The 121,896-nt window shown below is 41.6% G+C and overlaps 1 protein-coding gene across 2 annotated transcripts; it reads right to left on the bottom strand.

Annotated features, from left to right (window-relative positions):
* Positions 1–1,352: 1,352 nt before the first annotated feature.
* Positions 1,353–60,345, bottom strand: F13A1 (coagulation factor XIII A chain). Of its 2 annotated transcripts, none has more exons than XM_030943141.1 (15): positions 60,319–60,345; positions 58,283–58,436; positions 52,521–52,709; positions 40,759–41,010; positions 33,958–34,076; positions 27,601–27,708; positions 24,927–25,101; positions 21,677–21,815; positions 15,254–15,357; positions 14,381–14,469; positions 13,366–13,519; positions 12,483–12,770; positions 8,344–8,504; positions 5,414–5,550; positions 1,353–1,497 (listed from the first exon to the last, which is right to left on the bottom strand). In XM_030943141.1, exons 1-15 carry the CDS (start codon positions 60,328–60,330, stop codon positions 1,353–1,355), a joined length of 2,226 nt encoding a protein of 741 aa, XP_030799001.1. In that variant the 5' UTR covers positions 60,331–60,345. The 2 variants fall into 2 exon arrangements, with proteins under 2 accessions (XP_030799001.1, XP_030799000.1); XM_030943140.1 differs by lacking the exon at positions 60,319–60,345 and adding an exon at positions 59,749–59,840.
* Positions 60,346–121,896: the final 61,551 nt, after the last annotated feature.

Below are 121,896 nucleotides of genomic sequence, written 5' to 3'. Positions count from 1 at the left end.
AGGAAAGCGTCTCCCTTGCTTTTCACTGACACCACCAAATGACATGGCTATCCAGTAAAGCCCCAGGGTTTAATGAGAAAGATGTTCCTTTTAACTTTAGAAGCTCAGCCAGCTCCCCTGTGCTGTTAATACCTGATCTGCTCTTACATACACTCTGTGGCCAGAGGGGAGGAGTTGCTGGGGCTTGAGTAAGTTTCTGATTCTCAGGATACATCTTTATTCCTTTCCTAGATGAGATTCTGTCTGTCTGTATTCCTGGGGTTACTCATGTGACTGGTCTTCATTCTGCTTTAGCCAAGATTCCTGGGGACTTTCAGGCACTATTTAATCTAAATTCATACCCATATTTTTAGTTTAAAGTCACCCCCAGCTCCAGTGCAGGACGCTGGCTAGGCTTGTGACACTGGAAGGAGAAGACTCTCAGGCTCCCTGCTCCACTCCTCTTTCCTTCACCCCATTTGACAGCATGAACTGCTCTGGGACAGCAAACACTCCTGACATACTCATGTGGGAGAAGGGTCTACAGGGTGGGTTCAGGAGAGAAAAAAAGACAGAGAAAGGTGAGGACAAAACATGTCTTACACAAGAGATATGAAGAGCAAGTGCAGGTTTTGTGTGATAAACTCTGAGCAGAGGCAGAAAAACTCTGGATTTTCACCCAGCAAAGTAGAGGAATAGCATACTAACTACATACGGGGTCTGATGAGGGTATGAAGTGAGTCTGTGTGAGTGCCTGCACACATGAGGGAGTAGGAGAAAAAGCACAGGGAAGCTGCAAGACAAAACAAGAGGCTGAGAATATTCTGGAGATAAAACATCCTGAGATATGCTTCCAGCAAAGTGAGCTCTCCACTAACCAGAACATTATTAATTTGTAGGATAAAGCAGACCCTTTTAGCTAGAAATACCTGTTTCTATTGCAGCCTGAATGATCTACCATAACATTGTGTAATTCAGTCTAAGAATTTATAACACTGGGTTCTTTATTTTTTTCTTTTCCTTTTCAGTGAAATACCAGGCCTTAATTAAAACTAAAGTTCAGATTACTCTGGCGAATGGAGCTTTTCAAATTCCCTTGCAGCACTAATGCAAAAGACCATAAATACAAGTGAGCTACAGGAATAATATGACCTAGAATTGCCTTTAATTACATATAGCTAATTTTAAATCATTTAGCATCCAGGTGCTCTTTTATGCTCTCCTCAGTCATACCAATTAGTTTGCTTTATCAATTTTTTTTCAGCAGAAGGATGACCAAAATAACAATAAGCAGATTTATAACTCTCCATCAACCACCTCTCACCATGAATTTTTAAATATAGCTAAATGAGAGAAGAAGGCAGCACCTTGGTTCATGGTTTCTGAATCTGGACATTCAGCTCACCATACACATGCCTCAAAGCATCAGAATTCAGGCTTGCAATCAGCTTCCGTAAACCTGCTCGCATTGGGGTAAATTTTACCTCCCAGGTCAATGTAGAGTTCATCGGGATTCTCCTGAATAAAAAAAAGGAAAATTTTCAGTATTGCAGTCAGTCAGCCAGTGCCCTCAACCTGACACAAAACTGGAGAAACTGAAGGTAGGTAAGTATAACATGTCTCAAATCTTTTATGTTTCACTCATTCTCATAAATGTAATATAAATTACTCTCTCCATCTTCTATTCCTCTCATAACTGACCCTGTTAAAGCCTTTTCTAGCCTTTCCTCCAGGCTAATTTTAAATTTCCAAAATGAATCCATTTTCTTCTGCCTCCTGTCACTCCCTCTCATGATCACCTTCAGAATGACCTTCTTTATATCTAACATATTTTTTCTACTTTATAATTCAATTTTTTCTGTTTATTATAGCCTATAGTCTGGCGGTGATTCCGTAAATGGTTAGATAAGTCCAAGTGTTCAGGTCATTTCTCTGCAAACCCTATGAGATGTTCAACCCCTCTGTCACTCCTACCCTGAACGACCCTGCCATCAGCAGATTGCCTCAGTGGCCCCTTCAGATGACTTCTTCATGTCCAAAAAGCAAGTCAAAATATTCTTGTGAGTTCTGCTGTTGTTGGTTACTCTTTTACATTATGTATGACTCCTGATAACTCATATATAAAACAACGGTACTCTGCACTGTTCTTCATGTTCAATTTTTTTTGCTGCAATTAAGATGCATGGACAGTGTCAGGTATTGGGTTTCTGTGTTTTCTCAGTGCTTTCACAAGGTTCTGTGTGCAGATTTTAAAGGCTGATATTTATTGATTGATTGATTGTCTTTGGTGGATGCTGGGATACAACTGCTCCAAAGGAAGCAATGGAAAAAGCAGTATAGTGAGGAGCTATTTATGAAAATGAATTATTTTTTCCTCAGCATTAAATAAGAGGGTTCTAAGTTCACAGCTCTTATCTCATATGGCTACAGTGTCCTGAAAACAACTGAACAAAGTGAGAGCAAAGCAAGCCTATTTTTCAGTCACTGTTTCAAATTCTCATCTGATAGGATTTGGTTCTCAGGTGTCATATCATATGCCAGGGTCAGGACAAAAATGGCTGCCCAGGCTTAGCACAAATTGCCACGAGACAAGAAACCTTAATTAGCTCTAAATGAGCTAGCCTGGAATCCTCCCACCTGAGTATTTGTTTCAGTGGAAGTCTGCCCCTGGTAAAATGAGGTAATCCAGCTCCTTTTTGCATACACAGATAGAGGTACCTTGGGGCATGTACCCACTTTTAGGAAAAAAAAAAAAAGGAGAAAGATCATATTTTTGATGTGAGCATGTGCAGACTACTTCTAGCAAGTGTTTTCCCTCTTTTTATCTTTGTTATTAATAAGAGAGATTCTGTTCCCTGTAGCTGGTTGGCTTGCATCTATCAGATGCCCACTAAAATGGATTCATGATAAACCAATGACTTCAATTGGTGAAGAAAGTAAAATACCTTTTAGAGTTTATGGGAATTATCTGCAAGAGATTATCTGAACGGAAAGTGAAGAAGTAATTATAGAAGTCTGCACAGCAGACTTCTTGAGCAGTTGGGGGTCCAGATTCTCTAAGGATGAAGGTTTTTGGGCCACAGCTTCACAGTGCTCCAGTGAGAGAGGGTAGCACTACCATCTTTGTTTTATAGTACTACCATCTCAGTACATAAATGTGTGTGTATGCGTGCGTGTGTGTGTGTGTGTATGCGTGCGTGTGTGTGTGTGTGTGTGTGTGTGTGTGTGTTTGTGTGTGTGTGTACATGTGCAGGAAGACAACACCTGTGCTGGGAAACCAAATCTCCCTTTTCCTGTCTCTCTACTGTCCTGTTTCTAAAACAAGTTTCTTGTCACTACAGATGCTAATACTAGCTTAGCTCTGACATATAGAAACACCCAAAATTACTTACCTGCTAGTGTGAAAGTATGCTTGGCTATAATTGTTTTAGCACTATCCATCACTGCCTGGTTAATTCTCATTTGTCATGCAAAGACTATGCCCTGAGTAAGAATTGCTGCTGCCAAAGGTTTTTCCATAACTCATGCTCCTCATCTGTCTGAGGCTAATAGCTAAATATCAATATCTTTATCTATATATAGACTTTATGAATGGTCAAGACTGAAGCCCTGCAGCCACTACATGGCCAGAATAATGTTGTATCAGTTAGGTCACACGTGATCAGTTTTTTGGAGCCACTCAAGTGATACAGAAAAACTACCTGAAAAGTACACAAAGGCCAAAAACCTTATCCCCACATAGAACTGTAAAAGCTCCATCCCATAAGTAACAGTCCTTGGTAAACAGGGAAATGTTGAAAGGGTGGGGAAAGCCTAAAATGTGTTCAATTTTCTTTGCAAAAGGAGTAAGCCACCCTGATCTGATTTTCCTGGGAGAGAACTCAGTGATGAATGATTCTGCATAATATGCTGAGCCATCATCACACTGGAGCCATTTATCACTTTGAATGCATGGAGACAAATGTGATTATTATTTAAATAAACTACAACTGCCCCTTGCTCTGTCCTCCATGTGTATCACCTGCATCCTACATTCATCTCAGAGAAGTTAAATCTTAAAATGACTAAGCTGATCCATTTCCATTTTCAATGTTGCCAAGGGCATTACTGAAAAGGGGAAAACATGGTGACTCTAAGGGAAATTACGTGTGTTCTGTGAGTCATTTTTCTCCCCTAACTCTTGTGCCTTTGATGCACCTGATAATTTCTGCATCCTTGAAGGTGAGGGCAGTCCGCAGCAGCTTTTGGATTGAAAAGGATGCAGAACAACAGGGGAGGCTGGCACAGCTGGGTAGCAATGAGGGCTATTGCCACAACTTGTGTAACTCTTGTGGACCATGCTGAGTCATGCTCAGCAGCACCTGTGACATACCTTGTGCACAAAGCAAACACAGTATGTTGCCCTTTTATGGTTATTTTTCTATCAGTTCTACTTTGGAGATTGGTTTTGATCTTTTTATCCCTGTCCCAGGTGCAGTCAGGATCAGACCTCCCCTGCTGGCTGCAGAGGATGCTGACAATTTATGCAGCTGCTGAAGCACAGGCAATTTCTCAAACTCCTTTTACACACACTTGGGGACCATCAGCTCAGGTAATGATAGATACTAAGCCCAGATAGATAGATGCCCATAGCCTCAAAGTTTTCCAAGTTTCTCTGTTATATACCCTTGGCTAATGCTAAGCTCATAACACCGAACTCAGACGGAAAGAGGATTTACAACTTGCTTAGCATAGGGGTATCATGGTATCAGTGTAAGGTGTGACTCTGTGAATAATGAAGGTGGCTTTCCTTTTCCTCAGACCTGGGAGTGGCCTGTGCTGGGAACATGCCTGTGTGCCAGGCCACTGTGCAGTGGAGCTACTGGGGGGAGCTGTGTGCTCACACAGATGCTGCAGCTATGCCAGCAGGCTCTGCAAACAACACACATTTTGTGTCTTGACATGAGCTTGAAAAGATCATCTGAGGTACCTGAACATCTTGTATAATCATGATTAACATAAGCAGAGAAAAGCCCTTTCTGAGAAACAGCACAGGACTCGATTTGCACATGCTGAGTGAGCGGCAGTAAACACTTCAAGTGCAGGATAAATCTTCCTCTCTGCAATAGCAGCTTGTAGGTGCTATTGTCAAGTGCTAAAAGTAATGTAATACAGTGAAAAAGTAAACTTGGGCTGCACTAGCAACTACTCACAAACGCTACCAATCCCTCCAGCCCTGGTACTGAGCAGATGAAATACTCTCACAGTCTCTCTGGATAGCCCAACTTCTACTGACTATTGAGACCTATAGCTCCCCTGTGTATTGGATTTTAAAGTACAGAGAGAGTGTTTGAATTAAATTACTCAGCACAGCATTAGTTAAGTGTCTCTTGTGAGCTTCCTACTGTGAGCAAGCAGGGGACAAACTCCCAGCTGGTTGTGCTTTCTTCCCTACCCAAACTGCTTTTTTATTGTTCTCAGCATGCCAGGTCCCTCGAGGCGGAGTGTGACATTCTCCAGGGTTTGTTTCAGAGGATTGGTGAATTCCACAATCACAGACGTTTCTTTACCAGCTACCAGTTCACCTTTGGTCTGCAAGACAAGGAAAGGACAATGCACCAGAAACTGATAATAACAGATACACAGTACTGGCAAGGCAGAAGAACAGAGCACACAGCAAAATTGCAGGAGGCAAAGAAAGCCTAGTGAGAAAAAATTGTTGGATGGCACATTTTTCCACCCATTGTAATTTTCCCTCAAACCACATGGCAGATCAAGAGGCTGGTCCTCATTTCCATAGACAACTAGAAATCTGTATGTACAGTTCTGGAGCTGAGGACCCAGCTGGGTGAGTCCAGCTGATGGGGCCTCTCTCCCAGACTCTGCCCCCCCTCCTCAGGCTCCCCACCAGCACTGAAGGGATCTGCTCAGGACATAAGCTCCAGAAGAGAGGGGCAGGTCTTACTACCCTAAATTAGAAACACCAGGCTATGTCGTTCCACCCTCAAAATTGTCATGCCCATCTTCCCCTTGCTTTTGCATTTTCTTCTCATGTTCTGAAGGGTTTTTAACCTTGCACATGTGCTCTATGGAGGCCTGAAGGCCAGTTTTCCTTCAAACCCTATGTAAGCAAAAGGGCAGTACGCTTAGCATTGGAAAATAGTAAACCTCCAAACAAATGTGTTTTTAAACAACAGCTACATGCATGAGGATTTGGGGTTCTTTATCCCTCTGGAAATTCAGCATTTTTCTCAGAAAATGTGAACTTATTTTGCTCGGGCAAGAGTTTTGAACTTATGGCTGGCAGATCTTCCAGCCCACTTTATGGTCCATCAACTGATTTAAAGAGCCTTGAGAAAGGTAACTAAGAAAATCTAGTATCTTGTCAATAAATTTAAAGTGCTGCTTTAAGGAAGTATGACATTTGCAGAAAGCTGCATAGACTTTCATCTAAGGGATTACTCTGTTCCAAAAAACAACAAAATAACTGGAGTAAAGGAGGAGATAAAAGTAAGCTCTCAATGGCATTTGGCCACCTGAATACACAAAAGGACATCACTGGCATTTTCAGAAGTCTTGGCTCAATTAGAGATCCTATAACCTCTTAATTTCAATTGACCATTTAAGATCACTGGGTGTTAATCAAAATCATCCTGAAGTCCCAGACTTGCAGCTGAGACCATGATATGTATTTGCTGGTCTTATTTTGTAACCTGATCTCAAGGTTAAAATATGGTGTAATTTCCTCAACTGTTGAGTCTGACAATCTCCTTAGACCAACAGACAAAGATCAAAGGTTCATCTGAATACATAATGGGAGATATATTTTTTCATTCTCTCTCACTCTCACATCAAGAAATTTGATCTGCCAATCACATCCACCAAGCAAACTTCACAAGAAAACCAAACAGATAAACTATCTCAAATTTCATTAAAAAGCAATAAATCAAAATTTCTTCTATCAATATCTGCTCACACACACGTGCACACACACACACACACCCCCTTAAAAAATCCAGCTTTTAAAATTTCAGTGTATTTTCATGCATCACAAAGAAATAGAAAAGAGAAAAACTTAATTTTACTCAGAAACATGGGTTTTGGACAACAGTCTATATGCTAAAAACCCTTTCTTCAGAACAGCAGGGAGGATAAATTATTTTGAAGTAGAAAATCTGAGATGATGTAGAAGATGTTCTGTTAAAGTATTGAATTGAAAGAATTCTTTACTTTTAAAATTTGGTTATTGAAGACAGGTATTTGAAGTAGAGTTTGCTTGTCTTGCTTACCTCCTCTCTGGAATGCTTAGTACCAAAAATACAATTATCTGATCAGAACATCATGGTATTTCTAACGACCATAAAACAGAGTAGATTTTTTGGACAACTTTGATGTAGTCTTGATCCACGTTTCTAAAAAAAGCTTTTTTTGCAGTTGCTACATAAATTATTATATAGAAACCTGAGCACTAGCTCAAATAAATATATAGAGGGGAAAAGTTGGATTTCTTTCAAGGTCCTGAATTTTACAGAGCTATATTCATACTTATATAAAGTTTCCTGAACAAGTGTTCTGATTTTTTTTTCTAGTATTAGGAAAAAAGCATATCCAAATTTCATCATTCAAAGCAGATGAAGGCTTGGTGCTTATGAAAATAATACAATTTATTTGGATGCTCGGTCATGAATTGAGAAGTTTAAATCCCAGTTAAAGGGGCTTGTTAAGTTAATCCCAGTTAATTTAAAATGCCTTGTCTTTGGCATACAGCATAGGTAGTATCACAGGCATTACTCTTCTCCATTTTCGTAGGTACCACACCACTGTCTGCAGAAATGCTCCAACTTTTGAGCAACACCACTGGCAGTACATTTAGAGCGGCAGCAAAGAACTGAGGTCCCATGACATTGTCCCGAATCAGTGCTGCCCATTCAAGTTTGGAGAAACTTTCCACAATACCTGTGGAAGCTCTACCAGCAAAATCACTTCAATAGCAGTGCTCTTCATTCTTCAGCAAGAGCCCCTGTGCTGTGTTGCTTTAAACATAATAGACTTCTGAAGAAGTTAAAGAACTTGAGTGACTTGAGTGAGTAGTATCTCTTACCCTCTGAGTTTCTTCAGCTTTCTCAGATCTTTCCCCCTCTTTCCTCCACTGAGATTATTTCAGCTCTTCACTACCAGTGCTGCTGTCAGCCTCTCTCTTCAATGTAGGGACACTCAACACACTACATAATAATGTACCTGTACACCCTCACACCCTCCAGCCAGCCACTGCTCTATAAGGTCCCTGTTAGATGCTCTAATGTGTATAAACACACACACTCCACCCCACAATCAATGCAACACCCTTGTAGAGAACAGATCCCTTCCACCACAACCTTGAGCTACCTTGATCCGCAGGGTGGGAATGTCCAGCATTACCGCCTTCTGCACGGCCAGAATCTTCCCCGTCTCATTGATCCGCGCAGTCACAAAGAAATGAAAGGAGGCTTGCTCCAGTAGGTCGCGCATGTACTCACTCGATTTGATCACAATGTCGAAAGAGCTGGCTGAGGGGAGACACAGCAAAGAAAAAAGCCATCTGAAGCCATCTGATCACTAACTGCTCCTCTCATCATGGCCAGCGCCAATTACATGAGTGCCTTGGAAAAAAGGTGGCTTTCAAGCTAAAGAATGGCTTTGATTTTTTTTTTCCTCAAACTAACTTAATTTCTCTACTACACCATTTCCCCTCTAATTTTTCTCTCTTTCCATTTAGGCTGTGAGCTTCTACAGGCAAGGGCTGGGTTTGTGCACAGTTTGCGCCCAGTACCCTTAGCATGGGCCAGGTCACTGTTGAAGATTTCCAGGTGCTACCACAAAATAAATGAAAGCTGGAAATACATATCTATTGGGCACAAAGGTCCAAACCAGCTTTTGAGTGTCATTCCTGTAAATGTTTGCTCTTTCCTTTTGATCCTGTTTTTTCTTTGCCTCTCTTCTTGGCACAGGGATGCCACCAGAGCATAACTGGAGGGTAAGAGCCCATGCACGCTACTTGGGAGATCACCTGCTCTCCAGTACATGTCTGGTTATCTGCCTTTGTTCTACACTGGACTTGCCTGCAAAATTTAGCAAGAAGGTCTTCCTGCCACCAGCATGCCCTCCAGAGAGCTTTCACGTGCTCTCTGACAATAATTATTGGAAGGAACATGTCCCTGTAGGCTAGACAGTTGAGAAGCAGGGAATCATTAATTTTAACTATATTGAACTGCAATTCCCAGGCCAACAATGGTGTGAGAATGTGATGCAGAGAATCAGACTTGCTAACTAACTGACCAGGCAAAATATATAGACCTGTAGCTCTTCTCTCTATAAACATTCATTATAAACCTAGTAAACACATCAAGATCTCCCATCTGTTACCTGTGATGATTACTGTTATCTGTTATTTGTATTGTATTTGTGACATACACTGTAAACACTGGGATAATTGAACTCAGTTGGATAAATGACATTCACCCCTTTTCGCTCTTTTGATCCGCTCACATCAAAACCAGTTCCTTGATTTGGTTTCAAAGCTATTCCCTTGGTGGCCACCTGACCTGGATTTACTAGGCCAGCCTTAAAATTACTTGATGTGCTCCTGCTCCCTCCCTCTCGCTCTTTATCTTGTGTAAAAGAATTTCCCATAATACCCTTAACTGTAAATTATAAATCAGGCAAGGCATTTCTCATCTGAGAAGTAAATAAGTAAATAAATTAGTTACAAACCAGAAGAAATTTACTTTACAATGGAAGAAAAGGCAAACTTTTCTGTTTAAATTTAATCACTTCAGGAGAAAAAGAAGAATATACTTCCATTGTCTTAGCACTGGTTGTGCTGATAATTTGTCAGTACTGCTTACTGCATCTGGGAAAGCCAAGGGAGACACAACACTGAGCTGCCTTATAGTTTTTCAAAAAAATAGAGAAAACTAAATATAACTCAGTAGATCCAAGAGCACCTTTGAAGGCACTGTAAGGTTTAAGCTATTCAAATCCTCAAAGATGTTTTCAACCCACACAATTCCTTTAATCATTATTCTGAGAATAATTCATTCGTTTCCTGATTGAAAACTTAGCTTGCCTCATGCTTTCAATATTTTGGGCTGGAAGAATGCCTTTAATACATCTGTTTAGCATTGTAATTCTTTGTTACATATGTATATATATATTTATACACACACACTTCTTGACCTGAACAAATCCTGCATGGGTGTCTCAGAAGGTACCCTCCCATTACATCCCTGACAGATTGTTCTCACACACTCTCAGATAATCACACTACCTTCCTTCACACTGCCCACCTGCTCAGACATTATTCCTGATTTCACATGTACTTCTTTCCAAGGAAAAGGTGAAAGAATTCATGCTCAAATGTCATGTATCACCTTCAGAAATAGAGGAGTTTTTGTCCTGTTGCAGAACAGGATGCCCCACAAGTTGATGACTGTAGCTCAGATATAAATAAATCCCCACCTTGAAAAGTGGGAATAACTTTAAAAATGTTTCATTGGCCAGAAGCAACAATGGGGACATACTCTTGGTACACATACATAAACATCCATGTTCTGGTCTTTCAGTTGACTCTCTCCAGTCTGCATTCACTCACCATCACTCAATTAAGAGTTTCCAGCACTGTTTCTAGAACTTTTTTTCTTAGCATTTACTTAAATTAGAAAAAATGAATTGTGATGCTCAATGATGTTTAAAAATCTATTAATTTCATTTCTTGCAGAGAGGAGCCAGAAGATCCTCAAAGCACTGCAAAAGCTGTATTTTGAGGTAGTAATACCCTACACAGACCTTTGATACAAGAGCAGACATAAATAAGTCCTGGAACCATGCACAAATCACAGCCAGAAAATGTAGCAGACACTTCTCCTACAAGATGACCGAATTTTCCCTCATCAAAGTGGCCCAGAATTTAGACCAAGATTATTGAAACTGATTTTTTTTTGCTGCACCTATTCAAGTCTCCAAAGGTTTTGCAGTATTTCAGATTAGATATTTAGTAACTGATGTAAGTCACTATAAGCCCTCACACTGTGTTTTGATAGCATATATTGGAACAATCCAATGCCCATTTCAGGCCCCCTGCAAATGATCCACAGAGGTAGAAAGAATCAGCAAGTAACTCTCAGAGCTTTGTTACAGGCTGGAGGTAGAAGTTTTATTAACCTTCACAAGTAGATCTTTATCAGTGGACTTCTACTTTTTTGCAGAATAATGAGTTCAAAATAAAATGTGCCATTTCAGATGATGTTCAAAGTGAGGAAGAAAGGAGTGGATTTTTTTTCTGTGGCCTGATAGGAACTGTGGTTCCATGGAGACTTCTCACTGAGACAAAACTAGTCCTCTTGGAAGAAAGAGGACTCACAGTGTGTCTTGAGCTGGGATGAGGTAGAGAAGACAGAAAGCTCAGAGGTCAGGCAGGATTGATGTGATCCAGCAGCAGACCCAGTTCAGGAGGCGCATCCTTTGGGCTCCCAAAGTCCTGCCACTCCTCCTGCGCTCAGAAAGATTGGTTTGCCAAATAGCAGTGTCTAGAAGGCAAAGTCATGGCTTGCTGACCCTCTCAGCAGGGAACTCAAGTGAAGGATCCTCTACCTCATCTCTGTAAGAGCATGTGATCATCACTTTTGCTGACCAAGGATGCAGGCCTGGAGAACAAGTGATTGGCAGTCACTTGTTGCTAGAGCCTGCTAGGCAGCACTTGGAAGTACAGCTGGTCCTAAACATGTTGTAATGGCTAACAGGAAATAGATTATGTCCAAGTTTAAAAAGGAGAACATCTCTCTTTCCTACTTCAAGCAGTATGAAAACCTGCCCACAGCCTGCTGAGCTGGTTTTCTCTCATGAAAAGTGGCAGGATCTCCCTACTGTATTCCAGAGGGCACTAGGACAAGTAAATGCTGCATCTGTAAAGGTAACTCACCTTTGGGGCTGCTGCCCAGCTGACAAGTGTCTCTGCTTTATCGTGGCACATTCTCATTACATATAAACTTTTTAGATCACTGTAAATATGAAATCCTGAACCACAGAGTCCTCCAAAGCCAGATATCCATTTGAATCTACTCAGAACTTGTCAGCTTCTACCAGGTAAGACAAAAAAATACACTCTCTTGTCTCTGTACATGACATCCGGGGGAACCAGAACTTCCCCTTCACTTGCTAAAATGCTTGTAGGAAAATAAAGGAATTCAAAAGAAAAACAATACCTTGCAGCTTAACACCTGTGCTCCTTTGATTTCTTTTGTACAAAAGAACTAAAATTAACAATTCCCAGAGATGCAGCTTGGTGTAAAAGAGCATTTTGCAGGGAGAAACAGCCTGAAGGAAACAGCCTCAGCTTTAAATGACCCTGGTATCCAGCCCAGGGTACGGAGAGGATCCTTCTGATACTCAATAGAATATCCTACCCTTGGCTAGTAGAACTGGCTCTACACATGGGTGTAAACACTGGTGAAAGTCAATAACACAGAAAATAACTATGCAAGACTTACATGAAGAGGGTTCCAGTTTTGCACTGAAAGAGTGTTTCTTGAATTCACTTTTTGGGACTCCTGTATAAAACACTATGTTGCCTGAAAAGTAGGTAGTTGCAGTGTAGGAGTTGCGACTCTTGTTCCTGAAAGTTATAGTGACTTTGAAGTCATTGCCAAGGACTGCCTTTTGCGCTTGGAAGTCCATGTCAACATCTGTCTGTGGCTGGTACGTGGTATCTTGGATACTTTGCTTTTTAACACCATACATCACAGCAGTCTCAAGAGCCAGCCTCTCCTCATCCGAGCCTAGGAATGAATGAAAACCAGATTTAGAAAAGAAACAGATGTGCAGCATTAGCCCACCTACTGATCATAAGGGTGTGTCTTCCATAGCTTGTAGAAGCTGAAATAAATAGATGGGGACACTGTACCCTCCTGGTGTAGCACCAGCAGTGGGAGAATTTCACAGCTACCAAGGGAGTTGGTGTTAAAGCCATATCAGACAAACTGATGTAGCTGAACTCCTATCAATACAGCTACACTGGTTTACTCTGAACATCTGGCCTGAATAAGAAATGTCTAAACATCTGTACAGAAAGCCTTGAATTGTTTTGAATGCTTTGAGTTGCTCCATGACTAGCCTTTATTTTCACTACAACTAACTTAGTCTAAAGCATTTCAGAGTAGCAAAGTTTGTGCTTTGCTTGCGCCTTATGATCAAGGCATCTATAGTGTTCCTGGGATAGAGTTACAAATAAAGAATTCCAGAGGGGTCTTTTGCAGCTTTTCATGAAGCTCCCTCAGTGACAGAGGTTTCCAAGTCATCATCCAGGATTTGACCATCTATGTCTTATATATATATAAGTCTATGTCCATATGATACCAGCTCATTTCAGGTTACCTTCTCGGAACTTGTACTCCTCAGTAATGTCCATCATTCCATCACCTCCAACTTCCTTGGTCACAATCAACTGCCCAATACGGGTTGTATCAATGTTTTCTACCACCTGGGTTCCATTTTTCTCCATTCTTGTGTAGAAAATGTCACTATTCACCTATGAAATTAAATAAAAAAAGATTGAGATATATGAAAGTAGAGAGAACAAGAGGAATCAGCCTATCCCCCACAAAATAATGACACATCGACATGAAGTCTCACTAATTACTCACATCTACATTTCATGTTTAAATTAATCGTACGCTGAGATGCATTTTACTATTCACTGCTCCAGAATTACAGAGAGTGTAAACTTCACAAGGCTACAGGGAGGTCATTCAAAATTGAGGAGCACTACTACACATTTCTTGTAAAAAAAAGTTTTGGAAACAGAGAGGAGAATGCTTAATGGCTAAAATGTCTTCATTCTTTTCTGTCCTAAGCCATTTACAATTCAATTAGAGAGAAACTTCTTCCACAGTGTTGCAATTCTGGGCATGCCTCCTCTGGTGATGCAAGAGGTTAAAGCTCCAGACCAGGCCCTCTATCTCTTTATTGAGATATTTCCGTCTCAGATCTGTCAGTCAAATCACCCACGTGAGATCTCCATGACCCACCGCAGCCAAAAGGAATGTGGTGAGCAAAGAGAATGAGCAGCTAGAGCTAGTGACCTATTCAGCATAGCTGAATCTTGGAAGGAAAAATGACCACAGCCTGAAGATTCAGTGAAGTCAGAGCAGCTTTTTCTTATTATTACATTGAGGAGCAGAGAGTAGAGAAATCTCTGTCATTCATTAGAGCCATATCATGCCTGCTGGCGTGTCAAAACATAATGATGAGATTGTTCTGTGACATGAAGTATACATGAAGTAACTTCTCCATCCATAAATTGGAGAGCTATCTCCTGTCTCACTGTGGTCTCTCTGATATCACTCACTTCAGTAAAAACTTTCACGTAAAACAAAATTTCACTTTGTACCTCAGCATAGACAAAAGGAGCATCAAATTGGAAGCAAACGTGACCATGTTTAATGGCTTGAACTGAGGCTGGACCACACCTGTACATACCTATGGGGAGAAGAGAGACAAAGTGACAGACCAAATAAATTAAAAACATGTAAATTTCTAAAAGAAAAAGAATTCTTGGGGTTTGACAAAATCTTCTAATCGTTTACAGGAACTCTTGACCAAGAAGCAAAAAGCTTAATTTTGTTACCAGCCTTGTAGATAACACAGACTCGGGTCTGGAGTAACCTGGTGGTTCAGTACCTTTAATGGCACTATAACATCCACTGTAAGTGTCAAGCACTTGAAATACAGTTACAGCTGGGTTTGGTAAACCCAGATAATTTTGGAAGGAGTCAGGTACACCACAGGCTCAGAAAGACCTTGCTACAAATTTGAGAAAATTGTATTTTGAGGGCTGGGAAATTAAGGACTGGAAAGAAAGACCAGTGACTTTTTTTCTCTCCTGCCTACTGCTTGTTCATGTAGTTCAGTTAGGGCTGCATAAAGTAAAGGAGAATTAATATGATCAGGCTCCTATATAGGTACTCTAAAATGTGAAAAGCCATCTTTGGCAACAGGATCACATCTCTTCAGTACCAAGCAGGATCTTTCTCATGAAGGATTTTGTGTCCCAGGGCATCATGAGCAGTGTTATAATAAGGACAGATTTCGTTTAGAGTTCAGAACAAATCAGGAGAAGGCCCTGAGATGAGTGTGGTTATTTGGTTCAAGAAGTTGTCACTGGCCTTATGGTGCCACTGGCTCGGCTATTGTCAGCTCATTGTTTGAAACAGAGATCCCAAACATTAGAACGTGAACTAAGGAGGACTTCAAGCAATATTACCATCACTGGTTTCTTGAGGTGTCCCATCAACAACCTGCCATCCTCCAAAGCCAACAGGAAGGTCAGGTCTGGTCATCCAAGCTTCGTTCCAGCAATGATAATTCCTTAGAAAAGAGATGGGACCAGTGTATTAAATTCTTGGAAACAAGCACACAGACCAAAACAAATCCTGTGTATTTATGTCCTGGCATTGCTTCAATAACACCGTTTGCAATTCAGGGATAAAAATGTTGACTCTTTAAAGAGAACAGATTTTTAGGTCTATAAGTTTGGTACCTAGCTGTTAAAATCTGAAAGCCACAATCCTTCCTTGTAGTTTCTTGACTGAAAGTTGAAGAAGGTTTTTTGATTCTTCTAATATATTCTGAGTGTAAATGTCTCAGAAGATATGCCAGTGCTTGGAGATTGTTGGGGTATATGAAAAGCTACACAAACTAGAACCCCTTTCCAGCCAGACACCTCCACTTCAATCTGCCTGCTAAAGCAAACTTTGAATCTTCAAGCCAATGAAAGATGGTCTGCTTTATAATTATTCAGACTGAAGCTTTGGCATCTCTTATGAAGAGATTTGGGATCAACTCTGCAACATACAGTGTGTAGTTTTGTTTTCATGGCTCAAAACAAGCATTCTTTACTTGCTTCCGTGTTGGTTGAGAAAAAGACCCTGCACAGCCTTTCTAAAACTATCTTCAATGTAGATTCCTTATAAATTTTTTCCCATGTGTCATGACAATGCATGATGTCAGAGCTCCTAAAACACACATCTTTTCATAAAACCTACCTACAATCACTGTGGGCCAACTTGAATCTTTAGGGCTCAGGACAGTGACCCAAATTATAAAATTCTGAGAGTAGTTAATCTAGGTGCTCAGGGTTAAAATGCTCTCACCTGGCTGGATGCTCAGGAGAATTAAAAAAACAGTGCAGCACCATCACAGTCTGCCCTGGGTGTTTCAAAGATAAGCAGAAAGGATGGACAGATGTTGTAACTTCCACCAATGCTACCAATGCTCAAGGGAGAGAACAAGCAAGAAAAAAAGATAATCTGGACAGAAGATCTTTCAGTAAAGACAGGAAAGTGTTTGAATTTCCTTACTGCAAAAAATAAAAGAAGGAAAGAGTAGAGAAAGAGGCAATTTTGCTTGCAAATTATACATATCCTACAGCAGATCTGAATAAACTTACATCTGTGTAGCTGCTGATATAGCCTCTAGTACACGCAATGATATTAGCAACGAAAATGGGGATTGTTAAACTCTGACCATTTCATTAATAATAGGTGAAAAACAGTATGGACCAGAGTCAGAAGGATCTGAAGCTTATCTAACAAGATATTTCAAAGTGGAAATGAAAGCTTGGATCAGGGTAAAACTTGTCAGTTAGGAGAGTTAATGAAGCAGCACTACAGAAAAAGGAATTATTCAAGGAAAATGATGCACACTCAGAGAATTTTTGATGCTGCTGAGTACTCAGCGCTGAATCATGCTCACAGAACTTTGCTGAGGGCTACCCAAGAATGGGGACACACTTCATGGAAGGTGGGTATTTGCAAACTGCTATGCCAACATATGAGAATGACAATCCCTGCCCTGAAGCCTTCACTGGTTCACTTTGAATCAAAGTCGGATGTGTCACTGGCTTTGCATTCTGCGAAAGAACAACCTGAAGAGCAGGCAAAAAGAAAGGATGATAAAAACAAGGCTGGGAGTGGGGTAACAGTGTGGAAAATGGCAGATCTACTTCAGTTATTTAATTAGGTAACACAGTTTTTCTATATTTTTTCTGTATTTGTCTTAGGGACAGGACCTTTGTTTCTGGTTTCTATTGGTGTAGTGCTGGACACAATAGGATGGCAATTTTTTAGGTCTCCTGCCAGGCAAATTAAAAATACACATAAGGATATTGAATCTGAATGGACAGAAAGACACTGCTTGTAGAGCAGTGAGCATTAAGAAAAGGAGGATGAGGGAAATATTTGCCTTTCCAAAGGTAGCAGAAACCTCCCTATAGAAGTGAGCATAGCTAAGGAGCTGATTCCGTAGCCATAATTTGTTGAACTGATTCTATAATTCTTGTATTCTACAGCAAGCCTGAGACATTAAAGAAAGCAAGAATGGCAATAGAGATCAATGTAGCAACCATTAAATATTTACAGAGATAATTACGGATAGACTAAACAAAGCAATGGGGAAATTAATAAAAGATGACCAGGCGGGTTTTATGCCTGGAAGACAATTCAAGAACGGTAGTTCATATTGCTTATGGGACAGGCAGATGCTGGAAGCAGCTGCTGCCCTTTTATGAGCTAACAAGTTCAGGCATTGAGGTTGAGAGGGACTGCTAGGGTCAGGCACTGATAATATTGTTGAGAAATTAGAGCAAAGTGATCTGGGACTAAATGGGAGAGTAGAGGTCTCAGAAGGGCTTTCTCCACAGGCCTGGATATGGATGAACTCCCATGGGGTTGGGTGACATCAGGAAAATTTCTGCTCAGATGCTGATGTTGATCTGCTTGGACCTCACAGTAGGAGTGACTCTTGATTCCCATCCAAGAGAAATATTCTTTAAGCGTCTTTATATCATCATTAAGAAAGACAAGGAGAACAGACAGTACTGATGGCCCCAAATCCAGCCAGATTTATAAAAATAACTTTTTGCAAAGTCTGTGTAATTTTGTATATGTGTTTTGTTGGTGGTGGTGTTTTTTGTATCTTGAGGGAGAAGACAATCTTCAATAAAAATAAATAAATGTCAGATAAGATTCAGAGGGAGTCCCACACTCAGAGATTGATTGGACTAAAAATCCTGGCTCCAAGTATCCCTGAAGTCTGAGAGTATTTAAGACCTGAAGATAGATCAGCTCCAGCAGTACAAGGCTAGAGTACAATAGAAATGATATATTAATAAAGAAAAAGAGCTTTGCTTCCAGTTTGCAAGAGATTATAAATAAAAGTGAGAAATGCATTTAAAAAATCATTATAAATACCTTGAGCTTGTCCTCTTAAAAAAAGAAATAAAAGAGGCATTAAAAATAAAATCAGGGTTAAGACAGAAGTCATTAGGAGTCAGCATGTGGGCTACCAAGGAGTGTTACAGAGTAATGAAAAGAAAGGACACAGAGGAGAAATGAAAAGAGGTGTATATATTAAGTCATGCCCAAAGGGTTATATGCACCATGTACTAATAAATGCACTGGGAGGATAAAAGGATGAACAAGGCAGTTAAAAAGTTATCAAGCCAAGGAAAAGCAATGTAGGATGGAAGGATGAAATGTTAGTGTAAAATTGCATGTGGATTTCATTGGGACTAGGATGATTTTGGATGATCTTACCCTGTCCCAAAAGAATGTAGGAGAAAAGAGATTAAATTAAGAAGTCATGGGAAACAGCTGGGTAAAAGAGAGGGAAGTAAAAGAAAGTGCCAAAAGTTGGTGGGATGTATTTCACAGATCAGGTTAGGAGAAGGAGAGAAGGGATGAGAGTGAAAATTGTAAAGCATAACAATGATCCATTGCTAGGTGTGTATGGATTGTGCACTGAGGCTCCCAGTCACTGGCTCTTGTTTCACATCTTTTATAGGCAGAGGAGGTTTCAGAAGACTTCTCCTTTACATCTCTCTGAGCCATAAAAGAACCTGCCCCATGAGACACGCTGAGTCCTTCTGTCTCACAGACAGCAAGGAAAACTGCCCAAGGGTACTAACAGAAGGCAACAAGGCAAATAGCAGGACCATGGCTCTGGACCTCAGGAGAGTAGTCTTTAACACTTTTAAGGTCCTGCTTGGAAGAATCCCATGGGAGGTAGTTCTGAGTAGAAGATGGATGCACAAGAGCTGGATGTTTTTCAAGAGTCACCTCCTCCAGACTTAAGAATGGTCCATCCTTGTGAGCAGGAAATCAACCGAGAGTGGCACAAGTCCACAGTGTGGTTCCAATTAAACTCCAATTAAACATAAAAAGAGGTGTTTAAGAAAGAGGGGAAGAGTGGGGACAGGCGACTAGGAGGAAAACAGAGCCACTGTCTGAGCATGCAGGCACAGGTATAGGAAAGCCAGAACAGGGCAAAGAAAGTATGTCAAGGGACATGAAGAGCAGCAGGAAATGCAAGCAAATCAGTGTCAAAAGGAAGCCTATAGAATGTGGCTCTGCTGTTGAACACTGCAGGCAACCTGGTGACAAAGGATTAGGAGAAGGCATTAAATGTTTTCTCTACCTTGGTTTTTACTGCTAAGATTTGCCCTCAGGAATCACAGCCCATGAAACCAGTCTGGAGGTTTGTAACATTGAAAACTAGATAAGCAACAAGACAGAGAACAGTTAAACAAACTGAACACACAAAAGTCCAATGGATCTGATGGAAAATATGAGGTAATCTCATCAAAAATGCTGAGGGAGCTTGCCAATGTCACTGTAAAACCACTCATATCTATCTTCAAAAGACCATGGTAATTGGGGGAAGTTCCTGCAGACTGGAGGAAATTAAATATTGCTCTACTCTTCAAGAGAGTGGAGTATCCAGGGAGAGAGAGACTTGTCAGCTTCCCTTTGATCTCTAGGAAGGTTATAGAGCAAGTTCTTCTGGAAAACATTTCCAAACTTATTAAGGACTAGGAGATTGGCAGTAGTCAGCATGGATTTACAAGCAGCCAGCTGTGCCTGCCAAAGCTGAGAGCCTTTTCTGATGAAACAAGTGACTGAAAGGACAAAAGGGAGACCACTGCATGGGGGTTGGTCCTTTTGACTTTAGTGCCATCTCCTAGAACATCCTCACAGACAAACCTTTGAAGTGTAGACTAGACAAATGGACAGCAAGATACATTGAAAACTGGCTGAATTGCTGGTATCAGAGGGTTGTGATCAGTAGTGATCACCCCAGCTGGAGCTCAGTCATTAATTGTGTACCCCAGGGGTCAATACTGGGTCTGACACTGTTTAACAGCTTCATTACTACCTGGATTACGAGACTCCCTGTACCCTCAGCAAGTTTGCTGATAAAGAAACTGGAAGGAATAGCTGATACAACACAGGCTGTACACAAGGAGAAACTAAGGCAGCTGGGACTGTTCAGTCTGAAGATGGGAAGGTCGGGTAGGCTGGGTAGGATCTTATCAGATGTATAAATTCTTGGTCAAGGAATTGAGGGAAAGAAGACAGAGCCAGACCCTTCTCAGTAGCCCAAGGACACAACAAGAAGGAACAGGCACATACTGAAACACAGAAAAATCTGTGTGAAGATCAGGAAACACTTTTCTTACTGTGAAAATGGTTGACCACTGGTGCGAGTTTCCCGGAGAAGTTGTGGGGTACCCATCCTTGGAGATACTCGAAGCCTAACTGGACACAGACCTGAGGAACCTGCTCTAGCTGATGGTGCTCTGAGCAGGAGCGTTAGGTGACTTCCAAGGGTCCCTTCTAGTTTCAACTACTCTGTCTTGCTGTGACACAAGCATCACATGTAAATGAGCCTGCTTTCCTTAGATTTCCTCTTGAATATGGAAATCACATAAAAGATGTCACAGCAACAGGTTCAGTCACTTCCTCCACATAGTGGATTTATTACAGTTTTAATACAAAGGCTTCCAGAGATTAAGTTATTAATGAAACATGCTGATGAGCTGCTATGCTAATGAGTTGAAGATCTCATTGACACAAGTCAGGTATATTAACATTGAATAGGACAAGTATCTCCTGAATTTAGGAATGTAGAGGTCACATTAATTTCTTCACTCTGAGGAGGAGAGGCTTGAGGGCCAATATCCCACACAGAGCATATAATCAATATATGCTACACTTCTCCTGTCAGACAGAAGACAGTAAGAGTTTGAAGAGCCAGTTAGAGGACTGCCTTCTCAAAAAGAATGTGTAAATTCCTCTTGGCCCTAGGGAGTTTCCTTTTTATAAATCTGATTATAGTATTTCAGTATCTTTTATGATGCCTTGACTTGTTTCTTTTTCAGCTAAACAGGGTTTATTTAGGAAAGCACCTCTTTGCAACAATGACTGTGTGCACACAATGTAAAACCAGTCTACAAATATGGAAACTGGGCACAAGCAGGTCAAAAGGGTGTTTTTCCACAAATATTGAGGTACCCCTTGGAGCCTGGCCTCAGAAGGATGGAAGTGCCCATCCTACCCTCTTCCATTTTTAGAAAAACTGGTCCCTAAGGAGCACAAGCCATTCCAGCTCTCCAGTGTGCTTAAATGAGCACTGTATGGGAATATTAATAGCAGGATTCCCCAGGGGTTGCCTGTTTACACCACAAGTTTTCATATTAGTCAGCCTACCAACAATTTATTCATTCTGTTTCACATAACCCAGCAGTGTTCTTCAATGCACAGAGAAATAAACACAATACAGGCATAGCCATCCTATTTTTACTGCTTTGATCATTGACACATTAAAGGCATTTTCCAGGAGGACTCACCAGACAGAATCTTTTGTAAGTCTGGTGTCCACTTTTCCTTCGTCATCCAGAAAGAAGTCCATCCGTAAATTTGCATTGTTATCATGGGCAGAAGAATAGTTGGTAATGAGTCTTGCAGGTATCCCCAAGCATCTCAGAACTGTGGCAAAGGCAGAAGTGTGATGAGAATGACAAATATGGAGACTGTGTTCATGGATGACAGGGTGAGAGGACAGAAATAGTAATTATCAGAACAAAATGGGAAAACTCAGCCAAATCAACCCAAATAATTCCTTCTATCTGATTTATATTGCACATGCTAAATATTTGATTTGGTCTCAAAATTATGAGCATTAAAGACAAATATTGGTACAAGAGTTATAACCGAAGCATCTGATTACCAATAGTTTTACAGCAGATTTGCATAGTGACCAAATGGTGAAATTTCAGGTCAAATCTGGGTGCAATGGGTCAGCTGCATGACCAAATGTGAAACAAAGGAAAAGAAATTTGATCTTGCAAGAGATACACAATATATTAGGTCTCTTAGCATCAGTAACTTGGGAGAATTATGAGACGATGGTAAAAAGAAAATTAATAGAAAGTATCTCCTTTTAAGGAATTTTTATTTGAAGTTTTCCTGTTTGATGTCTGCTGTCAGATGGAATCTGGAGAACACAAAGAATAATGTAGAAAATTACTGTTAACAATGGAGAAAAGCTGCATTGTTTGCAACTGAAATGACAAAGTTTGAGAATCTGAATAAAATGCATTACATAATTCCTATTGCCTGCCAAGTAACAGCATTTTATAGTCAATAGTCCCTTTGCAAAAGTCCCTCTTTCATTAAGACCATAAAAGGAGGATCAAAAAAAAAGCCCCTAGCCCACACTCTCACACCATCACAAAATAGCACTGATGATCCTTCTTACCATTTGACAAGTGGTAAATTTAAGAGATGTGGAAAAACTGTGGAAATGCTACAGCTATGTCAATAATCTGAAACAGTGCACCAATAGGCTTCTATGTTTATTGTATACCCTGGCAAATAAATAGGCACGGAGCACATCCCTGGGCTAGGGGAACGGTCTGTGGGGTGACACATCATCTCAGTTACTCCAGATGACATCTTTATCTCAGCCAGGAGAAGGTCCTGGCTTTCAACTGGCTTTCAATCTAGGGGCCAACATGCTTCTGCAAAAAACAGAGTGTGAGGGGTTTTTGGCAGTTGACAGGGTTTGTTTTGGTGGGTTTTGTTTGTTTGTTTGTTTTGTTTTGTTTGTTGTTGTTGTTGTTGTTGTTGTTTTGGGGTTTTAAAAAATATTTTTGTTGGGGTTTTTTTCAGTTTTTTGGTTGGTTTTTTGGTGGTCGTGGTGGTGGTGGTTTTTGTTTTGGGGTGGATTTTTGGGGGGTGGTTTGTGTTTTTTTTTTTTTTTTAAGGGAAAAGATTTTTATTGAAAATCCTATTTAAAAATAGTTCCAATGCTGCAGAGCTGAACAGCCCTGCTGCTACTGCTGGGTTTTGTATATTCATTACTGTCACTACTGTGACTCCCAATAAAGTGTAACACTGCAAATTCATTTCAAGTTCCTGGATGAAAAATTACCTGGATGCATCCAATGCCATATGTACCTATTGATTAAACTTAATTCAAGTGTCCTCCCAGACTTCCAGCACATGAGCCATCAGGGCCCATTGGAAATAATTTGTCTGACAATTTCAAGATTAATGACCATTTTTTGGAATGTTTTAGCATTTTTAACAGATGAGTATCTGGAGTGTACAATATAGTGACCTTGGAAAGCTGGACTGGTCACAATGATAAAACATTGACAGATGAGAGAGACTCAAAAACACCTCAAAGCAACCCTGAGAGTTGCACATGATTGTTTGGACCTTCACTGTCCCCTGTGCAGTGGTCAGCAGCTGGATATGTCAGTAGCCATCATCAGATCAGCCAATACTGGACAATATTTGCATTTCATAATGCTCAACAAACTTTATACTTGCAGTGCAAAGTGCCAGGTCTCTGACTTGACTAACTTAGTCAGCAAACCAAGGCAAGTTTTGCCCCAGATAAATACGCCTCTCCCTTTAACACAGCAGGCTCGGGCTCTGCTGCATCGCCCCAGTTTCACAGTGGCCTGCAGGCAAATTACTGCATAGTGGTGATTCAGGGCAAGTGTGGAGGGAAGGTGGGAGAACTGGTGTGTGTGTCTGCCTGTGATCTAGGGAAATCTGGATAAGGCATTGGGCAGAGAGGACAAAGCAGCCCATGGAATCCACTGCAAGGAATTGCATCCATAAGAAACATTTGCATTAACTTCTTTAAACCCATTGTGTGAGGCTCAACATAACCAGGCAGTGTGCACTCACAGCCCAGAAAGCCAACAGCACCCTGGGCTGCATCCAAAGCAGTGTGGTCAGCAGGGTAAGGGAGGGGATTCTGTCCCTCTGCTCTGCTGAGACCCCGCCCCGAGAGCTGCCTCCAGCTCTGGGTCCCCAGCACAGGAAGAACATGGACCTGTTGGAGCAACTCCATAGGAGGCTACAAAGTGTGTTCCTGTGCATTAGCAGATGATGTTGTTAGAAAGTTCTAGACAGTCAAAATATGGGACCAATCCAAGGCTGCTTTCCCCAGTGGTTTTTATGACCTGCAACATTCTGTTAACTGCAACGCTAGAACTGTAGTTTGACCAAATGTGTTTAGACTTAACCTTGTGGTGTTAGACAATTCATAAACTAGGCCATCATTTATTTTCTCCATTCTTCTGGTTCATGAACTCTTCATTAAATGTTAACAGTGCTCAGTTAACAGATGCAGGGACAGTGCACCTCAATTTTCCTAGGACCAATATTCAGTAGGTAAGATTTGGCCTTTCTGGAGCAGAAACACTATCACATATCCCATACTGAGTATTTATTTAATCTTTTAGGTCTAGACAACAAGCGGTCTGCCTAAGAATTCATGACAGAAATGTGGACTGTGCTGAAGGACTCAACTTTCATACAACCTTACCTTCATGAGTCACTGAGTACATTTCACTGAACCAATAAATAGTTAACAGATTTGTGTGGAAGAGCAGCTGACCTATAGGACACACCAGAGGTTTATTTAAAGACCATCTATTTTAGCCATGTATTTTTAAGTATCTCTACTATTTACTCCTGAACAGCACAGAGCAAGGAAGTATTTTAGTTAGTTTTATCTAAAAACTCTGTTAAGCAGGAGCCACATAGCAGCTTGGGGCTTTTCTCACTGATACCTACATGTGTTGAAGACACCAGCAAAAACCCAACACTGGCCATATCGGACAGGTTGCTTAGAACTGTAGTACTCCAAGAGAATGTCCACGCTTCCTGTCCAGGCTGAAGGTGCAACACCATAATCGTATGAATTGTTCCAGGATCCAGCAATCACACCGTCGTCATCCCTGGAGTTAATCTAAAATCAAAGGAAATGAGCATTAGAGATGTCAGAGACTGAATAACAAAAACTCTTTAACTCAGCAAACCAATAGGGTGAGAGAGAGTAAATATAGCCAAGTTTAGGCTAGAAAGTAAGATAGAAGTGTTTCATTATGAAGGTAGGGGGATAAATAGGACAATCTTGCTAAGGGCTCTGGATTCTCCATCATTGAAAAATTCTGAATGAAGGTCAAACACTTAAAAATAAATCTGAAATTAAATCACCACACTGAGTATCCATATTGCCAGTTAATAAGTTTTATTCACATTAAACATGCTTATTGTTGTGTATTTTTAATAAACACAATCAGTTATATATTGGTAAGCAAGTCTCAGAAATATTAAGCTGTATTCTTTCCATCATCTGTTTTTCTGTCCATATCAGCCCAGAGATTTTAATAAAATCACTCCTGATTTACAGCAGATTGAGAGAAGAACCAGTCTACTCTTATTTTCAGAGTGGAAACTAATTTCTTTGGTCTGGCCCACATGAAAACAAGAAGGAATTTGCTGTGTAAGTTTTCCTCTGGTAATATTATACAAAACAAAGAGTTTTGCTGACTAATGGCTATACTGATAGGCATTAACGAGCAATACGTCTCCTAGCTGCAATTTGAACCAAACCAGTTGAGGCTGTGCAAAAAGCTCATTCACGCTGTACCTTTTAATTATGCTAATGTGGAACAGCTACACGCCAGCCAAATAAATCACAATTCTCATTTAAAAGCTTTTGGCTGCATTAACTACTCTTTTATAATTAGAAAATCGACTTCCTGTGAACTCTAGGACTGAACTCAGATAAGTATTCAGAGTCATAACCAACGGGTTAAGAGGTTTTGCCCATCTCACCAGTGTAGGAAACATGCCAAGAAAAGAATCACTTCAAGGACAGGACAACATTTTGATCTTCACTCTCTACTCTGACTGTAATGAGTGGTAGAAGAGAGGGACTCTACCTGCTCTGCTGTGCCAGAAAGCCTCAAAAGGATTCCAGCATGAGGGGGCATATCTTCAGACAAGCTCAACTCTACCACATTTCAACTTGAGCAAGAATGAGGTTAAGTAACACAGGTGGGATTTCAGCATCTCTTGCCCACTTATTACTCAGGTCCAGATTTCAATGACCAAACCCTCTACCCAGTTATGGCCCAATTCTGCAGATGAGCCCTAAAGTCTATTGAGTCCTGGATTTCCAATGGTGAACTCCTCCATTTCTCTAAAATGTTGAGTGGCTCAAAACCCAACTAATATCCAAGCCCTATTTGGATTCATAAATTTTGTTCAATTCTGTCCTGAGGACTTTCACAGTCCTTACATGAGGGACTTTTGCTTCTACTAGTTCAGGGATGAGGAAACCACATTTGATTCTTTCTTCTATCCAAAGGTCCAAAGCAGTATGTCTAATGTCTGTGGTGAAAGAACTAACTAAAATGTTAAAAGACAAAGAGAAGTAGAGCTGTTCTCAATACTTCTTGCTGAAGCTATTCTATTTAACATGCAAGATTGAGAGGCTGGAGATCCCACTTCAATGTCTTCTAAGACAGAGAGCTCCTTTTCTTAAAGCCTGGGCAAATTCTATAACAAATGGGTTAAAGGATCATCTATCTCCAGCAGCCATGCTTTGTGGACAGTCTATTTTAGTAGCCGGTTCAGGAGAACATCTAATAACTCTAGCTCAGTGACTGCAGTGTTATTCTGGGAAGCAGAAAGCACCAGTTCAGACCTCTAATAAGGCAAAAGAGAGGACTCAGCCTCTGTCTTCCACAACCTGGATGAGTCTAGCATCTTGAATGTTAGGGATGGGACTGCTCTTGCACCCATAGCATGGTTCCTGGTGCCTGGCAACTGGAAAGAGTGGAGGTCTGGATAGTCTCCTCAGTTATTTTAGGTACTTTCATTCTGACTGGGGTATGTTTTGTGGACCTCACATTAAAGAGAACAGTTCCCACAGTGTTTTCCTCTGGGGCCAAAGCAGCCCCACTTTTATGACTGTTCTCAGCTGGATTAGGTCATCTGTGGCTTGGATCAGACACAACAATACACACCATTGCAGTGTTCTAAGACCCCGCTGAGGTTAGTGCTGGAGTCCACATAAAGTCCCTCAGCTCCCCATCCAAAATTCCACCCATCATGCCACTGTATTATCCATAGCAGAAACTGCTTTCTTAGTTATATTAGCTACTGGAAAATGAGCACATTGTCACATAAGAAACACTTATGCCTGGAGTGCAATGTCTAAAACTGGCTTTCCCACCAGTGAGGCACAATTCTCAGGAAGAGGCAATAAGCCAACAGCAGCTGCTTGAACCTTAGTGGAGAGAAATAAAATGTCAGACCCCAGAATGGACAATTGTCAGAATGGACAACCGATCTGTTGTGTGTTGTAGAGAGCATGTCAGGGCAAGAGGGCCAGTTAAATCAGCCCAACTTTGATTTATCGGTCCTTTCTGACACATATTAGGCATCCATTACATACCACTGCTGAGGCAACACGGCAGATTTTGATTGGGTTTCCGCGACCAGAGAGCTCCAGTTCTGCCTTGTCCATCAGGAACAGGCAAGCATCCAGAACGTTTTCTTCAAACTAGATAAAAGAAAATAAAAAGGGACACAGGGGAAAAATTGACTCACTTTTTATTCTGGAAAGAACAGGCAAAGCTATTTTTCCCTGTTGTTGTAATTGCTGATCAGTTTCAAAATTAGCTGGTCACATCAAAGCTCTATGTTTAACAATAGAAATTTTCTTCTGGAATAATCACCCATGTGTGGGAAAAGAAATAAAAATGTGAGAGTCTGTGAGGGAAGAGAGTGTAATTTTCAATTCAATCTCAGTCCAGTATCCAGAAGGTTGAAATGACAACACAGACTTTGTGACAGGACATGAAATTTTAAGTGCTAACAAGTATATAATAGGAGGGTATATAATAATAACTACAAGAAGCTTGTCTACTTGCAAAGGACTTTATGTCCTTCACAGATTCCAGGCCTGCTAATTCCAGGGCTTCTCCGACACAGCTGGTGCATTGCTGAAAACTTGAACAATAAGTGGTTTGTCAATGGTAATTTGAAGACACTTATATTTCAAAGTTATTTCAAAAATCTGTTTAAAAGTAACAAGCCAAAAGCTTATTATATAGATTAATCCTGGTCTAAAAAATTTAGACATCAAAAATACCAAGTGACCTAAAGCAGCCTTCTCCAGAAATAGTGTGAAAAGGTACATTTTTTTCAATCTAGCATGAACAAGCACAAGAATGAATTGAGGGCAGAGGTGTCTAAATAGACCAGAAACCATTTGTCACAGAACTTGCCCTGCTATGTATTTCATTTTCCTTAGAAGAAACTGCATAGCAAAGGAAAATATCTCTGTCCCCTGGAAAATGGCAGCAGTCAGGAAATGCACAATAATAAAACAAATACCTTCTAGATACACAAACTTATATTAACATTCAAGGCTGTGACAGAAACCCCATGGTGTTAGGTTTTATGTTCTATGGTTGCATCCTGAAAGATATGATTCATGCTAATAGGATTTCTGCTCTCAAGCTGCTACTAGAGCTGGATTGATTTCCTAACTCTCTACAGCCTGGCTTAGGGCTGCTTGGCAGATAAGGCCATCCTGAATTTTACCTCCTGAATAAAGTGAGAAAGACCCCAGACCAAACTGCTACTTTGGCAGTCTGGGAAGAGGAGAATGAAGAGTGAGGTCAGAGAGCTGAAAAGGAAGCCCCAAAGAGTAAATACTGCTGCTGATACAGCAGGGAAGATGGGAGGGATAGAAGTGACATCCTGGATACTGAGCTCTGGCATAAGCCAAGAAAGGGGAAGCACCATTGTGTTTCACCATCTTCAGCCATTTCCTGGCCAATGGAAGTCCTTTGCTTCTGCCTTGAGGATACCACTGCCATATGGATGCTTTTCAGCAAGCATCCTCCAAGGCAGCACACCTCTCTTATTATCACCCACTTGCACTGAACTACTTTCTCTGGAGCAGGTGTTCACTAGTGATCACTTTATAGTCTGAGCAAAACTGAATTAATGGTGTTTGGGAATAGGGAAACAAGGATCAGTGTTTCTCAGAGACCTACTACTAGTATTTTGTCATTGCTGGGAAGCTGAATAATTGCACATCCCAGTCCTCTCTACTGGGATGTGATGCAAATAATGTCGAGTCAATAACTGTGCTGTGGAGAACCTCTTTCCCAAGGAGAATCCTCACAACAGAAAATGTAAACTCTGGGCCCTTGCAGCTGTCATTCCAGGCTCAAATTCACTTTTCTTCTAGTCTGGCCCAACAATCTTTTACCAGGATCAAAATCTGCTATCTGCAGATACTTCAATTACTCGGGCTTGGGTTAGGTCAGTAAAGGTTTACCCTGCAAATTAAACTTTTCTCATCTACAGTTTATGAGACACTGTCAATCTTGCCAGTATATACAGGAAGAATAAAGAGGAAATAAATAGCTATCAGGGTTGTTGCCTTCCACCTTAGCATTTACAAAGTGACATGAATGCTAGTGAAATAACTGGATCAACAGAGAAGAGAGGACAAGCTGCAAGAGATACCTGGCTTACACTTTTGCAGTAGTGTAGGATGCAGAGTAACCTTAATGCTAAGGCCAGTTTTGCCCTTCTTGACTATTAAGGAATTTAAAAAACAATTAATCAAACGCAATTGGTTTTCTGCCCTCATTCTTGGCAAGAAAATCCTACCTAGAGGGAAGTGGAATAGAAAAATAGCAGTTATAAGGCTGAACAGCTCTGAAATATCAGAGGAACCAGAGAAGTAGCAGGCAGGGCAGCTAGGACAGTTGGGTGAACCTGATTCAGGCACAGTCCCTGTCTGTTCCATTGAAGTTGAAATGAAAATAAACCTTTTTCAGGAGGAAGGAACTTTGATAAAACCACCTGGGAAAAAAAATGCAGGTGGAAAATAAGGCATGAGAAAGCACCCAGGTGAAGCACACACAGACGTGTCTTGTGTTACAGGACAGCACACATAGCTGTCCTGGGCATCCACCTGTGTTGTAGTGTGAAGCAATTTCCTGTTTTATCTATCCCAGCTCCTCCCAGCTGTAGTAATACCTTCTCCCTTCCCCTCTCCCTGCCTCCTGCTGAGAGCTGTCTGTCAATCTCAGAAGGTCAGCAAGGCCATCGTCTGATAGGTGAAGTTCAAAAGATGCCTCTCAGCCCTGGGGACAATTGGGTCATCCAGGTGTCATTTGTCCCCTGAGCCCCCCCCTCCTACCTAGTTAGTGGCACACCTACCCCTTCCCCTCCCCCTTTCCCTGAGCTTAAAAAGACACGGGACCATGTGGTTGGGATCCGGTTGGAGCTCTTGCAACATTCAGAGGCCTGCGTGCCCAGGAATAAACTCTGGAACAAGACCCTCTAGCTGGATCCTTCTCCTTTTTCCTTCACCTCGCCTAAAGCTTCTCCATCAGAGGTCAAGCCTGAGTTCCTGATGGCTGGACTTGTTCCAAGTGCCTAGCTGTAACATACAGCTAGCCAAAGGTATCTTCTGAGGTGAAACACCACGGCTGCCGCCTTTGGTCAAGCAGTGAGGGCCAGACAAGCCCAGGCACGTTCCACCCGGTAATACTGGGATATTATTCCACTACACCTGCATGCTAAACTGTTTCCAGTAGATGACCTTCCATTTAAACCAAAGTAAAAAGGCTGTATCGCTTCTTGCACTGGTTGACTTGAGGCTGTGTTTCTCACAGTCAGTTGCAGGCGGATGTGATCTCATGTTGCCTTTAGTCTGACCTGACCAAATGCATGTGATGTAGAATTACATGGGCACAGTTTTTTGGGTTTCCAAGCCAAAGCAGATCAATGTGTGGACTTGAGAGAAGCCATGATGGCAACAGAACTCTATGTTCATTTATTTTCTTTTCTTCTTCTCACAAAACCAAAAGTCAACATTAAATGATCAATATAGCACCCAACTTCTGACATTTTTCAGCTAGAGAATTCCTATGTGCCTAGATTTCTTCCAAAGACAAATTTTCCCTAGATCCTCCATGGAATTTTCTGAGTGACTACCTTTTACACTTTCTTAGGAGGGATCACAGTCATGTTACAAAGAACACCTCCATCCTCATTCATTGCAGCCATGTTTCAACTGTTCTGTTTTTTTCTCTTCCTCTGTCTACATTTCTTGCCTTTTCTTCTCTCGTGTTGATGCTTCTCATTACAGACAGAAGATTTGAGAACCATCTCCAACCAGTTTTGAACTCTATGCTCCTTTTCAATTTACAACCTGAGTTAAAGTTTCCAGGTGTCATTGTCCTAAGCAATTTTTTAGCTTAAGAACATTACCATGCACAAGGCTATCTGCATTTTTGTATATGACCATGTACCTTTCACCTCTATGACTCTGTGTGGCCTTGTGCTTTTTACTTACATGTTGTAAAGGGCTATATATCATAAATATAAAAAGAATAATTGCATGATATATTCATAATATAAGCCTTTCTGCTAGTGCTTTTACTCACAGAAATGATGCTGTTTTTAACATCTAGGATTGCCAAAAATGTGTCTTTAATGGTTGGAAATGGACAGGGTAAGATCAGGAACACTCTCTCCTCCCTTTCACTGAAAGCAAGGGAACCAGAAGAATTTTTTTCTGTTCCTTTGCAGATTGACTTGTCTGTTAAACCTGTACAAAATTATTAATTCCATTAAAGCTCTTGGCTTGGGCCTATTGAGATGCATCTGCCACACTCATCTTTCACATGGGCAACCAATAGCAAAAGATGCACCACAGCACAGGGTGAAAATCAGGTCCTCTGATTTCAACCAACACAGGAATTTCCATTTCCAAAGTACATGACAAAGGACTGGAATGACCCTAACCTCCCAGGCAGAACTAACTCCTAGCAAACACAAATAAATAATGCAGTTTCTCAGGGAAGGCTGGTATTTGTGTCAGGAAGATGCCAGAATCCCAGAATGTAAATGCCTCAGACCAAGCCACCATAGGTCATAAATTTAGCATCTTAGGACATAAATCCAGCATCTGGTTTAAGCAGCATCTTTCACCTCCAGCTGCTTATTCCCCTCTCTCCCTCCCCCTTACATCTGTCATGGAGTGAATCCCAAATCTAGGAACACTGCAAACCCAAGAAATTACCTGGGAGAAAAAAACCTCAAGGCCATGCTTATCCAGCTAGATCAGCTCTCCAGTCTGAGTCACTGCATGGCTGCACAAGTGCTTGCAGGGGGAAAGGAGGGCCAGGAGGGGGCATTTTTGGTCAGCTTACATGCAAGCCCAGCTTTGGCCTCAGGATCTGGTTCCACATCTCTTATATCAGAGGCACCAGCAGTTTATGGAATTTCTTCCCTGCTCCTTATTTATGGGTTGTTTTTGTCTCAGTCAGGAAACCAGTCAGCCCTTGCAAACAACGGCACTGACACAACCAAAGGAATGGTGCAGAGGCAGGAACTCCCTAATGCAGTGCTGCCACAGGGAAAAAAAGATGAAATTGTATCCTTAAATTAGGAAAAAAGAGACATGTGAGTTCAAAGAGCTCTCCGAGGCAAGCACACTGGCAATCCATCCTGCTCAAGCTTTGAGGTGGTATTTAGCTGAGGGAGAGAAAGCAAGATGTAAGGACCCTTCTGCAAGGCTGTGCTAGGGAGGTACCATAAAAACTGAATGGATCCATCACCACAGTAGTAAGGAAATGCCCTCTTAATTGTGCTGCTGTGAAAACCAACAGATGAGATAAGACAAATTCACCATGTCCAGTATCCGTTTATTGGAGCCCCTCTGAGTGACAGCTAGGGTTATAGATTTGCTATCATTTCAGTTCTGCTTGGCAATGCCTTTTTCTCATTCTAACACAATAAATTAATTCTTCCATCCTGTGGGGATTTTTAGGCTGGGTAGCTCTTATGAGAAAGTTGAGATAAAATAGGCAAGTAAAAAGTGTGAAACAAGGGGTAGTGGTTTTAAACTAAAAGAGGGTTCGTTTAAATTACATATAAAGGAGAAGTTTTTTTCAATGATGGTGGTAAATTGCTGGAACAGGCTACCCAGAGAAGCTGTGAATGGTCCATCCTGGAAGTGTTCCAGGCCAGGCTGGACAGGAATCTGAGCACCTGGTCTAAAGGAAGGTGTTCATGTCCATGGTGGGGTGGTGGAAACAGATATCTTTAAAAATCCCTTCCAACTCAAATTATTCTATGATTCTATGTTATTGAAGGCACACCAATACCCCACTCCAGCCTAGTGGAGGGTGTCTCCCCCAGACTGCAAGAGACCACTGGAGACTGATGTTATCAAGCCCAGGCAGAAAAGGGAGAGATTCCGCCAGAATTTAAAATTTTGGAATTAAACACTACTTTGTCATGGGAACCTTGTGACTATCTGATCCCCAAGAAGAACAGAAGTATTTCTACCCAGTTGCTAAAGCTAAAAAGAAAAGTCAAAAAGCAATACAACCTGTTGTCAAAAAATGAAAAAAAGCCAAACAAACAACTCTACCTTTCATAAATTGATTTGATCCTGAAGCAGCAATAATGCAGCAGCAGAAATACCTCTGCCCTGTGGAAACCTCAGCTAATGATCATAACTTCCAACAGGCAGCCTCTTAGTATCTGAAATATGCCCCTGAAACAAGGTCTTTAAATATCAGCTATAATAGTATTGCTTTCTGGATTAGGCATATATCCACTTCATGCAATTTTAAAATGATACCCCTTATCTTTCTGAAGGAGAAACCAATAATGCATTCCAGAGCCCACAGTCTCAACCACAGTCTAGTGTCAGGTAAACTCATTTGCTGTCCTACTGGGAGATCCAGAGGAGATCTAAACAGCTCACCTGCCCGTAACTCCAGCTTCTTGATTTTACATCTTCAACGTTTCCATGGAATACAATACCAACATCATTCAGGACATATTCTTCCCTTTCTTTCTCGTCATCCAGGTACACAGCATCCACTGCATTAGTTGACCAAAAATAAATATTAGTACGAGCCCCTAATTTTCACATAGGACAGATAAAACATCTTAGTATATAATACATTCATCTTTGGTGAAAAGTACCTCTCTTGCATCGAACAAAGCATTACTTGCTTCAACAGAGCACAAGGATAAGGAGGTGGTCATCCTAGTTAGGAATATGATATACAACTCAAAAACATGCAAGATGGAAAAGTGCTGGCAACTCCTGCCAGTTTTCTCAGGATCTGCAAAGTATGATTAAAATGTCACATCTCATCAAGAATTTTATGATTAGTGTGTACAACTAATTTAAAAGTTGGAGCACCATGATGCAATTCTGCATCTATACAAATAGATCAAACAACAATTTCAAACCTATTAATGTTAATGGAAAACAACTCAGGTCAAGAGATCTAAAGAAAAATCTGTAGCGCATTAAAAAAATGGAATACAGTTTTGATAACATATTAAGAGGAAGGTTTGGTTGCCTTTTCTGTGCATTAGTTATTAACTGGACTATCCCTTCCCCACGTAGCTTGACTGGCCAAGTAATATGAGGAGAAATTGATATTCACAAGCATCTAAGTGAGAACTAGAAATAACTGCATGAGATCTTTATCAAAACATATATAAAAGGTATATTCTGGACTGGACTTATACCAAAAATCAAGAGCATATGCATACACACTTGACTTGCAAATATGATTTACATATGTAAATAACTCATTATTAACATTCATAAGGAACCGTGAATGACAGGAAACCATTCAGACATTCACAGGTAAGTATGAAGCAGGTTGTGATGCTGAGATTCTAGAATAGTTGAAAATTTCTTTCCTGTGCCAATGCTTGTATTTTGAGACTAAAAGATACACGTTAACAATTAATAGCATGGAAATTAATTAATTTGAGGAAATCAGTACTGTGGTTCCAGGTAGCAAATTAAAGGGAATTTCCAACAGTTTGATATGAGCAAGTACAAAACTACACTTACTACTGTCATAGTAGATTTCTTCAGCACCCCATTACAAATTACTAGAAGATCATTTAACTTTTAAAAGCCTATTGATTTGTTGTGTTTTGTTGAAATGCAAATCAGATTTGCACTTTCTTGTAAATCTCATCCTCAAAAGCATCTTCATTTCTCCATGAATCTGCAAGTTGGCCAAAAATAAGCTAAACCTGAGCCCATTAAAAAAAAAATTAATAAAATAAAATGAATTAAAAATAAAATTAAAACAAAAATTAAAAAGAAATTTAAAAATAAAAAAATTTTAAAAAATTTAAATTAAAACATTTTAAAAATAAAACATAATTTTAAAATAAATTTCAAACATTAAAAATTAAAAAATAAATTAAAATATTACAAAAAAATTAAAAATTAAAAAATGAAAAAATTTTAAACGTAAAAATAATGTTAAAATTTATTAAAAATAAACATTAAAAATTAAAAATAAAAAACTTTAAAAAATATAAAACTATTAAAAAATAATTTAAAAATAATAATAAAAAAAAGGGATGCTAGAGAAGCAGGGGTTAAATACAAAGAGCCTGTATTGCATTTGAGGAGATCAGTACTTGCTGTTATGCTTTACGGCAGTTGCTGTCCAGGCCCTGATGACTAAGTACAACTTGGAGCAAGCAGAGGAACAGCAGGTTCCATGGAGTTTTACCTAAAGTAGACAGGTCCGAGACCCACTCTTGTTATTTGGCAGGGTGGTATTCACCTGCCTTCTAAAGGCAGGGCCACTAAAAAGTTTGTAAGATTTTCACTACCCATGACCTAGGGTAGTGAAAAGCTGCAGCTGTGTACAAAGTGGACAGTGAATGAAAAGGCTGCAGCCATTTCTGCAAGCAGGGACTCTCATACATTTATGAAACTATATTATATGATTTTTTTGTGGTCCAACAAGTTCTGTATAACACCCCACTAAAAATATGGCAGGTGTTATGGATCATGTAGGGTCTGTTTCATTAGGCTGGATTTGCCTGATTTGCTCATTGAACGATTATTTGCATTCTCTCACTGAGCGCTGGATTTTATTAAAGTCTGTTCATACAAATAGTACATAGAGTTCATTTAAAGAAGGAGAATTCACACCTTCTTCTGTGCAGTTACACATTCAGTGAAGTGTGTGCATATGCCTTCTTGACAGCTGTTGTTTTCTTTTGGGGATTAAAAATATCAACATTGATCTTGCCGGTATCAATTGAGATGCTTATGCTATTTTGAGACTGCATGATCTTTGCTAAATCAGATGAAAATTGATTAACTTCTCTGTCGATTATTTTAAATATTTGTGTTTTTGATAAGGTAAAAAGGTCTTTTGTGTTTTATGGGGAAGCCAGCTGCTTTGATTTTTGACAGCTTTCACTGCCCTTGAGACTGTTTAGAAAAAAATATGAGGCATTTGTGACTACTTTGATGCTAAGCATGCTCTACATAATGCAACTCCTAATTATTTTGTGCAAGTGGAGGCTCACATCTGACAAACAGAAAAATTCCACAGAAATGTGCTGGGTTTGTTTGTTCTTTTTCTCTAGCAGTTCAGAGGTTTTTTTACTCACTTCTTTTATCCTGGGAATTTACTGAGACACCAGCAATGCTACAAAGAAGCAAATTAGCTTCTATGCTACTCTGTTTGAAGTCGGGGAAGGTGAAAATACACTTCACGTGAAGACAGCACTGCAGGTGAGAAATCCCTTGCTAAAGACATGAGGAGTGCAGTGTAACCCTTTCTATTTGGGAAAGGGAATGAGTTCTACCCAGCATGGAGGGATCCTAACCCAAGCACAGCCACCCTGTGATGCCGGAAAAGCCATTTCTTCATGCAGACAGTGACAGCTGAGCACAGCAGCACCAGCAGACAGGTGGAAGTGGAAGCAGCAGGCTTGCCCTGAGTTCCCAGCCTCCCCTCAATGTGCTCCTGAGGGAATCCAGGAATGTGAGGCTGGGCCTCAACTGGAACCCACACAGTGCTCATGTTGGGAAGAGGACAGTGCTATGACAAAACCCAAGCTGCAAGAGGTGAATGCAGTTATCTACAAAAAACACTCTACCCAGGATCAAGGTCAGCATGCTGTCTTGAATAGTGCTAGTACTTGCCTACATTAATGTAGCAGAAGGGTGAGGCTCTCTGTGAATTTTGCCCATGTGGAATCTATGGCACAAGCAGTCTAATTTAAGATTTACCTATAAAAGTAATAAAATGTTATTGGGCCAGATTTGGATGACTGGTAACATGTGAGATGAGTCCAGAGTCAACCACATGTTACTAATCCTCAAACTGTATTAGAACATTTAAGCAGAAGAAATGTGCAGCTGACCCAATAAAGTTGTAATATATTAAATTGTTTAAATGTAATCCACTTGCATGAGGCTTGGGTAAGCGAAATGCACACCTCAGCCCACAGGGTCTGCAACTTACTCAGCTACACTATGCACCTCCACCTGTGAGAGAGTCATAGAAGCCAGCACAAGGTCTTTTCCTGATAAGCACTTAATGTTCCCCAGCAGAAAGTTGCAGGGACTCAGCCCCTGCTTGGAAAGTGCTCACAGCTCCTTGGAAAGAGCTCACAGTATCCAGATCAAAGGAGTTCTTCTCTGCTTTCATGTAGTCTGATATTGCCAAGAGTTTAGTTAAATTCCAAGAAGTTATCCTTAACTACTTGCCATTTGTATCTTCTGTTCCAGAACTGAAGAGAGCTCTGCTTGCCTAAAAGCACATCTGTTTTATCCAGCTACGTCATCTGGCTGTAGAAAGGATGCTGCCTCTCCTCACAGAGTTTACCTTGCTGATTAAGTAATTAAAACTTCACCTGAGTAACTGAAATCTCAATCCACTAGTTAGGTGAATTCTCAGATGCTTGGGGCTGGTGTATATAATTTTGGAGAATCTGGCCCAGTGTCTTTAAAGCATTCTTTGTTATCAGTCTTAAATATAGCTAAAGGGATTAAAATATACAAAAGCATATGATGATTCTGGAAGCAAAGTACTCTCTAGCTTGACTGGTAAAGTATTCAAACTTCTTCTGAAGCAGCGGGATAAAAAAAACAACCCTGCCTGGGAAAATATGTCAAAACTGAACTATAGTGAGAAAAAGAGTAATAAGAAAGGGCACAAATGCCTCTGTCTTAAAGAAAAGCTCACACTGACATATTGATGCTCCTCCAAGATGATGAGTCGGGAAGCTGCACCAGGCTCTAGAGCCGACACTCTGCTCCCTGCTATAACAATCCCCATTCATTCCTGGCATCACTCTTTTTTTAATGAGGCTTTTCACTCAGACTTTTCTGCTTAGCTATTAAACCAGCAAACAAGCCTAGAAGATTTTCAAACTATTGTTTTCTCTGCGCTTTAACTGCCTCAGTTTTTCTACCCTTTTGTCATTCCACTGAAAAATCTTTTCCAGCCAGGGGATAAAGCATGAAGAAACAGTCCTTGATTTTCTAACAAAAGGAGAGGAGGGAAAGACAGATATAGGAGCCAATTAGCCCAAACTACCTAGGAGTAAAAGAGGAACAAGAAATGAGGATATTTCCAAATCCAAATGAAACAAGCAGGAAATGAAAACCACAGTAGTCAGCAAGGGACAGGACTCGAAGCCATTGAGACACATCTGAAAATGTAAGCTCCAGAGGGAAACGTGGTCCCCAAGTTGCCTGCCCTGGATCTAGGGTCACACAACATGTCTTTGCTGCCCAGAAAATCTTTTTTGCTTTCCTAAGGCAGACTTTTTCCATCAGCCTTGCCGATGCCTGCCACTGGAGGCAACTGCTGCATGTCTGGCTCCCTGTGGGTTTACTCCCATGTTGTGGTTTTAATCTTGCTGGCTTTTGGACTCTTTCAGCTCAGGTGTGGTGTGTGGGAGGGAGGGCACAGGAGAGCAAAGTGTCTGTATACCACGAATAATGGTGGATCTGTCTGCACTAGAGTTGCTGGGCAAGGAGGTGTGAAGTAGGGATCGATTTTCCCTTTTTCCCTCTGACTAACACCTCACATCAGCCTGTGTGGTCCCAGTCACACCACAGTGGGGTAGGCAAGTCCCCCACACCACATCTTTTCTCCACACTAGGACTGCATGCAGCCCCGGCTGGTTGTCTGCTAATCACAAGGCCAACTGAGGCAATTTAAGAAGATTTTCCCTGGGGTTTATACCTTTCCAAATATGTGCTGAGCCACTGCAGCATCGCTGTGCTGGCTGTTAGGACACCCAGGACTAAAACCACGTAGTGCTCTACCTTTAGGTAGAGCTTTCTACCTTCCCTGACTGAAGCTGTGAGTCTGATGATGCCAAAATAAACATTGAGAAATTTTGTCTGCTCACAGTTGATCATAGCTTTGGCAATGTTTCCTCTCTTTCTGCTGCCCACTCTCCAGAACAAACTGCTGGCACACTGCTCTGAGGTACCTTACACTGCTTTCAGAAGTATCTCATCGTGTGGCAGGGCCTTCAGCCCTGCCCTTCCCTCCTATTCCCACTTAACTAACTCCTCTTTATTCAGCATTAATCTATATCTTCTTAAATAATGCATAAGCTAATCATTGCTTATATTCCCTTGGACTAGGGGCAAGTAATGAACCCAGCACAAATCATTCCATGTACTGACAGCAGTGCAGCTGAATAATGGGCTCTGCTAATAACGCTAAACTCACTTGTCACTTGGTAGGAGGGCCCTTCTTTGGTACAGGATTATTTGATGCAAATACTGTGGTAAAAAAAATGGAAAGATGAAGGAAGGGTAGCAGGAGAATATTGAAGCTAGCTGTTGACCTAAATATACTGCAATACATGTGATTTGGAGCCTTGCATGTGTCGGAAGCTAAGACAGTGCTACAGCCTGTCAGACGGCTGAGTCAAACCTCTCTGGTCCTCCTTGCCCTCTCTTGAAAGCCAGACACAGAGTTCATTGGGTAAAATACAACCCTGACAGCATAAAGCCTGATTTCTTCCAAGGATCCTGGGAGATTAAAAAAAAAATAAAATTCTTCAACCCACTGTAGTATAAAAAAAAGGCTCATTTGCAAAATGTTTTGTTCCTCAGAGAGGGCACCATTGCTAATTAGTCACCACTAAAAGGGACATTATAAGGGCAAATGTCATGTAGCAGCAGGAAGGCACCACCAGTGATGCCACAGTGAGCTGGCTCCACCCAACCTGTGCAGGAACAGCAGCTCCCACTGAATTCCCGCAGTATTTTGACTTCAGATGTTCAATCCCAAATGTGGCAATTAGCAATTTAAGACAACAGAGTATGTGAGGCCACCACATCCCGCCTCACACCAAATCCTGGAAAAAAATATGCTTATATTGACTTGTTTAAGGCACACACTGGCACGCTGGAGACTCTCAGTGTTGCCTATTCAAGTCAGAGTAATGCCTTAGGGTATGTTTACTATGAGAAATGGAGCCTGAGCTGGCAAACACAGGCTTGGCCTCATAAAACTGCAAAGTTTAGACAAAATGAAGTCATTGGTTTCCAGCATGGAACCCTGCTTACACAGAGCTATTCCCCAGCCTGAAAGACTTGACTTTTGGCAGAGCTCCCGTAAATTCTCCAGACCCAAACTGACATGTCTCCAACCTCCTTGGTACCACGCCCTCATTCCTGAACCAACCCACCTAAAACCTGATGAGCCCAGCAGCACAAAGGGCAAGCCGTTGAGCGGGTACTTACGCTGGCACCAGGGATTGAACAAGATGTAGGTGTCGGTCGCTGAATTCCTGCGTGTCCGAAGGATGCCGTAGGGAGTCAAGACAGCAACATACAAGCGAAACTTGCCAATGATGCAGGTGGCAGAGGACATGATGGACAGCCGAACGGAGTTGTTTTCCCTGTGGATAATCTTCGCTCCCCACTGACCAGGTTTTAGTGCACCGCCTACTGGGACTGGGATGTAGGTGCCTTTGTTTTGCTGTGGGTAGCGACCTGGAGTGAGAAGTGAAGACAGTTTTTTCATTTTCTAGCAGCCCTCTGTCCTTTTGTTTTATTTTCAATGGAGGTGGCAGGTTTTAGTGGGCAAAAATAAACTACTCTCTCATTGCCCCTCACAGGCCCTGGGAACTTGACAGCACAGCCAGACAAGTACCTGCAACAGCTCCCTGCAGGCAGCCTGTCCCCACACCCCCACCCACCTCTCTCCAGCAGGTTCCAGTCTCACTGGCTTGAACACTGCTAGAGCATAGATAGCCCTGCCAGCATGAGAAGGGGCTGTCCAGGCTTTTCTTGCTCACCATTGTTTATCCTAGTGCAGCAAGCTGCACTCCAGCTTGTTCCTTGCCTTGGTGTCAACAACACCAGCTAGACTGTTGGTAAGTTTAGGAGTTTAGGTAAGAGCCCCTTCCCCAGTTAAGATGCACCCACCACCCTTGTTGCTAGCACACAAGTGCCCTCTGGGGCACACACATCAGCTTTGGGGCTCTTTAGCAGAGCAGAACCCTGTTCTTCTCTGCACTACTACGCTGCCAAGCAGAGGCCTAGAGCTCTTTCATGAAGTCCACACAGATGGAGGAAACACAAATGAGTCCACATGCAGATACCCAGTGCTCGGTTCCCTCCGAGCATCCACTCCTCAGGTGGTTTATATTCTGGATGCCCAGAATATAAACCACCACACTGGGGCTGAATCACCAAACTTTCTCTGCCAGAAATGGGTCCCAAAGTATGACACGCCTCCAAAGTACCTCACGTGAGAGTCTGCCTCATAGTAAAACAAATCACACCCCAGAGGAGCTTATTTTACTCCGCCAACTCTAAAAGCAGCTAGACGGATAGGCTACATGTAAACATGTAGAGTGCCAGGATTCAAAGTTGTGTGAGGCTCCACCCCTTGAGACTGAGGTAGAGCCAAATTAAATCTGGAAGCCAACCAGAAGCATAGACAGAAGAGACATTTGTGAGAAGGATGAGTTCCTTATCTCATTCTTAAATCTACTCTTCATTTCATATTTCAGGCTGGAAGTCGGCCTCATTCAAAAATAGGGTAATGAAAAGCAATGATGGCAGACGGAGGGACAGACTTCTATATTTTTCATTTGTACTATTTAAGAACTTCAAAATTAAACTCATTTTCTTGCTTGCTTATTTTTATACTGCCAATGTAGAGATAATCACAGATCTGAACACTGCTACGTTTTGGGAAAGGACAACTCCAGCTTTAAATCTGAAACTTGCAAGCTGCCACGACATTTGTGTTTCTGAGAAATCTGGGGCTACTGTGCTTCATCCAAGAGGTTATTCTGAGCACATGAATTTTCATTCTGTAGATATTCAATGCACATAAATAACCCACTTTGCCCTGCAGGCCAGGGATGCTGTAACCCATGAAACTCATTCAGATCAGTGAGGAACACAATGGAAGGAAAAGACCTACAGAAGAATAAAGGAATAGAATAAGAGAGAAAAATCAATCGAAAACACTAGAAGATAGAGCACTGCACATTTCAAATATAAACCATCAAAAGAAAGCCAGTGTAGAGAGAAGAACCTATAGAGGTAACAGATCTGGGAGCTGAACACATTCTTGTTCTTTGTAGTGCAACCGTGCATGACCCAGCTTGCTTCTACAGTTGATATTTTGCTTCTAGTTTTGACATAATCTTTTTCTAAAAAAAGCAATCCACGCAAACAAAGCAGCACAGCAAACCAAGCAGTTGAACTGATATCCCTGAAAACTGTTAACAAGTGCTACTTTTAAAAATACCTCCCATACCTCCTTCAGAAAGGTGGGAGGGGGAAGAGATTACTATTTTAACATGGTTAGGAACTGACATCCTTGTCTTTGCTGGAAGCTGCATGTTGCTGTAGGAGCCTACTGGGGACAGGAGAAGCTGTGCTATGGCAGTGACTTTGCACCACCATGTCTGTGTATGCCACGTGTACATGGGGAGACTGCAGAATCACTTCCCAGAAAATCTGCCTATAGGGACCAGATAGGATCTCAGAGAGGCCACAAAAACTTTTCAAGACATCCTTATGGGACCACTGCCACTGGCACCTCATAAGCAAGTTTGGCAAAGAACCATTCTCATTTGTTCCGAAAACTCAAAATCCCATTTTCCTTCCAAACAAGCAAAGCCACAAGACACCCTAATATACCGTTTGCTCGACAGGGCAGTAGCTGTAGTTGCTGTTGAAGGAGTATGCAAGGTTCTTTCAGCCCAGAGCCCCACACAGCTGGTCCCACAGAGTAAGAGGTCACTGCATTACTTTGCTCACTCACGAGGAGAAGGTGCTCTGGGGCACCAGGGGTGCTCTGCATCCCGGCAGACATAGCTGATTGGCCAGGGACGGGTATCCTAGAAGTCAGGATACTTTGCAGGTGTTATAAATCGTAAATACAAGGGAACATTATTTGCTCCTGACAGACAATCATGATTTGGTGCTTGCTAATGGTTACATAAATCCTGAACCCACAAGCAAGTTAGGGAAAATGAGCAGAGCCTTCAAGAGCACAGTGAGCAATTTCCAATGTTTTCTTTGAAGAGGGGACAGGTTCCCTAATCTTCTGAAATAGAACCAAACCAAACCCAAACCCAAACCCAAGCAAAACAAAATGCAAATGGAAGAATAGGGGGTGTAAATGAAAGAGTAAGGGAATTGTTACTTCTGTCAGGAGCTTGTGGAGCTGAATTGTAAACACACATCTAGACACCTGACAGCATCAGCCACACTAGTGTCATATATACACCTGTTGTCTTGATACTAGAGTGCTATAAAGCTGAGAAATTTTGGCATTGCCTGCTAAGGTTGCTGGCCAAATAATTCTTACATAGGCTCAGTACTGTTTATCAACTCTGTAGGGAAGTCCTGTCAGGATGGCTTGGCCTTTTCACCTTTATCTACATCTTGAGCACACATTTCTGGTTGCAGTGGAAAAGTAGAGCCAGCTTTGGCTCATAGTTGGGGTATCTGCAATGTTGGCCCTTCCTCAGAAGGAGCAACATGCAGTGGTGATTTCATTCTCTGGCTGAGTCTCCAAGGAAGAAGATTCAATACTATCCAAAGACTTATTACCAAAAGCCTGTGAATGCCTGGCACAGCACTCTCTGAAGGGTCTCTGGTGCTAACCCAACCCACAGAGAGGCAGGAGGCAGTTTGAGTGCATGTCAGAACTAGGACATGTAGACAAGATAAACCATTTTTGTGCTGACAGGAGGGTGCTGACATTATGCCAGTAGCATTAGCTGGCTCAGGATCTCTCCAGCTCTGATTTGCACCACGAGTTGGCAGCCTGAACTATGCTCCACAGCCAGTTCTTTTTGGTTGCCTCACTCCCCAGTGCTCACGTTTGCTTTGGGTGTAGGAGGCCCTGGCTCTCACATGAGGACATTTCACAGCCAATTGCTCTGTGGCAGACAAAGTCATTGCCTGACATCACACTGTTGGGATGTCCCTGTCTACTCACTCTAAAAGCACATGGAAATGGGAAAATCCAGCCTGTGAACTCTGAGTCTGGAGATTCCTGCACTGGGTGATTTTTTTTTTGTAGGCTCCTTCAAAGATATCATGTACTGAATAGAAGCTACTGACTGTCCTGCCTTTGAAGCAGGAGAGGAGATGAGAGAACTCACAGTGACCCCCTTTCTCAGGCCTCCAACACTCTGCATTTCAGTGCTAGGTGCTGAGCCACAATGCTGCCAGAAGACATTAATTTTTACAGAAACCTCCCTTGTACAGAAGGTTTAATGGCACAAACAAATCTATTTCCCCTGATGCACAGTGCATAGGTGTGCAATCCTTTGATTCTTCTTTCTTCTTTCTTCTCATTTCTTATTCCACCCTGGTTTCTGTAGCTAACCAAGCTGGGGTCCTAAAGCTCCTTCTCCCTTCAGTTGCACCTCAGCTTGACTCTACACTTCTTGGGGTTTCCAGGCACTCAGGAAAAGAAGAGCAAAGTAGCTGCTGTCGCTATTGAAGAAGTTAATAAGATAAATTTAAAAAAACATGAGTAAAGATCTACATGGCAAAAGGCACCATGACTGCAGCATGGGATGTCCCCTGTCACACATAAACACTTTACAGGGGCAAAGAGCAAAGTGCAGCATTTGTTAAAGCTTGCCAAAAATCTATTTATATAGCAGCAAAATAATAAGCCATCTAAACCACAGAACTGTGGCCACACACATGCGTTCAAAGTCAGTTATTTTCAACATATGTCTTTCCTCCCTAGCATGTCAGCTCCAGGCCCATCAGGCACGGAGGCAAGCTGTGTTAAATTCTGGGTAAAACTGCCACACCAGAGAGGGATTTACAGCAACAGAGAGAGGGTGAGAGATAGGTACAGTGAGTTCAGCTGTCAAAACATGAGCGGTCCTCCTCCAGTTACCCAATTCTGCCACTGTTCTTTGTAAGTGACTAACAGGAACCAGGGCTTGCTTGGCTCTATTCTCCTCCTTCTCCTTCTCTATCCTGTCCCTGGAAGCTCCTGACTACATGTAGTTTAGTTTTCCCCTTGATCCCCAGTGGACATGCACACTGCTCTGTGTGTGTGTGTGTGTGTGTGTGTGTGTGTGTGTGTGTGTGCATTAAACAGCTCATAAATGCCAGGGCTGAATTAGTGCTGTGCTGTTGGCACAGACACTGGAGGGGCCAGCAGGTGCTCTTGGATAGGTCCCACACAACTGAGCTTTAGTTCCCGCAGGGAGGAAGGAAGGTTTGGTAGCACAGAGATCAGAGATCTAGTGAGCTTCACAGGGAATTTCATTCCTCATGGAAGCGCGATACCTCAGAAGAGAAGGAGGTGAACAAAACTGTATCTCAGTAGCCTTTGTCTTTTTAGGAACTGTCCTTGGAAGATTGGCTTTTTGAGGAGTCAAGTGATCTGTCTCCCTTTGGAGTTGTTGATTACACATAGTAATTAACAATTTTCCTATAAGTTCATTTGTTTTATCTAGACACACTCTTTCATATAAAGGGTAAAAAATCTATTTCAGCACCATCCGTGGAAGTATAATAACTGTGATATATTGACAAATAAGTTTGAGCTGGAAGTCACCAGTACAGCAGAGGTAAGCCTTTCGATAGCAAGCAGCCTTGGAGATAGGTGTTAGCATATGGGATTTATGACACGAAAAACAAATTAGCAAGAAACAGGAGAGGTGCTCCAATAAAATTCCAAACAATCGAAAGAAGCAAGAAGAGGAAACATTTTTTTGTTAAAAGCAGTAGTCTCTAAATCTCTAACATCTCATCTGGGTTCCTACCACCCTCAAATTCCATTGCCTTCAGAAGTGCTATATACAAACTTGGAAATGTAGTGAACACAAATATCTTGAAAGAAGTTTTGCTCATGGCTCCAGTTATGAATCCTTAACATCTGGCCACTCTGTCCCAGCAGTGAATGCTTGTAGTACTTTACAACTGTAAAACACACATCAGAGCCACACACCTTAGCTAGTAAAACAGCTAAAAAATACAGCCAGATTTTATGTGCCACTTGATGCTGCTGAAGCAGCGCAAAAATCAGCCTAATAAAGCCTAATTTGCATGAAATACTGCATTCATAGACCACCTCAAGGGACTCCCTCCTCTCTACTCCTCTGGGGCCCAGCTGGGAATTCCAGAGAGGAGGAAAAGAATACCCCAATGCCTTTGTTCAGAAAGTGGAGAGGTTTGTTTTTTGCTAAGAGCTGACAAACAGGTCTCTCATCTGCTGGGAGGCAATCTCTAGGAAATATGTTCTGCTGCTAATAAATTATTTTTTCTGTCATAAAATGAAACTCCAAGTTTAGATCATCAGGTGTTTTTGTATCTCTGCTCAATTTTTTCTACTTCTTTGTGAAACAAAGATCTAATAAACTCACAGTGCTGAGTTACCTACCAACACAGCGTGTCCTCTAGACCAGTTAGTTCTCTTGATAGTGCCAAGGAATCTCCTAAAATATGAAGATCCAAGGTTTTCCAAAGAGCAACTTTAACCCAGAGTAAGAATTCAGCTTGACATCCTATCCCTAGTGCTGGGGGACATCTCAGGTTCTAGCACCTCTGTTGGCTACAATCCACCCCGCCTCAGAGCTGCTGAGGAGAACAGGTGACAGCAGAGATAGCAATACTTCCCACTAAGGCAGAATTACTGCCTGACAAAATCATCAAAACCTCAATAATCCTGGAATCTTTCCTGGCCCAACTCTGCTGCGAAAACAGGGAAAGGCAGTGGACACTGTAGGACAGTATGAAGAGCTCCATAGATTCTGGTGTGCATATCCTGAACTGGACCTCTGGTTATTTAGTTGAACTCAGATATCCCTCTGACTAGAAGTGGGAATTTGGTATCACCTAAATAAGCCATATGGGATCAGCTCTAACATCTTTATGTTCTTAGCTTCTTTTATGTGTTTATAACTATCCCTCTGGAACTGGCTTGGGAAGACTGTGGAAAAAGGAGCAGTAAGCCTCTCCTCTGATCTCAAGCCAGAAGCCAATGATTTATAGAAGCCTGAGGAGAGCATATGGACAGGTGGGTGGGTATCCACACATGCACACGTGTGGAAAGGTGAGAGTAGCTTGGGGGACTGGAATTTACGGCCCTTCCAGAAGTGCGTCAATGAATAAAATGTTCATAATAACATTTAGGGCTAGACCAATATATATGGATTTATGAAGCCATTTAAGGAAAACACAAATAGACAGCAATTTATGAGGATGTGGGGAAATACATCATTAGAGTCAGGATGCACCATATAAACTCATCAACCCCTCAAGGATTTACAACCACATACTGGAAACTACTACTAAAAGTAAGATTGAAGGCTGTATAAGCCCATCTCATCATTCATCTGCTTTTCAGAGAAATCCTTGCCAGTGCAGCAGTGCCAGTGGAAACTTTGCAGCCCCCCCACCAAACTGGCTGTCCCAGGCTAAGCCTTGCATTATGGAAAATGAAGAGGAACACAAAATATCCCCATCACCACAAAGGTAGGAGTCACGACGGATCAAGATGGGTGAAGAAGTCCTTTGGCTCTTCTGGGTTCACTGAGACTCCAAACAAACTGGAATTAATCCCACTGTGGGGAACTAGATGTAAGCACAGCACCTGCACTTCTCTTGTGGCTTTTTCATCACAACCCCAGACCAATAAAACAAGTTTCACCCCAGTGGTGATGCTCACCTTTCCTCGTGTAAAAGCCAGGAAATAGGCAGAAATGAAGGAAATACGTGGTGACAGAACAGCTCTCAAATCACTGGTACTGTGGCAGGGCTGAGGTTCAGCACAAGAACTGGAATTGCATCTAATTACTCTTTATAAGAGGATATTTTTCCATGTGGATTTTTTGGCACATTCATTGTGTTCCATACTTTGGCAGGAAACTATGGTCCTAATTTAATAAAGGATTATGTGCAAAACCGAATTACAATAATTCACATGTTAGCATTTCAGTAAATTTCACCAGGGATGACTCTACAGAAAACAGCCTGTTAAAGCAAGAACAGCTTCAGTCATAAGGAACTATCATAGAAGAATGTCTGTAAAAGTGACTTGCAAGAGATTGGGGTGAACTATTTATATATTCCCATATATATATATATGTATATTTACACACACACATACATATATATATATTTATTTATACAATTTAACCTCTGTATTATGTGAAAATGGCATTTAAATGGACTGTGGATTAAGAAGGATTGTAATTAAAGATTGTTCTCTGAGTGTTTCAGATCTTGTTTCACATGACAGAAAAAGTATTTGTTCCAGGTACCCTTGATTCATTACCTATTAGAAGGATTAAGCAGTCTCTACTTGCTTTACTTGCTTCCTTAATCATCTTTTTAATGATGCAAAAGAAGAAAAAATAGGAGTGAAAAAAAAAGAGAAAGGAAAGTAAATTTTAGGGAATAACGGAAATAGAATAGCTCTGTGCACACCCACAGAAACAATCCATTAAAATTGTCACATTTTTCAGGATCAAAATTGGTCTTTAATGGATAAAAATTCTGTGATGGATTAATGTCAACTTGGGGAACTTTCTCAGAGCTGGGAGCTAATAACTTCTGAATAGCTTTGTAGACACTGTTGTACAAACAGCCTCCACTGCAGGTACAGCCCTGAAAAAGGAGATTTCAAGTTTTCCCAGCTCCAATTGAATTCCCTGGGAGCTAAGGCCAGCCATCCCTGTAGAGTAACTTTGTACCTTATGAGAATAGAACCTTGAACCACTCAAAATATTCTGCAGTTCAGGACAGCCTGGTCCACATCGTTTGGGGAAACATCCACACTCTTGGAGATATTCAGAACCTGCTCATGGGGAAAGACCCAGAGATGCTGGAGAAGCTGGACCTGCTTTGACCAAGGGCTAGAGATGAGACTTCCAGAGGCCCCTCCAATCAAGGTTATTCTATTCAACAGTTCTGCTGCACCATTTGAAATCTTCTATTCAGGCACACAGAGTGCTACTTGCGAAGGTCATCTTACAACAGCCTGCCAATATTTCTGTGTGTCCATCACTTTAATCTCCCAAGCTCAGCACATTCCTAGGAAGTATAATCCTTTTAGAACAAAAAGTTTCTGTGAGCTCAAGCTGCCTCTGCTGCAGGGCTGTTTTCTGAGCCACTCCCCAGGGATAGCTTCTGCCTGACAGTACCAAAGGGCAGGATTCAGCTTCCCTGCCTTTGGTGTTCTCAAAGCCAGAGGCTGGTCTATGAGAGAGAGTCAAGAGAGGAAGAAAAAAAATCCAGAAGAGAGTTCATCCCACTTTAAGACAGCAGGGTTAAATTCTGCTTGGAGGTGCCTGCCTCTCTCCCTTGCTCACAGGCAGCCTGGGCAAGAGCTTTTTGTCTGGGCTCTGCTGTTCAGGCAGTACGAGAGGTGAGAGACAGCTCTTCAGGAAGATAAACTGAAAAAAACTGGATGAAAATGGCCACAGCTCCCTCTGACAAAAGGTTTGAGAGCACAGCACTCAGACATTCAGCAGCCAGTTGTCTTTCCTAAGTAAGAGAAATTTCCTTTCTCTTCTCAGCGTTAAACATTGGACTTGATACTAAAAGGAGAAGTGGCAAGAGTCAGGCATATAATTTCTGAATTTTCCTTCTCTGCTGTTGACTGTGTTTGTTTTGCTTCCTGTTGCTAGCCTCTGAGAACAAATATACTGCATTTTCACCACATGTTCACAAAGAGAAACATTTGCAGAGTGCTGAGTGTTGACTAGTTTCCAGAAGAGGAGCTTGAACACCTCCCAGTTGAATCTCTGTGAGTTAAAGTCCTCGCAACATGAGGGCAGTGGTGCTCACAGAAGCAAAGAAAAAACAGGGGAGGGCAATAGCATTGAACCCTATCTTGTATCTGCAGCCAGTTGTCAGCCATCACACATGGACACCCATCCCATGTCACAGGAAGGACAGCAATGGGGAAGAAGAGGAAGGGGAATTCCACCACACACTCAGGGCTAGCTCCAAAGGAATCATTCAGAGCTGTGTTTATTGCAGAGACTCCCCTGGCTCAGGCTGTATTAACCCCATTCCTACCATGGCTGAAGATAAGACTATTTTTATCCATACTTAGAGATTCAAGTTACAAACCATGGATGGATGTGTTAGGAAAGAGCAACAGAAAAATACGTGAATGTGTTCTCTTAAGTGGATTGCGCAATTCAAAAGAAGTGTTAATTTTCTTCTTCCAATATAGAATATCTGATTAAAACAAATGCAAACTGCACAGAGTGCAATAAAAAACAAATGTTCCATTTTCCATGTCTTCTTGATACAGCTGTTTGTTTTAAACATATAAAGATTAAGGGAACAATCTTGAATTTAATTAAATCCCAAAAGAACTAATGATATTTATGCATATTAAATTTTTAAAGGCACTTGTGGCTGTTCAGCCAATCATTCACTGGACTGTCATAATATGCCTCCCAACCCTAATTTAAATTAGAAAGAAGAGAGCCATGGAAAAAAAATGTGCAGCCAGTAACATTTTCACTGCACATATGTTTAAGAGATAAACGCCCATCTAGCTTTAGAAGGCAACAAATCTAATAAATGGCCACATCATCATAATTCAATGATGGAAAAGACTCAGCATTACAAATTTCAGATCTGCATCTCACAGGAAAGTAAATTAAAACATCAATTATAACCTACTTTAAAGACTTTATAAGGGAAACATTGATGTCTTAGCACAAAAACCCCCAGATCAATCTAGATGAAGCTGGATGTTTCCCAGAGTTGTGTCGTAGGGACCAGAATTTGGTGGGGCCATCTTTGGAGCATAGCAGGAAACCCTTTAGCTTCTCTCCTTTTCTAGTGAGGTCGTGCCTTCCTCTAGTCTCATGTCTTCAGTGAGTTAACAGGTACCTTAGGACCTGGGTCTCTGATGAAGACTTCTTAGTGAGAGGAAAAAAGCTCTCTTTTCTCTTTCAGCAATAAATCAAGGAAGTCTGTGATATAATCCTGAGTAAGTCTTTCAGCACTGATGAAGCCCCACCTCAAATCCTGTGCTCAGTTCTGGAATGCTCACTGCAACAAGGACATTGAGGCGCTGGAGCATGTCCAGTAGAAGAGCAGCAGAGCTGGGGAAGGGTCTGGAGCATAAGTCCAATGAGGAGTGTCTGAGGGAGCAGGGGGTGTTTAGCCTGCAGAAAAGGAGGCTCAGAGGAGACCTTATCACTCTCTACACTGCCTGAAATGAGGCTGTAGCAAGGAGGGTGCTGGTCCCTTCTCACAGGTGACAAGCAATAGAACAAGAGGAAATAGTCTCAAGTTGTACCAGGGGAGGTTTAGATTGGATATTAGGAAAAATCTCTTCACTGAAAGGGTAGCCATGAATTGGAACAGGCTGCCCAGGGAAGTGGTGGAATAACCACCGCTGCTTGGGTACACAGTTTGGTGGTAAACATGGCAGTGCTAGGCTAAAATGTAGACTCAATGGTCTTAGAGGTCTTTTACAGCCTTAGTGATTCTATGATTCTGTTTCTGGTCCAAAATCACAGTCACTGAACTTCATCTTTTGTTACGAAGTTGTTTGTAAATGCAGGCTGAAAAGTTGCAAGATTCTTCCATGCAGTGTAACTTCCCCTCTTTATGCAATCAATATTTTGCTGTCTCAGTTCATACAGTCACCTCTCCTACCTCAAACAACAGACTCTCTTCCCTACATCTCCTAAACACTAGCAAAAGAGGTTTCCTGTTCCACCTACCTTTTAGCATTGCCATACAGCATTAACCAGACATAACTTTGAAAGCTCAAAAAAGTACAGCTTCTTACGAAACAGAAACCCCCAGTTTTGCTCCTTCTTCTCTCACATGAAATTTTGCTGATTTTCTCAAGAAAGGATTCAAACTCTGTTTAGAAAAACACTTCCTTGCCTATGGCTGAGCCTGTTTTTATGGTTTATCAATCATAACAGGAGAAGACCCAGCCATTAATTTCTGCTGTTTTCCTGTTTATGAGAGACTATTGCTTCGCTGATAAGACATAGCCTTTGCCAGGCACTTACCCATCAAAAACTCGAGCCAGAATTGGTCTGACTGTGGCTGGTAGGGTCGGTTGAAGTCAATCTGGATTTGGAAAGCCTGTCCCCGACGCACTATCAGCTTGGGGTTGTAGTACTTGTCAGTGTGGTGCTCCTTCTTGTTGATCTCCTGAGGCTCCTTGAACATATAAATATCCGCAACACGCAGGTAATCTACAGAGACACGTAAATGAGCAGAGGGGGAAGGAGTCAGTGTGCTGAAATGTCAATATTGGTATCAACGTTAGAGGCCCTGTCCTCCCCTTCTCCAGGGAAGGAACACCATGCAACAGGAACATGCTGGATCTGTCTGTGTTTGATTTCCATGCTCCTGGCTGAGAAGAGGCTTATGGGCAGACACTTCTCTCTCCACCTGCCGTTTTCACAGAGACCAAAAGGCTTCTAGTGCGTGGTGAGAGCAACCACAGGAAGAGCAGGTTGCTAGGTGTTGGAAGCTGAATGACCCCAAGGAGAGTCTGGACCCATCTTTCCACTGGCATTGGCTTTCTGCAAGTCTGGGCCTTGCTGTCACAAGTTTACCAGAGCAATCAGTGGGACTTGGATGGCCGGGGCTTCATGTCTCCCTTCTTGCAGTCCCCCATTTGTACAATGCAAATTTAAAGGGGCTTTGTGACACTTAAATACCTTGTTTGCAAAATGCTACCAGTGCTGGGAGCTGAAGAGTCTGAGAGGCAGTTAATGATCTTGCATTCAGCTGAGAGCTTGGATTGCCTGTATTAGATAAGGTTTGGGTGTACTGCATGTGTCTTGTCTCAGCTTCTCAGTACACCTCCACTGCTATTAGTGTCTCCTTATGAAAACTAAATATAACATTACAGCATATAATTACAGCATAGAGTTACAGGCAAGCAGCAGTAGGTGTCTATAACATACACAGGCAAAGCTTTGCTCCCTTCAAATTCATGTTGTATAAAGGGTTATAGCAAACTATAAGTAGTTTGTTCAGCAAATGGCCAGTGTGGGGTGGCACTGGGATAGCCACAGGCACTCACAGTCACCATAAGCTATATGACTGTACCACACCATGAATCTGCAAAATGGGAGTCTTCTCACACTATGAGAAACCACATGAAAATGAACTGGACATTGTTCTTTCACCTGCATGCTAGGAACATAATCATGAAGACTCTGCCAGGAGGAGCAGGACCATTACTACTCACCACCAGGAGAGAGACAGCAGAGTAAAGCTAGATTTGCAGCTCTCAGCTTGTCTTTCCAGGTGCTGACAGTTAGAAACAAGCTAATTCCTGCGTTTTATACTTAGAGCGGCAGAGCCAAACTCATGCTCTGGCAAAAAGAGCTGCACATTTACAGCAGCTGGTGGAGCTGTGTGTATTTCTGATGGTGGCTAATTTGGCTTTCTACTAAGCACACTGTGGGCAAGAATGATGTGCTCAGTAAATGAGTCGGACATTTAAGTCATTGAAGGCTGAATGTGGCCCCTTCCACAGAAACTCAGCACAATTGTTTAATTTGTCAGTTCTGGACAGGCAGCAGAGCCCTGCAGGCAGCAGAGCCCTGGATGGGAAGCATGGTCAGCGTGGTCCTTCTCCTGCTCCAGCCTGGGCTCTGGGCAACAGCTAAGGAGAGACAGGGGAGTAATGGCAATGGGTGTAGGTCCCACTCCTGCTTGCATCATCCCTCAGATCCCTATCCATGTCCTTTAGGAAACAGAAGGAAAGTAATATGCCTGAGGACACAGCATGATAAGGAACCTTTCATGGAAAAGCCCTGCATAACTGAACCCAAAACCATCTGCCTCCTGCTAACCCTAACCTGCAAAAAGGCTAGAGTACTCTGTTCAAACCTGAGTCAGGCTTAGAGTCCCATGACAATGTTATTGTTATTCTCTGCTCAATTCACCAGGCTTCTGGAGTAGCTTCTGTAAAAATCCAGTGCTGATTTTAGCACTGGCTGAGGTTACAGAGATGTCTGTATGAAACATTTTTGCCCAGAAATCATTCCCATTACCCCTATGAGAAGTAGGGCATATCTTCACCTCCCTCCTTGCAAAACTTACCAATGCTCTTTCAAAAATGCTGACAAACTCACAATTGAATTACACAAGGCAAGAATTTTCTGTACAGGGGTAAAGCAGGGACAGGAGAGAATCTCTCCCCTTATATCTTTCAAACCCATTTGGGCCGAAAGCACTACATTTAAAAGTTGGGTATTTTGGGGTTCTGTGAATATCAACAAGAAACTGGCTCAGCTTCTCCCTCATTCCAAGGAGGCATAAAAACAGAGCTGAAGTTTTGTTTTGTTTTCATCTCCTGTTTTGCAATAAAACAGGAGATGGGGGCAATAGTGACCCCACCCTTCCTCTGCATGTTAGCCCCTTCAAGGAACTGCAAAGTTAAGCCACCCTGGGCTTTCAGTTCAACATTTGCTTCATTTTATCGCAGGACTTTACACAGCTCCTGTCAGAACACAGCCATCCACATCTGCAAAAAACACATTTCATTTTTAGGCTCAGTGTTAAAATTTACGTGTAGCTTGCCAGATGAAGATAACCCATGGCTGAGCCTGTGCTAATCACAGTAATGGTAATTATGAAGAGCAAAACATGAGCAGGGTAATAGGATGTGCTAAGACCAGCACCAGGGTGTGATCCAAAGGAAAGCTCCAGGCAAGGCCAAGCTGTGAGGGACAGGTGGCAAGTTGAGGACTCCTTTGAAGTCAGGCACATGAGGGTTTGCCTGTAGCCTGGTCTGTTGTTCAGTGCAAGCAGGTTTGCTGCACGAGAGGCAACAGTGCGATGCCTTCTTAAAGCCTGCGTAATGTTAAGCTTGCAGGGCAATAAATGAGCACAGAGCTGAGCATTTTTTCAAATAAAAAGAATAGCCTCCAAACATCAGGTTTCCTCAGACAACCAGAGAGGAAGGGCTTTGAATTACTACAAAAAATGGTGTGAATTTCCAAAGGAAGTGCCCATCACTCCGCTAGCAGGGGAAACACAAATGCCTGGCGACTCGCCGGACTCTGCAAGGGTGAGCGGAATGACAGGGCTGTGGCCTCCCACCGAGCCCACTCACGACACACTGTGGTGAGGTGAGCTGGCCGGGACGAGCCGGTGGGAGGACACGACACAGGGATGTTCCCGAAGCCACAGGCTTCTTGCTGAAGAAGCGCTCCGTGCCTCTCATGAGCATCTCCCGCCCCAGCTCCCGCAGCAGGCAGCGCCCTGACCGCGCTGGGGACGCAGCCGGGGCCGCGCTCGCTCCGGCTGTGATTCAGCGCAGTCGAAGTGGGTGTCAGCAGAGAGCTAGGCAAGCACAGGGTCTTACCTCATCCCAGAGTAGTAGCTAAAATAGGTCAAGTGAATCACACCCTAAAAATGCCTGTTTTTCTCTGTTGGCTGTCAAGGGAAACGAGGGTGACTAGCTCAGCTGTAGACTCCTACACTGCACAGATCAAGGGCAGAATTCTGTTAAATTTAGGCATCTAAATGATGTGAGCCTGGTATGTAACAACTTATTATGGCCAGCTGATGGCTGGTTGCTGCAGCCAGTGGAGCTGAGAGAAGGATACAGATCACCATGGAACTGACATTCAGTGACTCTCCAGACAGCCTGTGCCCTCACCTCCACTCACTGGATGGCTCCGTTTTGACTACAGTCTGACACAGGTGTTTAGATGTTTATATCAGGTGTCCAAAGGCTAGAAAACACCTCCATTGTAACAGCAGAGATAAAAGCATTTGCATGCTTTTTTTTCACTGTGTTATGGCAACGAAATCTGGGAACTACCACAGAAAAATCTGGACAGCCCAGAAGCGTAGGGGTGTGCAGAAGAAGGGGAAAGTGTCACAAGCAGCTCTCTGCTAGGATGTGCTCCCAGCTCTAGGGTCTCATCACACTGTGCTGCTCCTACTCTGCCCATGGACAACCATTTTATCCCCCAAGCACAACACTGGGAGCATTCTGGGGCAAGCTCAGCTCCTGAATGTCAGGTCGAGCTCCATGGGGCAAGAAACCTTTAACATGCTCTGACAGGTGACTTAAGCACCCTGCCCCAAACAGTATGTCCAGAGACCACACATGTATCAGCTGATACCACAGGCTTAGATCACAGCTGATGTGCACCAAAACAGAAATACTGCTACAGTCCCTTCAGGGACCCCTCAGGTCACCCCTTGGATATTTTGGCTACAAGCATTGGAGAGAATTGCACTGCAGAGATGATCCAGCTGTACGAAGAGTTTTGCTGTAATGCACAGATTTATTTTTCGGCCATACCAGTCCCATAGCCAGGTTTACCCAATGGTCACAAACTCTTGCTTTGGACAAGGGATGTTCTTCTCAACAACAGCATCACCTTAAGGACATGTTGGGCTCCTGCCTCAACTCACTTGACCCAGCATTCCTAAGTTTCCACTGCATTTCTGAAAAGCAGGAGGCTGCCGCCCACATGCACCACATTTCATTCAGAGACTGATGTGAAGCACATCAAAAAGCAACAGGAATCTTTCTCTTGGTACTGGTGGGCTTTAGCTACAGGCTGCATTCCTTCTAAGGTATCCCACAGTAATACATCTCCAGTTTCTGTGAGAGTGTTGCGTTTGAAACAGTGTCTAGCTGGGACCTGCACTGCATTGCATTTGACAATTTAAACAATCACACTTGCCCCAGAGCTACAGTGTTGTCAGAATAGGTTCAAGCAAAATTTGTGCAGTCTTAACATGCCAGTTGGTTTGCTCAGGCATTTTTTTAAAAATAAATGCTTTGAAAAGAAATGTGTGTGTATTAAGATGGGGGTAGGGAGGGGTGTGTGGGGCAGGGAGTGTGGTTAAGGCACATGATTAGGATACAGAAATAATGCTTTGCAACTTGTCACTTAAAATCTCTTTGCCTGTTTTCCAATGTGTGAAATTCAGTAATTAATTCTTGTCCACATTTATTAAGCACTCCTTCAACTCTGGATGAAAAGTCCCCTATGAGCATTAAGTAGTATTACATCCAGCTACTCTGAGCTGCCACATTCAACAACTTCTGCTGTTCAATTCAAATAGGCAAAAAATTTAACATAATTTCATTAATGAGACATTCAGAATTTAATCCTGTTTTCTTTTAAACCAGATCTTACATATGTTTTATTTCTAGTTGACCCAAAGAGCCGACACTGGGAACATACTTTGATTTGTCTATTCTCTACCGTCATATTGTTTTGTTTCCCCAGCCAAATGATTGAAACACTTTTCACAGGAGAATAAAAAATCATATGGGTATTCCTTTTAGTCTCATGGTGTTTTTTGTGAGTGAGCTGAACATATATAGCAAAAGTTTTCCCTGCCAGACAACATTTTGCAGCAGTTTCACAGGCAGATTAAGGCCACATAAATGAAACAGGCCATTAATAGAACAGACTCCTTCTGGCCCTACACTCCAATGCTACCACAGACATGCCTGAAGCCAGTAGGTTCTTAAAGTGATTCTGTGATTGTGATCAAACTGGAAAAAACCCATTCTTGCCTTTTTTTAACCAGTCCCACAGTTCAAGCTGATAACTGGTCACCCAGCTTCTTTACTCCTCACTTTCCATACCCATAACCCATGCTAACACTTCCATACACACAGGTGGTTTCAGTAAGTTTTCCTATGAACAGCAAGCAAAACTGTCTGAATTGGAAATATGTAAGGAAAAGGTCGTTTGGGTTTAGTTCACAGACCTGTGCTAAGAGTATGGAAGATGTAAAAATAGATTTACAGCTTAATTGTACACTGTACCTCTGGGATTAAATCCTCTAGGTATCAATCCAAAAGCTTCCATCTCAGGAACCTCATTTTCTTCATCATTGGAGTAGTTTGGTGGGATGGCTCTTCTCCCATTCAAAGGAAGTTTATTCTCCTCATTGGTGCTCGTTGTTTCAGACATCCTGTGCTAAAAAGAGTTATAATAGCATGAAAGAAGGAGCTCAAGGAAAAAGCAAGCGTGAGCTAACATGGCACGTGCAAGATGGGAGAAGCCAAAAGCAATGTGGGGTGCCAGTGAGCTACACAGTTTGAGACTTACATAAATAAAACCTGAGAGGCAGAAAACATCAGTCTAATGATAAGTACAGCTCTCTAAGGATTGGAAGGCATTTTGTGTTCATCAAAACACATGAATAAGAGAAGAAGGAGGGGGTGGGAGAAGGAGAGGGAAGTCTAACACAGAAGTATTTGCCTAGGAGAAGCAGGGCACTAAAAACATTAGGAAGTTTCAGGTAAAAGACCTGGAAAATCTTTCACTCTCTCATCCTCCATAAAAGCATTATTGAATCCAAAATAGCAAATTATATTTTCAGAAAGTGCATCACACACTACCTCTCCCTAATAAAAATGACATTATAAGTCATGCTGCAATCAAGCCAAATATTACAGCCTACAACAGCCTGTGGATAAGTGGAGAACTGTATTTTTGTCCCTATGCACACAAACACCCAATATCTACAGGGCTAACTCCTGCACCCAGACAATCCACTTTTGAGAAAAAGAGGGGGAGGGGGGAAGAGAGAGTGGGGTAAAGGGGAAAAAAGGAAAAGAAAAAAGCACTTATCCACTTATTTCTTTCCCACTAATGTCCTTAAGGGAAATCTTAGATGTAGGCTGATCAGAGACTGAAAACTGCTTTCACATCTATTTCAGTGTAAGCATGTAGCAGTGAAAAAGCCATGCAGCCCTTCTAAGAAAATATTAATGACTGAGAAGAAAACTTCTTCCCAAAGCCCCTGAAAACAGCAATTTAAAACATAGCAATTATTTAATAGAAGTAAGCTCTAAAAGGAAGTTTTTTCAGTTATCAAGGGTACCTTCTTTTCAGATAGTCTTTTTTTCCTTCTCCCTTGCAGAATTTCTGCAGCACAATAGAATCAGGGAAAATGCTGGGGGCTTTTAAGTAACCTCTGTATATCCTCCTCCTTCCTGTTGCAATAGGACAATGCTGAAAGGGTTGCCAAGCCCTCCCAGCACCACCTTGGAGGATCTGCCACCACAGCTGGCATGCCTTTTCTTCCTCCCTCCCCCTCCCTGCCTTTCTTACCCCAACTCTGCTCACCAGGAGCATTTCAGGGTGTTTGTGGAAGGAAAACAACTTTGGCATTGAAGTTTCAGTTCTTTTTGAGACCAAGTAGGAGTACTTATGGCATGAAAGCATATGAAATGGGAGACTGGAGGGATTTTCTGAGGCACACAGTCTAAGAAGCCATGCTTACCATGTTGCCAGACTTTGGTGGTGTCTCTGCCTCAGGGAGCCTGTGATGCAGCTTCAGGTGCTGGTTTTCAGGAGTCCTCCCAGGCAGACACAGTGATGGTTCCCCTGCTAGGTCCTCACAGCAGTCCTTTCAGAGGACTGCAGGACACTGGAGAGCTCATTGGCAGCCCAGCTTTTTCTAGAGACCTTGTGCTGTCCAGGACAATGAAGGTGTTTTGCATCACACAGCTATATTTGGGTCAAATGACTTTCAGCTCTTGCCCATGATGAACTGTGGATCACCTGACAGGTCTGGGGCTGCACCTTCTGGGAGCTTTTTAGCTTCATGTCAACTTTCTTCAGTTTCCAGCCCTTTAAGGTAGCTGGAGACTCTGTGACACCTCCTCTGTCACACATAACTCAACAGGCCAGTGGAGTTCCATGGAGAAAAAGCAATGGACAGGGAGGAATTCAGGCCTGTGTTCTGCCAGCTGCTCCTGTTTGGCAGTAGAGGTAGAAACCACCTACTGAGAACATGCATGGGCAGTGGAGAGCCCCTCTTGCACACACAGCATCCACCAAGGGCATTCACTTTCCTCTGCATCTGCAGGGCAGATGAAGGAACAAGGAGACACAGTGAAGACAACTCTACTGTCTTTCAGACAGCTGTGACTTCCAGCCCCACAGCACCAGAGAATTCTCAAACCTCCAATGGCTAAATACCACTGAAGTGAAGTCAGGGGGCAGAAAAGGAGAGAATACCTCACATGGGAAGCAGCAAGTAAATCATCTGGAAGACAGGACTCCTATCCTACCTCCCTGGGGATTTCCCTGCCACAGCATGGTAGTTCCACAGAGGTCAGGACACATGCAGAGTGTGAGTCAGAGATCCAAGCTGGGCACCTGGGAGCAGCATGACGGCACCAGTAGGTGGGATAAGGAGCTTGCTAGGGCTGGCTGACAAGGCACAGCATGGGGCTGCAGCAGTTTTGGGGGCAGCCTGGTTACCTGCCCACAAGTGTTGCACTATGCTTTCTCACAGCTGAAGGGTATGAGAAGACTGCTGAACACTGTTTGGCTTGTAGCACAGAAAGCCACCTGGCTGGAGGACTCGCCTTCCCTTGTCCTGCTCCCCCAGGAGTGCAAGCACCCTCAGGGGACAGATCTGATCCCATCACACACATCCTGAGCTGCAACTGCTATTGACTTGCTTTTACACAGATGGGCTCCGTGGTAACCATCTGGAGGGCAAGCAGCACCCCTGGCACTGGGGAACACAATGAGCTCTCTGGGGGAGGAGGCTGGTTGCCAATTTTCCTTTCTTGTCTTTTTTTTTTTTCCCTTTTTTTTCCCCCTAGCATCCGCATTTCTATGTGACGTGTTGTGCTTTGTGCCTCTCTCTCCCACTTCCAGCCAGCACTTCAGTTCCCAAAATTGCAGCTGCTGTGATGATGTTACAAAAACTGATATAAATATTGCCTCGGTGCCATGCCTGCTGGAGGCCTGCAACACAAACAAGAAACACCGTCTCCCAAGGAAGTCATGTGCTTCCCCAAGTGGCTGCGGTGCTGTCAGAGCCAGGAGGAAAACTTTCCGTCAGAGCCAGGGCTGAAGCGAGAGGCTGCAGCAGAGCGGCTCCCTGCGTTCCAGCCACAGTGCCTGAGCAGGCAGCGCTTGCAGATGTCTCTCCCTGCCCAGGCACGTCACCTTGGGGCTTTCAGCAGAAGCCACCGACCACGCACAAAGTGGGGAGGCCAAAATTTTTGGTGGCAGCGGCAGGAGTGGGACTTTGCATCCAGGGAGAGCAATGTTTTGCACGTTGTGATTTATTTATTTTGTGGGGAGAGATGTAAATTCGTGCTTATGACAGCTCCAGATGGCAGGTATTTTCTCATTACCTTGACTTCTTAGCATTTGCTATCCTTGGCCTATTAGACTGCATTGGCCTTAATTTCACTTCCGTGGTTCCAACCTACTGACGTCAGGGCTGATGCAGGAGGGGGTATGGAAAACACAAAGCCTTGATTTTCCTGTAGGGTATTATGTTTAATGAATGATGCACTGGGATGACCGCTGGAAGAGTGCTCACTTCTGCACAGCACCCTGTGGGGAACTGTGAGCCCAAATCCGTTTCTCAGAGCAGCCTTCAGATGCTTGTGGCCTTTGCCAAAGAGCTTTGCAGCCACAGGCACCCTTCCCACAGTAATAGACTTTGGATGATGGACAGCCCTTCCTCTCCAACCCCACAGAAAAGCCCTTAAATGGCTGCAAAGCTTGCACCACAAAGGGTTATCTAAAATGTACTTTCCTGTTGTTGCCAGAGCCAGAGTTGTTCTGTTCCAAGTCCTCCCATGCCAGACAAGAGTTTGTGGGGGGAAAAAACACACAAGTCAGTGAAGCTTTACAGCCAGAGGAGAGGGTGTGCCAAGATCTGTCATAGGCAAACTGATCAACCAGGTGCTCACATAAATGGGTTGCTGTGCTGTGTGCCAGTGACTAGATGGGAGGGATGTTTTGCCTGCTGTAGCTACACCAAGCACTCCTCGGGAGCAGCTGAGCCTTGTAAAGCTTTCCAACAGGATGGTTTCATTTCTTCTTCTTTTTTTTAAAATAGCACTCCCATGCCATTTGCAGCATAGATGGATGTGCGGATGCACTGGAACATTATACTACAGCATGTGCACAAGAGTACTTGCCAGGACATCACCCTCAAGAAACCAGACTCTCAACTCTGGCCTTCTATACATAATAACACAACTGTGCCTCTCTCTTGTCGTCTCACAGCTTTACGTAGGAACCTGCGCTCTTCCTTAGATGATCAAGTCTTGTCTTCCCCCTTCCTCTGCATCAGTATTTGTCTCCCAGGAATTCGCGTTCCTCCTCCTGTGATGCTCTGCCTCACTAAGGCTGCAGGCAGAGTAGAGCAGATCCTAGAAGAAAAAACCCCAAACTAATAAAAATGTTATTTTTAAACAGAAGGAAATTTCAGAAATCTTCATTTGGTGTTTTTGTTTGCATATTTTGCTTTGGATTTTTAAAAAAAACAAACCCAGTTACAATATCTGTCTGTGTGTAACAGCAGCCCTGGTTACCACACACAGAGGAATATATTTTAAGTTAATGCTGAAAACTCAGAAGGCCCAACTCTGAAACATGGTATGTGTACACGTCTGTATGTGTGAAAGAGGGGCAGAGGCAGAGAGAGATAAAATGGCAGCTCTTCAGATGGTAGAACATTTGGAAGGGGATATAGGGCCAGTGTTCAAAAGATATTGTTGAAAATGTTTCTGTTACAGGAAGAAAAATACCATAGATGTATATATTCATACACATATTCTGCTAGAAAAACATGGCTTGGGAAATTTTACTCTTCTCTGGGAAATTGTTGTTCCAAATGGAAAGCTTAAATTCAAACTGTAGATCTTTACAAGCATCTACATCTGTGCTGGCCATCTTAGGCTCCCTTTATCCTCCGCACAGATCTAGTCTAGGCAGTGATTCATCTCCTCCTACAGCAGACATGTAAATAGGTCAGATGAATCATGGCCTAAAAGTGCCTGCTCCCTGTATTGACTGCAAAGGGAGCTTGGGGTGATGGGTTTTGCCATATGTGTCTACACTGCTGATGTCTGCAGTGAGGGCAGATATATCCAAGGCTAGGTACAGAAACAGAAAAATATTTTATTTTGGTTTTGAGGCCTGACTTTCAAGTGCTAAATTATTCTTTACTTTTATGGAAATACTGCTGCAAGTCACTATCAGTGATACATAGTGTATCATTCAATACATATTTTTTTCTATCAGAATATGTGTCTGCCACTGCCAATTATATAATATGTATTTCTTACAGTAAGTGTCAGATTACAGTAAAGCAGATACAAGCTTGGGAAAACACATACATCTTCTTATACTCATTTGTGAAGCTGTTCTGTTTCTTCAAACAGAAATATAACCATACCATGTAGTAACTTCAGCAAAATATATAATATAATATAATATAATATAATATAATATAATATAATATAATATAATATAATATAATATAATATAATATAATATAATATAATATAATATAATATAATATAATATAATATAATATAATATAATATAATATAATACAATACAATATAATTCAATACAATACAATACAATATAATACAATATAATACAATATAATATAATATAATATAATATAATATAATATAATATAATATAATATAATATAATATAATATAATATAATATAATATAATATAATATAATATAATATAATATAATATAATATAATATAATATAATATAATATAATATAATATAATATATTATTATTATGAACATAGAATCCAGGTTCCCACTCCTATTCTTATTCACATCTAAATCCAAAGAATTCTGTTGTTGGATACTAGAAACTGCCCTAGTTTCTTACAGGAAGAGTAAGAGAGGAGCCAAGCAAGGGCAGAGGGGGTTGTCATAAGGGTCAATATTCACAGTCTCCAGCTAAATTTATGTTTTGCTGTAGTTGAGGCTTTAAAAGATGAAAGAACATCTCTCAAATACGGGATTAGACAACCTCTTTGCCGGCCAGCTGACCCAGAAGCTGACAGGGACACAAAGACTGTGAACCTCAGATATTTATTTCAACCCCAAAAGAAAAGGGCAAGACATCCAAACAAAGCCATAACTACCTAGAGACTTAAGCAGGAAAGGCCATTTTAGATGAAACATTTGTCTGAATAAAATTCACCACAGGTGCCATATGCCTTGACCACAGAAAGTTTCCTCTCTAAAGTAATTGTTTCAGTCTTCTTAAGCCCCCCTACCCAAATAAGCCTTTGGCTTGGGGATCAACCTTACCTGATCTATCAGGCAATGAGGCTGAGATAAGAGATTGTAACTTGAAGAGCAGGGGAACCAGAGAAGAACAGAATATGATTCCCATTCATAGCCTATTTCCAGATATCTACTCCCTTTTGGACAACCACTATATCTAGACATAGGCAGAACAAGCAATATGTTCAGTCTTGTAAGACTTTGTCTATCATTCTTGCTATATACTCACAGAGCTGCTTGAATCTTTCCCAGGGTCTCCTTATAGTGAAAGCTGATTCCACAATACTGAAACTTTTTCGAGAAAATGACAACTGATTATGGGAATATAGTTAGCAAGAAGTTACCAAAACACGCTTAGCTATAATTTGCAAATTTTAGCTTTTAAGTTTAAAGCCAGGCTGCAGTCCTCAGCTAGTGGGATGTCCATGGCAGAGCAGGCTTGAAGGTAACATTAAAGTTCCTGCAAAGACCCAGCTTGACTTTAGGTAGCTGCAGCTTAGTTCTGCATCCTGGCTGGCTGCAGCCGTCAGCTCCAGAGGGGCTCAGTTATCAGATGAAAATGATGGTGCTGTGCCCAAACTACCATGGTTCCTAGACAGTATGAACTCACCTTGGATACATCAAAGGCAGAACCAACAAGCCAAGGAAAACCCAAACCACCTACAAGCAGAAGTAAAGAGTCTGTGCCCTGCATTTCTGAAGCACTTGCAGCAAAGACATGGTACAAGACACTTGAGATGTCCCTACCTAAATCCAGTTGGACTGAGCGGGGTTTAGTAGGTCCAGGTCTACTTTGTGCACAGATGAACATCCTTGTTTTACTGCTCAGCTGAGAAGCGTGTTCACAGAATATTGCATCTCAGCCAAGAAGCTAGACCAGATCACAGCTCTTTTCCGTATCCAGGGGGTGGTAATACACAACCCAGGCAATCTCTGCATGCTTAGTTAACAGTTGCTTCTAATTAATTAAGTAACATATGTGGACATGCAATATTTCAATCTTAATGTCTCAAATAATTTCAACATTACTGACACACAATGTTTCAAGTACACTCAATTACAAGGTTTCTGGAATTAAAGATGTCCTAAATTTCATTAAAAGATAAAACTTCCTGTTCCAATTCAGAACAAAAGTACATTTTAAAATGCCTGAATGTCTTGTAGAACAGCTTTTCTTCGTAATACAAACACAGATGTAGCGTGTAGGCCAAACACAACAAAACACTTAAGCACATCTTAACTTCAGTCGTGTAATTCCATCTTCAGGCATGTGCCTAAATCCTGTAATGGGCTCAACTCAACCAAACCAAGGCTGTACAATATCTGTTTGTACAGAAACACTTAAGCTGCCTGTTGATGTAGCATTTCTGCAACATGAAGTTGCAGTTTAACATGTTCCTACTGCAATTGCTTTTTGACTATTTCAAAGATGGTTGCCAGAGAGGGGCGTTGATTCATTTTTCAGTCCCAAGACTGACCTTACCTCTGTGCAAATGAGCTGAGTAATTATCTATTCAAGGAAATGTGCAATCTTTTGAGAAATGGGTTCAAATGTGGATTGTAAATCATTGCAACTAGTTGGTTTGTTAATGGCAGATGTTCTGGAGGGAAAAGGGAAATCGAAAGGATGAATCATTATCCAGATGAAGTTCAAAAGCAATTCAAAATTCATTTCATAATCACAGATGTGTGCCAAATAAACCCATCCAGGACAAGCTGCAGGCTTTGATTTTTGTGAAGTCTGCAAGTTCTTTCCTTTGCTATTCCCACTATAATGTTTGGAGTGTGGCTAAAAATAATAAATAAATAAAAAAGTTAGAAGAAATTATTGCCTTCTAAATGCTCCATATACCTGTCTCTTTCTACAGTGTTGTGCTGCATCCACAAAATTACTGTCAATGTGCACAGTGGAATACAAATACTTTTCCCTTTGGGCTTGTAGTGAGCTCATGGTTGGAATAAAGATAAAAGTCAGAGCAGCTGGGAGTGCATCAGGACTGCAACTCCAGCATGCACCCACAGCATGGTCCCTGGCCCCTCAGCTGAAGTAAGAACCCTATGTTACAAAGAGCAGGCATGCACAGTTTTTCTGTTACATGTCCAGACTCTCTATAAATCCTGTCAGGGCTGAACAAAGTCCAAGGTAAAAACTATGGTCAACAGGTGCTCTCTCCTTTTGTGGCTTATCCATTCTCTCACACAATTCCACCTCTGGTGGTGTGCCCCTAACAGATCAACCCTACAGAGTTTTAGTTGTGCTGTTTAGGCTGTGAGCCTGCAAGAAGGCATGTAAGGACAAAGCTCTGCAGGCAGATATCTTGTCCTTGGTCTCTCTCTTGTCTCTGGCCCATCCCTCTCAGCTGTAATCTTCACAGACTTTTGCAGCTACCATAGGAATGGTATGATCTTTCACTCTTTTCCTTTCAAGCCCTTTTCTTCAACAGTCTTGCACTGCTTTTGATTTGCTTTCAAAACGTTAATGGCTGGTTGCTGGGGGAGCATTTACTGCTTCACTAATAGATTGGAAACTCATCCAGAAAGCGGCAGTGCAAACAAAACAGGAATTGATGTATCTTTTACATTAAATGATCATATTTTCAGAAAGACCCTTGGAATTCAGAATCTTCAGACTTGTAAAATATTATAGGTTGTTCAACTGAGTCAAAAAGAAAGGGCTTACTGGCTGCTGTTGAGATGTCTTCACCCAAATGCATTGTTTGCCTGGGATTCCTCCTGAGGCTCTGTAGTTCCTGTAACTTACACAAATAATTCCTTAGAGATGTGCATGAAACAGAAGCATAAAAAGCATGTGAGTGAATATAAGAAAAGCGGTGATAAAGTTAGGTTGAATAAGTAGCCAATAGATTTTCCAGTAAGAGCATAAACATACTACAAAGGCATCCATTGGAATACATAGGTGGAAACGAGTTCTTTTAAAGCCCTGTCCCTTAAAATGGTCCATGTCACCATCTTTCAGCCTGCTTTCCCACCTCTCTCTTGCAAGTCAGACAGATAATCAATGAACAGAAAAAAAATCATAACAACATAGGGGTTTCTATTAAAGGATAATGAGAATCAAGTAACTTGAACAAATGGGTTTAGAATGACCAATAAGCTGAATTTCTTTGCATTATACCACAATAAATTTTTACCAAGATCATGCATTCACTAAAAGCAAAGTTGATTTGTGGACCTCTGAAGGAAAAAGCTGGGATAAGTAAGCAAATTTTTCAACTTTTCCCATTGGAAGGGACAATGTCTTACTAATACTTCTGTACCTGCTGACAGTCAGTCAAATGTTGAACCTCTAGCTCACTGACATTACATTTCCTGTTGCATTCAATGGCAAATATAATTCCTTATGCCTGTTACTTGAAAAGTCATTAATGTCTCTTTTAAAAATGTATCTCAAAATAAAATACTTGATTTATGGGTTTAAAAATTATGAAAACCCTTGGAACGTGTAGAGAGGCCAGTGTTGCAAGTGTTATCTAATGAACATGACTCTAAGGTCATGTTTATTCTCACAAATACCACAGCTTTTCACAAAGGCAACAGAAATATGCATGTAAAGCTTCAGCAGTAACGCAAATTATGATCTAAACTCACAGTAGCCATGATATCTTTTAGAATGAACTCCTATCAGAACTCCTCATCTTCACAGCTCTGAAGGCTGCAAACATTACACCTTTTCATGACTTTAACCATACCAAAAAAAGAAGTGCCATCTCACTGTAATAATGCTGTCTTAATTATGTACAATACTTAGCACTAGTTTTACACCAGATGAGTCATAGTAGAAGCTTGTACTTTACTGTTTGACTAAATCCCACAGAAGTTAGAAGTCCCTGCAGTGAGTGCTTACCAGCTTGTGCTTAGCTCTTTTCTCAGACCATGTCTGCTGAATCCTTTGGGGAAGGCTGGTTTGAAGGGTGCTGCACTAGGATGAGCAGACCCTGTGGCTGGAAATAGGTCTCGGAGTCAGTGAGAACATGCCAGAGAAATGTCTTCAAAGCTGCTCAGGTGTCTCTGCTTCTCCAGTCATGTCCATTTTAGTTGACTGGGATTCTAAAAATGATAGACCTGGGTTTCATACCTTTTTTTAAAAAGCAGTTTATCCTCTGAGTAGAAAGGTGTTAATTTTTGTCATTTTGTGCTGTTTGTTGTAACAATTAAGATGATGCCAAACAGGCAATTGAAATGCAGTTATTTGTGGAATCTCTCCTCACTTATCTTACACCATCTACTCTTTTACTGCTAAAAATAATCCGATAGAAGCAGATACCTATCATTTCATGAAAAATTGTTACCACTGGGGTTTTCAACAAGACAGCATGATCTGCTGGGCACTTCTTAATTTGTGCAGATTTTTCCTCCTTCCTGAGTTTTGGGGCTTGATGAGATCAGTGAAATTTCCTGGTAGGCACAGGATCTTTTCTCAGGTCCTCTTAAATGCTGATGCCTTGGAGAATACTGGCTACTCTCAAGTCAGATGTTACTTTGACAGTTCAGCTTTCTTCATCTGAGACATGTGAATAATACTCCTTTTGAGCCTTCATAAATGGTGCTGGGAACTTCAAAGGAAAAACACTCTTAGATAGACTAAAAAAAAAAAGTTAAAGAGCAGATGGACTTGTATCTGAATATACTGCAGTCTTCATTCACAGTCAGCAGGAGAGGTAGGTTTCATTAAACATCCCTGTAATGAATGCCCTGCTATGGCAACTTCCAAGAGACTCTTGATTAATTGGAAGAAGCAAAACACTTCATGCTGAAGTAACAGCTGGTTATAGTACTTACCAGTATCAGCTGATAGTCTAAAGACATGCACTTCACCAGGAAGCTTTCACTCCTGCACATTATTTAAATAGAAGTTGTATTTTTGCAAACTTGGTACCTCTAAACTGAAGACTATTACATTTGGCTAGTAGGGTCCTTCTAGTAAACAGTCTGTTTTTTCAAAGTCTTACCAAAAATTTTGCCCAGAAGAAACCCCAAGGAGAGGTGTGCATGCCACATTATTGTATGATGCAAAAAGGATGCATCCAAGTGAAATGACAAAAAATCTTTGTGCTAACAAAAGTATTTCATTTCCATTTTAGCCAGGAATGCACTAAATAATGCATCATGGCTCAGCTACTCAAAAGGACACCTTTTGGTCTGCAAACAGCTGCAGTAGCTGTGTTCCTTTGAGACCCTGCTCTGAGCACAGAACAAAGCATGAGAGCTGACAACAAGCCTGGGAGATGCAGGTATGGGACAGGCTTCTGGAGGCCTCCCAGCAGCTACAATTGAGAACCACTGCCAAATTTTCTTTCTCTCCTTTTTTATTTCAATCTCAAATAATCTCCTTCCTTTCCCTCCCTTCCTAAGTAAATTAGTCATATGCAAAATATGAGAAAATTAACAGCCAACTCAGATTTTGACACTATGCAGAGACAAGTATCCATGGAGATTAGGGACCTCCTGTTCATCACTGATTTCCCATCACATTTGACAGGAAGGTACAACAAACAGAATAAACCAGTCCCCAGAAAGGTACTCCATGAGGCCAAGTTTAGCTTAGAGGCTACCAAGTCTGTTATTCCCAAAATATAATGCAGGCAAGACCCACAGCTGCTTCAGATAAATCCCTTATATTTGAGGCTTTCATCCCATAAATCTGGATGGAAGAAATTGGTGGCTTTTGACATATTATCTAATTATCAGGAACTCAAATATGAGTTTTGCAGCTTGAAATAATACCATACATGGTTATACCATACCATGGTTAGACCTTTGTTTGGAGACAGTAATTGTGAAGGGGAAAGAACATCAGTGTCCATAATCATCCAGTTCAGAATCTGTCCTCCTAACAGGTAGGTCAGGGTGGTACAGAATAGATATCCTGATCAGACCCGACTTTGACAGGATGGTGGGGGAAGCAACATGTTGTTCTGGCAGGACTTTTGCAGTTGTATTTTCTGTAGATCTAATCCTGTTCCATTTCCTGAATGCCAAGATGAAAATTGCCTACAGCCAGAATAGTTTTTGTTTCAAATTAAATCAAACTAGCAAGGAGAGAAATAACATCTACAGGAGAAACAAACAAGAGTGTAACTCACTGTAAGGGCTATCTTGCATTGATGCATAGCATTCACTTCTAGACCACAGCCCGGGGAACGCTTTATTTTTAAAGGTTCCACACACAATAACAGAACCATACTGGACGTACATCAAACCATATGTACCACTCATCTTTCCTTACCCAGAAAAACAAACAAATCTTAAAAAGAGATGCAGGGGAAAAAACCTCCACCAACAAACCAAACCAAACCAACTAATGCACAATCATTGAATTAAGTACTAGAATTCCAGTGCTTATGCATTTCTTAGCCCATCCACTAAGATGGGCTAAGAAATGTGCTTTCATCCCCTCCACTCACTCACATATCAAGATTGTACCAGACCTCCACGAAAACCCTCTGAGCTCTGGGATTCCTGTCCTTGATCCTGGGTGATGTAGGATTCATTAACACCAGCTGCCACTGTTAGCTTTTCCCCACTTCAATGGCTCAGTGTCACCACCAACCAGCACAAAACCCATGCCATGTGGCAAGGCCCTGTGGTTAAGCATGCTGCCAGCCCTGGAGCCACAGTGGGCACAGCAAGGTGGCAGCCATCAAAAGACAGAAAAGACAGCAGGGCCCATAGGACTCTTCAAATGAGATTTTTAAAATTTGCACTCAAAAACCAAAAAAGCAGAATACTGCAGAGCAACCAAATTCACCATAAACTGCTCTCTTTACAAGCTGGAGGTAACAGCAGGAGTTTTCAGTCAGCCTGATCAAACTGAAACCTCCTGCTTGCTCATGTGCCTCTCTGGCACTGGCACACAAGGGCCCTGAACAGCATGTCCTACAAGTCAGGGGAGAGCCCCATATGTTTCTGACAGCAGCAGCCATTGTAACCCTTTTCCAGCCATGTTACCATCAGGTATGGGTCGTTACTGGAATTCAGTCTGCATCAGCAGACATAGATGCAACATATACTGGACCCATCATTCTGTAGACATTTCAAATGGAGCCAGGATATCACTGGCATCACTTAGATCATCTGGCCAAGCCCAAGCTGCACTGGCTTACATAAAAAAAGAGTAAAGAAAAGCAAGTCTGTTATCAGTAGGTTTAAATTTGTTCAGCAGGAGCGCACACCTCCTTTGCAAAACATCTGTGAATCTGGAAAGTAGAAAAGGCTAAAGACACAGACCAGTCAAGCACCATTTATTTAAAATGTGTGATCCCAAAAATAATTGAGGATCCTTTCGAGCTAGAAATCCAAGCCAGAAAGTGATAGCAGCCCCCTGGACAGACAACAATCCAGGACCTACAAACAGCTAAATAAGTGCTCATACTAATGGCAAGAGAATGGGAACACACAGCCTTTGCACTCTGTGCCTTTTCTTCTAGTGCTGAAAAGCCATGTGCTCTGGGCTTCCATAAGATGATTTTACAGTCTTTAATGCAGTATGAATTCACCAAAGCACTTGACATCATTTCAACTGTTCTAAGTCACGTCCTTGGACTGCCTCTAAAAAAGCTGGCCTATCTTCACTGACAGTGTGGGCAGCCTGGTAAAGAGGAGGTTTCCAGCACAGACTCCTGCATAATGTGCTTCAATTCAAGCAGTGACAATATTGCTCCTGCCCCCTCACCCTTCCACCCGTGTTCTTCCCCCCTTGGCTAATGACATGTTTTACTTTGGCAGAGCAAGCTATGCCAAATAAGTACAAATAGCTATGAGACTGGAGTAAGAGTGCATCTCTGGGAGAAGAGAAGCCCTTTCTCAGCTTCACATTGGATCAATGTGCTCCATCCCATCTCCAGGCCACCACAGGCAGGAAAGCCCAGCCCTGCAGCTGGACTGGAGCTCCCCACTGTTGCAGTGAGCTCTACCCTTCACATGGCATCTGCTGGCCAATTAAGGTACAACTGCACTAATCTTTTGTCTCTTGAGCATATTTTCAGAGTTGCCCCCTTTGACATAAGTATTTAATGAGTTGCAACCCAGTTAACACATTTGAACACACTCCCAGACACAAAAACACACAGAGTTGCTTACATATGGCTTTCCTTACAGTTCTGATTATCTGGGTAATTTATTCAGTTTGGCAAAGTTTGAGTGTTTTTCCATTTCCTCTGCAGAAGGGGAGCAATGTGATTGTTGCTGTGGTGATCCTTCCCTTAATATTTTTAGCCATAATCTGACTTAAAGTCATGACTGGCAGTGGAAAGTGTCATTTTTTTAAGGCACAATCCCAAAACATTTGTGAAGAGCCTTTTATTTTTCACACTGAATATTACATATATATATATATATATGTATATAAAATATACGTGTATATATATATATATGTGTGTGTGTGTGTGTGTGTGTATATATATATAGATAGATATATATAGTCCTTGAAATTCACAATGATAAATGTAAACATGTAGATATTCCTTTATCATAAACAGGCCTGAGTCTGGCCTTTCTTTTGTAAGCCCTGTTCTCCTCCACCCACTTGGGCTAAAGCTTCACAGTCAGAACCTCTGCTCATTATGTTGTTTTCAGAAAGGGACTAACTTACTCAGACATATCAATGCTGACATTAAGAGCAGATGCTTGTCTTATCCCCCCAGGCATGTGGTTTAAAAATCTACCCCCTTCCCTGTTACTGAGGTTAATGACTTCTCTACAGAAGGGGAGCAAAGCGATTTCATGTTTTTCCTTCTTTTAAGAGGTTGCAGAGCCAGCATTCCTCTCAGTGCTGAGAAGACAGCAAATTTCAGCTCCCTACCTTCATTTATGCTGTGATCAATGAAGCTGTTGGCAGAGAAAACCATGACACAGAGTGAGGAAAGGAGCACAAACCTGATGGAAACTGTGATATTCCCATTTGGAGCACGGACTGTAGGCATATCCCTGCAGGGCTTTACCAAAGCAAGGGTGGTAGCCCCACCCCACCCAACCCAGAGCTCTGCTGCTGCAGGGCAGTGGTGCAGAGCACACAAGGAGCTGAGGTGGAGGTCCAGCCCTCAAGTGTCCTATGCTTGCATCCTTCCCTTCATTCCAAATAGGAAACCTGAGAGGCCTGGGAGTGGATGTGTCCTGAATGTCACAAAACTTTCATTACATTGCTTTTCCATAACCTGTTTCACAGGGAGTGGAATGCTTAACATTGAATTATCCCATGGAACTAACCAGGGAAAAGGATGCCATGAAGTATAGATGAAAATAAACTCAGCTGGGCCAATGGAAAGCTGTCCTCCCGTTTAGTTGTGGTTTCCTGAAAATTATCATTTGGGATGAATTTTTGTTTGTCCTTTAAAATCCAGGATTAATCATTCAGGAAGGCTGACAATTCTGTTTCTACATTTTGTACCTCTGGTGGGTGTTTTCCAGCATTTAAAGCAATTCCCAGATTATTTGTTTTTTTCAGGTGGGAAAAAACAAGGGGCTGTTTATTTTCCATTCAGGCAAAGTGACATTCCAAAATATTATATAACTTCCATCATTGCAACTAAATATGTTTGGTGTATCTGAACAAACCAGATTCATATATTTGTTCCTGAAATGTACCAGACAGAAACCACCACAATACTATTCTTCTACAATGGGATTGCAAATATAGGTGATGTGAAACCATATATTCTCTTAATTTTAATAGGAAGAACTCCTAGAATCATAAGTAGAGAAACCATTTAACAAAGAGATGAATACGTATTTACACACACACATTTACTATGAACTGCATTAAATATGACAGAACACCCCAGCATGATTATGCCTATGTCTCTTGTTTCTCGCTGCTCCTCTAGAAATTTCAAGACTTTTAGGATTTCATCTGAAAGTTTTCAGTGAGTGCTAGAGACTTGCGCCTTCCAAAAAAGCAGCTCAATCCTCTGTGATCTTAACACTCCCTGGATAAACTCTAGTAGATTCAGCAGCCTGTTGATGCAGCAGATTATATCAGAGGTGCAAAAAAACAACCAATGCCACACTGGTGGAATTAGGACACGGCTTTCTACCACTGCTTCAGTATTTCCCCACCATCACCACCCTGAGCACTTGGACTCTGCCTTCCCACTGATCATCCTGAGGCAATGCATTGGACACAGATAACACACCAGTGCACCTGGACAATATTTTGGGGACACTGTGGATGCTCTGCAGTGACTGAACAGTGATGCTGTGCTTGTGCTCATCCAGGCAATGCCAGCAGACCTCCCATAGCTGCAGCCACCATGACACTGCTCCTTAACAATTCCTTCACCAGGACACACTGCACCTTGGGATATTAACCATGCGCTGGCATGGGAAGGGCAGGAAGCGAGAGCTGATTTGCTTTCACCTTGCCCTGTTTAATGCCATCTCACACTGTGATGCCACCAGCACCTGAGTAATCTGCCAGCATGCATATCATGTAGGTGTGTATTCTTGCCCACACTGTGCCTTAGGAATGAAAGGATTCTGCAAAGAAAGGAATGGACAGCCCTGGGATTTGGGAATAAGCACACAGGGTCAGCTAAACCTCCTTTCTAGGTAATTTTAAGAGATTTCATTACACAGACCCACTGTTATTTAAACCCAGTCCCACTGTAAGAGAAAAAACCAAAAATAGAGCAGACTGTTGGATGGAGCTCACCCTGTTTAGAGCTACTTTCACACTTTTCATTAGATATAAATGCCAGGTCTTTCTTTCCATACTGACCCAAAGGTGCTGGATCCTGGCTCACTTTCCCTTAGCATGCACCATATCTGACCTAACTGCAGTTTCATGGGACCAGACTGAATCTCCAAAATCTTCCTCTGCCACACTCAGTTTCATTTTCTCACAAAGCCTTTGAATGAAGGCAACTTTCCACCACATCCTGTAAGCAATTAGATGATTTCCTACATGTTATAAGGCAGTCTTATTGTGAGTGTGCATCACAACATAGCTTTTTACATGCTATTCCACACCAGGATTGCTGCCTTTTTTGCAGGGGACTGAACTACAGCCCCGGTGGAAGTGCTGAACGGTGTATTTGCAAGCAGAATGTAGGTTTCTGTGCTGTTTCTGAAGCTCTGCAATTCACTTCCTGCCCTGCACACAGAGCAGGGTTTTGCTTAGATGCAAAGCAGAGATTGAGCTGTCAGTCACAATTTACTTCTCTTTTCCCCCATTTTAGAAAAGAGATTCATATCTTTAAAAGATGCGCTCAGTTCAAAACACTGCAGCCTTAACTACACTGGCTTTGGAGCAAAATATGAGAGTATGTGGGAGAATTAAGTCTGTGCCACAAAACAAGCCTAACTAATGTCTAAATTCCAGCCTTGCTGAAAGTACAAACAGCAGCCTCCTTTGCTGTGCAGGTAAAACCAAGCTGATTTTTTAACTGTGTATTTCCCAGCAATTTCAATTATTCTTGCTGACAGTTTAGTTTTAAGGACCAAACTCTCAGACAATAACTCATGACCTAATTCTGAAGTTAAGACTTCAGTTCACAGACAATTTTCCCCATACATCCCTCAGCAATTTTGGAGAGAAAGGATTCTAAGAGAAGGCCATAGTAAGCACAAAAGAGACAAAAGCAGTTATCCAGACATTTAAACCAGATAAACCCAAGTACTAGATAAGGATTCTCAGCAGCAGTTTTTGCAAACCCATGTCAAGGCAGGTAAGAAGTTGGAGAGTGTTAACTGGTTACTTACTGCCTTGCCACCCACCACTGCTCACCTCCACCCCATGTGAAATGAAGATAGGAAATAATTCTCAGTTAAAACCAAACAATGTGCTCCTCCTTACCAAAAGATATTAAGATATTTATGTACCTTTAGTCAAAGCTGTATTATAAAAGACAGAGAAAGCACTCAATTTTTAAATAAAGGGATAAAACCCATACAAACAAACTGAAAAAGCCAGCATAACCAGGATATTTACTGTCTCACCTGCCTACAAAGCTTAATTTTGGATTACCTTTGTGGCTTTGCTATTTAGCCTACACACTCAGATATTTAAATTATGATTGATTTTTTCAGCTCCTTAGAATAGAAGCTTAATTCTAGTAATCACAGCTTCTCATTGCAATAGCTGGCTAAATCTTATTTAAGTTTTGAGGCCCCAACTCCAAGCCTCCATCTCTGGGTATCTTTAAGGATGAGTTAGACACACATCTGTCAGGGATGATGTTGATAAATTTTCACTTGCCTTCAGAAGGAAATATGGTTTAATGATCTCAAGATCATCTATGTGACTTATTTTCCATTACAGAGTCTGATCATAATACAACCTAACTGCACTAATTCAAGAGAAAGTTACCTGATCACAATGGCTCTCCCTCCAGCTTCCCCCTCCAGCTTCTATTCTGTTTCTATTTTAATTAATCCTTTCTCTGTAGTGTAGTTTGGCTATAAGAAAAGGAGGAATCTTTGAGAAACTAACTACCTACTAACTAACTAACTAACTACCTCTAGGCCAGATAGACAACTTTCTGATGACAGATGGAGAACCATCAGCTTTGTCTTTCTATTGTACCATCAGCTGCATGTGACATAAAATCTAGTAAATTCAATATTGTGAGGAGAGAGGTAACAGAGAGTCTCTCACCAGGGTTTCACTGTCATAGACTCTGGCTTTCTCCACCAGCAGACTGCTCGGCAGGACAAATTTGATCTGGGCAGAAGACTGCATTTCTGTCAAGTTAGTTGAGGTAAAAGTAACATTTGCTCCAGCACAAAATTTGTCATTGCTATTTCCAGTCTCAGAGAGTTTTTGGACACTTGAACCATTCCCAGAGACTATGTGTTCTTGATATCTGCAATATCAGCGTTCTGCATGGTGGGCCCACTTTATCTACAAAAGGCTCCTGGGGACCTTCCTGTTGGGTTGGCTTTACTGTCAGAGTCTGGCCTAAAAGAATGAGTGCCTTGGCTCCCTAACATTTCTGACAGACTTTTTGAGGCAGATCCCATAAAAATTATGGAGCAGTTCACAACCCACATGTGCATATTTTTGAAGCGTAAAATGTTCCAGAAAAATTCCTGGTGTATTCTCCACAATTTCTACCCTCTATGCAGTTTCCCTTCTTTTTTTTTTTTTTTTTTGTATTTCCATTCACTCACCACTACAGTAAAGATCAAAAGTCAGTATATTGTTCTGTTTTATGGATCAAATCCCTCCAGACTAATCCCTGCAATGGCATACAGATCTGCAGATGTACTCTTGTGGAAAAAGTTAAAAAGCATTTGCATATTGTTCAGTATATTATGATATTTTGTCTGTTCATTTTTAATTGCCTCTAGAGTGAAGTTTTATGTTTTTATTTGAACACAAAGATTTCTTTTATCCCTGAGATTTAAATTAGCAGTAGGCAAAGCAATTCCATAAAGAAGAAAGGAGAGAGGATGAACATTTCACCTTCCATCAGAAAATAATACATCCAAAGTGAGATACAGAGTGTGTGTGCCCTGAAGTGGGACTCCCCCATCTTTCCACCACTCAGTCCTGCGATTTGGTGCAGCCCCAAACCCAACCACCCCACTTAAGGGTCCCATTCAGTTGCTCCAGGGGAGACTTTGGAGACCAGCACAAAAGCTTTAAACCTCCCATGCTCAAACTGAGCATTCCTCTTTGCTTCCTCACCAAAAAACATCAGAGAGGACTTCAGTGGCACTCCTTTACAGATCCTGTTTCCTAAGCAGGGCTGTGCAGAGTGGCCAGCGCTGGTAGCAGGCAACTGAAGCCCTTCAAGTGCCAGTGTTTGTCCCCAGAAAAGTTTACAGGCATGAGAGCGGGAGGAGAGTGCCTGGCCTAAGTGGAGCTACCAGAGTTTCAGCAAGCACAGACTGCACTGGAAGGGGACACTTGCTTTGCAGCCTGTTGGTCAGTAGTGGGAGAAGGAGCAGAAGACTAAAGGAATTCCTCAGTCAAAAAAGGAAGAAGACCATTAGGTCATCAACTCCATGTGGATGTCAGGGAACCACCTGGACCTCTCTCTGCATTTATGAGCTGATCTCCGAGTATTTAGTGGAATTCTGCTCCCTGCACAGCATCCTTACAGGGGAAACACTAACACAAAATTAGAAGTCTGTTTCATAATACTATATTATTTACAAACACACTCACTTGAAAAAGATATTGCTGGTTTTGAGTCCTTTTGGTTTATATTCTAGTTCTCTAAAATTAACTCTGATAAACCTGACTGCTTCTGATGGCAAGACAAAACAGATTCAAAACCTTAATGTCTGCCTTTAAAATAAATCAAAACAAAAGTAGTCACCTGATTTCAATTCCCTCCTTTAAAATCCTCTGACTTTAATTGCCTTTGACTCCTTAGATAAAATGAAGGATCTGATCCCCCTCTTTGCCTGTACACAATCCAAGGGACAGTGCTGAAGACATTTCTCCAAATGCATATGACCAATAACAAAATCTGATCAAATTACTTCAGAAAGAGTTTTTCCAGTGGTACATGTATTCTGTAACCTGATAGGGAGAACAGCAAATTTCTCTGCATTCTTTTGGTACAGCACTGTTATTACACAGCTCGAGATAGATACATGTGATAGCACTGTGTCAAAACCATGAATAACAGACAAGGTGTCAGAGATAGAAGAGAGGTAGGGGAGACTAACAATTTCCATTTCCTAATCCTCTAACAGATGTACTGTCAACACTGAGTTTTCCTTTGTAAGAGGGGATTGACAAAATGCTCTGGTGCTCTCCCACACACTTGTCCTTTGGAGCAGAGCATGGTGGGAGGCAACCCATGTCAAACTCCTGCCCTTCTCTGTCCAGAATAATTTTTAAAATTGGTATGGTCTTACTGTGCTTTATGCTCAGTCTCCTTTGTAAAGTCTCAGTGCTGTTCAAAAGAATAATTTTATCAATTTTATCATCTATGCTGAGAAAACAATTGCCACAGCCCCTCAGGGAGTTCAGTTTTGATCAGATGAGAGATATCAATAATGCTGCACTAACACACAGCCCTCACAGTCTTTCATAACATCCCTGGTGTTGCCAACACCATTGCCTGGTTTACACTAAGCCAGTTCTTAGGTACCACATCATTTCCCTGTTTGAAAATACTCTGTGATTTGTCTGGGTAGGCTTTTTACACAAGCATGTGCCCCTGTCTATTGGTTTTGTTCCAGTACAAGGTGTTCATTTTTCCTAGCATAGCATTGGTTACTGCAAAATGAACTCACATATCCCATATGCCATCCCATCCTAAAGGCTGCAGTATTTTCAAGCTTTTTGAAGTCATTGTGTCTGTAATGCCATCCCTCCAAGGATCTGCTAATGGGTACTAGCTTATGCATCATTTTATAAACTGTACACCACAGTTAGGGAAAAAACCCCAGACACTACACATGAAGTGTCATTGTTGTGAATTGGATTTATAATACTTAAAGAACCAGAAAGTGGACTGGCAACATGATGTACTTGGATTTGGATGCTAACCTCTCATGAGATGAAGTACTTCATTGAGTGCTGAAAACTGAACCTGGTTGTAGAAGAGCTCCTAACTGTATTCCAGTCTGACCAAGTATAAATATTTTTCAAACAAAGGGTTCCTGGATTTGTCAAAGACATTAAGAAAGCCTGCATTATCCTAGAAGCTGCAACAGGGAACCTAATGGAGAGTGTCAGCCTAACATCTAATGGAGAATCCATGTACTATAACGACAAGAGAACGCTATGGTCCCACCTCAGAGCCTGCCATTTTATAAAACAGTTCTGGGAACTGCAGTCCCATTCTCTGCCTTGGAATGCACAAATAGATTGGCTCTTGACTCCCTCTAAGTATCCAGAAAATCTGGGGGATCTCAATTACGGCCCTCTACAATGCAAAGAAAAAAAAAAAGAGAAAGATTCATCAAGTACCTTTGGACTGGGGTGAAACGTGTTTTGATAGGGAACAGAGTATGGTATGGTTCAGCTGAAAATAAAACCTAACTGCTCTTAACAACATCCTGCAAAGTTGCTAAGGACCTATACACAGACAGCAGGATCAATATAAGCTAAACTTGCATTTCACAGCTGAAATTAGAGCCACTTCATAGTGACAAAATAATAAAACAGCAAAAGAACAATGAGACACTCTGGCACATGTGTACATTTTCTAAAACCACACATAATGAAGCTTTAGCAATGCAGAACTCAACCTCCCAGCTCAAAGTTTTATTGGCCATTATCTCACTGGATTTGGAACAGCAGTTCTGAATGCAGTAAAAGACATTCATTTTTCACAATGTTTCCCCACAAAACTGACAAATTTATTACTGTTATAAAAAAGGACACTATTTTAAAATCCTCAGGGTGCTTGACTTGTAATGGTGCCAAACATGTTTTTCTTTTCATTAGCATTCAGGGAACACTGAATATGCCCAAATCAACCTCATCTACTTTTCCCCCTCACATCAATGCGACTGATGTTGGATCTCCAGCCATCTCTGTTTGGTCCAAGGCAATAGCTTAGGACTAGAGTAATCAGATATACTGAGAGATTCTTTCCAGGTTAGACTGGAAACAGTCTATTCCCAGCACAGCTTCACACTGGTCTGTTTCAATATGGTGTGAACTCTGAAAATCTTGTGGCTACCTCACCTCGCAGAACAGGCAGTGTTAGAAGAGACTACAGTGGGTCACCTTGTCCAAAGTTCTCCCTGCTTGAGAAATAAACACACTTGCCTCAGTTTGTAGGATGGTTGCAAAAGTAGATATATTCAGAAATTTGATTGATAAAAAATCTTCACAGGTGTTATGTAAACCCCTGGAGTGCATGAATTCTTCAACTGTTTGGCACATCTTCCACCTCCACAGGAAAAAAAGTGAAAGAAATGGCAGCACAACATGTTTTAGGTGGTGTCTGAGGAGATCATAGGAAAAAAAAAAAAGAACAGTAATTAATAGGGCATCAAGGTACTTGGTTAGCCAAATTTTGCTTCTCCCAGGGAGAACTTCTGTTTTCCCTTCATATTGCAAGTTTTACGAGGAAAGCAGGAACTCACAGCCCAGAAACCTCCTGCTGTCTACCAAGGCTGCTCAGCTCTTTGGTCCTCAGCCTAATGACCCAGATCTGAACATCACAATCATTCTGAAATTATCTTTGATATCTTGTCTCCCTCATTCATCAAGCCACTTTTTGGGCCTTATATGATATAAACTCGGTTCCCCTCAGCTGGACATGCCTTAATTTCCTTATTGGAAAAGGCTTCTTCAGGCAGGCTGGAACCTTTTGTTCCATTACTTCCTCATATTGTCATCTGTCCACCCTCGTGGTCAGCAGAGGCTTTTGTCTCCTCTTTAACCGCAACTCTCCTTTCTCTCAGAAAGCCATCCTGATGGCTCACTACATCCAGTGATAGCAGGATGGTGGCCTTTCACATACTCTGTTGATATTCCCCTGCATCAGTTGGATCTGTGTGTCCTACAGGACAGCCAGGTTTCAGCAGTCAATGGTATCACAGCAAGTGCCACTAGCTCAGTCATGCCTGCAGATCACATTTTACATTACAGACCCTGCAGTAAGGATTTGTCATCTTAACTTCCACTTGGCTTCCTCTCACCCGTCTTCACTGTAGCCCTCACTCTTGTTTTGCTCTCTTTGACATATTCAGACCTATCTGCAGTGGGCTCAGATTAGATTCTTCTCCTCTCACCATAGATAGTTAGGATAGTTTTATATAACCTGAATCAGCTCAGTTGTTTATGCTTTCTCTGCAGTAAATGGAGAGAGACATGTCCAGAGGGTGTTCATCCCACTCTATTCAGGTACACAAGAGAGGGGGGGAATGCATCACCTCATACACAGTAAATCAGACAGCAAGCAATGTTCACATGGCTACAGTTGAGCACTGCAAACTTTAGAGCACAAACAATAGAGATCTGAAAACCAGACTGACTGACTGATTGAGAGCTTCATTCCCATGGAAGCCCAGATATTCTCTCTGTCCCATTATCACTTTCAAGTTGAGGGATGGGGATGGTGTTTTCTGGAGGTTGTGAAGATCTTAAGGGCATAATCAACACTGTTCTGTGGGGCTGACATCAGTTCTGTGCAGCACCATGCTCAGTGTTAGGTTATCATTTGGGTCAACAGCCACAAATATTTCTTTCAAACTTCTTTTCAGACTCTGCATGAAGGTTAAGTCTAGTTCTCCAGGATCCACATCAACCTCCATTTAAGGCAAGGAAAACAAAGGGAACTGTTCCTTTGAAACTACTAATGATTGAAGCCTTTTAATTCTTTTCCTGTTTGCCATTAATTTCTGCCCCTGTGAGTCTCAGAGCTTGCTGCTTTATCTTCTAAGCCTTAGAAGCCTTGTTCTCCTCAAGGACACATTGGATTTATGAACATTTCTTTCTTTGTTCACCATGCCCTTCCTATTTGTTTTTTCAGAACAGGGAACTCATTACAGCACCAGTTCATTCTCTCTCCTTGCCAAGTGAACCTTGAGGATGGAAAGTAAGTGTTTTCTGTATGCAGGCATCCTTTTCTTGATAATTTTTCAAATAATACAGAATGCCTATTATAAGAAAGAAATCTCTGCATATTCTTACAAAAACATAACATTGATAAAAAGAGATAACTCTAGACTGATCCTCAATTTCTGTATCCCAATCTTCAAAATGACTAAGGAAAATTATACAGTACCTTCATTCAGTGAAAAAATTGTCTTCTTTGTAAATCAACAAATTTACTTTTTCTCAGGTCCACTTTTCCCTAGCAGTCTCACACATACCTTCCTCCTTGCCTTGATTCTTCTCTTTCTGCCTATTATCATTGGGAGTAGTATTCTTACTGGGCATGAAATAGGAATCTTGAAGATTTTAGTGGCCACATCTCTGGTCTCATTCTTCCTTTATGACATTCCTTCTGAGTCCAACATAAGCAGCACACAGTCAAGTCAGAGGCTGTGTATCATTGCTGACAGTGAGTTCTACTTGAACACAGAAAAATTCAATCTCTTCTGTAGTTTCACAAATCTATCAGGATGGACATTTGTTCATTCTAGGATATATCCTCATAATAGAGTTACAAGTTATTTCAGGTCCCTTAATTCCCCTTGCCAATTTGCACAGGCAAACATTGTCCAAAATACATTTAAAAATAATAATAACAACTCCCAAACAAATGAACAAGTGACATCCCACTGGGCAAACATGAAAAATAGTCTGTATGGCAGAACACTGAAATGTGTGGTCAAACCATCCATGATGGCAGGGAAAGTACTGAAACAATGAACCAAGGCCAGGCTGAGTTAGTATACACATTTGTTACCAAAATCACTCATAAAGTGAACAAGAGAAAGGCACCTCATGCACCTCACTGATGTGCTGTGGAAGGCAACAGCAAAGCAAAGGGCAGAGCCTGGCCACGTGCCCTGGAGTGATGGGATCCCACTTGACCTAGAAGACTGAGATATTTCCTACTGGATTGCTGCCTGTGATCCACTGGGAGGGACAGACAGAGAAGGGGATTTCCAGTCAGCAACCCCTGTGTTTACTAGAAGACTCAAAAGAGGAACAGCTCTTAGTGAGGTCCTGATGTTCCCAGAAGTGAGAGAGAGAGTCAATCCATGGGAAAAAAAAACAACAACAAACAAACAAGCAACAACAACAACAACAAAAAACCAAACAAAAACAAAAAAAAAAAAAAAAACAAAAACTCTAAGGAATTGATACATCTGCAATTTATCTCTCCATCATAAGCTCAAATATGATGAGCTTATGATGGGGATAAAAACATCATGTAGTCAACCCAGAACACATATTTCAGGGGAAGTCAGTGACAATCAAGGATCATGGTCCATTACAGTTTACATCTTTTAATGGATATTTGAAATATCAGCAGATGTGCAGGTTTCCAGTTCCTTTCAGCACACAAACGCATGTGCTCTTTTACAATATTTTTAGAACTGTTATCTCCTGCATCTTGCTCTTACCTTTACAGTCCTCAGAAGCTATGATATAGCAATTGCTACCCATACTTGGTTCATTTATTTAAAATCTCATCACCCTGTCTGCACAACAAGGGTTCTCATATGGTTTAAGCCACAGACATTCCCTAGGCATATTTAGGCTGTTCTTCAGAGCTTTAAGGAGAGCAAGGCACAACATGAGCAGCAGCCAACATCAGAGAGCTGTCCTCATCTTCCTGCTACACCGAGGGGCAGCAAAGCACACAATCCACGTGAAAGATCCTCATATGACAAAGCCAGAAAAGAGAGACAAAAATCAGGAAGAGAAGCAGAGTTCAAAAATTTCTTACTCTGTTTCCCTATTTGTGTCTCCTCTTGAGTATTCTTGGACATGATAAGGAGGTGCAGGAGGGTTACAGCTTTCCTGACAAGCTGGACTCATGCCTGAGCCCACATAATTCACAAGAGCTGATACAGTCCAAAAAAAGCTGCACAGTGAACAAAGTCTGGACACCTAATCTTGCCCCTTCCTCTTGGAAGGAGCTTTCCTTCCAAGTCACAACATCAATATTAAATCAAAAGTTGTGAGAGAAAAATTCACAAGAGTGTAAAAGGCCTGTAGACAGAAAAGTTGTGGAGGAAGTTACCAACCCTGGAAAAGAAGCAGCCTATATTAAATTAGGTTTAAAAAAGAGAGCACAAAATATTGATCTGATCTTTGCCAGAATAAAATATTAATCATAAGACCCTTCCCTTACACCAACCACAACCATTATAGTGATGAAAAACCCAGGAAGATAATAAAGTCATCTCACAAAAGAAGAAAGAAAATAACCCAGGGAGATATGGAACATCATTTGTACCAAACATGTTTTCTTAAAATATTTTGCCACAAATAAAAGCCCTAATAAAGCATTTTTTTCCACTTACTAAAGTTTTACTTCCTTTTCTTGGGCAAATGTTTGTAAATCAGAGAGGAAAATGGCCAGTAACAGTGCCTTGCAAATTTGCAGGAACCTTCTTGTTGCATATTGCAGACTCTAGCTACTGTGTGAAAATGATGTCCAGTGGGATGGCTGGCATCACTACACAGTAAATCATAGAGAATTTTACCAAATTAATCTCTCCCTCATCTTCCCCTGTGCCTAGTCATCTGTCTCTCTGCGAGTTACAGGATAATACATCCCAATTCTATGAGTAACTCCAATTAGCAGCAGGCCATAAATCAACCTCTTCTTGTTGCTCTGAGTTGCCAACCCTACAACCCAGGAGTCATGACTTTTTCATAGAATTCATCTCCCATCCTGCAAACATTGAAAAAAAAGCTCTCAGAAAAAGGATATGGGGAATATTCCATTTTTCTAGGAAGAAGAATGAACTTAGTGGAAGCTCTGGAAAGTCCTGAGGCTTGTATTTAGTGTCATGAGGTTATTTAAATTTTTCTGTGATTTTGGGATTGCTTTATAATTCTGTCCTCTAATTCTAAGAACTTCTAACTAAAGCATTTGTCTTCATGAGCAAACAAAAACAGCCCCAACATGTTTTCCAAATCTGTCTAAAATAGTTCTCAATGACTTCTACTGAGTTCTGCCCTAGCAAAATCCACGTAGCTTGTGAGTGGTACAAGTGGTACAGCCCAAACAATGTGTATGGTCCCACCCCAAGCACAGCCCATGCACTCCCTGAGTGACTGAGCCTGTTTGCATGCACACACAGCCACAGGACAAAAGTACTCAGCACTAATACTCATCCCATAAGGACTACATAAAAATGCAAGGCTGGTCACTAACACTCAGCAGCCATGTGCTGGCTTCTCTTTCTTCAATAACTCTCCCAAGAAATATGCATATGATGGTGCTCAGGGTGCCTTAAGAGCTCCAACAACTCTGAGTAGAGCACCCCAAGAGAGACAGACATTTTCTTAACCTTATGGATACCATCTATTTCACAAGTCTGTTCTGCACACATGAAAAAAGCCCAGCTGTCACATACCTTAATTGGAGCTGTGGAGGAAAAAACCACAGGACTCAGGAGTTACGAGGTCACGGACATTCTTCAGTGGCTTCTCACACAGCTGACCCTTCAACAGGACTGTAATGCCCAGGAGAGACCTAAAAACACAGTATTCAAAAGAGGATGGAAATGCTGCAGAGTATTTAGCAAGACTCAAGGTCAGTAATGTCAGCAGTTTTGAAGTAAAAAGAAGAGAACTTTCACCTTGCTACTCAGCCTATGAAGGAATTCAGGGAAGGATGGCAGAGTTTAAACAGTGAAAACGAAAAAAAGCCCTCAACATTTGCAGTTTGGATAAACCAGTGGTAGCACAGGCATGGGACAAGTGAGAGATGCAGTTTTCCATAGCTCCTAAAGTAGATCAAATATTTTGGCTTACATTCTTCCTGAGCATTCACTTATACAAGTCCTCAGAGGCATTTCTGTGACTTTTTTCCTCCCAAAAGAAAGCTGAGTAAGAATTTGGCCCAGGTGAATTTGCAATAAAGGAACCATGAAACCACAGAAGGAGAAACTGCATTTGGGAGGATTGACAAGGATCATTGATACTGTTGCCAAGGTAAGAAAGATCATTCAAATATACTTGATGAAAATTAAATATATTGCCAGCTGTTGCCATTTCAGTGTGATGTGGTCCAGCGCTCCCAGAAGAGAAAAGTCCATGTGTATTTTTCCAGATCTGATTATCATATTCCAAATGTAGGAGTTGGGCCAAATGTGTCTCATAAGCAACACACTTTCCCTGACTATCTCTGCACTGGTAACATAAATTGCTGTATTTTTAAAAGAAGTTTAATAAATATGAGCCTGTCTTTAACTCTTAAACTAGAAGTTAGCTGTTTGTCAGACAGATAGATCTTGTTCTATAGAGGGCTTAGGGAAATTTTATGACAAGAGAGCATTTTTCTTACCGCCAAATTATTTAGGAGTTCTTGTGGCTTTTCCCCAGGTCCTTTGAGACACCAGGACAACCCTAGTATGTCAGGGACAGGCAGAGATCAGCACTAGAGCTCAGTTCTTTCTTCTGGAAGGAGCTGAGTCATTTTGTTCGCTAACACCAGACCAGTAACAATAGTATTGAAATAATAACTTCATTTGGATCATCAGTTTTTAAGGGCTGAATTTTGCCTCTAAGTTGCATGACTGCTTCTAGAGGAAAATTTTGCCTGGTGCTTTCTCTCTTTCTGCTGTGAAGAAATCTGTGCTTCCCTGACCACACAAAGTGTTTGGTGCTATCAAATATGATGGAAGGAATCTGCTTCTCCATAGATAAGCATGTCTCAAATGAAGTTTTCTAGGTAGAAATTCCATTAGAAACCTTCTGCTTTCTGCTTCTTTCTACTGCAAGATTTATTGCTCAAGGGATCAACATAATCCAGTCAGCAGACCCACTCCAAACCTGGTTAGCCTCAGCAGTAACCACTACAAAGCAGCTGAAATTTTCAGTGGAAATTTCTATCTAATTTCCAACACCTGTGGAAGAAGCCACTGGCACATATTTACAATGTTCAGATTTGCCTCCAAATGATCTAGCTTCAGCTTTGTGAATTTTCTGCTTATGTCTTCAGATCTGGAGTTCTCACAGATCAACTTCATTAAAGTCAGGTAGCCAGCCTGCCAAAACCAGAATTGAAAGCAGGCTTCAATGATGACAGAACTCAACTGAATCTTGACCTCAGGTCACCAAATTTTTCTGGTGCAGTTAGAGATTTGTGAAATGCACAATTATGCAAGAGCTCTAAGACGTCAGGGGAGGTTAAAGGAAAAGTCCAGAAATTTATCAACCCTGTGCCCTTGCTGCGAGGCCAAACAAGAATTTTGACATCAAATAATATCTTGTGCAGTTAGGCTAAAACTGCAATGTCTTTATCACCCAATGAGGGGTTTTGCATTTAGGATTTGGGGGAAGGAAATTGTGAGTAGATGGGAGTATGCATTTCTGATGAAAGCGATGAGAAGACCGAGGGGATAATTTCCAAGAAAGTGAAATTGTTTTTCTTACTCACATTAATTTTATCTTCCAATAGCTACAGTTTTCTCTGCTTGTTTTCATTATCAGCAGAGTACTGGAGTATCACCACTTTGGCATTAACATTCTCTTCACAATGGAGAGATGATGATGAACTATTGGCCATGATTTCAGTTCACCCTTTTGAATGGTTTTTATTCCAAGCTCCATTATCCATTTAGTTTTGAATATGTCTGCTTCCTGCATCTCCTCCTCACATGATTTTATAAATGCCTGCAAAATAAGTACTCTCAGCTGTGCCTGAGACATGTCAAGAAAGCGATGCATAAAGTACAGGAGGTTTCCTCAGGTTTTTGGGTATCTAAATATCAGTTAAGAATAATGACAAAACTGGAAGTCACCATCAAGTCACCAAGCACCATGATTATATGTCTCTGTCATGGCACTCCACCACTGACAGGATGAGGTGTCCAACTCTATTCAGCTGCTGCTTTCATACCTTTGAACAGCTCGGTCTCCCTCTCCATACTTTTTCTATCCCTCCACAAGGCCTCCCTCCTTACAATTTGTTACATGACTATTTCTCTCACCAGTTGCAGCGCTTTGCTGCAGTAGTTTCCTGAGTCCTTCATCAGCCGTGCCTAGCAAGCCCTAGGAGCTGCCATTCAGGCAAGGATACCTTTGAAGACTGTCTCCCTTCAATTACACTATTTCAGAGCAGGCAGAGACAGTGCCCGATCATAGATCCCCCACATGCAGTGTGTTAGGCTAACTGACCTGAACTGGTCTCTTTCTTGGCTTCTAGTCAAACTCTGGATCTTCTCATTTCAACTCTTTTGAGCTGCAACCACCTCAAAGGACATCTCGCTGGCAGCAAAGCTCTCTCCAGTTTACACCTGAAGTCTGGTTCTCTGTTTCCCATCACAGTCTGAGGGCCTTTGAATCGCTCTGTCTCCTCCGGAGGGTTGCAGACACGCCTGTGATTTTCCAACCACAGGATGTTCTGTACAACAAAATTTCAAAAGACACATAGAAATAAGAAAGTGCTGATTCACAGGTACTCTATGGCAGAAATAGTGGGAGTATTTCTTTAGCATACTACTGGAAAGTCTCTCATTCACTTCAGGATGAACACATAATTTTAAATACCATGCTGTGAGTCCATGCGTATGTCATAAATTCCTTACTGATCTCCAGGGATGTGGCTATCTGATTGCCATTCTGCTACAAGCCACAGATTTTTCCCAGGTGTCATTAGTCTGTGGAAGATCCTTTTTCTATCCCTGATGTCTGTGAGATCAAGTCCCAAACCAGGCTGTTTCAATATACTCTCATCCTGAAGAGAAGTGTGCCAGGGAAGTGGGCACACAGTTTTCATTATAAAGAGCCTAATTCAGGACATTCCATTACCATACATCTAGTGTTATTGATATCTTGCTCTAATTTTGAAGTAAATGCATACAGAATGAATAAAAGCACTGGGAAAAAAAAAAAAAGGTCACTTGGCACTATCATACCTAAGCACTTTCATTCCCTTTACTCGAAAAGCAATTTTTGCTTTTCCAATAAATAAACGATATTTGGCTTCTCTTTTTAAATTCAGACAAATGTATTAGAAATAATGGAATCCCCCATGGAACTGATGCTTCATTTCCTAAGAAACATGCGGTTTAGATTTCTGTTTTGCATTGTTTTCTAATAAGATCAGGTACTACATGGATATGTTTGGGATAATGAAAATCTTTTTCCAAAATAAAAAGCTAATACAACAAGCTTTGAGCCATTTATAATGATTGTGAAGCCTTCTGAAGGCAACTGTATTTTGTACATTAATTTCTAGGAAAAGTAACAGTAAAAATCCAGAGATAAAACCATTTTTATCCTTTCAACTGCTCAATTTCCCGGAAATATCACCAAATTAGTGTAACCCAGTTCTTTAGAACTAGTAAAAACAAGCTTTTACAAAAATCTCAAGTTTATAAAAATATTTCTTTTCACATTCTCACCAGCAGAACTTGAATTAATAAAGTGAAATAGTCCTTTTTAACATATTTTAATTAGGATCCTTTCAGTGTGCATCATTCCTTCAAATTAAAAAAAAGGTTCTTTTTCTATTTCTCGTTTTCAAACATATATGTATGTATAAAGAGGAGTGAGCTGGGAAAATATTCCAAGGGAAAATGGGATTTAAAAGAGTTTTTCAATTTTTATTTTTTTAAAGAGAGAGGCAATCTTTCAACTGATTCTGCATGCAAATACCTGAAGATATAGAAAGGACAACACCTATAGTCCAACATGATGTGTGAAAGAACATGAAATATTTTCACTGTCAAATGCTTTTCAAAATTCTTTGTAAGATTCCCAATGTAGGCCATTACTGAAAATAGCTCTTTAATGTAAAGTGGGCTATGCCAAGCAAGAGTTCTATCCTGTATAAGCAAGAATATAAAAGGCTATGGCACACTGCTCAGCTTCAGCTGCAGCAGAGAGGTAAAGAGGGCTCTGACATGTGGCACTTTAGAGCTGAGAGTAAGGGCGGACATGAGGGAAAAGAGCGACATACTCCATTAAGGAAAGCATTTTAAGATAAGGTCTGAAATGGGCCAAAACTAGAAGAGTATAAGTGAAGAAAACAGAGCCACCAGGAGAGCTAGCTGGTCAGAAGCCAGCTAGTGTGAGAGGTTAAGGGGGAAGATGTGAGAGTTTTTCCCTGTGCTGCCTCCAGCAGCTCTCACACATGACCTGGCTGAGCTCAACCTTTAAGATAAGGTTTCCATCTGCTGTTGTAAGTAGAGTGGCTTCTGAAAAAGGATCAGTGCACCTTTTGAATCATGTGGTATTAAGGTATGAAGCCTGCTGTGGCTTCGTGCTGCGCAGTCTGTGCTGTGGTTAGTGCTGCACAGTCACCACTCAAAATGGATTTGAAAAGTGCAAAGGTGCCTTTGTTCTGGGGGGAGCTACAACACCACCACTAATATATTTATTGAGCCAGTAATGGGTGCTGCCCAAGGACACCTGACAAATGCTGCTTAAAAATTAACACTTTAGGCATGGGCGATTTCAAAGGATTCCAGAAAATCTAAACCACCTCACTTCAAACCCCCACATGTTTTCTTTCAGCTTTTAGAGCCAAACAACTTTTCTGCCTGTCTGAAATTTTATAAAAATTACTGTTGATCAGAAGAGGTTGGCAAAAGTCTAGGTGACCATTTTGTTATTGTATTCCAGCAAACCACCACACTAATTTTTCTCCAGCTGTGAAACACTGTAATATTAAGCAATGCATTCTCACACATTTTGATGGTTAAATTTTTTGTCTTGTCTTTGAAGCTTGTTATTTTCTTCACTAACAGTCCAAGAGATGTAATTTCTTTAAATGCAACTATTTCCATTAATACAGTATCACTTGGTCAGCCAGAGACCCTGCAAATCTAGCCTTAACAAGCACCCTTAATATGAATAATCTGTAGTCTCTTACTAATAGATGATAACAATAAATTTACCCAGTGACTATTGTTCTAAAATGCATTTACAAAAGATATGTGAAAGAGAACTACAATTTGACTAATTACATAAACATATTTTCCTAATGTAGACCTCAAAATATGATTGTTATTGCCATTACAGCCTGCATTGATCCAAAGAGGTGTTTGAAGAAGCACCACAGTAGTCAGCATTGGGTTTTCAGGCTGTTATTATCAAACTAATAATTGACCTAGTAGTGCTTTCTAACCTAGTTACAACTTTTTGGAAAAATAATAACTACTTGATACAAGAAGTGGAAATTGAATGGGATATGCTCAGACATTTCTGACGTAAAATTGAAAAACTGCGATAAATGTGTTTTTAAACTTGTCTCCTCAGAGAAAATGTCTCTATTTTAAAACAGCTGCTCTCAAAATGATTTATAACCTTCATCTTCAATGATACCAAGATCTTTAAAAGATTTGAAACTTGGTGAATCATGGCCATTCTATAGGGTGATGCAGCAGGATACTGCTTGAAGATGCACCCAGACCTTCCATGGTTTGCATTACTTGGAGAAACACTGCCACAGTGGAACAAGAGTTTGAGAAGGACAAAGATTGTTTTGCTTCAGCAGGGAGAAAAGGCTAGGATTGTGAAGGTATGCTTTGAAATGAGTAAAGGCTCATTTCAACTTTCAACTGCTTCTAACTCCTTGCAAAAGCATTGCAATCCATCTTTGCATCTCTCATCCCTTGGAACCGTAACTGGCATTCCTGTAATGGCCCAGACTCTTTACACAAGCTATTCACATTAGAGATTGCCAAGGAGTTCTTCATCATAAATTATGTTAACCAAACTGGTCAACAAAAACTATTTCAGAGAAAAATGCCAATTCTGAAAAAAATCATCATCCTGGTTTCACACATAAGACTTCTTGACTGCTAGAGCAGCAGTTATTTGATGATTTTCCAAGATCTCATCCAAGACACAGGAGAAGAGCAAAACAGGAACTTTATCATGTCTCCCTCATGAGTACTTTAGTCCAACAAGCCATTCTTTACGTGGAGAGCATAAGGGATGTTGGTTTCTCCTTTGCCAACATGAGAAGTATCACCATTGCAAGTCAACTGAAAAGTATCAATGGAATGAAAAACTATTTTTATCCAGACATAACATATTTAAATCATCAATCAGTTTAATTACAGATATGCTTCAAATACAATCAGTTTCTTGTGTAAGGTTAAAGCAAAGACCTTGGAATACCTAACACATGCCTCAGGTTTCAAGAAAGTTTCAGACTGAGGAAATTTATATCTCTGACTCCTAGTTATTTGACACCTTGAGAATGAGACCTGGGTCTGTGACTGATGTGAACCAAAGGAGACCTGGAAACAAAAGAACGAGACCCTGATGCACTGAAGGACAAACAGGACCTCTTTTTATGACCTCTGTCATTTAGGCTTCATTTTAATAGGCTCTTCTCAGGCCCTTAAGTTGTTGGCTGAACTTCAGCCTAACCCATGAATGAGGTTGAAGTTGACCCCTGAAAGTATTGACTCCACTAACTAGGAATCCTTACATTATTACTGCACTAATAGTGTCCTCCATTATGACAGCTATAAAATAATTTGCCTCCACTCAGCATTGTATCACTTTGGGAAAGAAGGCTGGGTAACCAAAATGACAATTTGAACAGGGCTTGAGTTGAGCTTCACAATAATAGAGAGAATTAGAAGACAGTATATGTTCCATAAGAGAAAACACCTCTCTTCATACATCTAGCATATCAACATACACCTCAGCAAAACTACGGATCCACATCAAGACCCAAACCATGTGTTTGTTTAGAAAGACAGGCAGTATGCCTTTTTCATTTTTTTTAATTCACCCTTTTACTGGCAAAAATAATGTAAAGTGTTTCTTTACAGAGAGACTGTATTGCAGAGAGACTGCAATAGTCTCGCTGCTGAAAATCCCAGCACAGCAGATTAAAAGGAAAGCTGTGCAGAGGCAGCAATGTGTTGTACCACCCAGGGAGAGCTTGGGTACACATCAAATGAGTCCGACCTTCAGTGTGTGGGTGTGCTGAGATTTTAAAGAGGTTCCCAGTTGAGGAGAAAGTCTTCCTTTAAGCTAAGCACCACATTCCACATGCTTTAAGCAAGATGAATTTCTGGATTTCAGGGAGCCTGCCTAAGATGCAGTTAAGGGATTCCAACAGATAAAATCCTCTCTGCATGCTGCATTAAAGCACAGCTAGCTGAGAGACTGACCTCTGCTCTGCCCGTTGCTCTTGATATCAGTGGAATGCAGGACAGCAGGGAGACTGCAAGGTGCAAAACATAAGTAATGCAGGACACCAGGCACTGCTTGTTCACAGGGTAGCTGGAACAACAGTTCTGAAAACAATTTATTATATAGAATCATAGAATATCAACCAATTTTTGGAAAAGCATGGTCTAGGCAAAAGAGCCCAGCACCCTTTCCAGCTGAATCTTGAAAGTGGCCAATACTGGGGAATGCATCACTTTCCTGTGAAAGATAATTCCAAGGACTGCTTGTTTTCATTGAGAAAAATTTCCCTCTTTTGTCCAATTGGAATCTTCCTGAGAATAATTTGTACCCCTTGTGTTTTCCATGTGACTTCTTGCAAATGGGAATATCCATCTTCTTTGTAGCCACACTTGAAATACTAGAGCATGGTGGTGAGGTCTCTCTAAGCCTCTTTTCCCAGGGCTGAACAAATCAATTTCTCTCTCAGCCTTTCCTCATGCATCAGCCTGTCCAGGCCTTTGATCACCTTTGTGGCCCTTCTCTGGGCCCTCCCCAGCCTGTCCAGACCTTTTTCCATTGTGGGGACCAAAGCTGAACACAGCATTCCAGGCACAGCCTGACAAGCAATGATTAGAGAGGGACAATGACTTCTCCATCTCTGCTGGTGGTGCCCTTGTTGATGCAGCACAGCATCCTGCTGGCTTTCTTTGCTGCAGCAGCAGCAGCAGCAGCTCACTCAGATTGAACTCTTTGTCCACCAGGACTGACCCCCAAGTCCCTTTCCACAGAGCTGCTCCCCAGGTCTCATTCATTTATTAGCCCTACATGTAAATCATGATGCTCTGAGAAGTTTTACTTTTTAGCATACAGCCAGAGCCATGCCCACTTTCCTCCACAGCCTCCAGAAAGCCCCCACATCCACTCACTGTGCAGCAGTTTGGACACAGTTTGTCTGCCTGCATGAATGAATGCACAGGCAGGGAAGGAAGGTACACATGGATACTCTCAGACCTGGCTTGCTGCCCCATGACAACGTGTTACTCTGCCAGCTGAGACACCACACTACAGCAAGGCTGGGAAATCATCCTGTGTGCATCCTCTCATACCAAAGGGAAAATCAGCCCTGTGCTGCTGGGGAAAAAATTGGCAAAAAGTGTGGACCTCAGCCTACTCATTTATACACTCCTAGCTGCAATGGCTTTATAGCATTATGTTGCAATAAGAGAGTAGGAACATTATGGACCTTAGATCTGAGAGCCAGGAAGATGCCTGATGGAAATCTTCCCTTATCTCAGCACTGTGTGAAAGATAAGAGGTGTAAGTGCTTTCAAACCTTCACTGGCATACAAGTAGGGATTTAACAATCCTATACATCTGTCAAAACTATCCATTGTTTCTTTGTAAAACCAAACCAAATACTTTCTGAGGGCAAAATAAAGGTTAACTACTTCAGGAAGTTTTCCAAATGAGACTGATGTTTCAGGGTAGCACAGAGTGTACTTGTGTGACTTTAAAATAAAGCTGTTGATCTAAGGTAACAATCTCAGGGTCATTTCCTAGAAGTATATATATGATCCCCTAAGCAATATTTTCCAGTTCTCATTCATGATTAAACCAATGCATCTGATCCAAAATAGCAGAGAGAAAATATTTGTGGCCAAAACTTATCTGACACCTTAAGGTCCCACTTTACAGACACTACAGGTCTGTTCAAGACTTTTTGCATTAATGTCTTTGATCTCATTTTATTACACAGAATGTAATCTGCCAGCAGCCCTTCTCTTACCTGTGCCAGTACACACAAAACTTCTGGGCTTTTCTTTTCCTCAAAGGCTATAGACAGCAGCTGGTCTATTGGTAGGAAGATGTAGTTTGTCACAGGCAATGTTGAGGTCACACTAATGCTGAGCAACTTTATCATTTGGGTCTCCTCCCAGTCCCCATGGGGACGGCATGTTGATGGGGTCTGGAAAATACAGAAGAGGGGAAAAATCCCACTCTCCACTCCTGTAGCAACTCTACTAACTCCTCCATTTCTCTGAGAGAGTTTCCCCTCCCACCCAGCACTCTGGTTCCTTTATCCCCATGTGCGTGGAAGTCCCTCTCCACCCACCTCACAGATGAGTGCTGTGCTAGCAAAAGGCTGCTTAGTGTTTTCTGAAACCACAAGCTGAGCATGGGTCAGCACCTGAAAACATCACCTCCTCCACCTGCTGCTCCACCAGGTGACTGACTCAGGACACACTACTGTGTCACAGCTTTTGCAAGCATGTGCAGAAAAACTGCCCATAGAGGAAAACCCTGAACTTGGGGCATATGAAAGTATTGTACTTCTACATACTAATAACAATGCACTAAAATCCTCTGAACTGAAGCACCTTGATGAACAGTAAATCATTGTATTTTAACAGCTGTAAAAAAGAAAAGTTATGAAAAACCTTAGTCTAAGTAGTTTTTAAGAGATGTAAAAATACAATACAGAAAAACCCCGACCCAATTCAAAATTACATTTGTTCCTTTCCATCTTCATTTAACACTTATCTGGAAACTTCCAGAAGTTTATACTGTAATATGAATTTAAGTACCACTTAATGACTTCGCTCCAGCTGAATATATCTTCATTAGGCAAATGTGTCTTATTTTGTTCTAATTAAGCAACAGTCATTGTTCTTTGCCACTGTTATTTGAAACAATCCCTAGAATAGTCCCCAGTAAAGCAGTCATCCCAGCTAAACATATTCCTCTCAGAATGAACCCAGGAAGTTCAGACAGGGATCCTTCTTTGATGCCCACTAAGTGTTTAATCTGATTCTATGATTATTTATAAAAAATCCCATACTGCCAGCAATAACGTCTCACACCCAAACTAATGGCCGCAGATAAAGCAAAAGGAACTTCTTGAAACCTTTTATATTTCTCTCAGTAAAGACAATAATGTAGATCTTTTCAAGGCTGAGGAAGAGTTAATCCTCATAAGTCCTATTAAAACCAGTAGGCAAATCCCTAGGAGGAATTTGAACATTTCAGCCCTGACTTGCTATCTGGTTTCTCCCACCTAGGACGAGCCACAGACCATGAGGGAAAGCTCACTGTCACAGACAGGCATTCTCACCAGCCAGAAGAACGCTGTTTCTTGGCACAATGATATTACTCAACATGCAAATTAAATATGGGTAATATGCCATGGGATGAAGGCCCTGTAATAAACTGTCCAAGGAAGGAAACGCCTCCCGCTGTTTCCAGAGTACCATGTAATTTACAGCCACTGCTGTGAGTTCTGCATGAGAATATTAATGACTACATTTCTCAGCCAGAAATATTAAAATCATTATTACCATCTGAGGCTGTAGACTACAGGCTGGAAGGAAAGGGGGTTCGCTGAAAAGGACATTACTTTCTAGCTAGGAAAAAGAAATTATTATCTCAATCCAGAATCTGCTTCACTAGTATACCCTAAAAGTAAGAACAGAAATAGCTGCTTAAGTAAAGCATAGCTAAACATGAGTTAGTCCTAGGATTACATTTTTTTCTTCTGTTCAGTAAGGTTGTTCTTTCAGATCCCCACAGGCTTCTGGGAACCTTGGGCAACTTCATCAACTGATACAAGGAGAGTTTGTGTTTCTGTTCAGACATTTCTCTCAGTAAACAGACTCTTACCTGACAATTCAGACCATCTTTACATTATCAGCTAGTGTGATAATGGCAATGAATTTGAGAGTGTTTTCAACAATAAAGTTCCGTGCTTCTACAGTGTCACTGTTGTGAAAGGTGACAAAAAGATGTGCCTTCTGTGCGTCATGTAGCAACTTCATGCTGCTGATTAACTTGGCCACACACTCCAGTGAAGTGAAGAAGGATAATTTACTTTAACATCTTAATTTCAGCTGTGACCACACAGTCATAAAATAGGAGCGCTAATCAGCCTGGCACAGCAGCAGACCTCTGCTCTGAAGAAACTTTGCTATCTTGTTAAGTCAGCCACCAACTATACCATCAGAATTCAATGTTCCAAACTACTTTAAAAAGAAAGGTGGTTTAATGAGGTCTCCATATTTTATTATGGATGCCAACATACTCATGTGGTGACCTGGGAATCCAATAGGAAAAGGGAATTTTTAAGGTGATACAAACAAACAAGCAAAACAGAAATAAATGTTGCAAGTAAGAACTGAAACAGGGAAGTTTTATGAACATTTTCAACTGATATTTCTAAAAAAATACACATCAGCCATACAAAATTGAAATGTGGGGACCATGCTACAGTCCCAAAGGTGTTTTACATTAGAGTGTTAATTTCTGTACTCTGTGTATACCAATAATGGACCAGACTGAGCCAAAAAATGTGGGTCTCTCCTATGATAAGACACGAACAACTAGTCAGAGAATTCTGACCCCATAGTAATCAGACATGAAAACAGGTATTTCTAGGAAAAGCTAGAAGAGGAGTGAGCCTGGGGTCTTGTTTGACCAAGATGATAAGCTGTTCTTCTGAGGAAGAAACTGGTGGAAGCAGATGGCTGAGCAAAGCTCAGTGAACTGCCAAAGGCATACATGACCAAAGACAGTTTGTACAGCCCAAACCGTGATGGTCAAAACTGTCCTGCATGAAGATGATTTCCAGAACTTTTCTGGGATTTCCAGAATTGCAATAAGCTACAACTAACAGAAGACACATATTCTGGACATCTAAAATCTTTGACAGAAGAATAGGTCACTCTGAGGGGCTGACAGCATCTTTGCAAGCAAGAGACACCCAACCCACAAGGGTAACTGGAAAAAGTTGAAGGGTACATGTACACAGGTTGGCATAGACTCAAACTTTTCACTGTCCATACTCCATGTTGGCTGGATTTGGAGGAGTGGGGGATTTGTGTAAACGCCAGAGTGTGGGTAGAGAAGGTGAGGCTGTCAGCCCTAATTTATATAGGTGTGCCCTCAGACACTTTGCTTTGTTCAACATTTTACTCTCTGACTGCAAAAAATGCATTAGAAAAACAGGGAATGCTGTGGTCATCTGTCTTTTAACTAAATATATGTTCATAAATCATTCAGCACTTGGAGATACTTGGTTCCTGATTCTTATGCATGTCAAAACCCATTGTAGCATTCTTGAAAAGGCAAAGGAACTTTTCTGTTGCTGATGGCACAACAAGGGCATAAAAAGTGTGTGAGTGCCAATAAGAACTGAGTCTACATCTTTTTAAGGTCAGACTTGGTTCCTGACCTGTGGTGAAGCACTCATTTTTACTGTAGCAGTTAAAATATAGGAAAATGAATTTATACTAGGTGATGGTGGCTGTTCACAGCCATGCACTCAGAAGCATGGGTAAAGATTCCCCAGGCAGAAGTACAGGGCATATATTGTGAGTCTGTCGCTTCCAGAAGGCAAGGACACATCCAGGCAGAACTGTGAGCTGGGCTCTGCAGTGGGTCTGCACACGTGCAGAAGACATACACTGGGTTTCTACATGGTCTGCAGACTTGTTGAAAGTATTTTGGTTGGTTTGTTGCTGCAATTGCTTTTGCTCCAACCAGAAATCCTTGAAGAAGTCTGAATTGCTCAAATTCTTGAGGAGGGGGTGGAGACCAGAATGAAAGACACACCTGAAGAACCTGAAGGAAGGGTTCCATTAGCCAAAGAGTACATCCAAGCATTAGTCTAAAAAGCTAACAGCCCAGATTGAGGGAGGGCAGAGGAGGAGGTTGTTTTTTTTTCTCTGAACTAAATAACAGAGTAGAAGTCCTCAGTGACTTGCAGAAAGTCCATCTGCTTCAATGCTAAAATCGAGATTTCCACCACTGATAGTGGCTGAGGGCAGGAACAGGACATAATGAGCAAGAAATGAGAAAGTCTTTGAGAATTTTTACCTCAAGCTGGCAGCATTTTGAGGAGTCCTTTGTTGTTCTCATATGGCATAAGGTACTGAAAATCAAATATGTTTAAAAGGACTAAAATTCAGAAGAGGTTTACAGCTAAGGTTTATCACTCTTAATGCTCCTCTTTAAAGCGTCCCTGCAGTGCAGAAGGTGACTTTGTAAACACAGAGTTTCTGTGTGACATTCATTTTCCCTTTCGCTTTCATGTCAGCTTTGCTGCATTTTACACAGCTATACTTCGAGGTAACCCTCAGCATGGCCATACCAGTGTAGCTTAAAACATCCAACCTGGATTTTTTTTTCTCAGAAGTATTTTTACCTTCTTTAGAGACCATTTCAATAGCCCAAGATAATTCCTAATTCTATATCTAGCAATTGAACTTATTTATGTACAAAAGAGCAAGGATAGACTGCAAACAGTCAGCCAAGCAGAGCAGAAGGCTAAAGAAACTCATCTGGAATAAATGCTTCAGGAAAAAGAAGTCTCACCTGGTAATGACATTAACCTGAACAGCCAAAGGGATATTTTGGCTAAGCCTCAGGCTGTGAAATTTCATTAGTTTTCACTCACCACTCTCATCACCAGATTTCAAAGTCATGTGTTTGAAGCGAGTTACCTAACTCCACATCTGGGATCACAAATAGCTGGGATGAATGACAGAAGCACTTAACCCTGCCACATTTACAAAAGAACCCAGAGGGTTAGATACAATAAAAGCTGTAATGACACAGTCTTAGCTGAAATATTCAAAAGTGGGTTGAGGTACTTAATGACCACTTTTATTTTCTGCAAGTGCAGAGCGTTTGCCTTAAGTAAAGCAGGCTCTTCAGAGAGCATAAGTTGAGCAATTGATATCACAGATGGTTTTTAACATGTTGGTCCATAGCCTGAAAAATGTGGTTTATATTTTTAAAACATGGCCATATCTAATGAACTTGTTTAAATATTAGGCAGAACAGCAAACATGGGTTGGAAGTCACAGAAGAGAATATGACAGGATGTAGACACAGGAGGCCATTGTGGGAATGTACTACAGGCCAACTCATACATTTTAGGACAAAAGTCAGTATTGCCCCAAACCAGAGCTTTCACTTAGCCCATTAAAAAGCTGCACAATGCTACAAACTTCACAGTGTAGCATTGTGAAGATCTAAAGCTGTGAGAAGGGGTGAACTTGCATCAGATTTAGGTGGTAATAGAATTTAGTTTTCAGTCCTGGTCTCTCACAAACAAATACATGTACAGTAAATATATATGCACTGTTACATATTCACTTTTCACAACTTTGCCTTAAAGTAGGAGGATGCTTTAAAAAATGCATTAAGCTTGACAGCTGGAAAAAAATTTAATAATAATAAGGCTGATCTAACAGTTCAGAGTACAGAAGATTTTATTTCAACTTAAGAGAGATATCGAACTTCCGCCATGGAAGATCAAGACCATCAGTGCCAAGAAATTAAAAAGCTGGTAGACAAAAGCAGAGTGTGTTTGAAATGTTGCTAGAGTATTAAAATGTTAACTATAGTTGACTCACATGCAAGGCTCAAATCTAGGAGTATGAGATGTGTCGCAAGAACAGCATACTTTATTGCTAACAGGGCTTGGTGTTATTGCCCAGTATGTGGACTGGCAAATTAGTCACATTCTTCCAGTATGAAAGAGTTTGACCAAAAAAAAAAAGTTCTTGCAAAACTTGCAAAACTGAGTTATTTTGTTTTGTCACTTATGAAATCAGAAGCTTGCTCTCCCACCACTGTGAACTATGCCAGCCACATCACTCCTCATGCTTCCATGGAGTTTTACCCTGCAGGTCACAGTGGATTTTTGCTCTATTGTGGGGCAATGAAGCCAGGTTTTGCTAGTGGACAGTTAAGGCCAGAACACAGAAATGTGCTGTGACAGCACATCACAAAAGAACTACTCATTCCCTGGGTTAAGTAACAAAAGGTCTTTATCTCCGGAGTTAGGTCTACTAGGACCAAAAACAGGCAAGCAGGTTATTGCCTTATTCCCCCGCAAAGCAGAGAATGTGTTTAGTAGATTTGTCTCATCCCTCATCTGCTTGTCACAAAAGCTGAGCACAGGCTAGTACCCTTCAAATCTTCTGATGTTCAGACTGGAGATAAGAGGATCAGAAGCATGGCAGTCCAAATTCAGAGAGGCAGAGGCTGAAAACACATGCACACAGCCTTTACCTTAGGTGCACTCATTTCCAAAGCAAAATTTTCAATACTGCAGACACTAAACTCAAAACACACTTTGAAAACAATTCTAAATAGCAACATTACATCACTGTAGCTATTCCTGCGCTGTGAGATGCAAAAAAAGAAATTATTCAGAAATATCACTATCAAACCTATTCATTAAAATGCCCTTTTCTTACCTCACCATGTTGTCCCACTTGGAACTCATAAGAACAGTGAGGTTGACAGGATTAGGACACAGCCTTGGAACATGACTATTTTGTTTGAGCAAACACCATGCAGTGTTCCCTTTACCTCATGCGCAAAGTACAAGTCAGCTGCTCTTCACATTAGTATAGAGCAGGGGCAGGAGCACTAAAATGCAGCCATCCCATTTTCAAATTTCTGATCCATACAAGACTATCAAGACACAGGCTTTATATTGCTACTGAGCCCTGCTGATTTCATGTGCTGTGGCACAGCCCTGATGATTTCATGCGCTACCACCGCTGCACGTAGCCCACAGCTGTTCTGAAACCAGCAGCCCATGTAAAGGGGGTGAGTTGCTCCTGTTTGCCTTCAGTTTCGGCACCAAAAGAAATCATGGGTAGATGCTAAAGGTATCCCACCTGACTTCTCAAAAGGGTATCCAAAACAGCATAAGTGACCAAGCCCACTAGTGGGCTTTCAGGATTTTCATCAGACTTGGGGCAGGTGGTGTGACTAGTTACTGAAATTCCATGGGTAACAGCAAATTGCCATGATGTGAAAACAGAATTCTCTTCAGTCATTTAATCACAGCCTGACAGGGCCAGAAGAAGCAGTGCTGACTCCTGGGAATGGCCAAAGCTCTGAAACTTCTCTCCTGTTACCAGAGGTGATGGCTGTGGGTGCGCTTTGGGGGAGCAGCATACAGGGATGGAGTCAGCATTCCCTAAGCTGCTGATTCACTTCTCACTACAGTCTGGATGGGGTCTGAATGGGTGAGGAAGCCATACCATTCACCAGAGAACTGTGTCCAATTGGAAAATTAGGTCTTACATGTTTATGACTAGAAATGTAGACATTTTCCCTAGAAACCACCTTCTGCTGGTGGGCAGATACCTTGCTGCAGTCACCTGCACGAACTGATTTAAAATAGTGCATGGGTTCCTTCCAGTGTCACTGTGATGCTTGGTCCCACAATTTTATCAGGTCTCCAAGACACGACTTCTCTGCACGTCTGTAACACGCACACTCCAGTTCCACATATCTGTCTTCTTTCAGTTGCCATCAAACAGCCCTTCTCCACACCTCCAAAAAAGTAAAAATAACAAAGCCAACCCCACTTATCTTAAATGGCAACTTCATGCAAGGTTTCAACCCAAGGTTATTTTTTCCTACCAGTTGTTTCTTTGAGAACAGATGGCGTTTGCAATGGTTGAGGATATATCCTATTTTTAAGTGTCATATGTTTTTACTCTTCTGCAGTGGACTCAGCAATCAGAGGAAAATGCCACAAGAGATGGGCTTTTTACATGATATACAAACCATGCTGTCTCATGCCACTCAGGAAATTATCTCCTATTGCAAGTGCCCAGCAGCCAGGGTGCCTGTATCCACCCTTCTGGTGCAATGTTTCCTGCCAGTAATGGATAAGGAACAACCTGCATCCGGCAGTGCCAACTCAGCAGAGCACCCAAATATTAACACAACAAAACTGGCAGTGAGAAAGTTTAAAATTACACACCATGCCATGATCTAGTACATGGTGTCCCAGAGAACAGATCCATCTTCCACCACAAAATTCAGTATGATGAGAATACCTCATTTTTTTGCTTGATTTTCTTTTTGGTGTTTTCTTCTGCACACATCCTGTTTTGACAAGGTAGCAGCTCTTCCAGAACAGGAGAAGCAATGAAAAATGGAGTCAAGATCTGGCATGTTATCTAGGTTTGTTGTTTCTTATACTGCAAATTCCTAGGATAAAGTCAGCCTGACATTGCAAGTAACTGCAAGCTCAGTCTCCCTCTATTTTGATCCATCTGCACAAGAACCCACTCTTATAACAGAAAGCCACAAAAAAAAAATCTGACCTTAAGCTTTTAAAACCTGCCAGAGAGATTAGACCATGTTTTGGACTTTGCTAACGTGGCTAAACAGCTTCAGGGTCAAACCTGGGTTCTCATCGATTTGCAAAGGCCTGGGTGTACCTGAAGTCAGTGTTTGAAAGTAGCCCCACGAACAGGGAAAAAATGCTGTTGTGAATGCTTAAAAGACATTTTAAGGATTTAAGCACAGCCACAGTGACTCACTCACCAAGGAAACACAAAAATTGACATCTATAAACCTCTGCCAAAGGCCTCTGGGATGCCTGCACTTTGGTTCATGCTCCTGAATAATTTCCATTTTGTTTCTCTGTCAGGCTGAGCACTGAAGCAGCAGCAGCTCAAAGGCGGTGCTGCCTAAGGCAGCTCTGGCTGCCTCCCTCTCTCACTGCCACCCCCTCGGGGCTCAGCAAGCCCTGCTAGGGTCTTCGAGGCAAAGGCTGGCATCAGCGGCCTGAGGGAGTGATGGTCGATGGCACTGGGATGGATGCCCCTCAAAAAACCTGAAATTCAGGAGAAAGGAAAATAAAATCAATCTGGAATCAAACTTCCCATGTGAATTCAAGCAGAAGCAGAATGAGGAAGGAGAGCTTTCCACATGTATGCTTCACACCAGCGGGACTCAGGGGTGGAGAGTCTCTTACTGTTTTCCACTAGTTCCAGGTATTCAGCTAGGACGCGGGAGACCAGGGTTCTCCTTTCTGATGAAACAGGAGCAGGATTTGATCTTACGAGAATTTCTCACCCACCAAACTATTTTGAAGTCAGAAGCTAGAGGACTTTTGAGTGTCTCCTGGTTCCTCTTCTTCTAACAAATTGTGGGAGTCTGTTTCTTGGCTGCTGTGATACCAAGTTATTCTCACTTTCTTTGGCCCCATGAACACGCACTGTTTGCCAAAACCCCAAGCTGATCTTCTGCTCTGCTTTCCTGTCACATGGAACAATGAGAGATATTTAGATGCCTACAACATTTGGAAAAACAGAATGGAAACACTTCTGAGAAATTTTCTGTTTGCTTACTTCTGCATAGTTTTAGATCAACAACTTGTAACAGAGAAGTCTCAGAAGGAAACAAAATAAGATGTATTCCTAGAGAAAATGAAGCTGCTTTACCATAAATACCATAGGCAAAAATAATAAAACCTCTTGGGTACCCTTCCAGCCAGCTTGCACCATCCACTCCCTTAATGCTGTAGTTTAATGTCTCTGCCATTAGGCTGGGTCCTCAGAGTGTGTCAAAAAAAGTTTGAGTGAGCACATCTGAAACTTGCTATTAGGATAAATGTCCTTTGGTCTCACATACACTTATTTTCTTGCTATTTTTCAACAGCACTTTAAAAGCCAGTCTTGCTAGATACTGATCTCCATACTAGAGCTATTTTGTAGCACATTGCTTCGAACTTATGAGGCTACTTGTCAAAGAAGGTGTTCAATAAAGTCAGTCTTAAGAAATCACATAACCACAGAGAGCAAAATCTGAAAAAAACTCCCATTTCAGGCAAGCTGCAGAAGCTAGTTCCCTTCCTTCTTGAAAGGCCAAGAGCATGGTCCATAACCCTCAGTTCAAAGAAATAAAGCGCTGCATATTCTATCCCCAAAAAAGTCAGGATATGCCTGTGAAAACCCTGATTCTTTCCCATGGATTGTATGCTCCAGGATCCAATGTTCAGTTACACAGTGTTTTCCCAGAGTTTTCAGCCTCCTTCAGAGAATGAATGAATTCAACCTTGGACACAAAGGGGGCATGTTAAAGCAGGCTCTGATCTGATAGGGCTTACAATCACAGAAGTTGGGAGATGTATGGTTCTTCCCTTTGACAATAAACCTAGAGATAAAGTACCTATCCAAATGAAAGTGTCATGGACTGCTTTCCTGCATACTCATGCAGATCTGGAAGCTTCATAGGATAAAGCAAAAGGCCCTCTTGTTGTCCTAAATCCCTTCCTGTTAGGTCATAAGGAAAGTGTGGCAGCAGAAAGGAAAAAACATCTATGTGGCAAGTCCTGCATATGGGGACCTTGGGAGCTGTGACAGAAGTCCACAGGGAAGTTATGGAAATGCTTCAGGTTTTGTGGAGAAACTTCTCTTATTCAGACCCAGAGGTCCTCACCCTAAAATTGATCAGTGTAGAGAGGATCTGATACTCAAAAGTGCCCATGGCCAACATCAAAGAAGGGCATAGCCAAAGCACCTGACCTGGAGAAGAGCTGTAATTCCAACAATAAATTTTACTGAGAGATGGAGCAGTTTCCCAATTTGCCTTGAAAAGGTAGACTTGTAGTAGTGGCAATTCTGTGCCACTCTGGAAAAAAAGATTTTACCCATCTCTGGGCCCAGCTTTTCTACATTGCAGAGTTGCCCAAAACTCCTTCTAATCCAGCATCCTCAGTATACTCATGTTTCATTTTCCAGGTGTCCATTTTGGGATATTTGGTACATGGATAACACAGGAATTCCCACCTCCCACTGAAGGTCAATGTGAGCTGTGCTTTTAATGTGAATGCAAGAAGAGAAAAAAAGTATAAGTACCTTGGTCCCCCATATCTCAGATACAGAATCAAAGATCAGCGGGCACATCGGGCAGTAACAGCTGTAACTTCTGCGTCTCAGTGGCTCATGTACAAGGACACCTCACATCAGTGGAGAGCTAGCTGTGAGCAGAAATCTACTTGTGTCCATGAAGAGCTTACAAACTATGATCAGAGCCCTTCCAGTACCCTGAGCAAGGCCTGTATTCAGTGCAGGGCTCAGAGGATGTGTATGAAGTAATGTGAAGGAGAATAAAAGGAGATGAAAAACCACAATCCACCTGGACCAAGGTGAGAAGTGCAAAGAGAGAAAATACAGTGTGACCACCTACATGAAGACTGGTTTAATGCAAACACACACACACAGCAGAGGAAAAGGATGGGGGGACAAATCAGGGGTTCAGACCCCTGAATTTAAATCAGGCACATCTAAACATTTAGCATTTGGTCTTAAGAAGATGTATAAATATACACATACCTATACTGAAAACTGATTCAGGCAACTCCTACCACTATCAAATAAAAATATGTATTTGTATGTTTGCAAATTTTCAGCCAGGGCTACTGTAACTTAAGCTCCTTTCCCCTGTGGACATAACTCATACATGGTATACTTAAACAGCCCTAGGCAGTGAATTAAAAACACTGTTTTATTTACAGTTCTGTAGCAAATTATTCACTGTAGATATACATCAACTTTTCCATTAAATATTCATCATTTGATGGTTTGCTCCTGCTGCCATAAGGCAGTGCCATGGCAGTTCCAGGGCTTAGGTAACAGCAACAACTGCCTCAGGATTACTTAGAGTACCCACCTTTGCAATAATGCAACCTATTTAGCAAGAACATAGATTTTGAAAATGACTTGATTTTCCTCTCAAACACCACTGACCTAAAATTCATCATCAGGTACTGAAGCCTCTTTGATGCTACAGTCATCTGGTCCACTCCTAGGATTGGTCAAGTTCAGTGGGTGGAGGGGCAGAGGTCAGTTGTATGAGGTTCAACAAGGTGAAATGCCCATTCTTGCATGTGGGTCACAACGATCCCATGCCATGCTACAGGCTTGGGGAACAGTGGCTGGAAAGCTGCCCAATGGAAGAGGACCTGGGGGTGCTGCTTAACAGAAGTCAACAAGAAGGCCAATCCTGGCTTCCTTTCCTGTGTGGCCAGGAAAGGACCAGGGCAGCGATCATCCCTCTGTACTCAGCACTGGTGAGGCCACACCTCAAATCCTGGGTTTCAGGATTTGAATTATTTCTTCAGTTTTGGGACTCTCACTACAAGAAAGACACTGAAGTGCTGGAGCATGTCCAGAGACAAACCCAAAATGTTTGTAGATAATAACATATACTGCCTCACTCACTACTGAATACCAGTAAATATGCACACATTTTATACAGTAACAATGGGATATACTGCTTTTGTCCTGAACATGGAGCTAACAATGTAGCTGGAAAGCCTGGAAACATTTCTGCAAAATTTCAGATATTCTACATAGATATATTTTCCAAAGAGTCTTGCTTTTTTTTTTTTTTCCTGTTGGTCTTGCTCAGTCACACACAAAAGTAGGGAGTTTTGTTTCAGTCGAAAACTGAGCAAGATCTTACTTCAGGCACTTAAATACAAGTGACTGGTAGTGGTTGCCTCTGAAATCTCACCACAAACAGCCACAGAGCTCCACTGACCTGGATTCTTCTCTTAGCTGACGTTATACCCCATACATGGTTTATTACACAGAAGAAAATCGGGGCGCAGTTTACACTGATGTGTCCTCCTGAGCTGTTGGGACAGGTTTCAGGCAGGCATGTGTTCAGCAGCCACACATCAGCTGACTGATGAGAGCTCTCTGGGTCAGCCACACTGAACTAGCAATTTCCAGCTCTACAGAAATATGTGTTAAAACAGATGCATAAGATGGATGAAGTCCATGCTGGCTTTAATGCTGGCTTTTAGAAGAACAAAGGAAAAACTTTTACCTTTTATAACTACTAGAATAAATTCACTTATAGCTGTGCACTTGCCAGTCTCTGGTACACTGCCACCACTTTTGGTCAGCGCTAAATGACTGCTACAACATTATTTAGTGGAATTTGGGTTAAAAATGGTCAACATATTCCCCCAGACAAACACTTCTATGAATATGTAAGAAAGGGGAATTAAGTGCTTAGAAATATCTCTGCCTAACCAAGCACTGTTTGGGATGTCTGTTCCAAGCCAGTCACACCGCCCTGTGCTGCTGCTTTCAGAAGTAATGGCATCCATCCTACAGCCAACTGAAAAATGATTCCTGGCTTTCAAACTCTCAAAGGAAATACTTTCCATTCTGATCCTGAAACCAGTCAATACTGCAGTACACACAATTGCCTTTAACACAACTCCATGAAGAGCATGTGTAGGCACTGGGTGAGGGCTACCAGAAAATGACCCCTTTCCAGCTGGAACATAACCTTTTTTGCCCAGAAAACTGTTTAATTCTCTGCTGAGTACACTGCTGGGACTGTATGTCTGATTCAGAAAGAATCCGCAGTGAAGAAAGAAGTCATTAAATGAAACTATGAAAGTTGAACACATCTTTTAGAAAGCCACCCTGAACTGATGTTTGTGTTGTGCAGAGGGTCCTGTACCCCGAGGTTTCCCTAACTCTAGTTTGCTGCGCAGTTCCAGGATTGTGGAATATCATGGAAGACACAACCATTTTGTAAAGGGGAGCCAAATAGTTAATAATCAAGATTTATCTGCATGGACAAAGAGGGTCAAAGCAAAAAGGAGCCTGTCAGCCACAAGCAACACTGACCCCAGAACACCAGGCTCATGTTTCTGGGGGCCTGAACTTTTAATGATGATTTTTTTTCTCATTACATAAATTCTAGGTACAGTAATAAAATTTACTTTACTTTTACTTTGAAATCTACCAAAAAATGTTCAACAACATCCTCTTCTGGAAAATATAACCACCCTGTGTTCACTGCAGAGCTGTCAGAGCTCCAAACTCCATCATCACTTGCCATCATGGGAACACCAGGCACCCAATCAAAATCCAGCTGAGAGAACAGAGGGGGATGGGGAGCCAGGCTGCACCACAGACTGGTAGCAGGGGCATAGCGGAGACTCTACCCTTGCTCACACAGGGTACAAATCTTGCAGGATTTGAAAAAGCCACCACAGTTAGTGCATGTTCACCAGGGAAAAGCATGCCCTTAAACTAGGATACAGCTCATGATAGGCAGCTCCTGCTGTCAGAAGGGAACTCTCCAGGCAGGGGCAGTGACCACTGAAAGCAGCTTGCCCCAGTCTGCACACACTCACCCTGATCCCTGCCCTGGCACTGGCAGCAAACCTGATTTCATTTCCCCAGGCACTGGCAGAGGCAGAGCAAGCAATGAAGACACGACCATTCTGCAGTGCCCTTGGCAGGCTGCTGCTGCCCAAGGCAACAGCCCACATCACCTATGCTCCCAGCTGGCCCTGTTTTAAAGTCAGTTTTCTGTTATGTCTTCAAATGACTCTATTAACACCTCAAAATAAGTCATTTGGGCCCCACTTAAGGTTTGGAGAGATTTTAACAGTTGCCTTGACTCATGGATCTGCAGACTAAACGCAAGTATCATCCAGGAACATTAAATCCCACACACAATTGTGACAACTTTGATATTATTGCTTAGAACAGTGCCCACTTGAGTCATGCTTTAATTCAGTCATTAGTATTTACATGGAAAAAGGCATATTTCCCCCAACCTTGTTTCACAGGGTGGAAAGTGCACAGGAAGGATTTATCGCACATAAAAATAAATTGCTATTTGCATGTCAGAAAATGGCTGTGGAAAACAGAAATACTTCATATTCAGAGCAGAAAATAAACAAAAGTGAATTTTTTTCCAATTTTTAAAAATAAATAGGTTATTTGCAAGTGATAGCTCCATTTCCCCCCCAACAAAACAATTGGCTTATCCATTTCTGTATGGAGTATAACCATCAAGTCTGACACATTGGTTTGATTACTGTGAGAATCAGCAAAGCAATGAGCTTTCACAGCCAAAGAGCCTTGAATTCAATCTAACCTGTAGAGAAATATTCCATTGTGTCTTTGAAAACTTGCCCAAAAAATAAAATTTAAAAAAGTAGAAAAGGTATTTTGCACTTTGTTTTGAGAGAAAAAGAGATGCTTTTCCCTTTTAATTGGTGACCTGAAGATGTCGGCTCCTCTTACACAATACCATGCCATCAGAACACAAGTTCAGAGCAATTATCCCGGTAAATGTAACTGAATGCAATCTAAGACAACAAAGTGAGAAAAAAGCCCATAAATCTCACTGCTAAATTATTTACATAGCTGTTGCAGCCAGATGTGCCTGTTGGATGGGGATGACATGGCTGCTCTGCAGCCTGCGTGCTCAGTTTGGGAACATGGGTCAGTGTCTGACCTCTCTGTCTTCTCCGCCACTTTTTCCCACATAAATTGGGAGGAATAGTCCATCCTGCACCTACTGATATTCCAGTACAATTTCCCCCATTGGATGAATAGGGTTCAGCCTTGACTTGGCCACCATTGGGAGGAGCAATAGTCTCCCCCACTTCCCAGACAGAATGAGCTCACAGTGGATTTAGCTCATTCTTTCTTATTCTGGCAGATTTTAATGAGGATGGGAAAAAATAGTGAGCACAGATAATGAAAATGGTGTTCTGTGCAGAAAGTTAATTCAGTGTTAGTTTGATGGAGGGATAAAACAGTAGACTCTGGATGATGAGGTTTTCTGCTTCATCATCTATTTTTCTTAAGATAAAAAACAGCTAGCCGAGTGCTCATTAATGGATAGTGACAAATAGTTTCCTGTGGTCTTAAAACAAAACATCAGTTACAGAGGCTGTTCTCAGTTCTAGAGGCCAAAACCCATTCAATACCATTCAGCTGGTAGCACATTTTTTGAGTGATGAGAAAATGAAGATATGGAAAAAAACAAGAAAAGAAGAAAAGGAGAAGCTATTGTCCTTTCTTCCCACCAGTGTACTGCAAAATAGCCTAGACAATTCAGCGTCCCTGTAAAACAACTGGCCCTTTGAAAAGCTGTGGCCTGATCTTGATCTGACCTGATCATCTTTGTTTGGTAGGTCAGTAAAGTCTCAGGTCCCATAGATCAAAGCATAGAGCAGCAAGAAGGCCAGGCCATAGCTTTAATGGATACTGCCAAGAAGGTTCACTCACATCACCTTTTCTTTCCACTTGAACCCTTCTGCACTGACAAGTCAAGACAAAGGAGATTTCAAACCAATTACCAAAAAAATCACATGTGAAAGGCAGGAATTCTCCTGCCACTAGAGTGGCAGAGAACACCCCATATTCCTAAAACAGCCCATCTTTCCCTTCACTTGAAGTGACCCTAGTGAAAAAGCAGACACCGTGCTGGCAAATGTTACAATGCTGATTCCTCACCGTAATAGACAGAAAGAGGAACTGGTTGCACCACTGGAACATGCAAAATAACAACAACCTAAAACTGTATCCCAAAACAGAACACTGGATATCTGGGGGCTATTAATCTGAAGAAAACCAAGAAATCTTCCTAGATGTCCTTGCAGGAAGTTTATAGGGTCTCAAGTTAAACAGAGTTACTGTACTTCAAATGGTGAAAGAAACACCCTGTTGAGCTGTGGGAACAGAGTGGGCACCCACAGCCTGGTTGTACAAACACATCTAAACCATTCATTCAGTAGATGGGAGGTTTGGAAAACTTGGCTGTAAAGAGCACAAAGTCATACCCAAGCATGCCCTGCTACTACAAGCTCCATGACGCATTTCCAGTGGAAGAACTACCTCTGATTTGCTTTTCACAAGCAGATTGCAGCATGTTACAGAGATGCTCTGAGAGGCCTCTGTGTTAGGCATTAACTACAGTCACACAGCACGGCTGGTTTTGTGGATCTCTCCTATAGCCAGCATTAGAGCATCCAAGACCCAGAGCTCTACAGCTCAATATGGGACTCGGACATTTCCAAAGTTCCATGGGGGTTGTATCCAAATGTCCAGCTTAGGATCGATCTCTTGTCCCTCATCCCCTCCTTTACCAACAGAGACACACCTGTACAATGGGGGAACAGTACAACTGTATCTAAGAGGATTCAACATACGCACACAAAAAAACCCCAGTATAAGCAAGAAAGCTTTTTCTGGGCAAGTGTAATGTAGACATATCCTTTTTAAACACTCTACATCCAGGTCCAGCAGGACTAGGGCTGCCAACCCTTTGCACCCACTGAGGGTGCTCAGAGACAAAAGCCCTGCCCTTGTTGCTCACAGGCAAGCACCAGACAGCAATTGTGGACTGCTGTGCCAGCACAGAATAGTAAGTGCACACACAGCCACAGCTGCTGGGCTGAGTTGTGTGCAAGGCAGCTCATTGTTCATGAAAGCTTTCTCTGTCTCCACAATGCAACAGCAGGGTCTGATTTTGTCTTTGCATGTGTCCACTTGTTGAACTTACAGAGAATGTGAAAACAAGAAGCACAGCAAAAGGTGGCTTTCTGTAAGTGGAAAGCTCTCTCCAGAAACCTGACTTCTCATGACAACAGAGGTGATTGTTTGCTTGTGCCGTTGTATTCCCACTGCATCCTCATATGATCCCACCCCCCTGCTCCATCCCAGCTGGGTGATCATGCCATGACCAATAAAATAAGGCCCGTCAAGACATTTCAGGTTCAGACTATCCTTATTATTCACCCCTGTGGATATTGTGCCTTTTAGATAGATGGGTGGTTTCACAGGAACTGCATGGGTTATCTTGCTACAGTGTAACCACAGTGCCAACCACAAAGAAAATATTTCCGCCCATATGAATATTTAATACAAGCATTTTCTTCATGTGGAAGGAAGGATAGCAGGGACCCCTGTGAGACTATCCTGAACCACACCAACTACAGCAGTACCACTTCACTCCAGTAAATACTGTCCATAGCTGATATCTCTCAGAAGCAAGACTTATCAATGTAAGTTTTATAACCTCATTCAGGGTGAGTTTACTGAAGTCAGAAATGAAATATAAGGACTCTTATTAGTGTGACCTCTCCACATTTTGGGTCAGATACCAGTGGAAAAAAATGCTCTCCCTTTTCACTCATAAATTATGTGCTTAATTATCCAAATGTCAAACTGTGCTTGCAAATAACTAGGAAGGTCAGATCAGAGTGAGAAAGATCTTTGAAAGCCAGTTTGAGAAGCCAGTCCTTTCCACAGCAGACGTGAGTACATTGCAGTTAGAACTCACTGACGCTTCTTGCAAGTTCCTTCTACAAGGGCCATGAGCAAGGAAAGAGCTTCTCTTCCTGTCTGCAAATGTTAAGGAGCCTGGGATACCCGGGTCTGTTCTATGCACTTGCAGGTAGACAGGATTTCAGCTCCAGCAGTCTCCTATGGGAGCATGTAATATATGGAGCAGGAGGTAATCAACTATGTCACATTATGGAGAGCTGTTCAGACTCCTCATCACTAACTACCTTTCACACTCAGGACAATCTCAAGGGGAATAAACCCAACAGAGTGTGGAACAAAGGATGGGTTAAGGCACTGAGTGTTTTGTTGGAAGTATTGGTCACAGTAGGAGACTAATAAATCAATATTGAACTGCAAAGGGCTCCACACAGGGACCATGGGCCAAATTATCATGGCTGTAAGAGACATAACAAATGAAATTCTTACTGGTAGTAAGTATTACAGCTCAAGGGAGACTCGCCCTGAATTTTACTCTTTGTTGGTTTTTTCTTATTGACTGTAAACAGGCAGGGTCCATCTTCACAGACTCAAAAGAATGCTGCAGGTTCCAGCGTGATTTGGATGGAGGCCAAAGTGTTTGTAGAAAACATGAACCTTCAACAGACAAACATACACATTCCCTGACTACTTCTCCTATCAGCATGACATACCTGGAAGCAGCTCAGATGGAAACCACTGGCAAGGTGCATTGGCCTTGGCAGGAGGCAGACAGCCATGGTCCCCATCCTGCTGTAATCCTGGGGAGTCAGGACTGATCCATACACTGGCACCCAGCACAGCTGAACCAAGGAGCATCTGGGCAACCAGTGGGGCAGAGATCACATGCACAGTCTGGCAGGGCTGCCAAAAAAGCCCCAGATCTTCCACACACAGATTGCACATTTGTTTTGCCAGGTATGCCAGACCTAAGCAATCACTGAAGCCCATCAGATAGTAAGAGGAAAGCTACAATATAAAGCTTCCCAACCTTGATGTCACTGGAAGATGCCAGCTTCCTTGCCTGGGTAAAATCAAGCCAACAGGTCTTGTAGCAAACTGCTTTATATCTCCAGAAAACACAGATGCAATTGTTTTTCCACCCACTGCTGTTCTTGCCCTCTTTTCTCATCGTGGGGAGGAAGCACTCCTGGTTGTTATTCCATCTGCATGAGTTTTTTCTGCTCTTTCCCAAAGTAGGTCACTGCATAATGTTCTCTACATCTCAAATCATTCACTAATTTTCTGTATAACTCTCCTATTCTCTCCAGGCTGTTTTTTGTCACACTGAACTCAAAACCCGCCCTCTTTGATAGCAAGAGTACCAGCAGGCCTCAGATGTGGCAGTCCCTCAGTATTCATAAAGAAGTAACCCTTGAGCCCTGCATGCTACCACACAGAGGAGCAGAGGTTCCTTCTACAGAGCAGAATTGGCACCCTGAACAGGACTGTGCCTGTGCCATTTTCCTCCAGCATCAGCTCAACTTAACCCCACACAGAAAGAGCAAATGAGGTCTCAGTGAACCCAGATCAAACATCCCATTTCCCAGGTACTTTAAGGGACCACATGATTGACTGAAGGGATTTAATTGCGGCTGAAAGGAAGAATAACATCCCTTTGCCAAGGAAAAGGCACTACCTTCAACCACTTCATGTGTAAATAGTTGCTGCCTGTGCTTTCACTAAACCTCCAAGCTCATTAGAGCTTAAATGCTAACTCATGAGAAAAGCCCAGAACACAGAAACATGGCAAGCAGACATCACAGCTTTAATCCTTCACAGGATTAGGTTGTTTAAATTTGATGAGATAGAAGGAAAAATAAAGGATACACATGAAAAGACACCTGGTTATATCACCTCAGCAATTCCATAAGTGTCTTTTCTTGTACTATTTTCTACCCTTTTTTTTTTAACATTTCTAGGGATCTCAAGTGAGTCAAAATGTCCTTTACTCTCACGCACAAGAGGAGCTGCAAAACATGTCACAGAATTTATATCTTTGAAGAGCCAGGCGCAAAAACCAGATTCTACTGTAGCATTAAACTTAAATTACACAGCACAAACCCTGAGCTTTCACCTAGTGCTGGCACCTTTCTTTTCTTGTTTCCAAACCTGCAAGCACTGCTTGGATGTGTTTTGTACACCTGTCATCCATTCTCTAGAGAAAGAAAAAAAACCCTGGGGCACAAAGGTTCATTTAACAGCTGAACAGAGAGAAGGAACTGGGTGAGAAATGCTGGCGTCAGATATGGGCAAATAAGAAGCCAAAAGGGAAGTATTTTGCAAAGTGCTTTGAGTGGCTGGGAGTAGTCAAAGAAAGTTGTGCAAGACTAAAAAGCAGGAAGAAACATGTGGTCTCTACACATCCATGTAGGGGGAGAGGAAACAGATGATTACCAAAGACACGAACATTTGTCAAATAGAACAACTTGAACTACTCATTTGTTTTTTTATATATAACTTTTAGTTTCCCCTTCTCACCATGAGTTTCTCTATATGCTTGACTCTATCACTCAGTCCAAAACCAGAGTGCTTACACCTCACATTTATCTACGTGGCCCTTTTCTCATGGATGTTGGGCATACAACTTTCCCTAAAGACAGGCAGCAGATATTCACTATTTGTAACCATTGCTTTTCCAACTAAACTGAATGTAAGTGTTCATCTCTGAAAATTTAACCTAGAGGCTTGCATTCCACTCCCCACCAATAAAATACATATAGGGAAGAGGTTCTTCAGAGATGAGTACAACAGTGAGCTAAAAAATAGCTGGATTTATCACATCCTTCTTCTCTTTTAAATTAGGGAATAATTAGAAGAAAGACACTGGAAGCAAAATCAATTTGCTGCTCTTGATTTGCCTTTGTTTAGTGACAATTTGACTCCTAGGACCAAATTATCTCTGGGGAAATAATTTCTCTTACCTGAGGGCAATTTCTCCAACAGACAAGATGCTTACCTTTCTTTCTTGTGTCTGATTCCCTCCTTTTTTTTCTGAAATATATTTAATTTCAGGGCATTTCTCCATTGGCCCTTCAAATGATATCTTCAAAATGAGGAGCATTTCCTCCATACAATTAAGCTTCTCTTCATACCTATAATTTTAAAGCAAATTAGAAATTACTTTATCAGCAAAATACAAGGGAAAATACATTTTTTGATTATGCAGCATTCCAATTAGAAGAAAGAGCAAGGGAGATACAGTGACTGATTTGAAGTCTATGTCACAGAAGAAGAATGACCTTCTATCAGACTCATAATTCATTATTATAGTTCCCCCCCCTCATCTGGAAGCGAGTCATATTACTAGAAATATTGTACATCAGCACAACTCTTTAAGTATTCTTAATCCAAATCATGATTTTAAAACAATCATCATTTATTTCTTATTTTTTCCTTTACCCTACAAGATCCTTAACTTTATTTGAAACTTATGTCAAAATAAATTTTGAAGATTTTGAGTTTATTTGAATCCAAGCTGTTTGGAATTTATGTTCTGCTTCTCATTTTTAGCCCTGGTATTCCTCTGTAAGACTTGCCACTGGGAACTAACCACGAAACCATTTCTGTTTTGTTTTGTTTTTTTGTTTTGTTTTGTTGGGTTTTTTTGGGGGGGTGGGGGGAGGGATGAGGGTGGGCACTGAGGATCTTAAAAGTCATGTAAGAAAGAAGAAATGACCATCAATAGTTCCCAAGGGGAAGACTGGAAATAGATCTTAGTGCATCAGCTTTTCCCACACATTCAAAACCCACATGAAAATGGGAACCCACGCAGTAAAAGCCCTTATGAGCTTGTGCACCACTTAAAAATTTAAACAGTCCTCTAATGGAAAAAGATAACCTATTAAAGGCAAGAGTGCCCATCCAACAACATAATGTTCACACTGCTCAGATTGTTGCATTTCTCTATTTTCCTATTAAAGTCCTTTCTGCTTTTTTCTTTTTGTGTACCAGCAACTGAAAAGCCTAAGAAAGGTGTTGTTTCCTAGGAGATACCTCAGTTTCCTTGCTTGCCTGTACCTAGGGAACTGGGAGGCACACAGATGTGACTGCTAGGCCATGGAGATGATGTGCTAACAGCCTGGCAAAACTTACGGAATCTGATCCACTGGCATTGTATTTCATAACTCTTCAGTCCTTTGTAATTTGCATATACTAATCCAGATTTCCACTTCCAGTGTGGGCAGCTCTTTTCTTCAAGTTTTCCTCTGATTAGCATCATCTCAAGGCTAACCATGGATCAACCACTATAAAGAAACTTCTGGAAGGATAAAATCCACACCTCTTTTTACCCTGGGAATCCCCTGAAGGAATAGAGTCCACAGCAAGGGAATACACTGCTTCTAGAGAGTAGTTGCCCTCATTCTGGTGAAACGTGGCTTGAGAGACAGTGGGAACACTTATTACAGCCGAACATTCAGGACAGGATTTCTATGTGAGCACATCCACCTTCCATTCTGGAGGCAGGTTGAGAGGTCACAAATGGTGAATTATTGTAGTTCAAGTGACAAGTGACTCCATCTTGGTGGAGAACCAGCACAGGATGACTGAGCCCGTCCAACATTTCTCTGCCTCTGTTGAAACATGAGAGTCCCACAGTCCCTACATCACTCCAAGACACACTGTCCTGCATACCTACCACCAGTTGTGATGCTTGTTAGGAGCTCCTGGGAATTGATACAATCCAGAAATCCAGCAGCAAATTATATCAGAAAAATCAATCTTGTTTTCTTCCAAGACAGAGACAAAGTTGCCTCAGTAAAAAGTTTTAGGAACTGCAGACTCAGCATGAGACTGCACAGCCCAAAGCAAGAACAGGAGTAGAGAGAACAAGGAGGAAGAGAATGTCTCCCATTCAATAGATATAAGTTGTTTGTAAGACTCAGACAAGACATGGAACTTCACTTTTGGCATCATAGATGTTTCCTCCCATCACTATGAAGGCATCCAAACAGAGTGGTGATGAAGGAAGGGTAAAAATGCTTTGGAGTACTCTGACAGAAAAAGAGAAATGTGTACAAATAGAGTAGTCCAAACATTTTTGTGGAAGAAAATTGCAGGGTGAGTATTTTAGTAAAGAGGATATTTTAATCCTTTTCTCATTTTTTGGTCTTTTCTAAAAATATCTGTTTACCATTAATCACAAACAAACATTTGGCACAAAGAGTTGCCTTGTTAATGATTCAGTGCCTTGATTCTTCCAGTGATAGGAAGTACTGAAATTCAGTGTTTACAGTCTGGATAACAAGCTGTCGAACAGTAGCTGGGAAAACTCCTAACCTTTCAAGGGAGGAATAAAAAAGAGAAAGGGAAGGGGAGGGGGAAAAAGAAGATAAATAAATAGACCATTATACAGCACAAAACCAGATCAAAAACCCAATTCTTTTTTAGTTCTTTGCAGGTTCCTTTTCAAATAAAAGACATACATTTTTAAAGGCCTGAAACAGCACAGCTTTGCACTTCTCATGAAGTCTTCTAGAAGACATTAAATTCCATGTGGCCCACAGCCTTTTCCTATGGCGGAGACATGAAATGGCTGTTGTGTCAGTGAACACGGATCTCACAACCAAAAATCTCCCCCTGTAACCAGGCACAGCTGGGTGTTTGCCCAGGAGCAGTGCCCCAGGCCTCCTTTTACCAGTTCCATTGGTGAGGCATCGAAAACAAACAGCTGCTACCACCACAGCAGTGAAGTCCTCAGCCCTCCCATCTGGGAAACAGGCCTATGAGGGTAGAAAATGGATCATCCAACAGTATACAGCTCCCCATACTCAGGAAAAAAACCATCACAATAGCAGGTCAGAAACAGAGATGGGTAGCCAAAAGTTTCTTTCTGCGGACCTACTACATCATTGCATGATTTCCTCCTCTCATGGACCAAAGACGAGCTATGCAGCAGCACTCAAAGTGCCCACGGTGGCCTGCAGGTATTTATTATTTACTGCAGTCTCAGGAGGTCCACACTAAAAGCAGCCTGGGGAAGCAGGCTATGTTTTATCCACCACATGACCCACTTTCCAGCAGCTCTGTCAAGCACTTCTGTCACCAGCGACAGGGCTGACTAATGTTCAGTGAAGTAGGTGATGAGTTACGTGGAAGTAGCTTCCAGAGGAAATTAATTTCCACAGAGAGGCTCTGGCTACTTGAACTTTGTTTCAAAAAGGCTGTGCTTTATTGCAGTCTAAGTTAATGAGGAAAGGTAGCTGTCAGGCTGCTGCACTCTCAGTGTTATCTCCCAGCCACCTTTCTTGCAGCAGCAGAAGCAGTGGAATGTGAACAACCATTGAAATGAACTTCCATTTGCACTCATTTTAATGTTTATCTTCCTACTGCACATCTACTGCACTACGATTGCCATGGGAAATAATCAAACCTACTTTTAATACAATGCTGTGCATATGGCGTCTCTGCCAAGACCATTCTCGAGCAGAGGAACAGATTGCAAAAAGTATCACATGCTCAGCCTTCTGCCTGGGAACTTAGGTAGGAGATAACATCTATATAATGCTCAGCACTCCTTAGGAGCACTCAGTCTCAAAAAAAACCTTCTTTTTTCCTGTTTTTATTCTGCCAGACCTCCTATAGTGAATCTCCCTCCAGGATTTCCATGTCTCTCTGCTCCATGCTTAACCTAGTCCTTGCATGCTGGAAGATTTTGGAGGCCCCCAGTTGAAACCTTAGTCCAGAGAGCAAGATAAAGATAGTATAAAGTGTATCAATCTGAAGAATGTGTTCTCCATATAACATCAATACCACAAAATCTATCCTAAAATTTAGGATAAATTACTTTGGGCACACCTGTGTACCTCAAGCCCTGCATTCACACCCAGGTAGGTTACTGCTTCTAATACCAAGTACCTCAAACATCTCAGTTGCAACCTCTATTGGCTCTCAACATGTTCAAAAGTATGACTTTCTATATTTCAGTCATGTGGGATAATGTGGGGAAAATGCAAAAATAATCTTATACTGTGCAGTGGCTGTTATTCCATGCTGTTAATCTTGGCACAGAAAATCAGGCACACACAGCTCTGCTTGGGATCCTTTGCATGAACATTGCTGGAAAACACACTTTGGTGTGATCAGATCCTTCACAGTAGTTCTTCACCAAATGAGTTAAAACACAGCACGAGTTAAAGTAGACTTTGCAGGATGGAATTTTCTTATGGTATTTTACGTTGTTGTTTCAAAGGGAAAATTATGAAAGTTGAAGGTGCTTTAGTTTACATTAGTTTACATTTAGTTTACAAGTCTTTGAGGCCCCATGTGTTCACAAAGAATCAGGTAAAAGCACATACAAACTGTAAAAATAATTTTAAAAAGCAATGCTCAAAAATACCAGAAACTGAGCTGTGTTTAGGCATATGCCTAGTCACAGGCCAGAACAAAAGGACAAAAATCTCCCATCTACCTTTTAGCTGGTCTAGGAAATGTTGATACAAGACTTTATCTATCTTTACCTGCCTCTTTCATACAGTATTTTACATGTTTGGCTAGATACCACGGAGATGCACTTCATTACCTGAAAAGCTTCTCAAAAGTGCAATGGCAGGGGTTTCTGCAGCAAAACCCAAATGTGCAGCAGCTTTCCTTAACATTTCAAGATCCTCATCAGTATTAAACTCAGCCATGTCTGCTCCATTGAAGCACATACCCAGCCTTCTCACCACTACTCCCTAGCTCTTAGCAGTCAAAATTAATGACTCAGTTTCTCATCAGACTGCTGAAGAAATAAATAATGTTTTTTAAACATTTATGAATTCTTCAGAT

Source organism: Camarhynchus parvulus, chromosome 2, assembly GCF_901933205.1.
Source record: "Camarhynchus parvulus chromosome 2, STF_HiC, whole genome shotgun sequence".
NCBI classification, from domain to species: Eukaryota; Metazoa; Chordata; class Aves; order Passeriformes; family Thraupidae; genus Camarhynchus; species Camarhynchus parvulus.
The sequence above is the reverse complement of the archived record's forward strand: the minus strand, read 5'-3'. Positions and strand labels throughout refer to the sequence as shown.

What these genes read in the sequence shown, in the direction of transcription:
- F13A1 (XM_030943141.1), bottom strand. An exon ending in GAAGCTGGAGTTACGGGCAG is followed by an intron (nt 27,709 to 33,957) that starts GTGAGCTGTTTA and finishes TCTTTTATCTAG; the next exon opens with TTTGAAGAAAACGTTCTGGA. An exon ending in GGAGTACAAGTTCCGAGAAG is followed by an intron (nt 12,771 to 13,365) that starts GTAACCTGAAAT and finishes ATTCATTCCTAG; the next exon opens with GCTCGGATGAGGAGAGGCTG.